We start from the raw sequence: 144,179 nt of genomic DNA on the forward strand, positions 1-144,179 counted from the left end.
AGTATTGATCACTCGTTACATACACCATCTGTGCGGAAGCACATCCGATGGTAAAGGGGTGATGATAAATATATTTTTTGTAGTAGTGCAAATCTCCGCAACCCCTTCCTTAATCTATCCTTTAATTCTTATCCAAACCCCCCACAGTTGTGTATATTCACTAGTGGAAAAACATGAATCAGGATCGGCCTATCTGGATCAGTTATATGAAACGACCGATACTAATATCTATCTGGATCAATTTTCTGAACAAAATTGATCCTAAAAACTAATCAGATCTGGTTTTTTAGTCAACCGATCCTAATTTGTGAACTATCAGGATCAGTTTTTTATAAAATCCGATCCTGATACTATCAAGATCATCCTAATAGTTCAACTATTAGGATCAGTTGTTTATAAAAACCGATCCTGATACTATCAGGATCAATTCTTAGAAAAAACGGATCCTAATAGTTGAACTATTAGGATCAGTTGTTTAGAAAAATTGATCCTGATAGTATCAGGATCGGTTATTTATAAACAACCGATCCTAATATGTAATTCATGTTAGTAGGTTTTCTTGTAACTTAATTTTTTTCATGTTATATGTAATTTAGTATCTTATTTTTTTTCAATGTTACATGTACCAAAATTTTAATATTTCTAAAGCATGTCATAATATTGGTTCCTAAAGTATTAATATTTCTTAAGCAAGTCATAATATTGGTATGAATAATTTTTTTTTTTCATGTTACATGTACCAAAATTTTAATTTTTCTAAAGCATGTCATAATATTGGTTCCTAAAGTATTAATATTTCTTAAACAAGTCATAAATTATTTTAATAAATAACCTTATAATTATCCAATAAATTATTTCATAAAATTTATCTTATAAATTAGAACATAAAGAAGGTAATATATTATATTAGAAATTAACTTATAAGTTATTGTATCTTACAAACTGTTCCTAAAAGATGGGTTATTTTTTTTAATAAATTATCTTATTAAATATAAGCTACAAAAATTTGTAACATCAAATAAGTATATAAAAACTCAGATATTTATTTATTTTTTATATTTTTAATCCAATAAAGAAATAATCAAATTAATTAGAAGAATTTTTTTTTAAAGTATCTGGATCGGTTCTGTCTAAACAACCGATCCTGATAACTATCTGGATCGGTTCTCTGTTAAAAACCTATCCAGATAGTTATCTGGATCGGTTATTATATAAAGAACGGATCCAAATGTTATTTTTCTTTCAAATTTTCTTTTCATGTTATAAAAGTAAATTACATATAAAAATTTATTTTGTAAATTGTTTTAAGAGGAGGGTTCAAATGCCTCCATTTTTTGTGCCTCCATCATGCCTCCATTTTTAAAAACTTAAATAACTCAAAGTTTAAAACTTAAACATCAAAATAAAACCGTTAGATGTGATCTATGTTATTTTCTCTTTGTGCCCATAAAAAATTATCACATTTTGATTTTGCTTTTATATGAATCAATAAGTTGAAAAATCAACGTCTAGAAATTATCAACATTTGTATACATTTTTACAAGCTCAAGATGACAATCAAAACAAAGCTGAAATGTCATAATTTTTTACATGTGCATAGATAAAATGATATAGTTCATATCCAACGGTTTTATTTTGAATTTGAAGATTTAAATTTTGAGTTATTAAAGTTTTTAAAAATGGAGGCATGATGGAGGCATAAAAAATGGAGGCATTTGAACCCTCCTCTTGTTTTAATATGTTATTCTAATAAAATTCTTAAACAAGATTACCTCCTAAAAATTATTTTGTAAATTATATTATCTTAAAATTTATTTTAACATTATTTATAAATTATTTTAATAAATAACCTTATAATTATCTAATAAATTATTTCATAAAATTTATCTTATAAATTAGAACATAAAGAAGGTAATATATTATATTAGAAATTAACTTATAACTTATAAGGTAAATTAGAACATAAAGTTGGTAATATATTATGTAGTTCATTCTTATTTTAATTTGTAGTGATGCATTTGGTTGATAATAGTGTTATGTGGTTGAGTTGGCGTTCTTTCCTTTTGTTGTAATATAGTATTTTTGTTGTTTTAATGAAGTTAATTTATCAGCAAAACAATGCATATATTCTCGATAGAAAATTTTCCGTAACAAATATAATCTATAAAAAATTATATAATAAAAAGAATTACACCTCAGATATAATTTTAAAAAACAAATATCAGAACTTTTATTATAAACAAAAACAACCATAAAAAATGAAGTAAAATCTACATTACATATAAAGCTAAATACATAAAAAAATTGAAAATTACAAATAATGAAAATTAATACAAATATAAACCTGTGGGAAAAATTGAGTAAGGCTTGGGTGCTATGGATAGCATAGAGGGCTACGGTGCTACGGTTCAATATTCGAGTTTTCAAAATCCTAATGGTCGATCCGGACCGTTCTGTTGGTTGAGCAATAATCTTTTTCGTCTATTTGACTAATTTGCAAAAACATACAATTATTAAATTTTACGATGTGTTCTATTTGTGAAAGATATATAGGTTCAAGTCAAATGAAACTGCATTGGGGAATACTTGGACTGAAGAAGTCATGAAGACACTTATCAAGAATACAAATTGTAAGATTAGAAATTTGGTAAAGTGTGTGTGAGGCTGTCTAAACAGGGATAAAACGTTGGTAACGTTTTCAAAACGTTGTAACGTTTTCAAAACGTTGTAACATTTTCAAAACGTTGTAACGTTTTATATTTGTCAGAAGTAACAAACTGATCAAAGTAAGAAACAAGTTACAATGCTATAACGTTTAATAAATGTTGTGACGATTTAAAAACGTCATAACGATATATAAACGTTGTAACGTTTTAATAGCTACAGAACTGCTGAAGCACAGCTGTACAGTAACAACTTGAAACGTTGTAACGTTTTTATGGATGTTAGAATATTAAGTGCAGCTGTCCCAATGTTTAAAATTCAAATTTAAACGTTGCAACGTTTATACAAAACGTTGTAACGTTTTAATTAAAATTAAGCTTCAAAGAATGTCCATTTTGATCAAGTTTTTACAGGCTAAAACGTTACATAACGTTTTGCTGAGCTGTCAGAATATTAAAACCCTAAATCGCACTTTGAACTAAAACGTTGTAATGTTTTATAAAACGTTGGTAACGTTTTATGTCAAACAGCTCATTTTTGAGCTGACACTATAAATAGGTGATTTGGCTTTCTTCCCAAATTATCTCAGCCGACCCTAATCATTTTAAAAGCGATTTTCTGAGAGCTGGCTACTCCATTGTTGTGAGAGCTTGAAACTTCAAAATCCCTCAAACAACCTCAAACCCACTTCACTAATCTCAACTTAGATTAGGTTAGAGTGATCTATTGAGTGTTTCTCTTGAGTAACTTGAACTAAGAGACCTTGTTCTCATCTTTTTGAGTTGGCCGTTTGACTTCCCGCTTGGCGTGTAAGGGCTCAACGGTTCACAAGTTGTAATCCTTTCGTATTGGGTAATAGAAAGGCGCACCACTCAAGGTTGCGAAGCCCCGGAGACGTAGGCCTTTGTTTTGTCGAACTCCGTTAACATCCCGCGTGTCAAATTTCTCTAAACTCATCTATTTACTTTCAATTGCAATTTAATTTCAGTTTTTGAGCAATTAGAGGTGCCCCTAAGTGTAACACGTTCATCTTGTTCTTCATATTAATATGTGTTTGGAGATCAAATTTTATATTTTTTGAAATTTTTTTACTATTTTTTAGCTAATTAGAAAATCATTTGATCTAAAAAATTATGCACCATTCAGATATTTGATTTTCTACCTATCTAAAAATATAGTACAAAATTTCCAAAATATGTAAAATTTGATATCCAAACACATATTAATATGAAGAACAAGATAAACGGTTCGGATCGACCGTTAGAATTTTGAAAACTCGAATATTGAGCCATAGCACCTTAGCCCTCTATGCTATCCATAGCACCTAAGCCTTACTTAAAATTAAGACACTAAGATTATGACTGGAAACACAACATGCATATGAAATAGAAAATATAAATTGTAACGTGAAAAAAAATAAGGATGAGTAGACGGTTTTAATTATTGGGTTCACTTTCCTTCGAGGGAAGTTAAAGCTGATCGGTGGTCGGTAGGTCCAAATAGAATAAGGAATTCAAGCCTTAATTATTTTATCAAATGCGGATTATAATCATGTCAGTTTAATATTTAAAATTAGGCCTCTAAATGTAAACCACCTATTCATGTTGCTTAAGAGTAATTAGTCCTCTAATGATCCCACTGTCAGTGACTATTTTTTTTTTTTTCAGATTCTAATTCTAATTCTAAAAAAAAAAAACTTTTAGGATCGGTTATTTTTTAATAACCGATCCTAAAAGTGTTTTTTTTTTAGAATTATGATCGGTTGTTTAGAGAGAACCGATCCTGATCCTAATATAAAAGAGTTATTTACAAAAACTTTTAAGTGGAAACCAAATAATAAGAAAACAAAATAAATACAACCACTGATCAGCTAGTAAATATGGCTGCAAGCAAGGCACGGAATTTACTTCTGTGTCCCGCCGTTTCATGCCCCACTCGCATATTTTTTATTTTGGTCCCCTTATCCATGTATTGACCATAATAGTTGTCTCATAGATCCCCTTTGACTCGATGTTACTGATATAGACATTTAATGGAAACATCCCTATGTAAACAATTTGTTATTTTGGAGTGGGATGGAAGAAATATGTTATCCATTGACTTGATGGTACGTACCAACTTATTTTTTTTATATAATTCTAATTTTTTTATTTCCTCTCAAAAATCATCTATGAGACGAAATTCAAAATTTCCAATCTAGTCCAAGTAGTAAACGGATCAATTAAATTCTCTAGACATATTTTACACACCAGATGAAGCAATGGTTTATTAAATATGAACAATACAATTTAATAATTCATATTGTCGAATCTACTTAATAAAAGGCTGAAAGATAGAGAATATGAATTCGCAATCATTACAAGATATATTGCACTTACTAAATGCGATGTTTTCACGAATTGGTTCTTCTTATTTCACTAAGAATATAATCACTAGTGGAAAAACATGAATCAGGATCGGTTATATGAAACAACCGATACTAATACCTATCTGGATCGGTTTTCTGAACAAAACCGATCCTAAAAACTAGTTAGATCGGATTTTTTAGTCAACCGATCCTAATTTGTGAACTATCAGGATCAGTTGTTCTAAAAAACCGATCCTAATAATTAAACTATTAGGATCGGTTGTTTAGAACAACTGATCCTGATAGTATCAGGATCGGTTTTTCTAAACAACCGATCCTAATAGTTTAACTTTTAGGATCGGTTTTTTAGAACAACTGATCCTGATATAATTTTTTTTTTCAAAATTGGTTTTGCAAAAAAAAAAAGTTCTATTAAATAATTAGAATTTGAAAATTAAATAATTAAATAATTAACTTATATTTCTAATATGTAATTTTTTATATTTATTTAAACATAACCATATGAAAAGATTTTCCAAATAAAATAAAAGAACTATCTGAATCGGTTTTATTGCTAAAATCCGATCATGATACAATTTTTTTTTTTAAAGTTGGTTCTGCAAAAAAAAAAAATCAGGATCGGTTTTTTATAAAAAACCGATCCTGATACTATTAGGTTCGGTTTTTTATAAAAAACCAACCCTGATTTTTTTTTTTCTAGAACCAACTTTGAAAAAAAAAATTGTATCAGGATCGGTTTTATTGCTAAAAACCGATCCTGATAGTATCTGGATCGGTTTTTAGCAATAAAACCGATCCAGATAGTTTTTTTCTTTTATTTGGAAAATCTTTTCATATGGTTATGTTTAAATAAATATAAAAAAATACATATTAGAAATATAAGTTAATTATTTAATAGAAATTTTATTTAATTTTCAAATTCTACTTAAATAATATTAAACAGCAGATAGGTACTATTTGACGTTGATATTTCATTAATGTAATTTTGATGAAAATTAATGTAATTTATATTATTAAAATTTATGTGATAATATAATTAATTATTTGACATTGATATTTCATTTTGACTATTGAATAATTAAATAATTAACTTATATTTCTAATATGTAAATTTTTATATTTATTTAAACATAACCATATGAAAAGATTTTCCAAATAAAAGAAAAAAAACTATCTGGATCGGTTTTTAGCAATAAAACCGATCCAGATAGTTTTTTTCTTTTATTTGGAAAATCTCTTCATATGGTTATGTTTAAATAAATATAAAAAATTACATATTAGAAATATAAGTTAATTATTTAATAGAAATTTTATTTAATTTTCAAATTCTACTTAAATAATATTAAACAGCATATAGGTACTATTTGACATTGATATTTCATTAATGTAATTTTGATGAAAATTAATGTAATTTATATGATTAAAATTTATGTGATAATATAATTAATTATTTGACATTGATATTTCATTTTGACTATTGAATTTTTTTATACAATCATGCATGATGCATCAATGACTTGTGCCATATAATAATATACATAAGACTTGAACCCTTGTTGTGTGGGGTTGTGAAGGAACGAATACGAACATTAGCATTTGGTCGATCGGAACCGTTAAAATGAAAGAATGTCATATTAATTTCACCATTATAAAATTTGATACAATTCGGGATTCATTTACTAGTTCATCAAAGCAAAACAATATAGCAACATCGCACGGCCGTAAATAGTTTACGTTGGATCAAGACTTACAGTTGTCGGGCCTTCGGCACTTTTACGTTATTAATGTTCCATGTTATATCTTGATCATTTTAAAAATTATTACATGTCATTTAATTACAGACCCACCGTTGGATGATCATGTAGAAATGAACGGTCTGCATTCCATTTAACAATTTGATGCCATTAATAATAATAAAATTGTACAAAATTGATCATGGTAGAGTTGATTTGGCCATACAAACACAAATAAATAATTTTTATATTTTTCACATTTTTCTTAATATTTATCCGTGTACATGCATTACCAAACAGAAAAGAAAATAAATGGTAGCCGTTTGATGGTTGATAGACCATCAATATGAGTGGGGTTTACCTCAGTGATTTTTCTCATATAAAGTATTAGGATCGGTTTTTTATAAAAAACTGACTATTTTTTTTTCAAAGTTGGTTCGGCAAAAAAAAAAAAAAATACTATTAGGATCGGTTTTTTATAAAAAACCGACCCTGATTTTTTTTTTTTTTTTTTTTTGTTTATTTGCAGAACCAACTTTGAAAAAAAAATTGTATCAGGATCGGTTTTTTTATAAAAACCGATCCCGAAAAAAACCGATCCCGATACTATTAGGATCGGTTTTTTATAAACAACCGATCATAATGATAACTTCCTATATAACCAGCTTAGCTAGGGTTCTTCTTATTTTCATTTCGTGCCTCTCATTTTCAATTTAGCGTCTCTGTCTCTGTCTCCGTATCTCCCTCTCAAATCCTCAGTACTCTTTGTCTCTCTCTCTTGTCTCCGTCTCTCCCTCTCCTCCGTGTCTCTCTCTCTCTCTTTCTCGCCGTCTCTTCCTCTCAAAGCCGAGCCTCTCGCACCTCCGGCTCAATTGTGCCAGTTTTTAATTTTTTTATTGTTTCAAAAATTAATTAATGGTGTTTGTATATTGTTTTACAGTTTTGAGGACATCTCTCTCAAGTTACTTAATCATCCGGCTGATCAATTATCATGGAATTAGCTTTATCTAATTTTCTCATTATTATACTTTTAAAACACATTTTTTTGTATTTTTTATTGGAAAATGTTTTTCCATCTAATTGTTACCTTTGTTTTTGTTTTTAGGGTCTTTTTTAATCTCAAGTGATGTGATTGCAAAAGAGGTAATTATTGATTTTTTTATTGTTGTGCTTTACATTAATTGCATAAATGTGTGTTAATTGAAGAAATAGCCCAATTAGTCACTTGTATGTTTGTTAATTAATTTTTTTTTGGATTTAAATTTCTTGTTATAATATGTAATGCTTCACAAAACTTTGTATGAAGTACATGAATTTTTTGTAATAGTTTAAGATGTGTATGATAATTAATTTAGAATGTGTATATGATATTTAATTGATTATTGCTTCTTACTGTGCAAAAAAAAAAAAAATTTAGGATGCTGGCCAGCAAAATATATATGGAAGCTGGTCAAATAAATAAAAATATTTTTTTTTAGCTTCAATAAAACATCAGGATCGGTTTTATATAAAAACCGATCATGATAGTACGTATCTGGATCGGTTTTTATTCACAAACCGATCTAGATATGTAATTTTAAAAAAAAATCGAAAATACTATTAAGATCGGTTTTTATATGAAAACCGATCTTGATATGTAATTTTTAATTAAAAAAACAATTCGAAAAAACTATCAAGATATAAAAACCGATCTTGATATGTAATTTTTAATTAAAAAAAATTCGAAAAAACTATCAAGATCGGTTTTTTAGGGTTTAGGGTTTAGGGTTTAGGGTATCTCCAATACTTTATTCTAACTTCTTCTAACTTCTATACTTTTTCGGTCACTGATTATGTTGGATTAAATATAATCGATGATTAATGCAGAACTTAATAAGCTAACTTATAAAGTTAAAAAAAATGCGGAACTTAATTCATCAATTCGCTTCATGATCTCTGCATATACAAAATTAACTTCACCTTGTTTCCAATCCAACAAATAATTACAAAATAGTTACAGTGCAAATAAGAATTTCTTGTAATTTGAAATGAGCATTATTAAGCCGATTTTTTATTTATATTCAAAAAAATAATTAAATTTCAAAAAATAACCGAAGCTGAACGGGATATCAAAATCTACCCAAACCGAAATTTTTTTTTTCGGTAATTCAATACTAATATTGTGTGGTCTTCTAAAAAAAGAAGGGGGCTGTTTTCCAACTATTTGCATTAGGGGAGAATAGGCATAAGTTACAAATGAATAAACTGTGGTATTTTTTTTATATTTTGGTGTGGAAATTTGATAAAGAAAAAGATAAAAAATATATCGTTAAATTCATTTAATTTATACAAAATATCTCGATTATAATTCCTAGATAAGCTATATGGTCATCTTCTTCAGCATTTTTAAACACCTCCATCTAGTACATTCATACTAATTTTCTACCAATCTCACTAATTATTCTCAACACCTTACCTTTTATTATTGTATCTCCAATACTTTATTCTAACTTCTTCTAACTTCTATATTTTTTTCGGTCACTGATTATGTTGGATTAAATATAATCGAGGATTAATGTAGAACTTAATAAGCTTATAAAGTTAAAAAAATGCGGAACTTAATTCATCAATTCGCTTCATGATCTCTGCGTATACAAAATTAACTTCACCTTGCTTCCAATCCAACAAATAATTACGAAATAGTTACAGTGCAAAATAAGAATTTCTTGTAATTTGAAATGAGCATTATTAAGCTGATTTTTTTATTTATATTAAAAAAAATAATTAAATTTCAAAAAATAACTGAAGCTGAACGGGATAACGAAATCTACTCAAACCGGAAATTTTTTTTCCGATAATTTAGTCCAAAACCAGAAATATTTTTTCGGTTTTCAACATTCCAAAACAACACCTAGAAAAAAAAAAGAAAAAAAAGAGAGAAATCGTAAAAAAAATTCCCGGTTTGAACATTTTTTTTCTTGTTTCAGATTTTTTTTATTTAAATAGAAATATTTATAATTTTTTTTTTATTAAAATATTAGAAATATTTAATATATTTCTTTGAAAATAGATGGAATACTATATAATTTAATTTATTAGAAAGACTGCTACAAATAACCCGGATCAACATTTTTCATGCCGGATTTTGGACAGGATTAAAGGAAATTTTTTTTCTAGTTTGAGTAGATTTCGAAATTCCGTTCAGCTTCAGTTATTTTTTAAAATTTAATTATTTTTTTGGATATAAATAAAATCGGATTATTAAGTTGCATGTCGAGGTTCGTACCCCCCCCTGATCATATCATCTGGTGTACTCCTGAAATTCTCAATTTGATAGGTTGTGGGGCATTTTGGTCATCCTTCTACTTATGTACACAACGTCGTTGATTTGATCATGCTGGGCTTGGTGCTGGTTCTCCATCAGCCCCTGCTGCAATATATGATGCTGTCCGTACCAGTAAAAGTCAATTTTCTGTTCGCTTGCATTTATTTTCAAAAGAATACCAAATAAAAATTAAATTTAGAAAATAAATATAGGTTTGGCAAAAGCGAAGTTCATGCCTTCTCATAATACATACATGACTGATCAATAAAAAAGTATGTAACTCTAATAGTTCCTTTTATTACGGCAAAATTGAGGTTTAAGTTTCTTTCTTTTATTGGTCTTGAGTTGTAGGTAAATTTTGGTTAGATGCATCTAAATTAAACAGGCCCCTTCGTGTGATTGAACTTTCTCTCTTTATCTTCCATCTTTTTTTATTTCTTCAATGCTCAGAGATGCAAACCTGATCCCAATTTATCCACCTCTGTGCTATTTTGGTGCATTTTGTCGGCTAATTTAAGAATTTCTAAGTGAAAACCTCCTAATTTTTTCTCAGTCTTATATCCTCCTCTACAGTTCTCAACTTCTATAGCAAGGGATCAATTGCTTTGATTGCTTTCTGGTGGCGTCTAGAGGTAAAAGTTGTAATTTTTGAATATTTTGAATAAATTGGAAGGCTCACATGGTTTTCCCTTTATATATTTTTTCGTTAAATTTAAGAAAGGATATATTTTTTTTCTTACGTTTTTAACCATAGATTTAACTATGGTTAACTTCAAAATTATTGTACAATAGGTAAACTGAATGAATTTTTATAGTTAAGGAACAAATTAAATATATTCTAATGATTAGAGGTAAATAACAAATTGAAGAACTCTTACACATTTTAAAAAGTAATGTAATCTCTCCCCTTTATACATAATATAATAAAATATTAAGCCGATGTAACTCGGGTTACGCGGCTTGGAATCTAGTAATAAGCAGCAATGATGTCAAACAAGAATTTACAGAAAGACCTGGGTTAGAGAAATGAATTTGGATGTCTTCCCCCGTGGAAATATCAAAGGCAAACAAAAGTAAACTTTTAAAAAAAAAAAAGGAAACAAAAAAGTGAATCAGAAATTACAGCCACGTTTTCCACGTGTCGCTTTCTGAGAAAGGTAAAATGCTTGGCGTACTCGTCGATTGAACCCAGCAACAATTTCCAAACTATAATTCACCTATCAAAATATATTACAAAGTTTGCTGACCATCACGGACCCAAATGGATTCAGGGTAGGCACTTTTCTATTTTTGGATTTGAAATTTTTTTAGACTCAGTGGTTTTTTATATCTGTGCCTATTCCTAAATGAATATAGTGCCCACTTGTATGATGATATATAAATATTTACAATACTTAATATTAATTTTTTTTTAGACGTCATCAAGTGCCATATGAAAAAAAAATTGATAAAATATGTTAGGTACAAACACTTCAGACATAAATTATTTACACTTGTATTACGAGGTATGAATACTTGTACGATGAGGTATGAATATTTACTCGACGAAATAGGAATGCTTACACGATGAGGAATTCATGACGATGTATGAATACTTGCATCATGAGGTATGAATACTTGCACGATGAACAACCTGAAAGTACGTTATCATGAATCTCATTTGAAAGAGAAAATTATATAGAAGACGTTCATGGTTTTAGATTTACAAATATCCTCACAGATCGTCAGAAATATTGGCGAGATTGAACGAAAAAAAAACACCTCTAAAAACGTGTAAAATATAACTGTGTGATGTATCCAGTTTTTTTTTTTTGCGAAATACTTGATACCTTAGGTATGAATACTTGATATATTATATATTAACACTTGCACGCATAGGTATCCATATTTACGCGCGTCAGTTGTAAAATCTATCAAATATTAGGTGGTCCTCCAAGTAATTAATGATGTTCAGTTAATGAGCGGTCCCCATAGATAGTTATTGACTTGGGGATGAATGGAAAAAATTAATTGGAGGATAGTTAGTTGATCTTTTTTTTTTATGCTAGAGTTCTCTCTCGAATTTTGCTTTGAAAAATAATTTATTTGAAAATTACATTTTTACAATGTTAATTTTTAATAAAATAATCTTACAATGAAATAAATATTGAATGTAAATAAATAATTTTCTATAAATCTATAAAATTTATATAATAAAAAAAGATACGATTAACTGCATGGAAATTCTTATATATATCATCTATCAATAGGTGTGTCAACGGGTACGGTAAGGATCAAGTGAAAACATTTTTATACCCGTATAATTGCAAATTTTTCTTACCCGTATCCTACTCTTATCCATTACGAATTATTTTACCCGTATCCTACTCCTACTCATTATGATTGTCGGATAATGAAACAATAGCAGGTAAATAACGGATAATGCTAATATAATTTTTATTATTATTATTTACTAAATAAAATATTAAAACACATTCATTTTACAAATATATATACGTGTTTTAAATATCTAAATTTTATTGGAATTTGTGGGAATTTATCTACGTGTTTTAATGATTAATTAAGCATAACACAACTATCATGAATAGTTGGAGAATTAATATTCATTGCTCATTAATATATATAATATATAATTTTTATTATAATTACTCGATCAAGTAACAGATACATAATAGGCATTATCTGTACCCTTAATAATGAAAATAAATCTTTATCCATACGTGTCACACCCCGCGGCCACAGGTCGTGACAGTCTCCCGCCGTAAGCATACAACGCCGTGTATGCTTACAAGGCAATTAACAATTTAAACCAAACAACACGCAATTCAAAACAAGTTTCTAATATATAATCAGAGTACACAGTCTGGACAGTAAATAATACAACATAAGTATCTCATCCGGATACCAACCATGAGGCCTACCCTAAAACTATACACCAAAATATCTAGGGTCCTGAGATGGTAAGCTACTATGGCCTAATACTCGCGTGCCTCTCCGGAATCAGTCGCACCAGTACCTGTAAAATAACCGGGAGGGTGCGGGTGAGAATAAATTCCCAGTGCGAATTTGCCACAGATAGACTATTGGACTTGCAATCAAACTCTATATTCAATAATGAAACCCAAACAATAACAGTTCAAACAGATATTTATAATCATAAATAACAGAATGCCAATGCTCGACAACAGTTTAATCAACCTGAAACACAGTTCACGGAATTTCCAAGATGAATTTCAAACACAACATATATTTTGGCTTAACTCAATTCAATAACTCAATTCAATAGGGCTTGTAGCAATTACAGATGTTCTTTCGAGCTGAACCATTATCAAACCCACATCTGTAGGGTTACTGACACCTACAGATGGCCAACCGCTGGACCCTTTATCTGACACCCATCTGCAATCGCTTGGCTTAACAGTTTATTACGGTCTGGTTTCAAATCACATAAAGAAAATCCTCTTTGGAATCATTCCAATAGTCGTAATATTCAATTGACCTTTCAAATGCATTAACACGTAGGAGAATGCCACCGAGCCATAGACGTTACACATGTCACCCACGATTTCCAATCACATCTCATAACATAATCACCCTCCCTCGTCCCAACCGGTACTGGGAATATCGAGGGCCGTTCACCTAAGGCCATTTAGGATCCTGGGAATCCAACTCAGCATACAGCCCGACTTGGCAAATTCATTGGATCCAAGTGCTTAACTTCGTAAATCCATTCACATACATATCAAATCAAATCGTGGTGACTTTCAATCAAATCAGATCATAATAGATCGACACAACCTACAACCATACCAGCATGCAAATCACTCAAGTCATATCAATTCGAGTTTAATTTGATTGGGCTATGCAAATGCTTTACACAATTCAATGATGCAATCAATGAGATTCAACATGACAAACGAATAATAGTTTAATTCCTGAAAATAAAGTATCAAACAAGTCCAAGAATCCCGCACCTTAGTATGACGAGCGTACCGCTTAATTTAAGGATTGGACGTCTCGTATTGTCTCGCAAGTTCTTGCTCGACCGAGCCTACACCTATATTATACGTATACTTGGTTTAACATTGGTTCACTATTGGAAACATTTCCTCGAGTTACATCAGGTTTACACCTTAATCAATTTCCTATTCTTTGGTACCAATCCGTTCAATTCCTAATTTCTTACTTACAACCTTTCAAATCACACCATTTACCTCGGGTTCCTTCAAACCCTGCACAATTATAATTAGGTAACCATTCAGTCACAGGTTCACTACTTTGGTTCTCGGTTCAATTCAATTCACCGTTTGGTTAACCCTAATTTGGTCAAAATCTCAAATTAACCGTTAAACGTTCTAAAAATTCAAGATCAGGAAGCAACCCTACCGATTACAAGTCTAATTGGTCGGGTTAAACAAATCAAATCACGATTATGCCAACTTTCAATTTTGGCACGAAACCCTAGAAATCAGATTTCACAAATCGGAAGAAATTGGGAAAAAGATTGACAAACAAACTAGTAAGGAGTGTAGAGGAACTAGTCCTCAAGCAATTTGAACACAAATCTCGAGTTTAAAATGAGAATCCGAGAAAATCGAGAAATCCAAGATTTTAGAGAGAAATGGGAAGAGAAAGAAATACCGAACAGGAGAGCTAGGAGAGATTCACGGCCGCTGACTCGGTTCCAGTTTTGATTTCTCGCAACAATCGGGGGTTTAAGTTAGACGGGAAACTCTCTCTTTCTTTTTCCTTCTCTTGGGACGAAAATGACTTAAAAATGGGGAAATAGGGATGTGAGAGAGAGAGAGAAGCTTCAATTTGAGTTTTAGGGTTAAAATTACTCTGAATGCGGAGGCACCCATCCGCACTGCGGGTGGCTTGACCCGCACTCAGCACTTGGTTGTTTTCGGAAGTGAAATTTAACACAGAAGTCACCCGCAGTCAGGACTTAGTAGATTTTTGGAATGAATTTTAACACAGAAATCACCCGCAGTGTGGGTGGCTTCACCCGCAGTGAGGACTTAGTAGATTTTTGGAATGAATTTTAACACAGAAATCACCCGCAGTGCGGGTCACTCACCCGCACTCGAGACTTAGGCAAGAGTTCAGGAAAAGTCCGAGCGTAGTGCGGATGAATTCTACCCGCAGTGCGGGTCAACCTCATCCGCACTCAGTACTTGGCCGTTTTCAGGAATTTCAGTTCAATACAGGAATTCATGAGTGCGGCTGAACCCATCCGCAGTGCGGGTCACTCACCCGCACTCAGTACTTAGCCAATTTTTCAGAATTTCAAATCAACACATGTTTGAATGAGTGCGGATGCACCCACCCGCAGTGCGGGTCAACCCATCCGCACTCAGCCTATAAAATCTCAAAATCTCGAAATTTCAACGCGGTTTTGATTCATACTTAATTTACTTATTTAGGGGAACCTTAATTAAGGTTTAAACTTCCATTTTATTAGCAAAATTTTTTTGATTCTTTCTTTTAAATCTTTTGACTTTAATTATTAAAATTTCGTAACGTAACAATACGCATCTCCGATAAATTTATGAAAAAAAAAAATCTTATCCGTATCCATCTTATCGAATACAGTATGTGTCGAATAAATGAATAAAAGAGTGCCATTGACACCCCTATTAGCGAAAGAGGAAATATGCGCTCTGCGTCCATAATAATAATAAAGGAATCAATCTCCTACCTTATTTTTATTTTTTTACCTTCGCCAAATAGAAAAGAAATGGTGCATTGGAAACGACTTCGTTGTCTTTTTCAACGTATCACTATAATCTCATTATATATGACGGCCTAACAAGCCCCAACTAAATATATTTTAATATACTTGAATGTATGTAGGACATGGTAAAAAGTAGTATAGTTGAATGTTCACTGTGATGATGTACTCTTTATTCAGGATGTATTTCTTGGAGGAACTGAAACATACAACGATTACATGGGTTATGAGTTTGACAAAACTAATTAAGAACCCTGCGGTAATGGTTAAGGCACAAACAGAGAACCCGTACCTGTTAAGTCTTTAATTTTGAGTGAAATTTTCTTTTTTGGGTGAAGTTAAGTCTTTAATTTTGATGGTCAATTGTTTATTAGTTTATGACAAAAATATCAGTTCTTTCTATATATGTATAAAATAATGTCCACTATAATTTCCAAATAGAAATAATGTATATTATATTTTATGAACAGTTCCCTTTTAGTAAAATTATATGAGTAGAACTAGGGTGTTCTTAAGCTCATCAAAGTGTTTGGTGAGCTTAACTTCAAAATCTATCAAATTGATTTCAAATGACAAATCAAAATCATTGGAACCCGCCTATCTTACGTGTGATGTGTCTACATGTGAAATTTTTAAACATTCAAATTAGTTTAGTATAAAGTCAATCGGTCAAAATTAGAAGGTTAATAAATTAATTTTAGTGCATTCATTTTTTGAACGTTTTTTGACCGGTTGACTTTATACTAAATTAATTCGAATCTTTAAAATTTTCACATGTCGACGCATCACACGTAAGATAGGCGGGTTCCAACAGTTTGGATTCGTCATTTGAAATCAATTTGATGGATTTTAAAGTTAAGCTCACCAAACACTTTGATGAGCTTAAGAACACCCTAGTTCTACTCAAATTATATATTATACAAAATTCTTGAGTTATGTTTAACTAATTCAAATATTTGTCTCATGATCAACCTACATCAGCTATTCAGTGTATGTATAAATGAAAGTATGTACAAGTTAAGTTGGATTTCATTCAAGGTGTACATGTAGAAAGGTCAAAGGCAAAACAAAAGAATTAAAATTTTCCTAGGTTCGGTTCTTTCGAATAGACCACTTGATTAGACCAGAGATATTTGGTAAAGAATTGTAAACACAATTGCACAAGAAAATTTGAGTCCTTTGTTTCTTTTCACTTTGTCGTGATATTATTTAGTTCAACTTCTTTGATAACAATGTCCAAATTAATCAAATAAATAAAAAATTAACCTGGATTGGAGAGATTGAACGAAAGCCACGACAACCTCACTTTTTTTTTCCAGTTATTTTATTTGATTCCTCACTTTTTCTCTATTTTTTCTTTGGGAGCTGATAATTGTCCCCGATAATTGTCCCCGCAGGCTCATCCCCGCAATATCCCCACACATACTGTCAAAAACAATCATGGGAGACTAGTAAATAAAATAATAATTGTTAAATATTTATTCTGAAGAATAGAAGTATTTACCATTGGCTGTAGCAGTATTAACTACTATTCGATGAACTCTATTTTTAAAGGGCCATGATAATTGTCTCCCCACTCTCATCCTCCGATTATTCTTCCAATTTTATTTGTTCAATCTCGTCCACATTTCTCACAATCTATAAGGAATTTTGTGAATTTAAAACCACAAACATCTTCTACGCAATTTTATCTTTCAAATGAGATCCATGATGACATACTTTCGAGCTCGTCGTCATACAAGTATTAATATCAAGTATTACAAGTATTTATACCTATACACTGAAGTATTTATACCTATGTGGTCAACTATTTTTGTTAAATAAAGGTTGATGCATGGACGATTGAGAAAGGTTGATGCGGAGATGTGGAGTCCACGATTTGGAAAGATACATACTTACAAGTATAGATATAAATACTTGTACGATGAGATATAAATACTTGTGTGACGATGAGCCCGAAAGTATGTCATCATGGATCTCATTTAAAAAATAAAATTGCGTAGAATACGTTTGTGATTTTAGATTCGCAAAATTTCTCATAGATCGTGAGAAATGTGGACGACATTGAAAAAAGAAAAAAAGAACACACCCTTAAAAGCGTGTATGGAGGGTTTAAGAGATGGCGGGATGATGGGGGGTTGGGAGTGGGGGGATTCATATAATTATTCTTTTTCTTTTCCACTTGCAGCACGTACGTGTTCCAGTACAAGAAACCTGAGTTAGTTATAGAAAGTTAGTTAGATAGAGGATAAATGGAGGATAGGAGATGGGGAAAGAATCTGTATTCAACTTATAATAGGAAAATATTTCAACAGCGTAACAAATTAACAATAGAATAAGTTCAATTTGACTAGATCCATGCCGTGATTTTAATCAATCAAGCACCATAAAAGGTAAGGAAATCTTGAGCTGGCCCGGAATCCATTAGTGTGAATTCATAAAAAGTAAAAGGAAATTGTGTGAATTTTGTTCCACGCGAATAAAACTAATGCATAAACTATCGGTATAACTAGGGCTGCAAAAAAAATTATAGTTCATAATTCAGTTGACTTCGATTCAAAAAATTTGTAGTTCGCAATTAATTCGACTCAAAGTTAGTTTGTTCTGAAACAAATCAAACCAGTTCGGTATGAATCTTTTTCAAACTCAACTCAAACTGAGATAAGTTCGATTTGGTTTGATTCATTTGCAGCCCTACTTGTAAGCAATGCAATGCTCAATCAATCATTGAAATTCTTCCTTCAATTTATTATCAAATTTAACAGTTTCAAGCAATAAGCACACCAACTTGAGTTGCTAACCTGAGGAACGAGTTAAAGAAAAATGTTAATGCAAGGATTGATATTTGCAAGGACCCGAGCAAAAGAAAAAGAAAACCAATATGCATTGACTAAGCCTTATCTTTGATTCAACTTGAGTTGCTAACCTGAGGAACGAGTAAAAGAAAAATGTTAATGCAAGGATTGATATTTGCAACGACACGAGCAAAAAAAAAAAAAAAAACCAATATGCATTGACTAAGCCTTATCTTTGATCGATCGTCGTCTTAAATAAATGTATTGTAAGTTATGAACCGATGTCAATCGATTTTTTTTTTTTTTTTTTAAAGGTTGGAATCAGGGACGGATTTAGAATTTAGGTCTAAGGTATAATAGTGCAATTTTTTTTACTGGTGAATAAGAGCAGAGTAGCGAATAAGAATTACAAAAAATCATGGCATGACCGGATACGTCAGAGCGCGGTACGTTTCTATCACGGCGCAACATGTGCGCCGGTCACGTGCCATGACTTGCATGTCCCGTGTCGTGACCATTCGTGTGACATGACCATCTTATAAAAATTTGGCATGACACGTCATGCGAAAGATTTAATCGCGGCACATCATGTGTTCACAAGAGTCATGTGTAATTAATTAAGACCGTTATGTTGGCCCTTTGGTCAGGTTTTTCTAATTTACTTAAAACCTTAACCTAGATCTATGTAAGAATTAAATAAGCACAGCGGAAATTACTTACTTTCCATCTTTATGGCCTTCCGTCTATTGCCTCTCAAGCAATATCAAAGGAATCGATGTAGATGGCTCGATCATTTGTCTATGATTGACAGAGAATACCCTCACACAAAATACAATCATTTGAAACTTTTTGAGAGGTTTAACCTTGTCCATTGTTGTTAGTGCTTAGACTTCAATTTTTTTTTCCAGCAACCTCAAATATAGTTCACCTAAATTGATCAGTGTTGAGATTAGAGTGATAGTCAGTGAGTATCTAGACTTAGAGCCTTTTGTTGCTTTCTCAATTTGAGCTGTGAGTGATCCTTTCTGTTCTTTCGGCCATTGGACTGTGATCTCATTGTTCTAGCTTGTATTCCTTTATGCATTGGGCTATAGAAAGGCGCACCAAGTTACGGTTGTGTTGCACCAGAGATGTATGTCCTTAGATCTTCTGTGTGTAGGGGTGGTGTTCATTAGTTTGGCCTATGGGTGTTAAGCAACTTCTAAGATTTTTAATTTTTTTTACTAGATATATGAAACTTAACTGAATTGTTTTTTTTTTTTTATATGAATTTGTCCCCATATATATAATATAATAAATTTAGAGGAGCTCGGATGTAACATTTGAAAATCAGATTAGCGGACCAGCGGCACTTCATTTCAATTTATACGCTTCATTTTCCAAATAGTCCGCTGCAAAAAAAGGAAAAATCATATCTTAATTTCCAACTTGGAAATGTCAAAGATAGAAAAAACAAAAGAAGAAAACTCTACAACGAATGAAAGAAACAACAACAAGAAACCTCTCCAACAGAAACAAAATTCACATCTCCAATCTCCGGTGGTGCAGTGAAAAAAATAAATCAGTTCGATTTTTAAATTAAGATTTGTGCTACATTGTTAATTTCAAAATCATATTAAATTGTTAAATAATGAAAATATTTATTTTTTTATTATATTTTTTTGAAATAAAATAGTGAAAATTTATTTTTATCTTTTCTTATATTGTGTTATATGAACTTTTTATTATTATTTTTCTTAAATAATGTTTAGCTCCCTTTATACTTAAATTCTATTTACAGCCCAGTGTGCATAAAAGCTTCACTATTGGAGTACACATGGGAGGTGGTCCGATATCCGGTCATAACTATTCCATTAGGGTTAAGATTCACGTGCACTTGATTTGCACAAATTTCAAAGCCTTCTACACGAATTTTGATACAGATTAGCACATGTTTAATCTAGGAAGGGTAACTTGTGGAAAAGAAAAAAAATCTTTAAAACTAATTCTCACCACATGTATTTGTATGTTTAGTCATAGTTAAGCTGTCACACCCCAAATCCCCGGGGTCTGACAGCCTGCCGCGTGTATCTATCAAGTGTCACATATACACGCAAGGCAGTGGATCTTTTATATGCATTACCAATATCCTCATTTGCTGCATCCGTGAAATAAACCTGAAAATAATCGGGAGGGTGGGGGTGAGAATAAATCCTCAGTGCGAAATTTGCCACAGTTTAGATTATTGGACTTGCAATCAAACTCTATATTCAAAAATGAAACCCAAACAATAACAATGCAAGCAGATATATATACATAATCATAAATAACAGAATGCCAGTGCTCGACAACAATTTATCAACCTGGAACACAGTTCACGGAATTTCCAAGATGAATTTCAAACACAACATATATTTTGGCTTAACTCGACTCATTAGGGCTTGTAGCAACTGCAGATGTTCTTTCGAGCTGAACCCTTTATCAAACCCACATCTGTAGGGTTACTGACACCTACAGATGGCCAACCGCTGGACCCTTTATCTGACACCCATCTGCAATCGCTTGGCTTAACAGTTTATTAAGGTATGGTTTGAATCATATAAAGAAAATTCCTCTTTGGAATCATTCCAATAGTCGCAATATTCAATTGACCTTCCAAATGCATTAACACGTTGGAGAATGCCACCGAGCCATAGACGTTACACAAGTCACCCACGATTTCCAATCACATCTCATAACATAATCACCCTCCCTCGTCCCAACCGGTACTGGGAATATCGAGGGCCGTTCACCTAAGGCCATTTAGGATCCTGGGAATCCAAGTCAGCATACAGCCCGACTTGGCAAATTCATTGGATCCAAGTGCTTAACTTCGTAAATCCATTCACATACATATCCAAATCAAATCGTGGTGACTTTCAACCAAATCAGATCATAATAGATCGACACAACCTACAACCATACCAGCATGCAAATCACTCAAGTCATATCAATTCGAGTTTAATTTGATTGGGCTATGCAAATGCTTTACACAATTCAATGATGCAATCAATGATATTCAACATGACAAACGAAAACACAGTTTCATTCCTGAAAATAAAGTATCAAACAAGTCCAAGAATCCCGCACCTTATTATGACGAGCGTACCGCTTAGTTACGGATCGGGCGTCTCGAATTGCCTCGCGATATCTTGCTCGACTGAGCCTACACCTATATTATACGATTACTTGGTTTAGTTCGGTTACATTCTCAAAACTTAAATTCCAAAAGCCGTCTTTCAATTCGTCAATTCTTTTATACCTTTCGGCTCATTTATAATCATTTTAATTCAAGTCCAATTCCAAAATTACATATATATGGTCGGCCCTTATATAAACTTTCACCTTATTACACTTTGGTCCATTGGACGTATCAATTATTTTATTCCAATTCAATTTAATTAAAGACCCATAATTTAGTAAAGGTTTAAGCCTCCTATTTAAAATTTATAATTCATTTCAGGTTCATTATAACTATTTTCACTTTCAAAGCCCATGTATAAAATTGTCATGCATGTCATACATTTTAATCCAATGGCCTACTTATTTAATTTAGTCCAATGCATACATAAACAAAGGCCCCCAATTCATTTAATCAATTCATCCACAAGGCATAACAGTTTTGTATTTAGGCCCCTCTCTTAAATAAATTTCTACAAGGGCTGGTTTCTCACATAATCAACCAAAGTTTTGCAATAATTGCAATATGGTCCCTGTCAGGTCAAATGCTGGTAATCATGCTAAATTCAGCACCATACCAGTAGTATACTGGGCTGGTACCACTGGTACCAGCACTTCGCCATTCATACAACACAACATAGCCATGCACAATAAAACCAGCAAAACAAAGACAAGCATAGGTCAGATACAAGGCACCACATTCACCAGCGAAACCAGACAGACAAACCAGAATCAGATCAGCACCAACCAGTAAAACAGAAACATCTCACAAGGCACAAGCCACAAGTCAGCACCTTTGCCGGGAAAATCAACAACCCGAGCAAAAAGGTGTAATTAACTACAATTCCCTCAACAAAATACAATCAATTGAACAAGATGCTCGATAATTTATCCGATTAGAGCTAGCCTGATATGGAGAGAGCAAAGGCGAAAGGGGAATCGACACCGGAGCAATAATGTTACACCCCAAATCCCGGGTCTGACAGCCTGCCGCGCATATTCATTAAGACATATATATACGCAAGGCAGTGGATCTTTTATATGCATTACCAATATCCTCATTTGCTGTATCCGTGTAATAAACCTGAAAATGACCCAAAGGGAGGGGGTGAGAATAAATTCTCAGTGCGAATTTGCCACAGTTAGATTATTGGACTTGCAATCAAACTCCATATTCAAAAATGAAACCCATTCAATAGCAATTCAAACAAATATATATAATCATAAACAACAGAATGCCAATGCTCGACAACAATTAATCAACCTGAAACACAGTTCACGGAATTTCCAAGATGAATTTCAAACACAACAGATATTTTGGCTTAACTCTATTTATTAGGGCTTGTAGCAATTACAGATGTTCTTTCGAGCTGGACCCTTTATCAAACCCACATCTGTAGGGTTACTGACACCTACAGATGGCCAACCGAGCTGGACCATTTATCTGACACCCATCTGCAATTGCTTGGCTTAACAGTTATTAAGGTCTGGTTCAAGTCACATAAAGAAAATCCTTTTTAGAATCGTTTCCAATATTCGTCATATTCAATTGACCTTCCAAATGCATTAACACGTAGGAGAATGCCACCGAGCCATAGACGTTACACATGTCACCCACGATTTCCAATCACATCTCATAACATAATCACCCTCCCTCGTCCCAACCGGTACTGGGAATATCGAGGGCCGTTCACCTAAGGCCATTAGGATCCTGGGAATCCAAGTCAGCATACAGCCCGACTTGGCAAATTCATTGGATCCAAGTGCTTAACTTCGTAAATCCATTCACATACATATCAAATCAAATCGTGGTGACTTTCAATCAAATCAGATCATAATCGATCAACACAACCTATAACCATACCAGCATGCAAATCACTCAAGTCACATCAATTCGAGTTTAATTTGATTGGGCTATGCAAATGCTATACACAATTCAATGATGCAATCAATGAGATTCAACATGACAAACGAATACACAGTTTAATTCCGGAAAATAAAGTATCAAACAAGTCCAAGAATCCCGCACCTGATTACGAAGAGCGTATCGCGCACTTAAGGTTCAGACATCTCGAGAGGTCCCGCGAAATCGTGCTCAATCGAGCCTACGCCTATATTAACATATACATACGTGGTTTAATATTTGTTCGACTATCACTATGTTTACTCGAGTCATATTAGTTTAAATCATACTTTCCTTGACAAATCCTTATAATCTCATACAATTTACCATTTGGTCCTACAACCCATATACATTTTCCACACATCGGAACAATTGCACAAATACCCATTTTATTATTCAATTCTCTAACTCCACAAACTCTAATTCGATTTAACCCAAAATAATTTCATATTTTAGAAGGGAAACAAACTTGTCAGTTAACACCTCTAATTGTTGGATCAAACTAGATAAATCACAATTCTTTGCAAATTTTCGGATTTGGACCAACCCTAGATGAAAAATCAAGGTTTGGATGGAATCGAGAAAGAAATTACCAAATTAATCACATGGAAGCTCAATGGAGATGGATTATTCACCATTTACACAACAATTTCGAATTTGAGCAAAAACCCTAGCAATGGAGATGAACTCAGATTTTGAGAGAAGAGAAGAGGAAGAACTTACCAACGGGAGAGCTAGATGGGGACTAGGGAGAGATATTCAACTGATTTCAAATCCCTCACTTCAATTTCTCACTTGTTTTGATGGATTTTAGAGGGAGAAGAGGGTCTCTCTCTCTTTCTTTCTTCTGGACGGAACACACGAGGGAAAAGGGGAAAGGATGGAGAGAAAAAAGGAGAGACAACAGGAATTTTGCTAAATAGACCCTCACACTGTCGGATAAAACGTTACAACGTTTTAGTAAATCGTTATGACGATTCAGCTGGTGAAAAAAGCAGGAAATAGTGTATAAAACACATAATTTGGTGTATAAAACGTTATGACGTTTTAATTGAATCCAGCCTTCATAAAATTGCCATTTTTAATCAAGTTTTACAGTGAAAAACGTTACGTAACGTTTTAAAAACGTTATAACGTTTTACGAATAATTTTTTTTTTTTTTACAGATGTAACAAATAACAACCCGCAATTAACACGGCTCAGCACCAACCAAGCATCAGAATAGCACCAATCAAGCACCGAGACAGCACCAAGCCAACACCAGCATGGCACCAAGCCAACCCCGAGGCAGCACCACGCTAACACCAGCACGGCTCCTAGCAAGCACCATGGCAGCACCACGCCAACACCAACACGGCACCAAGTGAGCACCGGGACAGCACCAATCAAACCGAGGCAGCCCATATCCTCAACCCTAGAAACTAGGGTTTCATGGGAGGGGAGGGGGGCAGAAACCGAGAGAGAGGATGGGGGCGGGTTGGGGTTTTCCGAACCGAGAAAGAGAGAGAGAGGAGAGCATGGGCGCGGGGCGTGGGCGGCTCGCCGGCGACGGGAGGGGGCGGAGCCCCTTTTTCTTCTTTGGCGTAGAAGAGAGGAGAGGGGACGGAAAGGGGAGGGGGCTGTCACGGGTAGGGAAGGAGAGAAAGAGAGAAGGGAGAGGGTTGGGTATTAAGTGGGGCTGCTTTAAGATCCGTGCTGCAGCAAAATCAAATGGTCTAAACAATCCATAATATAAACATTGTTTCTTTTAATTGGTTTTAATTTCGTTTCTTTCATAAATTCAAATCGAAAGTTCATAATTTTTTTTTGTAACTATATTTGTACATATAATTTGTGTATTTATCTCTCAATTTAAGATTCGAATAATTCGTTCTCAATTTAAGATTCGAATAATTCGTTCTCAATTTATATAATTTTTATATATTCCATTAACTCTCTAAATTTCCTAAATGAACTAGTTTTATAAATTCTAAAATCCAATTGTACGAATAATTTCGTATAATTATGATCTTATTTGGAATTCAATTTATTTATTTATTTACACGAATCTAATTAAATAAATTTCTTCTTTCCTAAAACTTAAAAAGAATTGTAACGGATTTTCTAAGTTTCTAATTTACCGAATAATTATAATTTTATTCCTAGTGCTATATTTTATTTTATTTCTAAATCTCTAATTTTTATTATACATAATTTCATACATTATTTATATTACGAAATTTTTAGTTTCGTTTTAGTCGGTCAGAAAATTTCTGAACGATCATTAAGTTAATTAAACTTTTTATTTAAGCCAAATGATCGATTTAGAAATTTAATCATGTTTTAAAATTTTGGAATGTAACATAAGCTAGTGTTTGGTTGGGGTCAAAGGAATTGGAACTTTTAAGTTGGTTATTTTAACTTAGGCCGGTTTAATTTGTTCATGTTTAGTTGAGACCTAAAGTTATATCATGGTTTAATTTATTTCTTCTTTGGTTGGAGATTGTGGCTTAATTCATGGCTTAAATTGATATTGACAATATGCAAATATATATATATATATATATATAGAGTTAGGCTGGGGTGCTATGGATAGCATAGAGGCCTCTATGCTACGGCTCAATATTCAAGTTTTCAAAATCCAAACGGTCGATCCGAACCGTTCATCTTATTCTCCATATTAATATCTGCTTGGAGACCAAATTTTATAATTTTATGAATTTTTTTACTATTTATTAAGCCACTTTGAAAATCGCTAATCCAACGGTTTTACTGTTTTGTGCAGCCACCGTTGGATCAACAATTTGGTAAAATACTTAATAAATAGTAAAAAAATTCAGAAAAATGTAAAATTTGGTCTCCAAGCAGATATTAATATGGAGAATAAGATGAACGGTTCGGATCGACCGTTTGGATTTTGAAAACTCGAATATTGAGCCGTAGCATAGAGGCCTCTATGCTATCCATAGCACCCCAGCCTAACTCTATATATATATATATATAGAGAGAGAGAGAGAGAGAGAGAGTAATGATTGGGTGCTATGGATAGCATAAATGGCTACGGTGCTACGGCTTAATATTCGAGTTTTCAAAATCCTAATGGTCGATCCGAATCGTTTATATTGTTCTCCATATTAATAAGTGTTTGGAGACCAAATTTTACATTTTTTTGAAAAATTTTTACTATTTTTTTAGCTTGGTAAAATGTCAAATATCTGAATGGTGCAGAATTTTTTAGATCAAGTGATTTTCTACCTAGCTAAAAAAATAGTAAAAAATTTCAAAAAAATTGTAAAATTTGGTCTCCAAATACATATTAATATGAAGAACAAGATGAACGGTTCGGATCGACCGTTAGGATTTTAAAAATTCGAATATTAAGCTGTAGCATCGTAGCCCTCTATGCTATCCATAGCACCCAAGCCTTACTCTATATATATATATATATATATATATATATATATATATATTTATATTTATATATTCTGCTAATCGAAATATTCTTGTATGTAGATGTGCTATTAAATTATGTAGAAAAGAAAAACCTGAATACATCTTATGACTAAAGTACCTCTATAGGTATATTAAATGGATGATCAACCAAAATGATACTACTACTTTTAAATATTTATATACTCTAATTTCTACTTACGTTCAAATCACAAGCATGTGATCCTACCGTGTAGTTTAATTTGGGTATCGATGAACATGGATAGTGTATTATATTTTAAACACTTCGCTAGTCTAGGTTATCGGATTTTTGAAATTTAAGGTGGTGGTGATAGTTGCAATTAAGTTATTAGGTTAAATAATTGAAAGAGAGCCTCTAGGGTTCATGCTTAGTATGCTTCTAATTATGCAAAATATAAGTTTTGCCGTATCTTTATGTTGCATACATCACTGTCACTGTCTTATACAACATAGATTGCCCCACAGCTTATCCTGCATACGGCACTGTTAGTACCCGCATGATTTGCTTGGTGTTTGTTTATGCAGTTTGAAAGGTTTTCGATAATTCGATCGGCTTTTGGGCTACGAAGACTAAAGTATTTTAGGTACGCAATTAATACTCTTTCCCTATACAACCCTGTATTTTAGGTGCAGAGGTTAAGTGGCTGTGATTTGTTAATTTGTTTTTTATTAAAGAACTTTTACCTTAGATCTTCTGTGTGTAGGCGTGGTGTTCATTAGTTCAGCCTACGGGTGTTAAGCAACTTCTAAGATTTTTAATTTTTTTTTACTAGTTATATGAAACTTAACTGAATTGTTTTTTTTTTATATGTATTTGTCCGCATATATATAATGTAATAAATTTAGAGGAGCTCGGATGTAACATTTGAAAATCAGATTAGTGGACCAGCGGCACTTCATTTCAATTTATACGCTTCATTTTCTAAATAGTCCGATGTGAAAAAAGGAAAAATCATATCTTAATTTCCAACTTGGAAATGTCAAAGATAGAAAAAACAAAAGAAGAACATTCTACAACGAATGAAAGAAACAACAAAAAGAAGCCTCTCCAACAGAAACAAAATTCACATCTCCAAACTCCGGTGCAGCAGTGAAAAAAATAAATCAGTTCGATTTTTAAATTAAGATTTGTGCTATTGTTAATTTCACAATCATATTAAATTGTTAAATAATGAAAATATTTATTTTTTTATTATATTTTTTTGAAATAAAATAGTGAAAATTTATTTTTATCTTTTCTTATATTGTGTTATATGAACTTTTTATTATTATTTTTCTTAAATAATGTTTAGCCCCCTTTATACTTAAATTCTATTTCCAACCCAGTGTGCATAAAAGCTTCTCTATTGGAGAACACATGGGAGGTGGTCCGATATCCAGTCATAACTATTCCATTAGGGTGAAGATTTACGTGCACTTGATTTGCACAAATTACAAAGCCTTCTGCCACTGTCATTGTTTTTTTTTTTTTTTATATGTATTTGTCCGCATATATATAATATAATAAATTTAGAGGAGCTCGGATGTAACATTTGAAAATCAAATTAGCGGACCAGCGACACTTCATTTCAATTTATACGCTTCATTTTCCAAATAGTCCGATGCGAAAAAAAGAAAAATCATATCTTAATTTCCAACTTGGAAATGTCAAAGATAGAAAAAACAAAAGAAGAACAGTCTATATATATATAGAGTATGGCCAAATTGCTACCGGTAGCACTTCGACCAAAGTGCTTACGAGATCAAATTTTAGTATTTGATCCTAAAAACTAATCAGATCGGGTTTTTTAGTCAACCGATCCCAATTTGTGAACTATCAGGATCAGTTTTTTATAAAATCCGATCCTGATACTATCAAGATCATCCTAAAAGTTCAACTATTAGGATCCGTTGTTTATAAAAACCGATCCTGATAGTCATGATACTATCAGGATCCGTTCTTAGAAAAAACGGATCCTAATAGTTGAACTATTAGGATCAGTTGTTTAGAAAAACTGATCCTGATAGTATCAGGATCGGTTATTTATAAACAACCGATCCTAATATGTAATTCATGTTAGTAGGTTTTCTTGTAACTTAATTTTTTTCATGTTATATGTAATTTAGTATCTTATTTTTTTTCAATGTTACATGTACCAAAATTTTAATATTTCTAAAGCATGTCATAATATTGGTTCCTAAAGTATTAATATTTCTTAAGCAAGTCATAATATTGGTATGAATAATTTTTTTTTTTCATGTTACATGTACCAAAATTTTAATATTTCTAAAGCATGTCATAATATTGGTTCCTAAAGTATTAATATTTCTTAAACAAGTCATAAATTATTTTAATAAATAACCTTATAATTATCCAATAAATTATTTCATAAAATTTATCTTATAAATTAGAACATAAAGAAGGTAATATATTATATTAGAAATTAACTTATAAGTTATTGTATCTTACAAATTGTTCCTAAAAGATGGGTTATTTTTTTTAATAAATTATCTTATTAAATATAAGCTACAAAAATTTGTAACATCAAATAAGTATATAAAAACTCAGATATTTATTTACTTTTTATATTTTTAATCCAATAAAGAAATAATCAAATTAATTAGAAGAATTTTTTTTAAAGTATCTGGATCGGTTCTGTCTAAACAACCGATCCTGATAACTATCTGGATCGGTTCTCTGTTAAAAACCTATCCAGATAGTTATCTGGATCGGTTATTATATAAAGAACGGATCCAGATGTTATTTTTCTTTCAAATTTTCTTTTCATGTTATAAAAGTAAATTACATATAAAAATTTATTTTGTAAATTGTTTTAAGAGGAGGGTTCAAATGCCTCCATTTTTTGTGCCTCCATCATGCCTCCATTTTTAAAAACTTAAATAACTCAAAGTTTAAAACTTAAACATCAAAATAAAACCGTTAGATGTGATCTATGTTATTTTCTCTATGTGCCCATAAAAAATTATCACATTTTGATTTTGCTTTTATATGAATCAATAAGTTGAAAAATCAACGTCTAGAAATTATCCACATTTGTATACATTTTTACAAGCTCAAGATGACAATCAAAACAAAGCTGAAATGCCATAATTTTTTACATGTGCATAGATAAAATGATATAGTTCATATCCAACGGTTTTATTTTGAATTTGAAGATTTAAATTTTGAGTTATTAAAGTTTTTAAAAATGGAGGCATGATGGAGGCATAAAAAATGGAGGCATTTTTACCCTCCTCTTGTTTTAATATGTTATTCTAATAAAATTCTTAAACAAGATTACTTCCTAAAAATTATTTTGTAAATTATATTATCTTAAAATTTATTTTAACATTATTTATAAATTATTTTAATAAATAACCTTATAATTATCTAATAAATTATTTCATAAAATTTATCTTATAAATTAGAACATAAAGAAGGTAATATATTATATTAGAAATTAACTTATAACTTATAAGGTAAATTAGAACATAAAGAAGGTAATATATTATGTTGTTCATTCTTATTTTAATTTGTAGTGATGCATTTGGTTGATAATAGCGTTATGTGGTTGAGTTGGCGATCTTTTCTTTTGTTGTAATATCGTATTTTTGTTGTTTTAATGAAGTTAATTTATCAGCAAAACAATGCATATATTCTCGATAGAAAATTTTCCGTAACAAATATAATCTATAAAAAATTATCTAATAAAAAGAATTACACCTCAGATATAATTTTAAAAAACAAATATCAGAACTTTTATTATAAACAAAAACAACCATAAAAAAATAAAGTAAAATCTACAGTACATATAAAGCTAAATACATAAAAAAATTGAAAATTACAAATAATGAAAATTAATACAAATATAAACCTGTGGAAAAAATTGAGTAAGGCTTGGGTGCTATGGATAGCATAGAGGGCTACGGTGCTACGGTTCAATATTCGTGTTTTCAAAATCCTAATGGTCGATCCGAACCGTTCTGTTGGTTGAGCAATAATCTTTTTCGTCTATTTGACTAATTTGAAAAAACATACAATTATTAAATTTTACGATGTGTTCTATTTTTGAAAGATATATAGGTTCAAGTCAAATGAAACTGCATTGTGGAATACTTGGACTGAAGAAGTCATGAAGACACTTATCAAGAATACAAATTGTAAGATTAGAAATTTGGTAAAGTGCGTGTGAGGCTGTCTAAACAGGGATAAAACGTTGGTAACGTTTTCAAAACGTTGTAACGTTTTATATTTGTCAGAAGTAACAAACTGATCAAAGTAAGAAACAAGTTACAATGCTATAACGTTTAATAAATGTTGTGACGATTTAAAAACGTCATAACGATATATAAACGTTGTAACGTTTTTAATAGCTACAGAACTGCTGAAGCACAGCTGTACAGTAACAACTTGAAACGTTGTAACGTTTTTATGGATATCAGAATATTAAGTGCAGCTATCCCAACGTTTAAAATTCAAATTTAAACGTTGCAACGTTTATACAAAACGTTGTAACGTTTTAATTAAAATTAAGCTTCAAAGAATGTCCATTTTGATCAAGTTTTTACAGGCTAAAACGTTATATAACGTTTTGCTGAGCTGTCAGAAAATTAAAACCCTAAATCGCACTTTGAACTAAAACGTTGTAATGTTTTATAAAACGTTGGTAACGTTTTATGTCAAACAGCTCATTTTTGAGCTAACACTATAAATAGGTGATTGGGCTTTCTTCCCAAATTATCTCAGCCGACCCTAATCATTTTAAAAGCGATTTTCTGAGAGCTTAGCCTACTCCATTGTTGTGAGAGTTTGAAACTTCAAAATCCCTCAAACAACCTCAAACCCACTTCACTAATCTCAACTTAGATTAGGTTAGAGTGATCTATTGAGTGTTTCTCTTGAGTAACTTGAACTAAGAGACCTTGTTCTCATCTTTTTGAGTTGGCCGTTTGACTTCCCGCTTGGTGTGTATGGGCTCAACGGTTCACAAGTTGTAATCCTTTCGTATTGGGTAATAGAAAGGCGCACCACTCAAGGTTGCGAAGCCCCGGAGACGTAGGCCTTTGTTTTGCCGAACTCCGTTAACATCCCGCGTGTCAAATTTCTCTAAACTCATCTATTTACTTTCAATTACAATTTAATTTCAGTTTTTGAGCAATTAGAGGTGCCCCTAAGTGTAACACGTTCATCTTGTTCTTCATATTAATATGTGTTTGGAGATCAAATTTTATATTTTTTGAAATTTTTTTACTATTTTTTAGCTAATTAGAAAATCATTTGATCTAAAAAATTATGCACCATTCAGATATTTGATTTTCTACCTATCTAAAAATATAGTACAAAATTTCCAAAATATGTAAAATTTGATATCCAAACACATATTAATATGAAGAACAAGATGAACGGTTCGGATCGACCGTTAGAATTTTGAAAACTCGAATATTGAGCCATAGCACCTTAGCCCTCTATGCTATCCATAGCACCTAAGCCTTACTCAAAATTAAGACACTAAGATTATGACTGGAAACACAACATGCATATGAAATAGAAAATATAAATTGTAACGTGAAAAAAAATAAGGATGAGTAGACGGTTTTAATTATTGGGTTCACTTTCCTTCGAGAGAAGTTAAAGCTGATCGGTGGTCGGTAGGTCCAAATAGAATAAGGAATTCAAGCCTTAATTATTTTATCAAATGCGGATTATAATCATGTCAGTTTAATATTTAAAATTAGGCCTCTAAATGTAAACCACCTATTCATGTTGCTTAAGAGTAATTAGTCCTCTAATGATCCCACTGTCAGTGACTATTTTTTTTTTTTCAGATTCTAATTCTAATTCTAAAAAAAAAAAACTTTTAGGATCGGTTATTTTTTAATAACCGATCCTAAAAGTTTTTTTTTTTTTAGAATTATGATCGGTTGTTTAGAGAGAACCGATCCTGATCCTAATATAAAAGAGTTATTTACACAAACTTTTAAGTGGAAACCAAATGATAAGAAAACAACATAAATACAACCACTGATCAGCTAGTAAATATGGCTGCAAGCAAGGCACGGAATTTACTTCTGTGTCCCGCCGTTTCATGCCCCACTCGCATATTTTTTATTTTGGTCCCCTTATCCATGTATTGACCATAATAGTTGTCTCATAGATCCCCTTTGACTCGATGTTACTGATATAGACATTTAATGGAAACATCCCTATGTAAACAATTTGTTATTTTGGAGTGGGATGGAAGAAATATGTTATCCATTGACTTGATGGTACGTACCAACTAATTTTTTTTATATAATTCTAATTTTTTTATTTCCTCTCAAAAATCATCTATGAGACGAAATTCAAAATTTCCAATCTAGTCCAAGTAGTAAACGGATCAATTAAATTCTCTAGACATATTTTACACACCAGATGAAGCAATGGTTTATTAAATATGAACAATACAATTTAATAATTCATATTGTCGAATCTACTTAATAAAAGGCTGAAAGATAGAGAATATGAATTCGCAATCATCACAAGATATATTTCACTTACTAAATGCGATTTTTTCACGAATTGGTTCTTCTTATTTCACTAAGAATATAATATATTCAATTGAAAAATGAATGTACTGACCTAGGACATAGAAGCTACATGAAATTAGGATAAAAGGTCAGAGTAAATTACAGCTGACTATATAACCGATTTGCTTCTTTAGTGCGCATGAAGAAAGTGTGCATGGTACTTTTTAACATGATACTAATTGTCAGTAAATGAGATATATATTATGCAAATTAACAAATTTGAAGGAGATTTGGGTAAATCGGGGCAAATGAAGAAAGTGTTCATGGTACTTTTTAATATTTTGGTTTGTAAATTTCATAAGAAAAAGATAAAAAAAGTTAGATTCAATTCATTTCATCATACAAAATACATCAATTAGAAGACCTACAGTCATCTTCTGCAACATTTCTATATATCTTAGTAATTTCCCACCTAGCTCATTATTTATTCTATTTTCTTTTATTATTGTATCTCTAATATATTATTCTAAATTCTATATGTTTAGGTCAATGATTATGATGTCGGATCCAAATTCTATATGTTTAGGTCATTGATTGAGTCGTAGGAAGAATAATCAAAGCATAAGTTATGATAGATATTGCTACATATCTTCATTGTGTTTTTCTGCATATCTTTTTCTACATAATTTTTGTCTTGAAGAATAATCAAAGCTTAAGTTATGATAGATATTTCTACATATTTCTACATAATTTCAACATATCTTTTTCTACATAATTTTTGTCTGGAAGAATAATCAAAGCATAAGTTATGATAGATATTTGTGCATAAAAGGTTAGAGTAAATTACAGCTGACTATATAACCGATTTGCTTCTTTAGTGCGCACAAGATCGACCATCCTGATACTAATTGTCAGTAAATGAGATATATATTATGCAAATAATTTGAAGGAGATTTGGGTAAATCGGGGCAAATGAAGAAAGTGTGCATGGTACATTTTAATATTTTGGTTTGTAAATTTCATAAGAAAAAGATAAAAAAGTTAGATTCAATTCATTTCATCATACAAAATACATCAATTAGAAGAGCTACAGTCATCTTCTGCAACATTTCTATATATCTTAGAAATTTTCCACCTACCTCATTATTTATTCTATTTTCTTTTGTTATTGTATCTCTAATATATTATTCTAAATTCTATATGTTTAGGTCAATGATTATGATGTCGGATCCAAATTCTATATGTTTAGGTCATTGATTGAGTCGTAGGAAGAATAATCAAAGCATAAGTTATGATAGATATTGCTACATATCTTCATTGTGTTTTTCTGCATATCTTTTTCTACATAATTTTTGTCTTGAAGAATAATCAAAGCTTAAGTTATGATAGATATTTCTACATATTTCTACATAATTTCAACATATCTTTTTCTACATAATTTTTGTCTGGAAGAATAATCAAAGCATAAGTTATGATAGATATTTGTGCATAAAAGGTTAGAGTAAATTACAGCTGACTATATAACCGATTTGCTTCTTTAGTGCGCACAAGATCGACCATCCTGATACTAATTGTCAGTAAATGAGATATATATTATGCAAATAATTTGAAGGAGATTTGGGTAAATCGGGGCAAATGAAGAAAGTGTGCATGGTACATTTTAATATTTTGGTTTGTAAATTTCATAAGAAAAAGATAAAAAAGTTAGATTCAATTCATTTCATCATACAAAATACATCAATTAGAAGAGCTACAGTCATCTTCTGCAACATTTCTATATATCTTAGAAATTTTCCACCTACCTCATTATTTATTCTATTTTCTTTTGTTATTGTATCTCTAATATATTATTCTAAATTCTATATGTTTAGGTCATTGATTGAGTCGTAGGAAGAGTAATCAAAGCATAAGTTATGATAGATATTTATACATATCTTCATTGTGTTTTTCTACATATCTTTTTTCTACATAATTTTTGTCTTCAAGAATAATCAAAGCTTAAGTTATGATAGATATTTCTACATTATTTCTTTCTCAAAAAATAGTGAAAGCATAAGTTATGTAGACATTTCTACATTATTTCTATCTCAAACAATTGTTTTTCTACATATCTTTTACTACATAATTTTTGTCTCGAAGAATAATCAAAGCTTAAGTTATGATAGATATTTCTACATAATTTCAACATATTTTTTTCTACATAATCTCTGTCTAGAAGAATAATCAAAGCATAAGTTATGATAGATATTTGTACATAATTTCTTTCTCGACATAATTTCCTAGATAAGCTATGTGGTCATCTTCTTCAACATTTTAAAACATCTCCCTCTAGTACATTGTTACGTTACGAAACTTTTACAATTAATTTTTAATGATTTAAAGGCAAGAATCGAAAATCGTGCTAACAAAATAGGAGTTTAAAACCTTAATTAAGGTTCCTCTAAATAAGTAAGTTAAGTGTGAATCGTAACCGCGTTGAAATTTCGAGATTCTGAAACCTTATAGGTTGAGTGCGGATGGGTTGACCCGCACTGCGGGTGGGTGCTTCCGCACTCATGAAATTCTGTGTTGGTCTGAATTTTCCTAAGTGCTGAGTGTGGATGGATTGAACCGCACTGCGGGTGGTTGCGTCCGCACTCATGAAATCATGTGTTGATCTAAATTTGTTTTACGCTCGGACTTTTTCTAAAATTCTGTGAAAAATGTACTAAATGTCGAGTGCGGGTGAAGTGACCCACACTGCGGATGGAGGACCCGCACCGACACCAATTCTTCTTTTGGAAAGCACTGGAAAGATCAGCTAAGTGCTGAGTGCGTCCGCACTTAGGTCCAGTGCGGGTGAGCGATCCGCACTGGATGAATCTGAGGGTTTATTTGCATAAATCCTGCTTTCTCTCTCTCTTCCACTTCATTCCTTTCCCCATTTTAAGTGAAATTTCACCCGAGAGAGAAAAAGAGCGATAGAGTTTCCCGTCCCTCTCAAACCCCCGATTGTTGCGAGAAATCAAAACTGGAACCGAGTAAGCGCCCGTGAATCTCTCCTAACTCTCCGATTCGGTATTCCTTTATCTCCTTCTCTCTTTTGAAAACTCGAATTTTCTCGATTTCTCGGGTTTTCATTTTAAACCCGAGATTTGTGTTCGAATTGCTCGAGAATTAGTTCCTCTACACTCCTTGCTTGTTTATTTGTCAATCTTTTTCCCGATTTCCTTCCGATTTGTGGATTTTGATTTCTAGGGTTTCGTGCCAAAACCTAAATTGAGCATAATCGTGAATTGATTCGTTTAATCCAACCGATTAGACTTATAATCGGTAAGGTTACCCCTTGATCTGAAATTTCTGGAACATTTAACGGCTAATTTGAGGTTTTGACCAAATTAGGGTTTAACCAATCGGTAAATTGAATTGTTCCGAGTACCAAAGTAGTGAAACGGTGAATGGATTGCTACCTAATTGGAATTTTATATGGTCAAGAGGACCTAGAGGTAAATGTATGAGATTGTTGGTAAGAAAAGAGAAATCAAAAGAATTAATACCAAAAGTATAGGAATTGATTAAAGAAGGTATAAGCCCTAGAAGTAACTCGAGTAAACCTCTCGATCGTGAACCAATGTTAAACCTAGTATACGTGTAATATAGGTGTAGGCTCGGTCGAGCAAGACGTTGCGAGGCAATTCGAGACGTCCGATCCTTAATTAAGCGGTACGCTCGTCGTATTCAGGTGCGGGATTCTTGGACTTGTTTGATACTTTATTTTCAGGAATTAAACTTTGTATTCGTTTGTCATGTTGAATATCATTGATTGCATCATTGAATTGTGTAAAGCATTTGCATAGCCCAATCAAATTAAACCCGAATTGATGTGACTTGAGTTATTTGCATGCTGGTATGGTTGTAGGTTGTGTCGATCTATTATGATCTGATTTGATTGAAAGTCACCACGATTTGATTTGATATGTATGTGAATGGATTTAGGAAGTTAAGCACTTGGATCCAATGAATTTGCAAAGTCGGGCTGTATGCTGGCTTTGATTCCCAGGATCCTAAATGGCCTTAGGTGAACGACCCTCGATGTTTCCCAGTACCAGTTGGGACGAGGGAGGGTGATTATGTATGATGTGTGGACTGGAATCGTGGGTGACTAGTGTGTAACATCTGTGGCTCGGTGGCATTCTCCTACGTGTTAATGCATTTGGACGGTCAATTGAATATTACGAATATTGGAAACGATTCGAAAGAGAATTTTTTTTATGTGACTTGAACCAGACCTTAATAACTGTTAAGTCAAGCGATTGCAGATGGGTGTCAGATAAAGGGTCCAGCTCGGTGGAGCGTCTGTAGGTGTCAGTAACCCTACAGACGAGGGTTTGATAAAGGGTCCAGCTCAAAAGAACATCTGTAATTGCTACAAGCCCTAATGAATCGAGTTAAGCCAAAATATATGTTGTGTTTGAAATTCATCTTGGAAATTCCGTTAACTGTGATTCATCTGATTAATTGTTGTCGAGCATTAGCATTCTATTATTTATGAAATTATAGATCTATTCAAATTGTTTTGGTTTGGGTTTCATTTTTGAATATGGAGTTTGATTGCAAGTCCAATAGTCTAAACTGTGGCAAATTCGCACTGAAAATTTTATTCTCACCCCCACCCCTTGGGTTATTTTACTGGTACTGGTGCGACGGATTCCGGAGAGGCACGCGAGTAGTAGGCCTTAGTAGTTACCATCACATGACCCTAGATATGTTTTGTTGTCTAGTTTTAGGGTAGGCCTCATGGTTGGTATCCGGATGAGATATTTTTGTTGTATTATATTCTGACCAGACTGTGTACTCTGATTATATATTTATAAACTTCCTTTATATTACTTGTTGTTTGGTCTGAATTGTTAATTGCCTTGTAAGCATACACGGCGTTGTATGCTTACGGCGGGGGACTGTTACGACCCGTGGCCGCGGGGTGTGACATACATTCATACTAATTTTCTACCAATCTCACTAATTATTCTCATCAACACCTTACCTTTTATTATTGTATCTCCAATACTTTATTCTAACTTCTTCTAACTTCTATATTTTTTCGGTCACTGATTATGTTGGATTAAATATAATCGATGATTAATGCAGAACTTAATAAGCTAACTTATAAAGTTAAAAAAAATGCGGAACTTAATTCATCAATTCGCTTCATGATCTCTGCATATACAAAATTAACTTCACCTTGCTTCCAATCCAACAAATAATTACAAAATAGTTACAGTGCAAATAAGAATTTCTTGTAATTTGAAATGAGCATTATTAAGCCGATTTTTTATTTATATTCAAAAAAATAATTAAATTTCAAAAAATAACCGAAGCTGAACGGGATATCAAAATCTACCCAAACCGAAATTTTTTTTTTCGGTAATTCAATACTAATATTGTGTGGTCTTCTAAAAAAAGAAGGGGGCTGTTTTCCAACTATTTGCATTAGGGGAGAATAGGCATAAGTTACAAATGAATAAACTGTGGTATTTTTTTTATATTTTGGTGTGGAAATTTGATAAAGAAAAAGATAAAAAATATATCGTTAAATTCATTTAATTTATACAAAATATCTCGATTATAATTCCTAGATAAGCTATATGGTCATCTTCTTCAGCATTTTTAAACACCTCCATCTATTACATTCATACTAATTTTCTACCAATCTCACTAATTATTCTCAACACCTTACCTTTTATTATTGTATCTCCAATACTTTATTCTAACTTCTTCTAACTTCTATATTTTTTTCGGTCACTGATTATGTTGGATTAAATATAATCGAGGATTAATGTAGAACTTAATAAGCTAACTTATAAAGTTAAAAAAAATGCGGAACTTAATTCATCAATTCGCTTCATGATCTCTGCGTATACAAAATTAACTTCACCTTGCTTCCAATCCAACAAATAATTACGAAATAGTTACAGTGCAAAATAAGAATTCTTGTAATTTGAAATGAGCATTATTAAGCTGATTTTTTTATTTATATTAAAAAAAATAATTAAATTTCAAAAAATAACTGAAGCTGAACGGGATAACGAAATCTACCCAAACCGGAAATTTTTTTTCCGATAATTTAGTCCAAAACTAGAAATATTTTTTCGGTTTTCAACATTCCAAAACAGCACCTAGAAAAAAAAAAAAAAAAAGAGAGAAATCGTAAAAAAAATTCCCGGTTTGAACATTTTTTTTCTTGTTTCAGATTTTTTTTATTTAAATAGAAATATTTATAATTTTTTTTTATTAAAATATTAGAAATATTTAATATATTTCTTTGAAAATAGATGGAATACTATATAATTTAATTTATTAGAAAGACTGCTACAAATAACCCGGATCAACATTTTTCATGCCGGATTTTGGACAGGATTAAAGGAAATTTTTTTTCTGGTTTGAGTAGATTTCGAAATTCCATTCAGCTTCGGTTATTTTTTAAAATTTAATTATTTTTTTGGATATAATAAAATCGGATTATTAAGTTGCATGTCGAGGTTCGTACCCCCCATGATCATATCATCTGGTGTACTCCTGAAATTCTCAATTTGATAGGTTGTGGGGCATTTTGGTCATCCTTCTACTTATGCACACAACGTCGTTGATTTGATCATGCTGGGCTTGGTGCTGGTTCTCCATCAGCCCCTGCTGCAATATATGATGCTGTCCGTACCAGTAAAAGTCAATTTTCTGTTCGCTTGCATTTATTTTCAAAAGAATACCAAATAAAAATTAAATGAAGAAAATAAATATAGGTTTGGCAAAAGCGAAGTTCATGCCTTCTCATAATACATACATGACTGATCAATAAAAAAGTATGTAACTCTAATAGTTCCTTTTATTACGGCAAAATTGAGGTTTAAGTTTCTTTCTTTTATTGGTCTTGAGTTGTAGGTAAATTTTGGTTAGATGCATCTAAATTAAACAGGCCCCTTCGTGTGATTGAACTTTCTCTCTTTATCTTCCATCTTTTTTTATTTCTTCAATGCTCAGAGATGCAAACCTGATCCCAATTTATCCACCTCTGTGCTATTTTGGTGCATTTTGTCGGCTAATTTAAGAATTTCTAAGTGAAAACCTCCTACTTTTTTCTCAGTCTTATATCCTCCTCTACAGTTCTCAACTATAGCAAGGGATCAATTGCTTTGATTGCTTTCTGGTGGCGTCTAGAGGTAAAAGTTGTAATTTTTGAATATTTTGAATAAATTGGAAGGCTCGCATGGTTTTCCCTTTATATATTTTTTTCGTTAAATTTAAGAAAGGATATATTTTTTTTCTTATGTTTTTAACCATAGATTTAACTATGGTTAACTTCAAAATTATTGTACAATAGGTAAACTGAATGAATTTTTATAGTTAAGGAACAAATTAAATATATTCTAATGATTAGGGGTAAATAACAAATTGAAGAACTCTTACACATTTTAAAAAGTAATGTAATCTCTCCCCTTTATACATAATATAATAAAATATTAAGCCGGTGTAACTCGGGTTACGCGGCTTGGAATCTAGTAATAAGCAGCAATGATGTCAAACAAGAATTTACAGAAAGACCTGGGTGAGAGAAATGAATTTGGATGTTTTTCACCGTGGAAAAATCAAAGGCAAACAAAAAGTAAACTTTTAAAAAAAAAAAAGAAACAAAAAATTGAACCTGAAATTACAGCCACGTTTTCCACGTGTCGCTTTCTGAGAAAGGTAAAATGCTTGGCGTACTCGTCGATTGAACCCAGCAACAATTTCCAAACTATAATTCACCTATCAAAATATATTACAAAGTTTGCTGACCATCACGGACCCAAATGGATTCAGGGTAGGCACTTTTTTATTTTTGGATTTGAAATTTTTTTAGACTCAGTTGTTTTTTATATCTGTGCCTATTCCTAAATGAATATAGTGCCCACTTGTATGATGATATATAAATATTTACAATACTTAATATTAATTTTTTTTTAGACGTCATCAAGTGCCATATGAAAAAAAAATTGATAAAATATGTTAGGTACAAACACTTCAGACATGAATTATTTACACTTGTATTACGAGGTATGAATACTTGTACGATGAGGTATGAATATTTACTCGACGAAATAGGAATGCTTACACGATGAGGAATCCATGACGATGTATGAATACTTGTATCATGAGGTATGAATACTTGCACGATGGACAACCTGAAAGTACGTTATCATAAATCTCATTTGAAAGAGAAAATTATATAGAAGACGTTCATGGTTTTAGATTTACAAATATCCTCACAGATCGTCAGAAATATTGGTGAGATTGAACGAAAAAAAAACACCTCTAAAAACGTGTAAAATATAACTGTGTGATGTATCCAGTTTTTTTTTTTTTTTTCGAAATACTTGATATCTTAGGTATGAATACTTGATATATTATATATTAACACTTGCACGCATAGGTATCCATATTTGCGCGCGTCAGTTGTAAAATCTATCAAATATTAGGTGGTCCTCCAAGTAATTAATGATGTTCAGTTAATGAGCGGTCCCCATAGATAGTTATTGACTTGGGGATGAATGGAAAAAATTAATTGGAGGATAGTTAGTTGATCTTTTTTTTTTTTATGCTAGAGTTCTCTCTCGAATTTTGCTTTGAAAAATAATTTATTTGAAAATTACATTTTTACAATGTTAATTTTTAATAAAATAATCTTACAATGAAATAAATATTGAATGTAAATAAATAATTTTCTATAAATCTCTAAAATTTATATAATAAAAAAAGATACGATTAACTGCATGGAAATTCTTATATATATCATCTATCAATAGGTGTGTCAACGGGTACGGTAAGTATCAAGTGAAAACATTTTTATACCCGTATAATTGCAAATTTTTCTTACCCGTATCCTACTCTTATCCATTACGAATTATTTTACCCGTATCCTACTCCTACTCATTATGATTGTCGGATAATGAAACAATAGCAGGTAAATAACGGATAATGCTAATATAATTTTTATTATTATTATTTACTAAATAAAATATTAAAACACATTCATTTTACAAATATATATACGTGTTTTAAAGATCTAAATTTTATTGGAATTTGCGGGAATTTATCTACGTGTTTTAATGATTAATTAAGCATAACACAACTATCATGAATAGTTGGAGAATTAATATTCATTGCTCATTAATATATATAATATATAATTTTTATTATACTTGAATGTATTTTAATAATCTCACTATATATGACAACAAGCCCCAACTAAATATATTTTAATATACTTGAATGTATGTAGGACATGGTAAAAAGTAGTATAGTTGAATGTTCACTGTGATGATGTACTCTTTATTCAGGATGTATTTTTTGGAGGAACTGAAACATACAACGATTACATGGGTTATGAGTTTGACAGAACTAATTAAGAACCCTGCGGTAATGGTTAAGGCACAAACAGAGAACCCGTACCCTGTTAAGTCTTTAATTTTGAGTGAAATTTTCTTTTTTGAGTGAAGTTAAGTCTTTAATTTTGATGGTTAATTGTTTATTAGTTTATGACAAAAATATCAGTTCTTTCTATATATGTATAAAATAATGTCCACTATAATTTCCAAATAGAAATAATGTATATTATATTTTATGAACAGTTCCCTTTTAGTAAAATTATATGAGTAGAACTAGGGTGTTCTTAAGCTCATCAAAGTGTTTGATGAGCTTAACTTCAAAATCTATCAAATTGATTTCAAATGACGAATCCAAACCGTTGGAACCCGCCTATCTTACATGTGATGTGTCTACATGTGAAATTTTTAAACATTCAAATTAGTTTAGTATAAAGTCAATCGGTCAAAATTAGAAGGTTAATAAATTAATTTTAGTGCATTCATTTTTTGAACGTTTTTTGACCGGTTGACTTTATACTAAATTAATTCGAATGTTTAAAATTTTCACATGTCGACGCATCACACGTAAGATAGGCGGGTTCCAACAGTTTGGATTTGTCATTTGAAATCAATTTGATGGATTTTGAAGTTAAGCCCGCCAAACACTTTGATGAGCTTAAGAACACCCTAGTTCTACTCAAATTATATATTATACAAAATTATTGAGTTATGTTTAACTAATTCAAATATTTGTCTCATGATCAACCTACATCAGCTATTCAGTGTATGTATAAATGAAAGTATGTACAAGTTAAGTTGGATTTCATTCAAGGTGTACATGTAGAAAGGTCAAAGGCAAAACAAAAGAATTAAAATTTTCCTAGGTTCGGTTCTTTCGAATAGACCACTTGATTAGACCAGAGATATTTGGTAAAGAATTGTAAACACAATTGCACAAGAAAATTTGAGTCCTTTGTTTCTTTTCACTTTGTCGTGATATTATTTAGTTCAACTTCTTTGATAACAATGTCCAAATTAATCAAATAAATAAAAAATTAACCTGGATTGGAGAGATTGAACGAAAGCCACGACAACCTCACTTTTTTTTTTCCAGTTATTTTATTTGATTCCTCACTTTTTCTCTATTTTTTCTTTGGGAGCTGATAATTGTCCCCGCAGGCTCATCCCCGCAATATCCCCGCACATACTGTCAAAAACAATCATGGAAGACTAGTAAATAAAATAATAATTGTTAAATATTTATTCTGAAGAATAGAAGTATTTACCATTGGCTGTAGCAGTATTAACTACTATTCGATGAACTCTATTTTTAAAGGGCCATGATAATTGTCTCCCCACTCTCATCCTCCGATTATTCTTCCAATTTTATTTGTTCAATCTCCTCCACATTTCTCACAATCTATAAGTAATTTTGTGAATTTAAAACCACAAACGTCTTCTACGCAATTTTATCTTTCAAATGAGAACCATGATGACATACTTTCGAGCTCGTCGTCATACAAGTATTAATATCAAGTATTACAAGTATTTATACCTATACAATGAAGTATTTATACCTATGTGGTCAACTATTTTTGTTAAATAAAGGTTGATGCATGGACGATTGAGAAAGGTTGATGCGGAGATGTGGAGTCCACGATTTGGGAAGATAAATACTTGCAAGTATAGATATAAATACTTGTACGATGAGGTATAAATACTTGTGTGACGATGAGTCCGAAAGTATGTCATCATGGATCTCATTTAAAAAATAAAATTGCGTAGAATACGTTTGTGATTTTAGATTCGCAAAATTTCTCATAGATCGTGAGAAATGTGGACGACATTGAAAAAAGAAAAAAAGAACACACCCTTAAAAGCGTGTATGGAGGGTTTAAGAGATGGCAGGATGATGGGGGGTTGGGAGTGGGGGGATTCATATAATTATTCTTTTTCTTTTCCACTTGCAGCACGTACGTGTTCCAGTACAAGAAACCTGAGTTAGTTATAGAAAGTTAGTTAGATAGAGGATAAATGGAGGATAGGAGATGGGGAAAGAATCTTTATTCAACTTATAATAGGAAAATATTTCAACAGCGTAACAAATTAACAATAGAATAAGTTCAATTTGACTAGATCCATGCCGTGATTTTAATCAATCCAGCACCATAAAAGGTAAGAAAATCTTGAGCTGGCCCGGAATCCATTAGTGTGAATTCATAAAAAGTAAAAGGAAATCGTGTGAATTTTGTTCCACGCGAATAAAACTAATGCATAAACTATCGGTATAACTAGGGCTACAAAAAAAAATTGTAGTTCATAATTCAGTTGACTTCGATTCAAAAAATTTGTAGTTCGCAATTAATTCGATTCAAAGTTAGTTTGTTCTGAAACAAATCAAACCAGTTCGGTATGAATCTTTTTCAAACTCAACTCAAACTGAGATAAGTTTGATTTGGTTTGATTCATTTGCAGCCCTACTTGTAAGCAATGCAATGCTCAATCAATCATTGAAATTCTTCCTTCAATTTATTATCAAATTTAACAGTTTCAAGCAATAAGCACACCAACTTGAGTTGCTAACCTGAGGAACGAGTAAAAGAAAAATGTTAATGCAAGGATTGATATTTGCAACGACACGAGCAAAAAAAAAAAAAAAAAACCAATATGCATTGACTAAGCCTTATCTTTGATCGATCTTCGTCTTAAATAAATGTATTGTAAGTTATGAACCGATGTCAATCGATTTTTTTTTTTTTTTTTAAAGGTTGGCAGCAGGGACGGATTTAGAATTTAGGTCTATGGTATAATAGTGCAATTTTTTTTACTGGTGAATAAGAGCAGAGTAGCGAATAAGAATTACAAAAAATCATGGCATGACCGGATACGTCAGAGCGCGGTACGTTTCTATCACGGCGCAACACGTGCGCCGGTCACGTGCCATGACTTGCATGTCCCGTGTCGTGACCATTCGTGTGACATGACCATCTTATAAAAATTTGGCACGACACGTCATGCGAAAGATTTAATCGCGGCACATCATGTGTTCACAAGAGTCACGTGTAATTAATTAAGACCTTTATGTTGGCCCTTTGGTCAGGTTTTTCTAATTTACTTAAAACCTTAACCTAGATCTATGTAAGAATTAAATAAGCACAGCGGAAATTACTTACTTTCCATCTTTATGGTCTTCCGTCTATTGCCTCTCAAGCAATATCAAAGGAATCGATGTAGATGGCTTGATTGACTTGCTCGCACGCTCAACCTACAAAATTACTTGGCTAGCGAGTCCTTCCACAACTCTTGAACTCTCTCTTACTTGTTTCTGTCTCACGAATTGAAGGCATAATATCTAGTCTTTTATGGAGCAAGACAGTGGAGAATGATCATGATGAGTTCAAGGTTATGGAGACCCAGCCCTTTTATAGCAGTGCAAAACTTGTGAGACAAGTTTGCCTAACTAAAACTTGTGAGACAAGTTTGCCTAGCTCAAACTTGTGAGACAAGTTTGCCTAAATTTATCACTGCTATTATTTTAATCAACTATAATCCGTCCATTAACAATTATAATTGATTAACATTATTCTATATGTATTCGTATCCAAAACCTTATTTAAATACGTATAATGCCATGACTTAATTAATCACATTGTTTGGCATATTTTAATAATTACATAAATGTAATCTTGCGACAGTATTTGATATCATAATCATAATGCACGTATGTCCAACTTAATTATTGTAATTAGACGTCTCTAAATCCAACAATCTCCCACATGGACAAGTGCAACCTTTTGATTATATATCCTTAACTTTATTGCATGCAACTTTTCTGTCTTTACTTATCGTATTTCTTAAACAATTCCGTCCATCAATTATGCTAACAAAGGACTTAAGCGACATTCGTCACATTTATTCGCAACTAAACCGACATAAATCACGCTGCCAACATAACTGAATGACATGAATCTGATTTGGACATATAGTTTAGAAATTACACGCAAGTGTGATTAGACATATTTCTAATTGAGTCACCTTAACTTTACTGTATGAGGTCAAAAAATTTAAACTTTAAAGAGAGAAATAATGAAACTGAAACTGAATGCAACTTGTATATATCAACAAAACTGTTTACAATTACATTACATAGAACTTTTAAAACATATTCAGACTCCCACATTTTCTAACTATCCTAAACAGATATTACACCCATACGAGCAACATGTTCGTGAAACTGCTTGGGTGGTAATCCTGTAGTAAGAGGACCCGCAATCATGGAGTCTGTACCTATGTGTTCTATACATAATTCATTATTCTGCACTCTCTCTTTTACAACCAAAAACTTAATGTCGATGTACTTCGACTTTGACGAACTTCGATTGTTGGTTGCGTATAACACTGCTGAATTATTGTCACATAATAATTTGAGTGGTTTCTGAATAGAATCCACAATTTTCAGCCTTGTGACGAAGTTCTTCAGCCATACGCTATGATTAGATGCTTCATAGCATGCAACAAATTCGGCTGCCATAGTGGAGGAGGCTACCAATGACTGCTTAGCGCTCTTCCATGACACGGCACCGCCTGCCATCATAAAGATGTATCCTGATGTCGATTTCATGCTGTCGACACATCCACCAAAATCAGAATCGGTATATCCAATGACCTCGAGCTGTTCCGATCTCCGATACGTGAGCATATAGTCCCTAGTTCTCTTTAGGTATCTCAACACTCACTTGGCTGTGTTCCAGTGTTCCATACCTGGGTTACTTAAATATCTCCCTAGCATACCAGTAATGAACGCAATATCCGGACGCGTGCATACTTGTGCATACATGATGCTACCTACAGCTGAGGCATAGGGAATATCTTTCATGATGTTTTTATCTAAGTCAGTTTGGGGCCATTGTTTTAGACTAAACTTATCTCCTTTTGATACAAGGGTATCTCCTGGTTTACTATTTTGCATGCCAAATCTTGTTAGAATCTTATCGATATAGTTCCTCTGGGATAACCTTAGAATACCTTGAGATCTATCTCTAAGTATTTCAATCCCTAGAACAAATGATGCATCACCAAGATCTTTCATTTCAAAGTTCTTAAATAAAAAATTCTTAGTTTGATTCAACATGTCATTATCGTTACTGGCAAGCAATATGTCATCTACATATAAAACCAAGAAAATAAATTTACTCCCACAGAACTTAAGGTATATACATTCATCTACTATGTTAGACTCAAAACCAAATGAGCTAACAACCTTGTGAAACTTATGATACCATTGTCGAGATGCTTGTTTTAGCCCATAGAAAGATTTCTTAAGTCTGCAAACCATAGACCCTGCATCACCTGATACAAAGTTTTCTGGCTGCTTCATATAGATCGTTTCATCAATGTCACCATTGAGAAATGCCATCTTTACATCAATCTGATGAAGTTCTAAATCATAATGTCCTACAAGTGCCAATATAATCCTTAAAGAGTCTTTTGATGAAACTGGAGAGAAAGTCTCTTTATAATCAATGCCTTCTTTCTGTGTGAAACCTTTTGCAACAAGACGTGCCTTGTATTTTTCAACATTGCCTTTAGAATCCCGTTTAGTCTTAAATATCCATTTGCAACCAACGGGTTTTTTGTCTTTAGGCAACGGAACGATATCCCAAACGTCATTGTCATACATAGATTTCATCTTTTCATTCACGGCATTAATCCACATTTGAGAGTTAGAGCTTTCCACAGCTTGTTTGATATTAACAGGATCATTTTCAAACATGCTAATGTCAAACTCATGTTCTTGAAGATATGCATAATCTTTCGATTGTGTATATTTTTTCTCTCTAGTAGATCTCCTAATTGGCACAGGCTCTAGATTTTCTTGAGGTTCATTTACAAATTGATCTTCAACAGGAGGAGGAACATCATTACCAACTTCTGAATCTCCCACAGGCCCTAGGCCATCAACATTGGTCATGGCACTGTCAGGGTTTAGGTTGGATTCAGGTTCATTTGTGTTCTCTATTCCATGTTGAGTTTCTAATTGAGTTGTTTGGGATGATAAAGTTTTGCACATTGTCAAAAGATGTATTTCTAAACGCAATCGGAATTTGAACAAAACCAGGACTTTGGTCCATAGTCTCATTCTCATTCGTCTCTTCTTTTTCAAAAATATTATCTTTTGTCATATCTCCCCCCACAAACTCATTATCCTCAAAAAATTTCGCACTTCCTGACTCGAAAACTATATGTTCTGTTGGATTATAGAATTTATACCCCCTAGATCTTTCAGAATAGCCTATAAAGTAACAACTAACAGTCCTTTCGTCCAGTTTCTTTTCACTTGGCTTATAAGGCCTAGCTTCACATGGACATCCCTAAACTCTCAAATGATTCAAGCTAGGCTTGCGCCCAACCCATAACTCGTAAGGGGTCTTGTTAGTTGCTTTAGTAGGCACTCTATTAAGTATGTATGCTGCAGTCTTTAAGGCTTCTCCCCACAAATTCTCAGGTAGAGTTGTACGAGCAATCATACTTCTCACCATGTCTTTAAGGGTGCGATTTCGCCGTTCAGCAACACCATTCATTGCAGGTGAACCTAGCAACGTATACTGAGGCACAATTCCGCATTCCTCTAAGTATTTTGCAAAGGGACCTTGACGCTGTTCTCCTGATCCGTCATATCGCCGTTGTATTCACCACCACGATCAGATCTGACAGCTTTTATGCGTTTGTTAAGTTGTAACTCAACTTCCGCTTTAAAATTTTGAAACACGTCTAACGCTTCAGCCTTTTCCTTTATCAAGTAAATATAGCCATACTTAGAATAATCGTCTATGAATGTGATAAAATACCGATGACCATTTCTTGTAGCCTTTGGAAAAGGACCACATATATCGGTATGAATCAATTCTAAAACGTCATTACACCTTTTGGAATTATATTTACATTTATTAGTTTGTTTTCCCTTTATACAATTTACACAATCACTTAAGTTTGTAAAATCTAAAGGTTGGAGAATATCATTAGACACAAGACGTTCTATCCTTTTCATAGAGATATGTCATAATCGCTTGTGCCATAATGTTGCTGATTTCTCGCAAGTTAATTTACGTTTTCTATTATCTATATGCAGTGCCTCTGAATGTGAAGTGTCTATATCTAGAAAATAAAGATTATCATAAGAAGACAGGATACCAGAAGCAAGAAGCTTAGAATTTTGACACAAACTGAAATTTCCATTACTAAATGAACATACATAACCATTTTTGTCCAAATAAGATACATAAATTAGGTTCCTTCTGAAGGATGGAACCACTAAAGCATCAAAACTTAAATAAAATCCTGTCCTACATAATAATCTAAATTTTCCAATGATTTTCACTTCTACTTAATTGCCATTTCCTACGTAAACATAGCGCTCCGCCTCACTTGGCTTGCGATGGCTTAGGCAACCCTGCATCGATATACTGATGTTGGACGTTGCACCTGAATCTATCCACCAAGTATATCTTGATACAGAACTTAAATTAACTTCAGAACAAACTAAAGCAAGAGACATACCCATGAGGGGCTTAATCTGACGTAGATTTGACATTATGTTTAGATCTGAAAATTCAAGAACAAAGAAACAATGCGTCACGATTTGATCCTTAATCATAATTCTAAAATCTATCTAAAGGCCTATGTAAAACTATTTGCTCCATTAAATCTTTAGCCAAAACACCATTCAGTAATGAAACACCTTTGGGTGCAATCATTACCTTCAGGCACTCTGGCATAGTGAATAAAGTACAAACATATAACCTTTTTGTCAATCAACCTTTGGGTCAAATTAACATATCCATGAACTAACGACCAGGCCAGTCAATGGGGGGAGGAGGATCACAGACAGATCGCTTATGTTCCAAGCCCCCGATGCGTTTCTAGACATCGCTAGTCCATGTGTGTTGCAACTTATTTTTATACACTACCCTTATGCACCAAACAACTTAGCAGGCGCCAACCCTCCTTTGGGAAAGCTAACACCCACGTCCATTGTCAGCACATCATTTCAACTTGTCATGAGTCATCCTTGCAATTGTCTTACACAGAATGGTTCGTTTGCGAACATCAATGCTTGACTCATGCGAAAACAACACATGTATACCTAAACGCCTTTAGTTAGGTTCCAAAATTATGTCTAAAACCTAATCTAGGACGTACCTATAGAATCTACTCGTCCTAAATAGAATACAGCATCTTATAGCACTTTTAAATTAGAATATACTAATTTTATATGTCAACTATATTCACCAAAATAATTATTAGGTTTTAGTAGAACTTTAGAAATTTCTATAGTGATTACCTTTTAGAAACGCTTCAATAATTTATTTAGAAAATACTAAATAATTTTATGCCAGAATTAGCATTAATTGTGATCAAATTCAGAATTTAGTATTATACCCTTAATTAGCGTTAATACCAATTTTAAATAATATCTAAATCCTAATAATTAAGCTAATTGTAGCATAATACATAGTAATTATAGTAATTACAATTATTACAACCTAAATTACAATTACTTACAACTACTCCTAAGGTCTGGTAACCGGAAAAAATAATCTAGAGTTAACAAATTTTTCAGATCTGGAATCGAGAGAAAACAAAATTTGAGAGTTAACAAAAAACAACCTTTTTTTTTTATTGGTTATGTCCGTTTCAAGATAACTTCCTCAAATTAATTCTTTATAACCAGATCTAAAAATTCAAACCTAAATTACTTTCTCTAATTCGAATTTAAAACCTTAAATTGTTGCATAATTAATTCTTTTGAAAGCAGATCAGGGCACTTTCGTATTTATTCACTCAAATCAATAAATTATGCAAATTAAAAATTTTAATCTCAAATAAAAAACTTCTCCAAGATCGCACGAAGCGCAAGGATGGATTCAAATTCAAGATTTTAATTCAAAACCGCATGAAAAATCGATTAAAGCAAAATTTTAACAATTCCTTTTGCAACAATTAAATTTGATATGAAAAATAGAAAGCAATTAAAAAATGAAATTAAAAGAAGAGAAAGCTTTCTCTAGATCAATTAATAAAAACTGCAATTCTTACATAAGTGGCTCTGATACCACATGTTGGCCCTTTGGTCAGGTTTTTCTAATTTACTTAAAACTTTAACCTAGATCTATGTAAGAATTAAATAAACACAGCGGAAATTACTTACTTTCCATCTTTATGGCCTTCTATCTATTGCTTCTCAAGCAATATCAAAGGAATCGATGTAGATGGCTTGATTGACTTGCTCGCACGCTCAACCTACAAAATTACTTGGCTAGCGAGTCCTTCCACAACTCTTGAACTCTCTCTAACTTGTTTCTGTCTCACGAATTGAAGGCATAATATCTAGTCTTTTATGGAGCAAGACAGTGGAGAATGATCATGATGAGTTCAAGGTTATGGAGGCCCAGCTCTTTTATAGCAGTGCAAAACTTGTGAGACAAGTTTGCCTAGCTCAAACTTGTGAGACAAGTTTGCCTAAATTTATCACTGCTATTATTTTAATCAACTATAATCGGTCCATTAACAATTATAATTGATTAACATTATTCTATATGTATTCGTATCCAAAACCTTATTTAAATACGTATAATGCCATGACTTAATTAATCACATTGTTTGTCATATTTTAATAATTAAATAAATGTAATCTTGCGACAGTATTTGATATCATAATCATAATGCACGTATGTCCAACTTAATTATTGTAATTAGACGTCTCTAAATCCAACACGTTAAATCTTAATCAAATAATGAATCTTGAATAAACTAACATAAATTATGAATAAAATAGTTAAATATTACCAAATGTGATAAATCAGTCACATGTGGTCAAAGCGTAACTAACGTGCTATGATCATGCATCCTTCCAAATTTGATCACGGTACAACATGGCACGTAAAAATCGGACTTGATCACAGCACAACACGTGATCCAGGAGTAGGCATAGGTCCATCCAGAGATAGGCACAAGTTTAATTTACCGCTAGATCTAACAAAAATTTCAAATCCAGATATAGACAAGTGTTTCGCCTTGAGTCTCTCTAGATCCACCATTAGTTGCCGGTGAAATACTGTTAACAGATATATTGATAAAAAAAAGTTATTTACATGGATAGAAATATTATTTATAACTAATGCATAATAAAATTAATTAGCCCATATGGCCGCAAGTAAAGCACAGTAAGGGCTGCTAATGAGTCGAACCGGCTCGCGAATCAATGAGTTGAGCGGCTCAATATTTCATAACGAATCAGACTCAAAACTGAAAAAAGTCCAAACTCGACTCGACTTGACTCATGTAAACACTTGGTTCAACTCAGTTCGGCTTGTGAGCTCGTGAGCCGATTCATATTTTTAAACTATTAACTAAATTTTGTCAAATTGCTCGGCTCGGCCCAGCACGGCACAATATTTTTAGATGATATCAATGAAGGAAATATGTTGCCAGTCAAGAACGTGGGTTCCGCAATAATATTTCTTCTATAAGAAAATTGATCTGGCTTTTAGATTTTCTTTTGTCCAAATTTTACCGGCACCGTCGTTGGTTAAAAAGTGAAATGGTCAAAAAGTCAAATAGATAGTTTGATTCTATTTCACAGTTAATTAAACTCGGTAAGTTTGAAATAGAGAGAATAAATGATATTAAGCTTATTTAAATTTATAAAATAAATCACACTTTTCTTATTTAACTTATTCGTAGAATATTAGAGTGAATAAAATGAATTCAGATGCAAAAACTAATAGTTTCAAATAAATTTGCAGATTGTGTTGAATAGTTTGAATCGATTCCTCGGAATTAAAAAAAAATAAAACTAAAGTATGGGTCACTTTACAACATATCTTCTTCACTGCATATTAGCTTTACTTGAATTTACTTTTAGAGTCAAATCTTCACTTTTTAAGAAAATTAGCTGATTATTGTTGTCATTATTTAGCAGTGTATACATTTTAATTCAATACATATAAGATATTTAAATGATATATATATCTTTTATCATAATGTGTAATTTTTTTACAGTCATCTTATTTAATCAAAGTTTTTAATAGTGATTATTACTGTAACGCAAAAGTTATGAAAAAAAAAAATCCTATGCGACAACATTTAATTTTTAATATTAAGTAACAGAAAACTATAAAAAATAATTAAAATAGAATATACTCAAACAAAATTGATATTTTTCCCTCTTTTGATTTTCTCCAATGAAAAATTAGAAACTTGTCCACCATAATAAGCACAATTTAAAAGATGAACCGACAATTCATTCCATGCCAAAAGAAGAGAAAAATCAACAATTGATTGGCTATTAAATTGAAACTAATTTTTTTTTAATTAATTACTGGTAAGAACAATAGTAGTAGTTGGAATTTGAAATATTCATGAGATCGAATAATTAGAGATTATAAGAGAAAATTAAGAATACTTAATTTTAAAAATTACTAAAAAAATTTGACAGAGCGATAACTCTAAAAGCAAATTTAGAGTATTTGATATTTTGTATCTGTAAACATGATAAAAATATAAAATATAGTCGTATAAAAATATGTAGACTATTCGGCTCATTATAAGATATAATTGTATAAAAATAGTTGAGCAGCTCAGTGTTAATTTCACATATTTCACATATTTGCTGTTATGTAGACTATTTGATGTTTTATATATATGTACACATGCTAAAAATATAAGATATAGTTGTATAAAAATATGCCTTGCTACTTGGTTTAAAGTAAATATGAAGTACACTATTTAAGTAGGTGAAAACATCAATTAAAAATATGAGCCGAGCCGAGCTTCTTTTAAAATCGAACCGAGTTAAAAGCTGAATTATTTTGCTTCTCTTATTGAGCCAAGTCAAACCTTAATCATTAGCAGCCCTAGTAATACCCCCATGGTCCAGAATACCTTTCCTCCCTACTCTATCAACTTTGTAACCAGAACCGATGTCAATCCTTATGAAGGTGATAGAGAGTCCGTATATCCGCAGGTATCTGAGGTGCAATTTATCTGAACGGACAGCCTAGATTAATCCTAGCTGGGTCAAACTTAATTTTGTGTCTATAAAAACTATAGAGGGTCTGTTTTGAGATTCGTGCCATATTAAAAGAACGGTCCATATATATTTACTAATTGCATGCACTTCAGATACCTTGTGTGTTGTGTGTGTGTGTGTGCGGGGGGGTGGTTGATCCGAATGTTAGGTTCTATATCAATCCAAAGGATTTTTGTTGGAACTGAATCTTCTGCTGTGAAGGGAGAAAGTGATGTACGTGTTGTATATAGTTTCTAAAGTAAAAAATAATTGAGTTCAATTTGAAGGGGCTTAATTTACAGAATCAAAATTTGGAGTTAACCTGTCAAAAATACTATATTATTTTAATATAATTTCTATAAATAATGAATTATAATAAACTGGTGTGTACGCTTCACTACATCAATAATCTCAAAATATATTTTTATTTTACATCGAGATCTCCATATGATTGGATGGTTCTTTATAAAAATAATCATAAGAGCTATGAAAAGATGGAAACAGAGAAATCTCAAAACCACGCGATACAATCATCGTGTTAGTTTAAAAAATAATTAATTAAGCTCTAGCTCATCTTTCGTCTTTATTATTATTTTTTTATTTTTTAGAAAAAAAATGAGATCAAGACTTTAATTATCTTTAAGATATAGATAGAAGACCCAAAAAAGGCTATGCTACTATGCATAATGAAATGGTCCGTACGTACTATGCATCAATAATTTCATTTTCAAAATTCAAATAATCAATTTGAACCGTTCAACATCATCTTCATATGAAAATTTACTTGCATGCTAAATTTATATTTTTTTATTTTTTATTTTTTACTATTTTATATATAAAAAAGCACTATTTTTGACATATGATCCAAAATCTTTCGATCAAGTAATTGCCTGCAACGTTTTGATAACTCTTTACTAGATACATAATGGACAGATCCATTCAGCTACACAATGGAGTAGACGATAAAATCTGGCAGTACAACTTGTCAACTTCTATACCAGCATCACTGGCGCGCTTAACTGAAGTAATACTGATTTCTATTCCTTCTTCCAGCGCTGAATTCAAACTTAACCATAGATATTAACTGTAGTTTGGGCATAGTTACAAGTGTACTACAGTTAGATCTAGTTTAGCTCATTTCTTTGTCTATAAGTACCCTGTATTCTCCTCTTTACACATCAATGAAAAAAGCACACAAAAGCAATGTTAAAACATTCTTAATTAATCTTTACTTTGGTCATCATCCCCAATACAAAAGAGAACAACAAAAATGGAACTACCTCTCTACTTTTTAACTTCTCTTCTCCTACTATTCTTGCTCTCGCTTCGATTCCTCTGGAAACAAGCTACACATTCAAAATCTAATCTCCCTCCAGGTCCCCCGACCCTGCCTTTTATCGGAAGTTTGCACCACCTAGCAGGTAGATTGCCGCACCATGCCCTGCGCGATCTTGCCCAGTTGCATGGACCCATTATGCTCGTTCGTACTGGCGAGACTGACCTTGTCGTCCTCACTTCTCGTGAAGCTGCAAAAGAGGTAACTTTCTAGCTGATCAATCGTTTAATGCTAACATTTAGAAATTTAGTTAAAATTTAAAAGTACCTTTATGTTTTTTTTTGTTTTGTTTTGAATAATGGTTGGCTATCCGCCCAGAACTTTACATAGACCACTAAGTTACTCAATTAGAAGTTAGAACAGGAAGAATAACAAATATAAACCGCGGTCCCCAAGTAAACCCATGGGAACCCTTTAATGCCTCAGCCGCGCGCTCACACCCAGTATCATTAACTAGCTATTGAACCTAGCTAAATGACCCATTAGATGGGCTGTAGCAAGGTTCACTAGTACAAAAAACCCCTTCACTGACTGTTAAAATATCCCTACACCGACTGTTATAGCGACGTCAGTAAAACCAGCACCAGTGAAGATTACCTTTTACTGACTCTCTAAAAACAGTCAGTGTTGGGTTCAACACTGACTGTTTTAAAGCGTCAGTGTTGAGCACCAACACCGACTCTTTTGAAAAGCAGTCAATGTTGACACCAACACCGACTGTTTTTCTGTGTTGGCATGATTCTGTTTTGCTAGCCATATATTACCATTCAACATTTATTGACATTAAAAAATTAATATGCCACAATCACAAACAAAAGACACCAAACAAGTTAATTGCCATTAAAAATTATCAAATTACATGTTATCCAAATTACATGCCATATATTCACAAAACACACAAAAGACACCAATTTTTATCCAAGTTAATTGCCATCAAAAATCTATTTACTTGACTTAAATAAAAAATGCTTCTCTTTCTTGCAACCTATAACTAATATAAAGGATAGTGCCACCCGAGAAGAGATGACATTCAATTGACGAGGCCTATTCAACATAATCAACCTCACATTGCCGCTTCACCTAGCACAACCTACGGATAGCAATTAGTGAAAATTAGAATTTGTGCCACTAAATTTAATATCACAATGATAAAGTGTATGACAAGAGGGTAGTATGACAATATACCGTAGAAGTGTATTCACTCCATGCAAACTCACTCTGCAAATTATTCTCAAATTAATGCAAGCTCACCCATTAAGCAAAATTAAGAACATAAGCAATGTTGTTTTAGCAATTGAAACGAAACAGATTTAAAGTAGGAAGAGAAGATCGAGATTGATCAATGGAAAGAAAACCAACCCAAAACTACTTATATCCATAAATAGCTTCATCTGAATCCTGGAACAATTGTGTTTTCCCTAATAATGCTTGCATTTCATTCCAATTCTTTTATGCCCTGACCGAACAAAGCTTTCATGCATCCATGTCTGTCAGAGATGAAAACTTTCAAAAATAGAGGTTACAAAGTGCAATTACAAACCTGAAATCATGGCCCCACTTGGATATGCAATGTGCTTCATCAACAGCCAACAAACAAATCCCAGCCTCTAGCAAATTTGTCCAGAACCTATTAATTATTACACATGCTACAGTTTGTTAGAGATAAACACATATCAACTTATAATTCAAAAGCAAGCTTCTCCATGTACCATCAGTTAAACACTCCTAAACTTGATAAAGGGAAGAGAGGTGAAATAACTGAAAATAGGTTGTTTAGCCAACCAAACTAGCAAATTAACATATCTGCCAATAGCATTTAACATCTTATGAATTGTATTATCCTTTTCAGCCTATTTGCAAATAACACCCCTCTGCCAAAACAAGGTCTCAGCAGAGAGAAACGTAACTCAATTTGCCCCTAGTTCATAATATTAGCTCAAGAAGATCTCTCCATAACTTGCAAAAAATCATATAGCGTACCTCATACAAAGATCTTGGGAGTGCATGTCAAAGTTAATATTAGCTCTTCCCCTCTAATTCCGTGTCTTATAATTGACTTTTGTTTACAAAAATACACCCCTTTATTAGTGTTTACTGCAAAAGTTCGAGATGGACCAATACAACAAAAACATCTACTGAACTAAGAAGCAAAGCGTGCCTGATAACAGTATCCGCAGAAGATAGCACAAGTCACCAATAAAAAGAAGCGCACATCACTTGCTTGTAAAAATGCCCAAATCAACCCAGAAAAGCCGAGACAGAGACAGATGATTGCACCAATTTGGGTGGTACTTCTACTACTCAAGATCAATAAAAGCAAAGGAAGATAAAATATTCAGGAGTCTTGACATTTCTAAGCTATGTATACTTTGAGAATTATGAAGTACCTGCCAACAATGTTAACTACAGATTCTTTTTTGTTTTTATCAGCACCAGTATCGAAATCATAAACATCATTGCTACAATTTAAGCAGAAGAAGAAAATTAGTTGAATTTAGTAGTGAAATACAAAATATAGTGAATTTTCGATTATCTAGATTGAGGACCTTTTATGTATCTAAAACTTAGTTTTTGCATCACCATGAAGGCATGAACCATGGAAGTAATAAAACCTTTTTCCTTTTTACTTCTCTTTTTGATGTAACAAAATTTGTAGGAGTTCATTCAAACAGGAATGAATTTGATGCATTATAAATAAGGCACCTCAAATTGAGCCAAGTTATGATGAGGACTGATGAAACCAAGAGAATAAAATATCTTTTAGCAAAGAATAAGCTTGTTCTGAAATAAGCTGCAGCCGCACCAATCTGTAATTTACAGAGGAACCAGAATTAAATGTTAATTTGTAGTTTGAATATAATAATTGTATATAATAATCTCGAATTGTTTAATGCTGACTAGACCAAACTTAGTAAAAAAATGAAGAATGGAACTGGTATGATAAATTGGCCAGTCAGTATTAATGAGTAGCCTAATAGTAATACTTGGGAATTATTATAGATAAATTGGCCAGTCAGTACTAATGCCATACTCTTACTGTACCAGATCAGATCAGACTACAATATCACAGTCCAGTATTGCTAGTTAGCAATCCATTGCAGACATTATGTGGAGTAACGTACTAGTTCATACTACATATTAAATTTTAAGCACATTATCCATTTCCAATTGAATCTAAATATGTTTGAAAAGATATGAGATGTATAAATAAAAGAAATATTCCACTAAATTATAGGGATTGAAGAAAATAAACCTGGAATCTAAAATTGGAAAATCATAAATTGCTGCAACCTCCTGATAATCAATAATCTCTGCTTCAAACTCCCTCACTTGTTCAAGCAGCTTATTTACCCTATCCGCCTTATACTCTTCAGACTAACGAAGGGGGGTCACGGTGTCAGAATCACTCCATCCCTTTTCGTCCTCTTCCTCCTCTTCAGAGGCATCAGAATCGATGCTGTACTCGTCAGCGGAGGATTTACGAGAGCGTATTTGTTGGTTTTCTTATAGCCAATAACAAACTTGAAACGCAAAAACAAACATAGAGGATTTTGCGATGCTCAACACTTGCATCATTTTCTGGTTTTCTTATTATATAAGCAAATACAAAATCATAACTGCACCACTAACATTACAGCCCACATTTTCTAAAAATAAAACTAACCACATAGACTTTACTTAAATAACTGCTACCCTATTTTTAGCCACACACTGGACTAAAACTGACAGCCTAATTATGGACTCAAACAAAAACAAGTTTGCTAAAATTAAACAAATCAACTACTGGACATGACCCTCTAACAACAAGATTAACTCATCAATCTCCTCCTTAAGCTTGTTGTTCTCTACTGATGATCCGCACACCAATCCTTTCTCTCATCTCCACGAACTTCATCCTTGCTAATGACTTTGTCAGAATATCAGCATGCTGATCTTCTGTGCAAACATGTTGAATTTCAATCATTCCTGATTCAACACAATCTCTAATGTAGTGAAATCGGGTATCGATATGTTTGCTCCTCTCATGGTGAACTGAATTCTTGCTCAATGCAATTGCGGACTGATTATCGATCTTTAGAACCACTTTCTTAACCTCGGTCTTTAACAAATCTGCCAACAGTCGTCCCAGCCATACTCCTTGACACGCTGCTGCACAGGCAGCAATGTACTCCGCTTCACAGGAAGATAACGCAACCACTTTCTGTTTTTGTGAACACCAACTAATAGGATTTGACCCAAGGAAAAATATTAAACCTGAGGTGCTTTTCCTGTCATTAGTATCACCAGCTAGATCACTATCGGAGTAACCGATCAGCTCCAAGCTTCCTTCCTTCTTCTCATAAACGCAACTGAGGTTTAGAGTTCCTTTCACGTACCGCAATATGTGCTTCACTGCGGCCATGTGCTCCGTTGTGGGCTTCTCCATGTATCTACTCACCATGCCGACAGAGAATGCCAAATCTGGGCGCGTGTGCAGTAGGCATCTTAAACTGCCAACAATACTTCGGTACAGAGTTGTGTCTACAGGTGGACTTGTGCTTTTCTTGCTCAGTTTCAGACGAGGTTCCATCGGGATTTGCGAAGGGTTGCAATCTTTCATGCCGCATTTGTCTAACACCTTTGTTGCATATGCGGATTGGTTGAGTGTGATCTTCTTAGAACTCTGACAAACTTCAATTCCCAAATAGTAGCTGAGTAACCCAAGGTCGCTCATGCTAAACAATTTCTTCATCTGTGATTTGAACTTGTCTATGTCTTGAATACACTCTCCAGTGATGATTAAATCATCCACGTAGACTCCAACAATTAAATTCCCTTTACCTTGATTTCTCATGTACACGGCATGCTCTAAAGAACACCTCTCAAAACCGAGTGTCCTCAATGACTTGTCCAGTTTTGAGTTCCAGGCTCTAGGTGCTTGTCGCAAACCGTACAATGCTTTGTGCAGTTTTAACACCTTGTGCTCTTCTCCTTTTATTTCAAATCCCAGCGGTTGAATGACATACACTTCCTCTTCCAAATCACCGTTGAGGAAGGCTGACTTCACATCCATATGATGCACCTCCCATCCTTCATGTGCCGCAATAGAGATCAGCAAACGTACCATCTCTAGCCGAGCAACAGGGGCGAAAACTTCATCAAAGTCTATGCCTTGCCGTTGAACGTACCCATTTACCACTAATCTCGCCTTGTGCTTCACAATTCTGCCTTGAGTGTCCTTCTTTAGCTTGTAAACCCACTTTAGACCTATAGGTTTGTGGCTGTCGGGTAATGGAACGAGCTTCCAAGTTTCATTTTTCGAATAGAGGAAATTTCCTCCTCCATTGCTCTTCTCCACATTGGATCTGCCTTGGCTTCTTCAAAATTTGACGGCTCTTCTTCTCCTAGCAAACACAGTCCCGAATACTGCAACTCTATTGGGACTGTTGCATCATACAAGATTTTGATGTCACGCTTACCCCGTGGTCCTACTAATGAACTCTCATCAGATGTCGAGGGTTGTAGTGTTTCCATTGATACTGATTCTTCAACAGTTGCTGCTGGAGTATATGGTGAGTTTGAAACAGATGCTCTGGATCTCGTGTTCATCACTGGTGTAGCATACTGGTATCGGTTACCAGTTTGTAACTGTGTCTGCTGTGGGAAATCCATGCCATAATTGCTGATACCAATGCCAAAATCACTGACACCCTCTTTATCTTTCTGATTTGTCGTATCAGATGCGCCTGCTATGGTAAAATAGTGTGCTGTAAGACTGTTCCCTGCTGATCCTGTTTCTGTTTCTGGAAATTTGCTCCACTCCCACTTCTTCTCCTCTTCGAACACGACATCCCGTGTCACCACTAATCGTTTTGACTTTGGATCAAACATCCGATAGCCTTTTGTATTCGAATCATAACCAATAAACACCATTGGCTTGCTTCGGTCTGCAAGTTTTGAGAGGTGAGGTGTAACATCTTTTACATGTCCCACACATCCAAAGATGCGAAAGTGATCAACAGTTGGCTTGCGGTTGTAATATGCTTCATAGGGAGTTTTGCCGACGACGCTCTTTGTTGGTGCTCTATTTAAGAGATATACGGCAGTTGATACCGCTTCTCCCCAAAATTCGCCCGGGACTCCCATGTTTTTCAACAAGCTCCTTGCCATGCCGACCACCGTCTGATTTCTTCGTTCAACAACTCCGTTCTGCTGAGGAGAGTAAGGCGCCGTGAGATAACGCTTAATTCCCAACAGCTCACAGTAAGTCCTGAACTCATTTGAGGTGAATTCGCCGCCACGATCTGTGCAAAAAGCCTTCAGCTTGCTGTTTTTCTCCATTTCTGCTGATGCTTTAATCTTCTTGAATGCCTCAAATGCTTCGTCTTTGTTTCGGATTAGCACCTGCCACATGAATCTAGTACAATCATCAACCAACAACAGAAAATAGTGCTTGCCTCCGTGTGTAGCAGGAGTTATTGGCCCGCACAAATCTCCATGCCACAGTCCAAGGGGTGATTCTGCTCGGAATTTTTCCACTGCTGGAAATGGATTTCGGTGTTGCTTTCCAATCAAGCAACCATCGCAGATGCGGTCATCATGCTCGATTACGGGTAGTGCGTGCACCATCTGTTTCTGACTTAGAATCTTCAAGGCATGAAAGTTCACATGCCCGTATCTTGTATGCCATCGCCAAGCATTTTCTTTGCTTCTAGCCATGAGACATTCTGGTAGGGCCTGAGCAATGTGCAGCAGATATAAACGACTTCCTGACCTGCTCACTTTTGCTAGTAGCCTTCATGTCCTGTCCAGGATAGTTATCACTCCTTCAATTACAATCTTGCATCCATTCTCATCCAATTGACCAAGGCTTATTATGTTGCTCTTCAACTTCGGGATGTAGTAGACATTAGTAAGTACACGATGTTCACCTGTGAAGCATTCAAATAAAACCGAACCTCTTCCTTGTATTTCTACAGCCGAGCCATCTCCAAATTTGACCCTTTAATGATCGTGTCAATTTCAGCAAATTTTTCAATACAACCGGTCATGTGGTTACTTGCGCCGGTATCTAAATATCAAGCCTTATCTTGGGTGCTGTTAATCTTTGGCACCACCTTGTCTTCGTGCAGTAACACTTGCTCATTCTGTATTACGTGGCTGAGAACACAAGTTTCGGCCATCAACAGTGCCGGTTCATCTTCGGTTTGCATTGTAACAAGGTTTGCTCTTTCTCTTCGGTTTGGTTTGGGACACTCTTTTGCAAAGTGACCATATTCATTACAATTGAAACACTTAACCCTGGATTTGTCGAAGGCTTTCGATCTTCATTATTGCGTTCACCATTTCCTCGACCTCCACCATATCCACGCCCGCGGCCACGACCTCTCCCGTGACGTCCTCCTCTTTTGGTGCTGTTGAAACCTTCATCTTTCTTTCCCTTTGGGCATCTTGCCTCCCACTCGGCCTGGGTAAGGAGTAACTGTTCTCCACTGCCCTTTGAGTGCAGTCGCCCTTTAAGTCCTTCCTCGAAGGTTCTGAGACGGCCGATCGCCTCTGAAACCGGCATCTTCTCAATATCACCAAACTGCTCAATTGTTCCAATAATCTGGAGAAATCTATCTGGAACTGCGCTGAACAGTTTTTCAACAACTTCACTGTCGTCGAGCTTCGTGCCCAACGAGCGGATCTCACCCACCAGTGTGGTAAGCTTCATGGAAAATTCGTTTATTGTCTCTGAATCCTCCATGTGTAACTTGTTCAATTGCCGTTTCAGCACCTGTACGCGTGCCTTCTTGACGCGATCTTCACCAACCCGCATCTCCCTGAGTGCGTCCCAAGCCTCCTTTGCCGTCTGCTTCTCCGCGATTGCCATCATCACGTCATCTGGCACGGCTTGAGAAATGGCTACCATGGCGCCTTGATCTTTGTCATCGTCTGTGTCTCCACCTTCGATCACTGACCATACTCCAAGCGAACGCAAGATTATCTTCATCTTGACAGCCCATATGCCGTAGTTCGTTTCGCTTAACATTGGATATTGGATCGGGATTGAGGCTCCTCTTGCCGTCGGTTTGACGACTGCAAGTGTCTTAGATTGATCTCCTTCGTCACCAGCCATTGCTTTGACAACCCGGCTCTGATACCAAATGTTGGTTTTCTTATAGCCAATAACAAACTTGAAACGCAAAAACAAACACAGAGGATTTTGCGATGCTCAACACTTGCATCATTTTCTGGTTTTCTTATTATATAAGCAAATACAAAATCATAACTGCACCACTAACATTACAGCCCACGTTTTCTAAAAATAAAACTAACCACATAGACTTTACTTAAATAACTGCTACCCTATTTTTAGCCACACACTGGACTAAAACTGACAGCCTAATTACGGACTCAAACAAAAACAAGTTTGCTAAAATTAAACAAATCAACTACTGGACATGACCCTCTAACAACAAGATTAACTCATCAGTATTGGGGTAAGAGAAGAAGAGCAGAGAGAGTGCATGGCGGTAGGGAGGAACCGAGGAAGGATAGAGCAGTGAGCGCGCGAGGCTGGAGGCGGGGTACGGGTAGGGTTTGTGCTTCGCGAGAGAGAGACAGCAAGGCGGACAAACACTGAAAATTAAAAGCAAAACAGTCAGTAAATGAGCAACACTGACGGCTCCAACAAAAACAGTCGGTGTTGGTGTCAACACTGACTGTTTTTCAAAAAACAGTCGGTGTAGGTTGCTAATAAAAATTAGAACGAAACATAAATTTACTAGTGTACATGAATTAAATACCTTGTATATATTAGAACGAAACATAAATTTACTAACCTGATGATATATAAGGGATAAAAATTATGAAAATTAAGTAGCTAATAAAAAATAAATATAATTTGCTTAGTAATAAAAGAGATACATTTAAAATTGTGAGGCGATGGTATTTATTATCCTTCTCTCTTGAGTGGGGTATGTAAGATATGACATCACATATTAAAATAGTTATTATATTCTTATGGAATCAATTACAATTAGTTGCCAACACTGACTGTTTGTTCAAGCGTCAGTATTAGTATCAGATAATTTATTTTAATTAGAATGATTTTTTGTCACCTCCAAATATAATATTAAATATACTTAAACATTTTTTGTCACATCCTGAAAATTTTGAATTTTTACTATTTATGCTTAAACATTATTTTTATAATATTAAATATACTATATATACATCTCTGTTAAAAAAAAAAGGTTTCTTTTAAACGAAATTAATAAAATAATGATAACCGTAAAAATTTATATAATCAAATTTATTTCTATTTTTATTCATAAACTATTGGTATTTCCTTCCTAGCGGCTATTCGTGACAATTGTGAAAACCGTCTCATTTTTAATGTCTTGTTTTTTGGTTGATTTAATTCGATTATGGAGAATTATTGAAAGTTATTTTTTTATTGATATTATTGAAAATTATTTTTTTATTGACAGTTAATATTATATTCATTTGATATATTGAAAATTATTTTTTTATTGAAGAAAAATTAATTTTTAAATATATACTATATATCATTTAGACATGGCATCCTAAATTTACAATGAATTCTAAATTTAATTGATCATCTATAGAAGAAAAATTAAAAGTCATTATTTATTAAAATATGTATAATTTGACTTTTAAGTACGAACGATATTTTGCAATGACCATTGCATTTGTTTACATTTACTCAAGGACAGTTCTTGCTTACATCTAACAGTTATTATATATTTCAAACAAAAATGACAAGTCAATCGTTTAAAAATGTTATTCGATGTAAAGTTATTTTTTTTTATTAATTGAGCTAAATTTGGTACGTGTCATATTTATTCAATAAAAATGGACAAATTGAACTTTTTAATTGGAGCAATAATTTTTAAGATACCAATGAATTTTCATTCTCCACAAACATTTTTTTATTGACTCACCAAAATTATCACAAGCTAAAGAATGGTTATATCTCATTGCTAGCTAGAATTTTATTTTTAGAAAAAAATAGAGTCTGGTCTTCAAAACTCCATTATTTATTAAGATTTCACATCCAATATTTAAATTGATGACCTTTCACACAAAAATATGCTGTATTTTACACTAACTCAAAATTTGATTCTTACAGTATTGTTATTTAGATAGATAAACGATGAATCTCATACTTTAAACTGAATTCTTACACTAAATTATCAACACTGACGGTTTTTTAGAAAACAGTCAGTGTTGAGTACCAACACTGACTCTTTTAAAAAACAGTCTGTGTTGAACACCAACACTGACTGTTTTTCGAAAAACCGTCGGTGTTGATCACAAACACTGACTATTTTTAAAGCGTCAGTATTGAACTGCAACGCTGACTGTTATTTAATAAAAGAGTCAGTGTAATATGAGCAACACTAATGCTTTGCTTAAAACAGTCAGTGGTTAAGGGTCGGTGAAGGGTTTTTTTGTACTAGTGGTTCCAGGCTTCAGCACACCATGTACCTCATCAGGTATGTTGGCTATTCTTGCATACGGCCAGTGACACAATCACAGAGAGAAAAAACAAAAGACAGATATTTGCGATGCTTAAAAAAAAACTACCTGCATCATTTTCTGGTTTTTCTTATATATACAAATCATAACTGCTATAAGAAAGGTTACATCCACTAAATAAAAACTGGAATCTAAATAACTGCTCACTAAGAATAACCTCTACTCTATTCTTAGCCATCCGTTAGGATTACTCTTGACAGTACACTTTATCTAAAAACAGAAAACTTAAACTTCTGCTAGAATTAAAACAAAACGTAAACAAAACAAACTGAAACATAACAACAAGATTAATTCTATCATTCTCCTCCTTAAGCTTGTTGTTCTTTATTGATGTCCAGTACACCAATCTTTCCTCTCATCTCCTGAAACTTTATCCTTCCCAGTGACTTCGTTAGGATATCGGCACGCTGGTCTTCGGTACGAACATGCTGAACTTCAATCAATCCCGATTCCACACAATCTCTTATGTAATGAAACCGAGTGTCAATATGTTTACTCCTCTCATGATGAACTGAATTCTTGCTTAAGGCAATTGCGGACTGATTATCGATCTTTAGAACCACTTTCTTAACCTCGGTCTTAAGCAAATCAGCTAACAATCGTCCCAACCATACTCCTTGACACGCTGCTGCACATGCAGCGATGTACTCTGCTTCACATGAAGACAGTGCAACCACTTTCTGTTTCTGTGAACACCAACTGATAGGATTTGACCCAAAGAAAAACATCGAACCTGAGGTGCTTTTTCTGTCATTAACATCACCTGCTAAATCGCTATCAGAATATCCAATCAGTTCCGGATTTTCTTCTTTCTTCTCATACACACAACCGAAATTCAATGTTCCCTTCACATACCTTAGTATGTGCTTTACTGCTGCCATGTGTTCCAGCGTGGGTTTCTCCATAAATCGGCTTACCATTCCAACGGCAAATGCCAAGTCTGGACGTGTGTGCAGTAAGTATCTCATACTGCCAACAATACTTCGATACAAGGTTACATCTACAGGAGGTTCAATGCTGTCCTTGTTCAATTTCAGACGGGGCTCCATAGGAATCTGTGTTGGGTTACAGTCCTTCATCCCACATTTCTCCAGTACCTTCTTTGCAAAACCCGATTGCTTTAAGGTGATTCTTGTTGGAGTCTGACACACTTCAATCCCCAAGTAATAGCTAAGTAATCCAAGATCACTCATGCTAAATACACCTTTCATCTGAGATTTGAATTTGTCAACACCTCGAATACTCTCTCCGGTGATGATCAAATCATCTACGTATACTCCAACAATTAAATTACCTTCCTTTCTCGTGTACACAGCATGTTCTAATAGACATCTCTCAAAACCCAGTGCCTTCAAAGACTTATCCAACTTGGAGTTCCATGCTCTAGGTGCTTGTCGCAAACCGTACAAAGCTTTATACAGTTTCAGCACCTTATGCTCTTCTCCTTTTATCTCAAAACCCGGTGGCTGCAGAACATACACATCCTCCTCCAATTCACCGTTAAGGAAAGCGGATTTTACATCCATGTGATGCACTTGCCACCCCTTTTGTGCAGCGATTGAAATCAATAACCGTACAGTTTCCAATCGAGCAACAGGAGCAAAAACTTCGTCAAAATCTATCCCGTGCTTTTGAACATACCCCTTTGCTACTAACCTTGCCTTGTGTTTGATTATTCTCCCTTGAGTATCTTTCTTCAATTTAAACACCCACTTCAAACCAATTGGCTTATGTTTTTCTGGTAAATCAACTAACCTCCATGTTGCATTCTCCCGTATGCTGGAAATTTCTTCTTCCATAGCCTTTCTCCATGCTAAATCTGTTCTTGCTTCTTCATAATTCGCAGGCTCCTCCTCTCCTAGCAAACATAGCCCCGTATAGTAAAGGCTTTTGATATCTCGTGTTCCTCTTGGCCCTATTTCCAAATCCTCTGGATGGTTCAATTCGGATGCCCTCTGCTCAACAGGAAACGACACTGGAGTTTGTGCATTTCCAGAGTCGAATCCATCTGCTCTGTTGCTACCAGTAGGTGTATCCTCAGGCTGGTCAGATTGATTGAACTCTTGCTGTGGAGACGCCATATTAGGATGCAGCATTTCTTCCTCAATTCGTTGATGGGCAGCAGCACTTGAATCTGCAACAGGAAAAATCAGAACAGTAAAGATATCCTTTGCTGGTCTAGATTCTGTAACCGATGAATCAGTCCAGTCCCACTTCTTTTCTTCATCAAACACGGCATCACGAGTCACTACCACCCTCTTTGTCTTTGGATCAAACATCCGATAACCCTTGGTATTCAAATCATACCCAATAAACACCATAGGTTTGCTTCGATCTTCTAGTTTCGGAAGGTGAGGTGTGACATTCTTCACGTGAGCAATACATCCGAAAACCCGCAGATGTCCTACTCTTGGTTTTCGATTGTAATAAGCTTCATAGGGAGTTTTATCTACTAGACTCTTGGTTGGTGCTCTGTTCAGCAAGTAAATTGCCGTTGACACCGCTTCTCCCCAAAATTCGCCGGGAACACTTTTACTTTTCAGCAAACTTCTTGCCATGCCAACCACTGTCTGATTTCTCCGTTCCACAACACCATTTTGCTGCGGAGAATAAGGTGTAGTAAGGTAGTGTTTAATACCATTTAATTCACAAAAGCTCTTGAATTCATTTGATGTGAATTCACCACCACGATCACTTCGAAAGCCTTTCAACTTACACCCCTTCTCCATTTCGGCTGCAGCTTTGATCCTTTTAAAACTTTCGAACGCCTCGGCTTTGCTTGAGATCAGAACCTGCCACATAAACCTTGTGCAATCATCGACAATTAGCATAAAATAACGCTTTCCTCCATTCGTAGTCGGTGTGATTGGCCCGCACAAATCTACATGCCATAACTGAAGAGGGTACTCGGCTCTGAAATTTGATTCAGCAGGGAATGGTTTTCGTTGTTGTTTTCCAATCAAACATCCATCACAAATGCGATCTTCATGATCTATCAAGGGCATGCCATGCACCATCCCATTCTTACCCATGATTTTTAAAGCATGAAAATTCACATGACCATACCTTGCGTGCCAGAGCCAAGCTCCTTCTTTGCTTCTCGCCAGGAGGCATTCTGGATGGGTTGGAGAAGTACGCAAAAGGTATAACCGATTCCCAGATCTGGTCACTTTGACTAGCACCTTCTGTGTTCTGTCCAGGATAGACAGTACTCCTCTTTCAATCACTATCTTACATCCATTCTCATCTAACTGCCCAAGACTAATTATGTTACTTTTTAACCTTGGAATATAGTAAACGTTAGTGAGTAATCTGTGTTCACCAGTGAAGCATTCAAAGAGTATCGAACCCCTTCCTTGTATCTCTACTGTTGAACCATCTCCAAACTTCACAGAGCCTCTGACTGTAGTATCAATCTCTGCAAATCTTTCAATGCAGCCGGTCATATGATTGCTTGCGCCACTGTCCAAATACCAGGTTGTGTCCAGGTTGCTGACAGCCTTTAGCGCTATTTCATCTTCTTTTAGCACCTTTCCTTCCTTCGGTATTGTGTGGATAAGTTCACAGGTTTCAGTCAACAACAGTGCTGGTTCGTCATCATTATTCTTTACAATCAAATTAGCCTTTTCTCTTCTATTTGGTTTGGGACATTCTTTAGCGAAATGACCATAATCATTGCAATTGTAACATTTCACCTTAGCAATATCAAACTTTCGTGGTTTTCGATCATCTCCCGTGTGATCAAAGCCTCCTCGGCCTGCACCTTGACCACGTCCACGGCCCCGACCCCTTCCATGTCGGCCTCCTCTTTTGGTACTGCCCGAACCTTCTTCTCTTCTACCTTTTGAGAACTTAGCCTCCCATTCGGCTTGACTAAGAAGCAACTGCTCCCCTGTGCCCTTTGTATGATGCCGCCCCTTTAGCCCTTCTTCATATGTTCTCAATCTACCAATTGCTTCAGAGACTGACATCGTGTCTAAATCTCCAAATTGCTCAATTGTTCCGATGATCTGAAGGAACCGATCTGGAACCGAACTGAATAACTTCTCTACCACTTCAGTATCTTCTAGTTTTGTGCCAAGGGATCGGATCTCACCAACTAATCCAATCAACTTCATCGAATACTCATTCACAGTTTCCGATTCTTGCATATGCAATTTGTTTAGTTGCCGTTTCAGGACTTGTACACGTGCCTTCTTGACACGATCCTCGCCTATACGCATCTCCTTGAGAGCGTCCCAGGCCTCCTTGGCCGACTGTTTCTCTGCGATTGCCATCATCACGTCGTCCGGCACTGCCTGAGATATTGCAACCATCGCTCCTTGATCCTTGTCCTCATCTTTGACCCCTCCTTCTATCACAGACCAAACTCCCAGCGAACGTAGGACTATCTTCATCTTGATAGCCCATATGCCGTAATTAATCTCGCTTAACATGGGATATTGGATCGGTATAGAGACACTTTTGGCCATGGGAACTGCAAGTGTCTTTGATTGATCTCCTTCATCACCGGCCATTGCTTTGACAACCTTGGCTCTGATACCAAATGTTGGCTATTCTTGCATACGGCCAGTGACACAATCACAGAGAGAAAAAACAAAAGACAGATATTTGCGATGCTTAAAAAAAAACTACCTGCATCATTTTCTGGTTTTTCTTATATATACAAATCATAACTGCTATAAGAAAGGTTACATCCACTAAATAAAAACTGGAATCTAAATAACTGCTCACTAAGAATAACCTCTACTCTATTCTTAGCCATCCGTTAGGATTACTCTTGACAGTACACTTTATCTAAAAACAGAAAACTTAAACTTCTGCTAGAATTAAAACAAAACGTAAACAAAACAAACTGAAACATAACAACAAGATTAATTCTATCAAGGTACATGACGCTGTTATTTTGCATATAAGTTCTTCCAGGACTTCCCTGTCCAAAATCCAATTCATGTTTATATCCACTGAAGCACCTGTCATCAGCTAAGGAGGGTTGAGCCTTCCATTTTTATGGGGAAAAAAGATCCGATCCCCTATCTACACAAGTAATTAAGCTGCCTTAGGGAATTTGATCTCTCTGGCATTTTCGGCTTTAGCAAGTCCTGCGATTTGTTCAATGTATCGACAGTAGAGTTAATTGGGGCCTCTGCTGTTGCTCTTGGTAAATTTGTGGCTTTAAAAGGTACAATGTAAATACTAAATAGGGGCTTGGATATGCAGGACATAAGAGTTGAAAAGTTAAATGATGTGAAGGTTTTCCAACTAATTAGTATAACATCTTGTTGGATTTAAATATGAGGAAATAACATTTTCGAATAATGTAGTATATAATCAATGTATCTTAATCTTCTACATACAGAATGAATCGATACGGGCATACGGCTCGAGAACGGGCCAAATCAGACCCATAACAGACCAGAATCTCTCTTATAACATGTAATTTGAATTATACATATTTTGAGGATAAACATCTAATAATTAATCTGTCTTTAAATTCGACCGAACTTCATTGTCAACAACAAAAAAAAATAAAAATATCAATCGAACTTGGGAAAATTGTTCCAGGATCTATGGAATGCCTTCCATTTGCTTCTGTATTTGTATAAACCCAAGTAGATATGCAAGGTATATATAAGGTCTAAGAAGGTTTTTTGAGTAAAGATTGGAAGTCAAGCCACCTAACTATTTAATGCCCTTGTTATTATAACAAAGGATTTTTTCCATCTGAATTTCGAACCCATTATCTCTCACATAGAGATCATGTGTCTTTGTCACTAGACCTAAGTCTAGTTCTCAAGGTCTAAGAAGGTTAATATATATATAGTGAACAAAATAACACGATTGCTGCTAATTACAAATTTTTATTTCTTTATATTCATATATGATTTACAACAGTTTGTGGTCAAAATCAATTATACCTTTTAACATTGATGCATACACACTGCACAGGTGATGCATACACAGGATGCAAACTTTGCAAACCGTCCTCCAAATAGTGCAGTAAAGGTTTTCATGTATGGTACCGCGGATATTGTCTTCTCAAACGGCCCCTACTGGCGCGAGCTGCGTCGAATTTGCACCAGTGAGCTCTTAACTTCAAAACGGGTCAAATCTTTCTTCTCTATCCGGCAAGAAGAGATTAATTCCCTATTGAAGAGCTTCACATTAGTTGCTGGTAAATCACCAGTCAATTTGAGTGCAAGGGCATATGAGCTTTCGAACAATATTATTATTTGTACAGCATTTGGTGGAAAGTGTAAAATGAGAGGAACTTTTTTAGAAATATTAAGGGAGATGCCGGAGGTTTTGTCTGGGTTCCAACTATCTGATCTCTTCCCATCATTGAGTTGGTTGGATGTGAAAATGAGAAGAAGAGTTGCGACACTTCATAGGTAACACTACACCATTTACAAGTTCGGACAATACACATAATTTGATTGCATTAAATCATTTTGCAATGTTCAATTATTTGGTTGCAAGTCGTTCGTTTATTGTAACTATATGGGCGGTTGCTATTATGCATTTAACAGGTAACACAACCAAAATATGGTAGTAATAATATCGTGTATCGCAGTGAAATTCATAGTCACAACTTATTAATTAAATACAACCAAAGTTTAGTTACTAGAAATGCATAATAATAATATTGCAACCAAATAAAAATTTATTTTAACACATTTAACGCAACCAAGCTACAATAGCAATAAACTTTCCAATCATGAATTCCTGGTTTTGTTCTTATCCTTTACTGTTTGAATGAGAGCCATATGTTATTATTATTAATACATGTAGCAAAATGGATTTGGTACTGGAGGAGATTTTACAGGAGCATTTGAAGAATCAACAACAACAAAAGAAAAGAGAAGAGCAGAAGATTGAGTATGATTTCGTGGATGTCCTTATCAATGTAAAGGAACGTGGTGATTTGGAAGTGCCTATCACGATCGATAATATAAAAGCTATTATCTTGGTATGTGCCTGATTAACTTTTAGTTTATATTAACTTGTGTAATAAATATAGAAAGGAATAAAAAGCCCCAATAACTCCCAAGAAAAGAAATTAAAGAAATGGCGCATTATAAAAGTTTATTCTCTTTTCCACGTATAACTATTCTCTCATTATGCCGAACAACCCCAACTAAATAAATATTTTAATGTACTAGCTAGAGTGTATGTAGGAGGTGGAAAGAAGTAGTAATTGAATGTTCTCTCTGATGAGGTACTCTTTATTCAGGATGTATTTCTTGCGGGAACTGAATCAGCAGGGACAACAATTACATGGGCCATGGCAGAACTAATGAAGCATCCTGAGGTAATGGCTAAGGCACAAGCAGAGATAAGGCAAGCTGCAAGTGATAATACTAATTTTGATGAGAATACCTCCAGTTATCTACAATTAGTCATCAAAGAAACCCTGAGAATGCACCCACCCGCGCCTCTTGTAGTGCCACGACTATGCAAGGAGAGTTGCCAGCTGCTCGGTTACACAATTCCCTCTGGGGCCCGCATAGCCATCAATGCATGGGCTCTGGGAAGAAACCCCGACTACTGGAACGATCCAGATGAATTCAAACCGGAGAGGTTTGAAACGCATGCTATTGATTTTAAAGGGATGAATTTTGAATTTTTGCCGTTTGGTGCTGGGAGGAGGATTTGTCCGGGACTTAAATTCGGTGTGACTGTGCTGGAGGAGGCTCTGGCAAGTCTGTTGCTGCACTTTGATTGGAAACTACCTGATGGGATGAAACCGGAGCATGTTGACATGACAGAGAACTTTGGACTAGCAGTTTCCAAAAAAGAGCCACTGTATTTGGTACCAACGTTGCGTGTTCCATTGCCTGATGTTTAGATTAATATATCCAATCTATTAATATTATCAATATATATTACCTTCTAAGTTTGCATTATCAAATAAATTACTATCCAATCAATTATGATTGTCTTTTGTGTAATAAAGAAGCTTATTTAAAAAGTTGAACTATTATGATTATGAATTGTGAATTTGTGATTATGATTATTACCTTCTAAGATGAGCCATATATCTTTGAGGAGAAGAGTTGAGGCGAAAAAAAAATTCACTAATTATATATTCAAAACACAATGAACCGATGCCAATACTTAATTATCAAGGGGATAGAGTTAGCTGTCAGCTTTTACCAGCTGTCTATTTCCAGAAAAATTAGTGAGAACAAATGAAACCAAAATTATTTTCTCTATTGAAACAGATTTTCATTTATTATTTCACTACATTTTTTTTTTAAAACTTCAGATAGTTCCAAATGTGACCTTACAATAAATATGTCAAATGTGAACATGGCGGGAGAAAGTACGGGTTAAAATGTTCTATTTTTTGTGTTCTAATTATGCTCTAACATTTTTATTTTCGTTCTCAAAATTTAAACAGTCGACTGAATCGCTTGACATGATTTTCATATTAAAGTATGATTGGATACCAAATTTTATATTTTATGGAAATTGTTTATTAATTTTTTTTTATATGTACAAATTAGAAGATTTTAGACAATTCAAAAACATTAATTTTGTACCTATATATAAAAAAAGTAATAAAGTTCCAAAATATAAAATTTGGTTTCCAAGCACATTTAAATAGGGGATTTCTATTTTCTGCTCAACTATTGCAAAATTGAGGGTCGAGAGAAACTTTTTTCTCTAAATACCTATTTTACCCTTCAACACTTTCTCTCTCTTATATTTGCCTCATTAATGCAAAAAGTTAATAAAGGATTGTTACTAAATACAGTTACTAGAATATAAAGAGTACAATTCAGGAAGTTTTCTAAGGAAGCACCCACCAGTAATAAATTGTATTAAAAATAGAAAAAAATATTTATATAACACCGAAGTTAGGTAGACTGAAATATATATACATAATTATAGAGGTTGGTTACCCTACTTACATAAGCATATGAGGGTATATGCTTATAAGTTATTTTTTCATTTTTAAAATCCAAAAAGTCAATCTGAACCGTTAGATGTGATCTCCATATTGAAATGTGCTTGGAGACCAAATTTTACATTTTTTTTAATTTTTTTACTATTTATTAAGCCACTTTGAAAATCGCTAATCCAACGGTGGCTTAACAAAACAATAAAATCAAAAGCCACCATGCATCTACATTAAATAACTTATAAGCATATAGCTATTAACTTATAAGCATATAGCTATAGCTATTAACTTAGGCTTTCACTATTTTTCGAGAAAGAAATTATGTACAAATATCTATCATAACTTATGCTTTGATTATTCTTCTAGACAGAAATTATGTAGAAAAAGATATGTTGAAATTATGTAGAAATATGTAGAAATATCTATCATAACTTAAGCTTTGATTATTCTTCGAGACAAAAATTATGTAGAAAAAGATATGCAGAAAAACTACTGTTTGAGACATAAATTATGTAGAAATATCTACATAATTTATGCTTTCACTATTTTTCGAGAAAGAAATTATGTAGAAATACCTATCATATAACTTATCCTTTGATTATTCTTCGAGACATAAATTATGTAGAAAAAGATATGTAAAAAAACACAACAAATATATGTAGAAATATCTTTCATAACTTATGCTTTGATTATTCTTCCTACGACTCAATCCATGACCTAAACATATAGAATTTCGATCCAACATCACAATCAATGACCTAAACATATAGAATTTAGAATAATATATTAGAGATACAATAATAAAAAATAATAGAATAATTAATGAGGTAGGTGGAAAATTACTAAGATGTATAGAAATGTTGAAGAAGATGACTGTAAGACTTCTAATTGAGGTATTTTGTATGATGAAATGAATTGAATCTATCTTTTTTATCTTTTTTCTTATGAAATTTACCAACCGAAATATTAAAAAGTACCAAGCACCCTTTCTTCATTTGCCCCGATTTACCCAAATCTCCTTCAAATTTTCTAATTTGCATAAGATATATATCTCATTTACTGACAATTAGTATCAGGATGGTCGATCTTGTGTGCACTAAAGAAGCAAATCGGTTATATAGTCAGCTGTACGTAATTTACTCTAACCTTTTATCCTAATTTCATGTAGCTTCTATATCCTAGGTCAGTAAATTCATTTTTCAATTTAATGTATTATATTCTTAGTGAAATAAAAAGTACCAATTCGTGAAAAAATCGCATTTAGTAAGTGCAATATATATATCTTGTAATGATTGCGAATTCATATTCTCTATCTTTCAGCCTTTTATTAAGTAGATTCGACAATATGAATTATTAAATTGTATTATTCAAATTTAATAACCCATTGCTTCATCTGGTGTGTAAAATATGTCTAGAGAATTTAATTGATCCGTTTACTACTTGGACTAGATTGGCAATTTTGAATTTCCGAAACGAAATGTCTCATAGATGATTTTTGAGAGGAAATAAAAAAATTAGAATTATACAAACAAATTAGTTGGTATGTACCATCAAGCATCAAGCAGTGGCGTAGCTAGGATTTTCATCAGGGGTAGGCAAAATAAATTATTATTATTTTATTTTATTTAAATTATTAAATTATAAAATATTATTACATAATTTTTATTGGAAGAGGAATCGGTAATTAACCATGAATTAAAATCGAGAAAATTGGTAGAAATCCACCGAATTAGATCGAAAACTCGATTTTTTTTTAAGTTTACTTTGAAGCATAGTTCACAAGACTCTTCTATTAAAATTCAGCTATTTTGAATAGTTAAACATAATAAAAATAATTTAATGCATTACATTAAATTTCAGTATATTACTTTATAAAACATTTTAGTCTATTCCTTTCACAAAAAAATAACAAATTTATTGTAATCTCACTATCATACCATTCTTATTAACCTTCTTCTTGTCAGAATATTTCAAAATATATAGATGAAAGACTACCAAAACTGTAACGACTTTGCCAATTTCACTAATCGAGAACTTTGACTCAATCAGAAATAGACAAAACTCAAATCCAAACCAACTATGTTCAAACTTGATACCGTATTTCAAAATCCAGAGGTAGGCGACTATCTACCCTGAATATAGGTGGCTCCGCCACTGCCATCAAGTGAATGGATAACATATTTCTTCCATCCCACTCCAAAATAACAAATTGTTTAGATAGGGATGTTTCCATTAAATGTATATATGTAACATCGAGTCAAAGGGGATCTATGAGACAACTATGGAGATCCTATTATGGTCAATACATGGATAAGGGGACCAAAATAAAAAATATGCGAGTGGGGCATGAAACGGCGGGACACAGAAGTAAATTTCGTGCCTTGCTTGCAGCCATATATATTTACTAGCTGATCAGTGGTTGTATTTATTTTGTTTTCTTATTATTTGGTTTCCACTTAAAAGTTTTTGTAAATAACTCTTTTATTATCAATATATCATTTGCCGACAACCATTATAAAAAACATCAAGTCAAAGGAATGGAAGAACTGTGGGCGCTCAAAAGCTTTCCCCTATTAAATGTCTATATCAGCAACTTTCTCATGGACGGCAGGACTGTGGATGCTCCGGTGGGAAAGGAATAGAAGAACTTTGTCAGACCAGATGATCGAAGCCAGTACACATTTTATTAGAGAAGGCAGCAATAGATATACACAACTGAGGGGGGTTTGGATAAGAATTAAAGGATAGATTAAGGGAAGGGGTTGGGGAGATTTGCACTACTACAAAAAATATATTTACTATCGCTCATTTATCATCGGATGTGCTTCCGCATAGATGGTGTATGTAACGAGTGACAGCACTCTAATTACTTTGAACTTTTTACCGTTTGTTCAGTAAAAACAACCAATGGCGTTGATAGACCCGCTCCTTTGCCATCGATTAAATTTCACAAACAGTTAGTACTGGGCAACTTTTCAACATCGGTTTGGCTAAACGGACAATGGTACTGAGGATTACTCTTACCATCTAGTGTGTTACATGATCTGTGGGTGTTGGGTTGATCAACACTGACTGATATCCTTACTGGACCGATGGAGATATTTTTTAGTGGTGGTGGTGGTAAATAATTAGAACCTAAGTCATGCATGTACATCAGTTTAACCGATGATGTTCTCTAGAAATAAAAGGGCGAGTCCTTAGTAATTTTATCTCCCAACCGTCTCCCTATGAGCGAATTTAAAGCAAGCAGCTATCTACTTCTTGCTGAGCCAATTTAAGGCAATATATATATGAGTATGGCTAAATTGCTACCGGTAGCACTTCGACCTAAGTGCTTACGGGGTCAAATTTTAGTATTTGATGTTCAAACAACAAATCCAAACCGTTAGATGTTTAATCTATATTAAAATGTGCTTGGAGACCAAATTTTACATTTTTTGGAATTTTTTTACTATTTATCAAGTTGGTTTGAAAACCGTTGTTTTTCAATGCTGCAAAAATTTAATAAAAACAACGGTTTTCAAACCAACTTAATAAATAGTAAGAAAGTTCCAAAAAATGTAAAATTTGGTCTCTAAGCACATTTTAATATAGATTGAACATCTAACAGTTTGGATTTGTTGTTTGAATATCAAATACTAAAATTTAATCCCGTAAGCACTTAAGTCGAAGTGCTACCGGTAGCAATTTAGCCATATTCTATATATATAGACTTTTCTTCTTTTGTTTTTTCTATGTTTGACATTTCCAAGTTGGAAATTAAGATATTATTTTTTCCTTTTTTCGCAGCGGACTATTTGGAAAACGAAGCGTATAAATTGAAATGAAGTGCCGCGGGTCCGCTAATCTGATTTTCAAATGTTACATCCGAGCTCCTCTAAATTTATTATATTATATATATGGGGACAAATACATATGAAAAAAAAACAATTCAGTTAAGTTTCATATATCTGGTAAAAAAATTAAAAATCTTAGAAGTTGCTTAACACCTGTAGGCTGAACTAATGAACACCACGCCTACACACAGAAGATCTAAGATAAAAGTTCTTTAATAAAAAACAAATTAACAAATCACAGCCACTTAACCACTGCACCTAAAATACAGGGTTGTATAGGGAAAGAGTATTAATTGCGTACCTAAAAAATTAATTTTTAAATAATGTAGATGCATCTACATTAAATAACTTATAAGCATATAGCTATTAAGTGGCTTAATATATAAATTAATTTCAGACATGTGCATCTACATTAAATAACTTATAAGCATATAGCTATTAACTTATAAGCATAACCACTGTGCAGACATGTGTGCTGTCAAAGAGGTGGGAGCACCTATGGACCTTTTTACCCTCTCAACTTCAATTTTCATGATTTTAGACATTATGATGATGATGATGATTTTGTCGATGATATTGCTGTTGGGAGGTTTGCGAAATTTGTGAACACTTTGCTACTGAGGCGCAAGCCCTTTGGTTTGGATGTATTTTGCTTGTCCTGTGAAGGCATGACCCTCTTTAACACTTTATCCTGTGAAGGCATGATCCGTTAAGCTGTTGAACATAACACTCGAGTTCTCCATCTTTCCTTTCTTGACTCTGTGCCACCGTGCATCTACACCTGCACATCATTAGAGGAATTGTACCTCAATGATAATCATGCATCTAACGGGTACATCAGATATGTTAAAATATATTCATCAGTCCCGATAGCAAATCTTCCTAATCTTAGAAAACTAACCTTTTATCGGTGGGCTCTTAATTCTAATAATGTGAAGAACCTTCTTTCTGGATGCACAATACTATAATTTCTTTGACTAGATAGTTGCTTTCTTGTTGATTGTGTAATTGCTCGTAAATCTCTAAAGCTTCTAGCTATTGTAAATTGTCTTTTTGATAAAACCCAACTAGTCATTAGTGCACCCAATCTTCTTTCCTTTGTGTATGATGAGAGCTTCCCGCCACCAAGTAATACAACTCTAAACATGCCATCTCTAGCATCCGCATGTTTAATGATTCGTGATAATTTAATGATGAAATACTTGGAGCGGTGACTACAAATATTGAACTTCTGGAGTTACATTTCAAAAGACATTTGCTCGAGGTATGGACCTTTTTTTTTTCCATTTTGTAAATAGTACAAATTTGAATTTCTTTAGATCTTTGCCTGATATAGAGAGTAGAGGGGTTATGTTATTTTAACGGGTCTTGAATTATTGTAATCTAATTGAATGCATAAATAAATAATTTTAAAAATATAGTCAAGTTAGTATTTACAAAAAATTTCTGTTGTTATATTCTGAAATCTGGACCTAACTGAAAGGTACCAAATTCAATGCTTGACTTGGTTCCGACTTCTAATCTTGTGCTTATATTTTTTAAATTTAGGAATCAACTGTTGTGCCGCTCAGATTGCCAATATTTTCAAATCTCAAGAATTTGACTGTTGTTTTGGTTACGTTCTCTTGTTTCCCAATGGTAAATTGTGTCCTAAAGAATTCGCCAAATTTGGAGAAGCTTACATTGCTACAAGAAGGATATGTAATTTTTTTTCCCATTAGTCCCAAGTTTTTAATCTAGTCTTTTCACTTGCACACAGTTTATTAAAAATCGCATTTGTTATTGATTGCAGCTGTCTCAATGTGAAGAGGGAGCTAGTACAAATGTGTCCACTAACGTCTCATCAACAATTGCAATATTTCCAAACAAAAAGCTTAAGATTGTTGAGTTCAAGTACTGGAAATATAATCAGATGATACGACAATTGGAAGACGCTTTGAAGGATGTGTACAAAGGAATTGAAAATTCTGAAGATTTTATTGGTCCAAGTTCAGGCAATATTAGAGTTGAACTATAAAAAGGCGAGTACTCGCCATGGCGAAACCCTCTACCAAGGCCCCTCCCCCTGCTCTCACTCTCCTCTCTCCGTATACAGTCCTTCTATCCTTTTGAGTCAGTGCTTTTGTCCAGTGGATTGGGTTTCCGATTTCGGTACTTCCGCCTAGTGGATCTGGTCACTACTCATTGCTCCATCGTTGCTCGCAACGGTGCTTTCATTTAGAGGATTCTACCTTGTTGATGATTCCGCTTTGTGGATCTGGTCATCGTTCTTCTGGAGATTTTATTTTTTAGTACCAGCGGTTTGCTTCTTTTACCTTTCTTTCAACTCTTCTTCCCCTTTTTGTCAATGGAAGAATGGGTGGAACGAGTAGTAACTATAGTTACTATATATATAGTCGAATAAATGTTGAGTTAGGAAATAAATGTTATATTTTTTGATGATGATGTATGTGTTGTTTTGGCTATTTTTTGCATCTTCTGCTTCTCTTCCAAGGTGACTGTCATAGACTGGTTGATTTATTTTTTAGTCTGATTTGATTCAGTGACTTCTCAGCTGATGAGTGACTCTCCTGGTACAGTTGATTCAATTTCCGGTCTGGTTTGGATTCAGTGCCTTCTCCGCTGTGATATGCGTACATATGACACCATCACTAGGCTCCTATCACTCTCATCAAGCAAGGATAATCAATTTGTGTCCACAGAATGTACATCTCCCTATGTGTTTTTTGTTTTGTTTACCTGTATGTTTTTCACATACACTTATTGTCTAATCCTATGTAACAGCTATTTTATATCAATGAAACTGCCTATGGGTTTTTGTCCAAAAAAAAAAAATTAGAGTGGAACTTTCTATTTAATGTGATTTCCTGAACTTTCAAAAAGAAAGGAAAAAGAGAGTTGTTAATTTGGACTTTTTAATGTGTTTTGATAGTAGACCATAGTTCTTGAGTTTTTATTTGTACCAAATTTAATATTTAAACTATAAAAATAAAACTAAGTTATTGAAGTTGGTGTTTTAATTTGCGCTTATATATATATAGAGTAAGGTTATCATGGTTTGCAAATTAAAGTGAGTGTTTTAATTTGCACTCATATCTCTAGTTTCAAAGTTCAAAACATCGATCCGAACCATTCAAGTTGATATCCATGTTAAACTATGCTTGGAGACCAAATTTTATATTTTTTGAAAATTTTGTACTATTTTTTTAGAATTTTTGAAAATCAGTTTTTTATAGCCCAGAATTTTTTGAAAAACACTTATTTTGAAAAATTCTAAACAAATAGTAAAAAAATTTCAAAAAATATAAAATTTGGTCTCCAAGCACAATTTAATATGGATATCACCTTCAACGTTCGGATCGATATTTTAAACTTTGAAACTAGAGATATGAGCGTAAATTAAAACACTCACTTTAATTTGCAAAGCATGGTAGCCTTACTCTCTCTCTCTCTCTCTCTCTCTCTTTATATATATATATATTCATATCTAAAAAAAATATTAAATTAAGATATTTTCCAACATAACAATTCATACTTCAGTTATAAGTATGAATACTTACATTACGACGTATGATTATTTACAATACTTAATATTAATACTTTCAAACGTCATCTAGTATTCATTTTTAGGATTTCTCATATAGGAGGCGTTGCTGGTAAAGAATGCTTGGGCGTTGATGGGTGTTTTAATGTTTTTTCTAATTTCATAATTGGAGAGATAAAGAAAGTTTAGTGCTAATTTATGGGTTGTACCATATTTTTGTTTATTTCATTATGTTATTATTCTATTTTTTTGTTATTTTGGTTGCTTGATATTTTAGATATGAATACTTGATATTTTATATATTAATATTTGCATGCATAGGCATCCATACTTGCATCTAGCTATTTTAGAAATATGTTAGGTATCTTAGGTATTAATATTTGCTCGACATGGTATGATACTTGCCATATTACGTATTAATACAATTAAGCACCAAACTGGGTAATTTGTAAAAAAAATATTAAATTAAGATATTTTCCAACGTAACAATTCATACTTCAGTTATAAGTATGAATACTTACATTACGACGTATGATTATTTACAATACTTAATATTAATACTTTCAAACGTCATATAGTGCCACAAGGAAAAAAATATTTGCTCGATGTGTTATGAATAATTTCTATATTACGTATTAATACAATCAAGCACCAAACATAGTAATTTGTAAAAAAAAATGTTAAATTAAGATACTTTTCAACGTAACAATTCATACTTTAATTATAAGTATAAATACTTACATTACGAGTTATGAATACTTACAATACTTGATATTAATATTTTCAAACGTCATATAGTGTCACAAGGGGAAAAAAAAGATAGAGAATATGTTAGATACAAATACTTGATCCATGAATTATTCACTCTTGTATGACAATGTATGAATACTTGATATTAGTACTTTCAAATGTCATTTGATACCATAAAAAAAAAACCATTGATAAAATATTTTAGATGAAAAAAAACTTAATGCATAAACTATTCACATTTGCATGATGATGCATGAATACTTATAATACTTAAAATTTATACTTCCATACATCATCTAGTGCCATATGAAAATAAAAATAAAAATTTCATAGATTATGTTAGTTACTAACACTTGACATATGAACTATTTACACTTGCATAATAATGTATAAATACTTGCAATACTTAATATTATTTTTTTTCAGACGTCATCCAATGTCATATGAAAAAAAAAATTGATAAAATATGTTAAGTACAAACACTTCAGACATGAATTATGTACACTTGCATTACGAGGTATGAATACTTGCACTACGAGGTATGAATACTTGCTCAACGAGATAGGAATGCTTACATGACAAGGTATTCACGATGATGTATAAAAACTTGCATGACGAGGTATGAATATTTACACGACGGACAACCCGAAAGTATGTCATCATCAATCTCATCTGAAAGAGAAAATTACATAGAGAATGTTCATGGTTTTAGATTTGCAAATTTTCTCACAGATCGTCAGAAATATTGGCGAGATTGAACGGAGAAAAAAAATCACCTCTAAAAATGTGTAAAAGATAAGTGGTGTGATGTGTCCAATTTTTTTTTGAAATACTTGATATCTTAGGTATGAATACTTGATATATTATATATTAACACTTGCGTGCATAGGTATTCATATTTGCACGCATCAGTTGTAAAATATATCAAATATTAGGTGGTCCCCCAAGTAATTAATAATGTTCAGTTAATGAGCGGTCCCTTATTCACTATAATATCATTATATATGCCGGCCAAACAAGCCCCAATTAAATATATTTTAATATACTTGAATGTATGTAGGAAATGGTAAAAAGTAGTATAGTTGAATGTTCACTGTGATGATGTGCTCTTTATTCAGGATGTATTTCTTGGAGGAACGGAAACATCAGGGACGACGATTACATGGGCTATGAGTATGACAGAACTAATATATTAATTAAGAACCCTGCGGTAATGGCTAAGGCACAAACAGAGAATCCGTACCTGTTAAGTCTTTAATTTTGATGGTTAATTGTTTATTAGTTTATGGCAAAAAGATCAGTTCTTTCTATTTATAAAAATAATGTTCACTATAATTTCCAAATAGAAATAATGTATATTATATTTCATGAACAGTTCCCTTTTAGTTAAATTATATATTATACAAAAATATTGAGTTATGTTAAGTAATTCAAACATTTGTCTCATGATCAACCTATATCAGCTATTCAGCGTATGTGTAAATTAAAGTATGTATAAGTTAAGTCGGATTTCATTTAAGGTGTACATGTAGAAAGGTCAAAGGCAAAACAAAAGAATTAAAATTTTCCTAGGTTCGGTTCTAAAGAATAGACCACTTGATTAGACCAGAGATATTTGGTAAAGAATTGTAAACACAAATGCACAAGAAAATTTGAGTTCTCTATTTCTTTTCACTTTGTCGTGATGCTAGTTAGTTCAACTTCTTTGATAATAATGTCCGAATTAATCAAATAAATAAAAAATTAACCGAGATCGAACGAAAGCCACAACAACGTCACTTTTTTTTCCAGTTAGACTGCTAACTTTTCGTATATATAAAATATATACTTAGTTACTCTAATGCTATTCTGTCGAAAAGTTAGCAGTCTCATTTCGAGTCATCAGGAGGCTATGCAAAGGAGAAATCATTAAGGAATAGCAAGGTCTCTAGAAGAAGAGGAAGGAACAAGGCGTAAAGATGGCGTGCATGAGATAAGGGGCAGCATAGGTGTTCTTCCTCCATCTCTCTCTATTGCTCTCTCTCTCTCTTTATGTATTTTATTCATTTTGTTGTTGAACCTGCCATGAGCGGCTAAGCAACTCTATTATAGGGTGAAGACATGTAATCTTGAATTCTTATGAGTTTAATCTAGTTGTTCATTTATATTATCTTTGCACTATGATCTAAATTCTTACTGAGATTTTATGCCTTATGGTCTTGTTTATTTTGTGCTTAAAGTGACCTCGTATGATAAAGTACGTAATCCACTCATACCTAATTGGGGTTAACCAATATCCGAAGAATATAAGTTATCCTAAATACAAGTAAAATAGACTGACCGGTTGACCGCTTGTATTCAAACCACAGTTAAGGGACCTATTGGGACGTGGTTTAACAGACGAATATCGCATTTCATTACTAATAGTGGGGTAATCTTAATTGTTGTTATTACCAAAGGTTAGAGAAAGGACCGACCAAGTGAATTTGACCATTTTGTAATATTAGTAATTATGACTTATCATTAATCTACATACTATTGTGCTAAGTACCCGACAGGTACTTACTCAGTTAGGGTGTTGTGAGACTGACTGGATATCAACACTAAAATAGGATTAGCAGCTCTCAGATCGCAGAGTAACCAGCATCAGGCGTGTACAGTTCTGGCCAAATCGTGTGCGATTCCAACTGGAGTTAAAATCATACTTTGTACGGTTTACCTAAACGTGTGCGGATAGTGACAGAGCCGCATGCTATTGAGTAACTTTGCAACTCAAAAGTATTAGTAATAGCATGCGGTTGGTGACAGACCGTGCGCTATTGTTATGACAACCAGAACCTAGATTAAACAAGATTGAATGATAGAATATCTGATTTCCTAGAAGCATATCTTCTAAACACTTAATCTACTACTACTCCTCTGTTGTAATTCAATAATTACAACCGAGCAACCAACAACCAAACACACTCAACTCACCTAAAAGAACCGATAACCTAGACCTTGGTTTACATCTTAGATCTCTTAATACACCATCCCTGCAGATCGACATCCCAATCTATACTATATGATAGATTCATGCGCTTGTGAATCGACAGTAGAGTAAACAATAGGGTTATAAATATTATTAGCATTGATTTCCACCCTATCAAATTCCGACTACATCGCAGTGATTCTAAACTATTATTGCAATTCGATTTGAAATTTTGAATATCTCACTAACTGGTAACCGGACTTCTCTATAATATGTGTTTCTGTTTTTTATGGTTGATTTGGATATTGATATTGCGTAGTAGATTATGATGACATATTTAACGAAATAAAGGGTCTGAGGTTTGAATTTGATGAGAATCTGTGTTGTGGAAGTTACGAATCGCCTGTGTGATGGGATTCCAACTATGTGAATATGGTGTGACTTGTTTTATGAATAACCTAGACCGACATGCTATCACCTGTTAAATATGTGTGCATAATTTGATATGTATTCATGTATATTAATCCAATCTTTTTGAATGGTTGTCAAATTAAGCCAATTATAGATAAGCGGGTCGTTAAATAACTGGTTACTGAGCTTTGTAGATAACTCTATTTTGTTATTTTGTTTTCCTTTATGTTAGTGATGTAGGTTGATGGACCAAGAAAAAGTGTGAAGATGCTTATATAATCATGCTCCGAATGATAAAAATCTAGGGTGTGACACTAATAAACACTCCAATTAAATGTCTTTGTAGCACTCTAGTGGTGTCTCCAATTGACAACAAAAGAGGGTAGTGGTGACTCTAATACAACACTCTAATTGAACGTCTTTGTAGTACTCAAGTAATGTCTCCATATGGCAAGAGAATATGGTATTGCAACTCTAATACAATACTCTAATTGAAGTTCTTTACAGCACACTAGTAGTGTCCTCAGATGACAAGAAAAGAAGGTGATTGCAACCCTAATATAACACTCCAATTGAAGATGTTTTGCAGCACTATAGTAGTGTCTAGAAGGAGAAAAGGGTGGTTGCAACTCTAATACAACACTCCAATTGAAAGTCTTTGTAGCACTCTAGTAGTATCTTCATATGACAGGAGGAGTGTAATTGCAGTCCTAATACAACACTCTAATTGAATGTTTTTGTAGTATTTTAGTAGTGTATCAAGATAGAAAGAGAAGAGGGTAGTTATTTCAAAACAAATTCCAAAAACAAAAAAGAAAATGTCAACATGGCAGTACAGTCACGCAGTCCCATTGCCTCAATTGTCTCATTTTGATTCCTTCGTATGAACCATTTCCGTAAGCCTTTATAAATTACCCTAAATGCTCCTCCTTAATTAACCCTAGACAGCAAAGATAGAAAAGAAAAATAAGGAAATAGATTTCAAACGCCCACTTTAATTAAAGGCATTACCGTACGGACATGGTTATCGTGATCCTACCTAGAAGGCATGGTTTCACCAACTCCATTTGTCGGTGTAGAGCATGCTCAGCTGACACAGCCAGGCCACAGCCCAGGTGTAGGCAACAGAAGAAAGTGACAGAGACTATAGTTAGTTCTTTGTATGTTGAAAAAACAAGGCTTACAAATTAATCGTAAATTATGGCCATGAAACTTGTGCTCATAGTACATTTCTTTTAAGCCATCCCGGCACTCGATGGGTTGAGACTTGAGAATGAGATATTGTCTCATTTCTCGAACCACTGTGCGGAAAAACTTGCTTTGCCATTATGGTCATTTGTAATGCTGTTTCCGTCAGACTTAAATGCAGAGTTCCTTAGCTTCTTCCTTAATTTGTTTTATTTCCTTGGGTAAAATTGTCTTTGTTTTAGATAGCAATGAATTCAAATTTTTTTTTCTGATCAAGTTGCCTTTGTTTTAGATACCAATGAATACTGTTTTTCAAACTTTCACCGCAACATATCAACATATTGTTTTGTTTAGTATCTTGCATTATTATCAGCTAATATTCTCTATTAAAAGGCCTAGAATGGTGATACAAGACTGACTTGCTAACAACAACCTGTACCTAGGGTCGGTTTTTCTAAAATATCGATCCTGATATTAGTATTAGGGTCAAAACCAACCCTCATTCTAATTGAATAATTTCGAAACTATATTAGTATCGGGTTAGATCAGATTTTGGCAGAGCGGATTAGGCAGGTCCTTCTGGTCGGGTCAGATTTTTACACCTCTACTGATACCGGTGCTGATCACAAATCAATAATATTGAAACTATATTGGACGTTATAAGCAGAGAATAATAAGCTCTGGATAATTGAGGAAACTTTATAATGTAGGTATCAGAATAACTCACAATATACCAGAGTTATTTGTTAAATATATATTAGTTAAACCTGAACTACCAAACTTTCAGAAAAAAAAAAAAAAATGCAGATTAGCAGAAGTACAGTGAGCAGGATATCAAATTACCAATACAGATTCCCATGCTGGAAGATTAATTAAGAGGCTTCGACAAACCAAAGCCGTTGACTGGTACGAAATTGGTACTTAAATGCAACCTTGTACTGTTGTAAATTTATAGATTTATGTAGAGCAGTGTCTTCTGTTGTAAATTTTGATCCCAAATGCGAAAAAGATAATAGACATGTTACAATTTAGAATTTAAGTAGAGCAGAGTGTCTAATGTTTTTTACAATAAATTCTAATGCCCGTTGAAGGCCAACTCCTAAAAGCCCAAATCAACCCTGAAATGGTCCAGGTATAGCACCCGCTTGATTTGGGTTCACATAACGGTTCCCCAGGAGTGGGCCGAACACCATTTACCATACCGAAACTTGGATAACAAACTAATAACTTTGTGGTTATGTGGTATAATGAACATTTTTTTTCCCTTTTTTTTGGGCTTCCTAGCGAAGGGAATATTTTTATGTTTGTAAATGTAGCTCCTCTTATAACAATTGTCATATATTTATTATTTTTGCAGCATCGGGCAACATAGGTTTTTTTTTTTTGATAGCAAGAACACAATATAGTTTGGATCAACGAAAGTTATTCAGATTAACGCGTTAGAATAGTGCGAGAAAAAACATTAATTCAAATAATGTGCAGAGAGTGTTAATTTATGTTATTCGGATTTTGAAATAGTGAAAATAATGGTTGGATTATATAATTGGAATAATATGGAAAAAATGATATATAATCGTGTATTTTTCAATAAAAAAAGTTGGATTAGTGAAATAACACTAAAACAAATTATTGTCATTTTTTTTATCAAGTGTTTGAGTTATAAATCATTGTTAATCTATAGAGTTTTGACTACTATGACATTGATGTAATTTTAGCTGTAGTGACACTGATTTTAAAATTCATCAAATAGATTTCAAACAAAAAATTCAAACTGTTCAAATCGATCAACTTTACAAGTGAAGCTTTCACATGCAAAATTTATAAATTTTCAAATTCATTTAGTATGAATTCAAATGATAAAAAATGAATGCATTAAAATTAACTTGAAAACCTTCTTTTTTGTTCGTTTGATTTCATATGAAATGAATTGAAAATTTTATAAATTTTGCATGTAAAGACATCACTTCTAAGGTAGATGTTTGAAGCATATTTTGGAGTTAGTGATACTACAACTGAAATAATACTGATCTTATTAAATAATATAAAAGGAAATAAGAATAAGAGAACAAGTGCTTAACCAAGGCTAAGCGGGGGGCGAGCGCAAAGAAAAATGGCCGAGCGCTTTTGCTCTTTCGCCCCAAGGCGATCTGTCCAAGAAAAAAACGGATGGCACAGAGTCATAAGCCGCCGGCAGCAACAGTACCTTAGGAGCACCCAACAGACAACGGGAAAAAAAGCAAAGGGTACCATCACCAGAGGAAAAGGAGGAGTCCCAAGACACACAGCACACAAAGGACGGCAGCAGAGGTTTTCATCATGGCATCACCGGCCTATCAAGCCTCAAACACACCATCAACGGCGCCATCACAATAAATGCACTGGTATTAGCACACAAAACACAGGTACTTTAAGCACTTTTCTCCCCTTTGGTTTGTACTTCACAGCAAAACATGGTACAGCTGCCATTAATGGCATTAATGGCAATGCAAGTTCCCATCATTACTCTTACTCTACAAAATACCAAAACGCAAACCATAACAAAAACACAAATCCTACCAGCATTTACTACCCACCTACAACATCCAGGAAATTAATGGCTAACAACAACCAACCAAAGAGCACCATTAATTTCAATTCAATGCAACCCAACACCAACCCTCCACCGAATATTCAAAGGCCTCAAAACCTTCCCTCATCTCCACAGACCCCCTTTCTCCCTCAAATTATCACCCCTCCCCACTACCAACCTAACCAACGCTACAGTACCCCACCATGGCCCCACTTCATGGATCACAATCCTTGGAGGTTCACATCCTTCCAAAACGCCTCTGCTACAAGGCCATCAGCAACCACGCCCAACCCCCTGCCACTACCGCCAGACCCCAGCCACCGTGAATGGCGTGGGAGGTGCTACAATTGTTTAAAATTCGGTCATGATCAAAGCATTTGCCGCTCCGACGAGCGTGTCTGTGCCAAATGCTGGACCAAAGGGCATGAGGCAAAATTCTGTCCCCAGGCATCAAATGCCACACGATTTGACCCGCTACAGCCTCGAGGGAATATGGGCGAAGCAGATCTCCCTCCCAACCGACCCGAACTGGCTACCATCTTTATACCTGAGACACCACAGATGCGACAAGATGCCCTCGAATTTAACCGTGCAATAGTGATCGATGCGAGGTTACACCCAAACCACACAACTCACGTCATCTAATCAATTCTCATGACGACGTGCAATTCCGAGTATCCGTACCAACTAACGCACCTGTCGGGGCAGCAATACCTACTCCTCCTACCTATAGGAGCCGACAGGCACCGCTTCCTCCTGTCCTTCACATGCCCCCTTCAAGAATTAGGCTATGTATTGTTTCCTTGGAGCCCAGCGGTCAACGGATGCTCAATGCGACTCAAATACAAAATATGGATCGAGCTAAGGCGGGTCACGCCGCAAGCTTGGACCATAGACCATCTTATCCCTGCGGTAAGCTCGTTTTGTATCGTGCTTGATCATACGCCCATGAATCGAGCGACATCTCTCGAGAAGATGAAAGTTGTCATGGCGGTGGCCGACTTAAGCAAAATTCCAAAAGGAATCTTGATGTGGATCAGAGGAGTTGGGCATATATTTGAAATTGTCATCCATAGCTGGATAGAGGAACCATTACCTCTCATACCACCCCTCGATACAACACCGAAGGAGGAATTCTTTGTACAAGTGCAACAAGAAAACATCCGCGCAACGACTGCCTTTGCCGGGGATGGGCAAGCTAGTGGCATAGTAGCTGCTGATTTCAACATGCTTTTTGCAATTTGGAAAGGCCTTGACGAAGGGCCTGACAAAGTCAAATTAGAGCAAACACTCAAGTCTAGTCCACAGTGGGCTGCGGCTATCAATTCTCACATAACACAAGAGGCCAATGCAACGGCCGCTGGTGAAAACCAATCGGAGCAAGAACACCAAGCGGCTGAGAGAGCCAGGAAAGGTAAAGGTACAATGGTGGATGAACTGGAGATGGTCACTTTGTACTATTATACAGTTCCTGTGGTCAACACGCAACAGTACAACCTATAATTCATGGGCCAGCTACTGTGGATGGGACTGTTTCAAGAGGGAGAAATTTTCAAATTTCAAACCCAAACCCCAGCCTCAACCTTTCTGACACCATCCATAATAATTTAAATTCAACAGCCCAAATCGAGCAACAACTACTTGGGCCGATCCCAAACTTCACAGCCCAAACCATTGTCTCAACTCTTAATCTCAACCCCCCTCCCACCAAGCTGAACCACTCACTAACAGACCCCCAAAATACAGCCCAGGAACCGAATCTATCAAAAACAGTCCCCATCTCTCCCAACCCCACAGCCGCACCACTCATAGAACCGACGCTATGTGACCCCCACCCTCTCCCAAATAACTTAAATCAAGGCAACAATGGCATAATCCAGCTCGACTCAGACGAAGAGCCAATAGAGATTGAACCTGAAGAGGAAGAAGAACCGATTGAGCCTGAACCAATTGATTTAACTGATCAAATAGAAGAAGAGGAAGAAGATGACTACCTCGCTGATCAGTGGGATAACTTCGACAATACTGCATACGAAGAGTACGAAGAGGAGAACTTCTCCCCTCAGGACCCAGATCCCCCAGTTCTCAGTCCCTACCATACACCTTCACCAGCGGGTGAATTTGATGATGAATTGCGAGCACTTCAAGAGGAAATGGACCAAGAAAACCTCCAAGCACAGATGGCGGCTCAACTAGCTGCCCAAGAACAAATAGACTTCACTAACCTTGCAGGTGAACTACCAATTCCACCACAAGAACCTGGAATTGAAGCAGAGGGGGTGGCTTTTGGGTCTGTCATGGCAGAAAATGAACCGCAACAGATAGCGGCAACTGAGAACAGCACCACTCTGCGCCGTAGTGCAAGAATCTACAATAGAGGAACCCCAAAAAAATACGGAACAAAACGGACCTGGACTAGGAAGAAGGGGATGGATGAAGCAGCGACAAAAAGGAGAACCATTCTTGAGGCAGAACTACTAGAGGCGCTGCAAGACGAGGCCCTGTCAGCCGCGCCTCTGCAACAGGACAAAGTAGCTCAAGTGAACAGCTACTGTGGCATGGGAAATGGAGATGCAATTGCAGGTACGAGCATGGGAATGGAGATGGAAGAAGGGGGAGATGCGCATGGTGATGAGTCTGTACTCGCGGCCTTCGACTTTGACTCGGAAGAGGGGATGACAGATGAAGAGGAGAGCCCTGACCAGGGCAAAAAATATTAAGGTTTCTTAATGATAGAACAAACAATGGACCCTTAACTTTACTGCTTTATTTTTTATTTTTGTGTTTCTTTAATTCTAGCAACTTTATATTTCAATTGGGGCCTTTCTGTTGTGAGTATGCCAACAGAATATTTTGTGCTAGCCCCCTCTATTGCGCCTAAAGGGCGCCTTTTGTGTAATCTGGTTTTAATATGAATGAACTAATATTTCCATTAAGCATTTTATTGTGGAATGTGAGGGGCCTAGGAGATATTACTAAGTGTGCTGTGATAAAAGACATAGTCAAAGACGCTAATGTAGATTTATTATGTTTTCAAGAAACAAAATTAAGAGACTGTGACATTTTTAAGGTGCGACAATTTTGTCCGCCTAAGTTTACTAATTTTGAGTTTTTGAATGCGGAAGGATCGAGAGGTGGAATTGTACTTGCGTGGAGTGCAATATTTTCCCCTATCGAGACCTTCATTTTTATTTATTCTTGTACAATGATGCTTAGAAGAGGAGGTTTAACTTTTATGATAACGGGTGTATATGGGCCACAAGCGGATAGGAATAAATTATTATTCCTACAAGAACTGAGAAATATAAGAAGTCAAAATAATCTCCCATGGCTGATAGTTGGAGATTTCAACCTATTCAGGAATACGGATGAAACAACAGGAGGAGTTGGGAATTTGGGTACCATGCTTGAATTTAATAATTTCATTAATGATGCAGGTCTTATTGAGTCGCCACTACGAGGCAGAACTTACACGTGGTCGAACAAAAGACCAAACCCAACTTTTTCAAAACTCGACAGGGCTATGCTATCACATCACTGGGGTGAATTTGGAGCCTCGCACGAGCTACGGGACCTTCCTGCCACTGCATCAGACCATGCACCATTACTTTTAAAAATCAGACCACACCAAAATCCACCAAAGAGACCCTTCAAGTTTGAGAATTTCTGGCTCAAATATGAGGATATGCATGAAGAGGTTAAAAAGGCATGGAACTCCATCACAATAGCAAATCCGACCAGGAGGATTCAGCGAAAGATATGGGAAGTTCAAAGAACACTAAGGAGGTGGGAGCAAGCGAGATTCAGAATGAATGAAACATATCTAAAGCGGTCCAAGTGGGTGTTACAACAATTGGACAGGGTCGAAGAACACCGGCAACTTAACTCAACCGAATTTGGGCTAAGAATTGCTCTGCGAGAACACATTTTTGCACTCGCGGCAGACAAAGAGGCCAGATGGAAACAACGCTCAAGCTGCACTTGGTTGAAACTGGGGGATAACAATACCAAATATTTTCATGCTGTGGCAAATGGGAGAAAGAATTCAAACTCCTTAATCGACATCAGAGACTCAGACGACTCACCAATCAGTCAGCAACAGCTACCGGAGTACTTGCTTCAGCACTTCAAGAGTTCAATTGGGCAGCGAACCTACCGTACAAGGCCTTTTAATCTTACACATTTGGTGGGACCATCCTTCCCAGCAGAACTGTCGGCACTGGATAATGAAATTACAGAGGAGGAAACGCGAGTGGCACTAAATGAACTGCCAAATGGCAAGGCAAGTGGCCCTGATGGACTACCAGCAGAGTTCTATCGAGCGTTCTGGCAGGATATCAAAGGCGATGTCATGGCTTTCATCAATGCTTTCTTTCAAAATGGTGCTGATATCAAGCTAGTCAACAGGGCCACAATAACTCTAATCCCAAAAAAGCAAGATCCGATCAGGGTGTCAGATTATCGACCAATTAGCGTGATCAACACCATTGCTAAACTGATTACAAAAATTATGGCAAATAGACTACAAGGGCACCTTCCGATCCTGGTGGCATCCAACCAAACGGCTTTTGTCAAAGGTAGATCACTCATGGAATCCTTCCTCATCGCAAGAGAATTCTTGGCTTTCTGCTCGAAAAACAAACTACCGGCAATACTTTACAAAGTTGACTTTGAGAAGGCTTTCGACACGGTAGACAGGTGTTTTTTGGTAAATCTCTTAATTGAAAGAGGCTTCCCGCCGAGATGGACGTCAGCAATGCTAGGTATGCTACGCTCGTCAGCCTCGGCAATAAAGGTAAATGGCTCACTCACTGAGTACTTCACCCATCAAAGAGGTTTGAGGCAGGGAGATCCCCTATCGCCGATGTTATTTATTCTGGTGGCAGATACGCTAAATAGATTCCACAAAACAGCACAGCGGGATATGCCACAACATGTAAGAATTGCTACAGAAACCATCCAGTTTGCAGATGACACGGTCATCATATCAGAGGCGCACCCGATAACCCTGAAGGTAATCAAGCAGGTCCTAAAGGTCTATGCAAGACTGTCGGGACTAAAAATCAACAGAACCAAGAGCAGCTTTGTACCGATTGCAATTCCAAATCACTTGATAGGAGTGGTACAAACCATTCTGTCCTCACCTCCATCGCAACTACCAATCACATACTTAGGGCTACCTCTATCAATCAAAAAACCGAACAAAATTGACTATCAACCATTATTAATGTCAATCCAGAGCAGATTAGAAGGGTGAAAATCAAGATTCCTATCTTATGGTGGGCGAATAACTTTAGTCAAAGCGGTTCTTACGGCAATGCCATTGCATTACATGCAGGCGCTAAAAATTCCAAAGGGAGTAGTGAAACATATGGAAAGAATGAGGAGAGCTTTCCTGTGGAAAGGAAAGGATACATGTAAGGGCATAAATTGCCTGGCAAATTGGGAAATGGTATGCGCACGCAAGGAAAATGGAGGTATGGGAATCATCGACCTGGAAGTACAGAATAATGCACTTTTAACCAAATGGTTGTGGCACATATATCACAGCCCGAACGGGTTGTGGGGTGCCACACTACAGAGGCTATACGGCATTACTGAGCCAGCACAACTGGGTACAATTGCCACATCATCCTACTTCCTCAAAGACCTAGCTAGCCTTCTACCCTTTTTCACCGCCTCGGTGACACAGGATGCCATCACCCAAAGATGGGACTGGCGATGGTCGACAACATCACTTTTCACATGCCAATCAACCTACAAAATGATGAGCAACTCAGGAGTGATCTCTGCATACCATAAAACCCTGTGGAAACTGAAAGTCCCAACAAAGGTTCAGGTATTCATTTGGTTGCTGCTAGAAAATAAAATACTAACACAAGAAATTTTAAGGGTAAGAGGTTGCACAGTGCCATTTGGGTGCCACTTATGCCAAGATAACAATATGGAAACAAGGGACCACTTGTTTTGGGACTGCAGCTACGCAAGGAGATTTTGGAGGGGGTTGTGTGGCCAATTCAACATCATGCTGGGAGATATCCGAGAAGTGCGCGATATGTGGTTAGGTCTGCCACACCTATCTAGCAGAATGAAGAGGCAACAACGGACGGTTTGGGCGGCAGGTGCATGGGCGGTCTGGAAAGAAAGGAATAGGAGACTCTTTTCAGACAAGAGAAAACCGGTGGACATCTTAATTAATGAAACGACTATCACCATCATGCATTGGTTGTGCACTATTTAAGGAGGAGCGAAGGGGCGATGGTATTGAACACGCGGGAGCATACGTTATGCAACTCGCAATTCTATCTACCATTTGAAAAAAACATTCATGCTAGAGCTAGAAATAGAATTATGTATATATAGAGCTTATATTTCCTTCTTCATATTATTCTTTTTCTTTTTTAGCTTACTTATATGCATAGTGTTGTAAATAAACCTTTGATTTTCTTATCAATATATTGTTGGCATTGCCAACCTTCAAAAAAAAAAAAAAGAATAAGAGAACATAGTGAGGATAAAAAAAGAAGAGAGAAGGAGATGATGTTTAATTAGATGTTATTAATTGTGTCTTTTCTGGTAAGGATAAATCTTAAAGATATATTGGTAGAGACTAATCGAAAGATAATTTGTTTGAAACCTAAAAGTTAATGTTCATTCATTTGGAATCGGCGTGCCTATGTTTTCCTAAATATGTTGCAAGAAAAGAAATAAAGTGGATCGATCCACCCTCCCCCCCCCCCAAAAAAAAACTTGTACCCTTTGAAAGAATCCACCAATAATTAATTTATCATCGGATGCTTTTTTTTTTTTACCAAAATGGTTCTCATTCTCATTTTATATTTTTTTACATTTTTTTATTATAAAATTCATGGACAAAAGAGGCGAACAACCTTTACATCATTATTAGATTTTCAGTCTTTGTCGGTGATCCAAATGGTATTTTGCATTCATTATCTGCAAATTTTCTAATTTTGAAATTTACACAATTTTCGTTGTTAATTTATTATTTTTTATTCATATAAAAGTGTCTCATCGACTGTAAATAGAACAGATCGTCGCTCATATTTTGCGATTTTAAAATTCAAAATGTCGATCCGAACCACTCAACATAATTTCCATATTGAAATGTGCTTGGAGACCAAATTTTATATTTTTTTGGAATATTTTTACTATTTATTAAGCCACTTTGAAAATCGCCGATCCAGCGGTCCAGAAATTTTTACTGTTCACCCGGATTTTCAGATTTTCAAAGTGCCTTAATAAATAAAAAAAAATTCCAAAAAATGTAAAATTTAGTTTCCAAGCATATTTTAATATAGATTAAACATCTAACGGTTTGGATCGGCTATTTGAACTTTGAAAATGAAGATATTGCGTGAAGTAAAAACATGTTTTACTTCGCAACTCACCTTACTCATTGCCTATATATATATATATATATATATATATATATATATATATATATATATATATATATATATATATATATATATATATATATATATAGGAATATGCTAGCATGCTATGCATAGCATAGAGCACCTCCATACAACGCCTTGGATTTTGACTTTTCAAAATCCTAACGGTAGATCCGAACCGTTCATCTTGTTCTCCATATTAATATGTATTTGAAAACCAAATTTTACATTTTTTTTTGGAATGTTTTTACTATTTCTTTAGATTTATTGAAAATCGCTGTTTTTTTGTGGTCCAGATTTGCTGAAAACAGCGATTTTCAATAAATCTAAAGAAATAGTAAAAAAATTTCAAAAAATGTAAAATTTGGTCCCCAAACACATATTAATATGGAGAACAAGATGAACGGTTCAGATCAACCATTAGGAATTTGAAAAGTCGAAATCCAAGGCGTTGCACGGAGGGGCTCTATGCTATGCATAGCATGCTAGCATATTCCTATATATATATATATATATATATATATATATATATATATATATACTAGTATCATACCCGTGCGTTGCAACGGGGACATATTATAAGAAACTAATATATCATTGAAAATAATAATTATCTAAAAATTAAAACACATGTTAATAGAAAATTTATATGATTATGTATTTTTAATTAACTTTAATCGTAATCTCTGATAACAATTTGATGATGTAATGATTTTTTATTTTTAAGTATCAATGATATCAAATAATAGCTTGATTCAAATCTAATATCAAATATCATACAACAATTCAATATCAACATATAATATGATATCAAAAAACATAAATAAAAAATGTTATCTTGTGTATGTATAGGATACACACACACACACATTATAAGAAAAATATATATTTACACACACGTTCCAATTTATATTTTTCTTTGTTTCCAATTTAGAACACACACACACATTGATATATTCTATATCGGAAATATATTCTAAATTGCCCACACCAATATGTATAGAAACAAAGAAAGAGAAATAAGGAAATAAAAAAAAATGATTACGAAGAAGTAAGAAAACAATAAATAATAAAATGGAAGGTGGAGTCTTCTCAATTGAAGAGGATTAATATGGAAACAAAAAAAATAAGGAAACAGATAAATATATCGCTAAATTTCAGAATTTATTCAATTTTAATTGTAACGTATCGTGTGGCAGCATATGTGGCGGGTATGTTTTTAACTAAATTTAGACTTCTATACATAAAACAGATGCATTTAATCAAATAAGACAAAATATGTAATTGGAGAGCTGAGATCAAATCTGAAGTTTCATCTCTCAATCGTAGCCGTTGGCGGATCGGACACCCAACGTGCTTAATAATAGAATAGATATATATATATATATATATATATATATATATATATATATATATATATATGAGGAGGGATCAAGTTACAACAAGCATTTTCTACATTTTCAAAGTCCAAATCGTCGATCCAAAATCGTTAGATGTGATATCTACAATAAAATGTGCTTGGAGACCAAATTTTACATTTTTTGAAATTTTTTTTACTATTTATTAAGATGGGTACAAAATTCAATGGTATGAATTTGACTAGTTTTTGTACCCATCTTAATAAATAGTAAAAAAAATTCAAAAATGTAAAATTTGGTCTCCAAGCACATTTTATTGTAGATATCACATCTAACAGTTTGGATCGACGATTTGGACTTTGAAAATGTAGAAAATGCTTGTTATAACTTGTTGTAACTCAAAAATTGTTGTAACTTGATCCCTCCTCATCCGGTTGCTCTATCTACGAACTTCACATTTGTGGCACGTGACTCCGAAACGGGAAAAACAGCTCCAGTAAACTGGCTCATGCCTGAAACGGAGTGGGAAAAACACTTCAAAGAAAGAGAGATGTGTGATAGAAAGGCAAACAAAGATACAAAAACAAAATCTCTACAAAACAACCCAACGCTCTCCTTTGAAAGAGAGGAGACCGAGAGGTTGAGAAATCTACTGGCCAAGGGAAGAGTGTTCTACGATCTACCCGCATTAGCAGATCGAGATAGCATTTTGTTATGAGACACTAGACTGGAGAACTCCATTGTTTGTCAGCCACAGCAGAGGAACTTACACGGCCGCATTTTTGGGGGATTTCTGATGCACCGAGCCTTTGAATTGACGTTCTCTACTACCTATGCTTTTGTTGGTCATGCTCCGTGTTTTGTTGAAGTCGATTATGTCGATTTTTTGAAGCCAGTGAGTTTATTTTTTTGTTTTTTGTTTTTTTTTACTGGACAGTCATTGCATTCCATTCCTCGTTCATCCTTTCGGATTTATTAAAAAATAAATATACATCTTTTAATGCTTGTTCAATTTGTGGTACAAGCAAATAACAGTACACATATTAGTGCTTGATACTTTGTCAAATTTATAAATTATTTGAATTTGATTTGTGGAGGTTGATGTGGGAGATTTTCTTCGCTTCAAATCATGTGTTTTATACACGCAATTGTAGAGGTCGAGGCTCATGTTACCAAACCAGAGTTACGTACAACTGAAGTATATATTTTTGCATGTTAATTGGATTCATATTTAGCAATTACTTTGAATACATTTTTCAATATGTCATTAATGCTGTCATGCAAGTATCAAACACATTTTATTTTACATTCGGTGTCGATCAAGAGGCCTTGAAAAACGGGTTGAAAATCCGCAATGTAGCTCCAGCGACAAAAAAGGAGGCACGACGGATCCTTCAACGTATGGATGCTGAGAATATATATATATCATTGTTTTAGTTAGCTTATTTCTGTCATTTGGCTTTCCTTTTGGAGTTCATATGTAATTGAAAATTTTGAAAAGAATCAGAAATGAGATTGTTTCAGTTCAACTATTTAAGAACTTTTTTTTTTATTAAATTTATTTAAGAACCTTGATGATAACATATTAAAATTCATTGAAATTGGAATATACTAAATTGTGAATAAGTTGTATGTCGTTTAAATAGACTGATTATCAAATTAATAAAGTGGATTTAAGTTCAAAATTGTTTGATCATTAGTTGAAAAGATATTATATGTAATTTTAAAATTGCATGTGATATGGTGATTTACAAGGCGTTCGATTAAAAATTGAAGATTTCCATTGCTAGAAAGTATAATAAAACTAGAAAAATTGGAGAAAATTCAAACCTTTCATGATAGTAAGAGATAATGTGTGGGTCCTACCGTATGGATATCAGGAATTAGTCTGTTAATTTTATGTGACATTTTTGTAATCAAATACCACAACTTTTTTTATCATTTATCATTTTATTATTATCAGTTACAATTAACACTAAATAATTATTGTTGTAATATTTTCGATTAAAAAGAAGAAAAATCTTAGTCATTTGATTGAAATCATCATGTTGTAATGCAAATTGTACAACAGGAACTAACATATTTGAGACAATTTAATAATTCATGAATAATATAAATAACAATGCATTAATGGTTAGTACCGAAATTTTTAAATATGCCATATCCAAAAAATAAAAAATTAAATAACCACGAAATGCTGAAAATTCAAAAAATACTATGGCCGCATCCCGTAGATGCGGACCCCTTTTCTGAGAACCATATCTAGGGAATATGGATCATAAATAGGGTCCACATTCCCTAGATGCGGCACCCTCTTCTATTTTTTCTTTTTCCTTTTCCTTTTCCTTCTCTCAGTTACCCGAAGGTCAAACATGGGCTTAGGGTCAAAAATTTCGGCTGCTATTTGGATTGAATTGAAGGCTACCGTGTCAGAAGGAAAAGGGGAAAAAAAATGGGGTTGCAATTAGGGGATGTGACCCCCATTTAGGGCTGTAAATGAGCTGTTTGAGCGAGTTACCTCCAATTCGAACTCGGCTCGTTTAATAAACGAGCGAGCCAACTCGAGTTGAGATGATAATAACGAGTTGTAGAGCCAACTCGAACTCAGCTCATTATCAACTCGAGTTGGCTCACAACTCGTTTAACCAGTGATAGTATTACAACACAAGTTCAAACTCAGCTCGTTATCAACTCGAGTTGGCTCACAACTCGTTTAACCAGTGATAGTGTTACAACACAAGTTCAAACATATTTTACACAAATCTCAAAGCACAAATAACAGTCTAGAGATTCGGGTTTGATTATTTTGAGATTTATTGTGACCAATACTGTGTAACTTTATTTAACTCGAGTTATAAATGAGCAAGTTGGGGCCAACTCGAACTCAGCTCATTTATTAAACGAGTTGGCCAACTCGAGTTGTAAATGAGCGAGTTACGAGCGAGTTACGAGTTCGAGCTTTTTTGCCCAGCCCTACCCGCATTAATGATCTGCATCTCCTAGATGCGGTCCCCAAAAAAGAGGTTCACATCTAGAAAATGCAGTCGTGTCAAAATTTAAATTTTTTAGCTTGAGTTCAAGAGTAGCAACCAGTAATATAGACGAAAAAGAGAATATCAATTTTGGTTCCTTCAACTTCATAACCCATTTCAGCAAGTACCAATTTGTTCCGACACTGGTACGTATGCACTTATTTAAAATATAAAATTTATGGATTACAAGCATAGTAATAAATGAATTATTCAGATTCAGGTCGACGAGATCAAAAATTTGTGATTCGAAAATAATTCAGGTATAATTCGGGAATGATTCGGTATTATCTAGACTAAAGATCTCAGTCTTGCAAGAGAGAAAAAAAAACCAAAAAAATATTATGGAAATAATTCGAGAAAAATTCACGAATAATTCGTAAAATTCGTGAATTATTCGGGTTTAATTCGGTCAAAATTCAGTCAACCGAATAATTCGACGTTCAATTCGGCATCACCAAAAAATAAATTATTCGGATTTAATTCGCAAATAATTTATAAATCTTATGACTATAATTACAATTATGTAGAATATAGGGAATGCATACTTGTGCATTGTTTTGATGTTTCGGATGAAACTGTAATAATCCTGATGTAATAAACAAAAGCACCATTTCGTAAGAAAAATTCATAATTGTTTCTTACCAATTATGTGAATTTTTCAAGCTTCTAAATAGCGTTTATAGCGGTATAGCGGGGAGACAAAAAAAAAACTTTAGCGAATAGGGGAGCTATAGCGAAAGCTATTATAAATAGCGTTTTTTTATTTCAAAAATTATATTTTATATTTCTACTAATAGTAAAAATGTCTCATCAAGAAAAAAAATATCAAATTAATTAAGAAGTTCTAATATTCATATTAAACCAATACAAAGTTCAAATTGTCATTCAAAATATCCCTAATTCAAAAACTATCGATATATTTTATATTCAAAATATACCACTACCATCAGGGTTCTAAATAGCTAGCTATAGCAGCGCTATAGCTTTTCCGGACCATAAACGCTAAGCTATGAGATAAAATTGCGCTAACTCAGCTACGACCGCTATAGCTATAATAGTTGACCGCTATTACCGCTATATGAGACCCGCTATAGCTACCGATATGCTACATGGTTTTTTTTTTTGCAATTTGTATGGACTTCTGTACTTCTATTCTTATTTCTAATGTTACATGGTCTTCTACGATAAGTATACTAAACCAAATTATATGCTTCTATTTTTATTTGTGATTTATTCTATCATTCTATATCGAGAAATATTCAAATACTAATTCTTCATTTTGATTACTCTTTTTATAGTATTCATTTGTAAAATTATTATCGTTCATTTCAATTGAAAACTGATTTTGATTATTATTATAATTATAAAATGTTTAAATATGTATATTGACTTCATTTACCTTATAAAATTAATTGCTCTTTGTCTATTATAATATGTAATACCATGAAGTATAAACTATTAAATAATGTTACTTTTTAGATTTTTTTCCTTCTTATTTGCGTAATTGATAAAAAGTATAGACTTAGATTAGTTGTCATTTAGTTGTTACATCAATTCTCTAATATTGATTATGTTGATAATTAGTAAAAATATATAATATAAAGTTTGAAAAGGAAAAATCGCTATGTGTGATAGCTTCCGCTATAGCTACGCTATTCGCAATAGCTTTTTTTTTTTGTCTCCCCGCTATGCCGCTATAATCACTATTTAGAACCTTGACTGCCATATATTAATGCATGATACAAAATTTAATTGATATAGCGGTATAACCCGCACATGTTCCATTGTATTGATATAGCTTAATAAAGTAAAAAAAAAAAAACCAATCTAGATATTAAGGCCCATTAAAATTGCAAAATCATGTTTTCAGAAAAAAAAATTGCAAAATCATAACCCATATAGCATAGCAGACCGCTATTGCCGCTACGCGCTATAGCGGTCGTAGCTTGATTAGCGCAGTTTTAGCCTGTAACTTAGCTTTATGGGTCCAAAACAGCTATAGCTAGCTATTTAGAAGCTTGAAATTTTCTAAAGCGCCCCCGTTTCCGAATACATATACTCCAGGTAATTCACTCAACAAAATTGAAACGTACAGTCCAGATTTAATATTAGCTGGTGCCTGTTCCGGATGATGGAGCGGACAGTATTATTTATGCTTTGAGATTCGTGCCAAGTTAAAATTCTAATCTTGAACCGTCCGATTTAAATGTACTCAGCCAGGTAACCTGAGGGAGGTGAATTCTCAGTTTCCTCCCTCTCTTTGTCGCTAGCTAAAATCCTTATCCTCTCTTGCTATTGAGGTCTCTCGAGAAAAACTCCCTCTTTCTATCGTTCTCTCTCCAAATTTCTTTATACTAATACATTTTTCTCTCTCCAAGTTTCTTTGCGGTTGAGGACTGACTTCTCTCTCTCTCCCTGTCATTATCTCAAGGTTAGTTATCTTTCCAAGTTTAATTTTAAAATAGGGGAGAAAATCAATAAATCTTTCAAATCTGTCTTAATCATGTGCTGTTATTCTTCAACGCAGTAGTTGAACCTGGAAGAGAAACTCAACCTTGTTATATAAGATTTTTAGAAAGAGGCAGAGATCAATTAAGGGATTGTAAATCTGTAACCAAACCAAATCAGACTAAATAATAATCATATCAGATGGTGTTATCAACCATCTCTCTAGCCCCCTTCTTTTTACTTTCACCTTCAGCTTCCCAATCCCAACCCCCATCCCTATTTGCTTTCCGCCGAGGCCTCTGCCTTGTCTGCCATGCATTCTCCCAATCTGAATTTCAAGCCGACAAACCAAATTCATGGAGTCAACTGCATTGGAAGGAGAAAAGGCCACGCCGGAAAGCAAATGCCATTTCTGACCAAGAGGTGGTTCACCAGTTTGACCAGCTGTTGGCTGCCAAGAACCTCTATCAAATCAATCAATACCTCAAGGACTACGCCAAAACCTCCAACAACCCTTACCCCACCGTTTTTTCCCTCTTCACCCGCTTAACCCAAGCTGAAGGAATTGGTCCTAATGAATATACCTATGCGATCTTGATGGACTGTTGTGCTAGAATGAATCAGGTCAACCTAATGTTTGGTTTTCTGGGACGGTTTCTCAAAGAGGGTCACAGTGCTAATAAATGCCATGATCTTCAACCCCATACTGAAAGGCCTGTGTTGGGAGAAAAGAACTGGTGAGGCTGCTACTATAGTGCTCTATAAAATGGCTAAGCTAGGATGTATACCTGATATAGTCTCGTATAACATTATTATAAATGGGCTGTGCAAGAATGGTGAAATTGACAAGGCAATGGATATTGTAGATGTCATGATTTCCAAAGGGCATGAGCCTAATGTCGTGACCTACAACACTCTTATAGATGGGCTTTACAAGAAAGGTGAAACTGAGCGGGCTTTGAATTTTCTAGATGTCATGATTTCCAAAGGGTATGACCCTGATGCAATCACGTATAGCACTCTTATTAATGGGCTTTGCAAGAAAGGTGAAATTGAGAAGGCAATGGATTTTCTAGATGTCATGATTTCCAAAGGGTGTGACCCGGATGTCATCACCTATAGCTCTCTTATAACGGGGCTGTGCAAGAATGGTGAAACGGATAAGGCATTAGATTTTGTAGATGTCATGATTTCTAAAGGGCATGAGCCTGATGTCTGTGACCTACAACACTCTTATAGATGGGCTTTGCAAGAAAGGTGAAACTGAGCGGGCTTTGAATTTTCTAGATGTCATGATTTCCAAAGGGTATGACCCGGATGCCATCACCTATAGCAATCTTATTGATGGGCTTTGCAAGAAAGGTGAAATTGAGAAGGCAATGGATTTTGTAGATGTCATGATTTCCAAAGGGTGTGACCCGGATGTCATCACCTATAGCATTCTTATAACGGGGCTTTTCAAGAATGGTGAAACTAATAAGGCATTAGATTTTGTAGATGTCATGATTTCTAAAGGGTATGATCCTAATGTCGTGACCTACAACACTCTTATAGATGGGCTTTGCAAGAAAGGTCAAACTGAACGGGCATTGAATTTTCTAGATGTCATGATTTCCAAAGGGTGTGACCCGGATGTCATCACCTATAACACTCTTATAATGGGGCTGTGCAAGAATGGTGAAACTGATAAGGCATTAGATTTTGTAGATGTCATGATTTCTAAAGGGCGTGAGCCTAACGTCGTGACCTACAACACTCTTATAGATGGGCTTTGCAAGAAGGGTCAAACTGAACGGGCATTGAATATTCTAGATGTCATGATTTGTAAAGGTTGTGAAACTAATGGCGTGACCTACAACACTCTTATAGACGGCCTTTGCAAGAAAGGTGAAATTAAAGGGCATGGGCCTGATGCCTGATGTTGTGACCTATGGCACTCTTGTAGATGGACTGTGCAAGAAAGGTGAAATTACAAAAGCAGAGTTGTTTTCTGAAATGATTTCCAAAGGGGTTGATCCTGATGCAGTGATCTATTGCACTCTTATTGAGGGGCTGTGCAAAGAGGGTGGTGAAATTGAATAGACATGGGGTTTACAGTTTACCTATTATTGATATTTTGGAAAATTGTTATATAATATTTTGTTTGCGCTAATTAATTTGCGCATGTAATTTAATTGTTGATGTAAAATAGTTTTGGGCATGGAAGTTGATTTATGTCATAAATAATATATCATGAGAATTTGATTTGTGTATTAAAAAAAATGGTTTGTATATTGTGTGATTTGCAGCAATATGTTAAGTGGTTTTAGATTGCAGATGACAGCGCGCCATAACTAGTCGGATTGCTTCAAAATAAAGGATAATTAAAATGACAATTTTATTTGGAACAATGTGTGCTCTATTTGTTGTTACCTGGCTTGAAAAATGTACATTAATAGACTAACAACACCTCTCAAAAATCTCTCTTCCATCTCAAGATCCTCTTTTTCCACCATTTTATCACGACCCATATGTTCAAGCACCTGAAATTTAGACCAAACCGAACCAAAATCAACTGATCCAAAACCCCAAAGAGATAGGTCATCATCCCGTCCCATTGATGGGTCAATCAATGCAAGTTCCTCTATGCACAAATCTATCAGCCTATGGCCTGGCAGGTATGACACACCAGTGACAAAATGTGCTATGGGAGGCGAGGCCAGGTCTAGTATTTTTTGAGAGATCAGTTGATGCACCGATCAAGCAGGCACCATCACGGAACGAACTGCTGATTTATAAGTTTTAAGCTGATTATGTATTGTGGGAACAGTACAGGGATCCAGGCAATGATGTCAGAATTGGGGAACTGTTGGAGGACCTTGATGCACTTGCTGGTATGCTTTCAAGATATATTTATCTTTTGAACTTTATCTTTTCCTTCATGTGCTTCTTCATTTAATTGGATTACACGTGTGAAGTTAATAGCACAATTTTTCTATTAATTGGAACAGTGAGGCTACGGTAGTAATAGCACAGTTTGCCCCCATACAATGGATCTATATCTTTATTTTCAAAATTGCAATAATAGGTCCAAAATCAAGTCATTTTTTAGAATGCCAAATTCCGAACCGTTCGTCATATCTTCCTTTTCGAATTGGAACAGTGAGGCTTCATGTGCCTCTTCATTTAACTTCAATTCCAAACCGTTCATCCTCATCTCTATATGAAAATTTACTTGAATGCCAAATTTTACATTTTGTAGAATTTTATTTTACTGTTTTTCTAAATAGGTCCAAAATCACTTTATTTAAAGATTATGGACCATCCGAAAGTAGCGATTTTTTATCTATTTAAAAAAATAGTAAAAAAAATTCTAAAAAATGTAAAATTTGATTTCTAAGTACATTTTCAAATGAAAATCATGTTGAGTGGTTCAGATTGACGGTTTGGACTTTTCAAATGGAAATGTGCATCCATAGTAATGACCAAAGTGCGTTATGCTATGCATAGTACCATAGCCTCAGTCTAAATTGGAAATACTGTTAACATCAAGTCATTTTCACTCGGCACCTATACTATACTGCTATAGGTGATGACATCCGGGTCCTACCCTTCGGAAATCATGACATCTAGGAAATTCAATGCCCGCTCAGTTTCACCTTTCTTGCAAAGCCCATCTATAAGAGTATTGTAGGTCACAACATTAGGATCAAGCCCTTTGAACATCATGACATCTACAACATCCATTGCCTTCTGAATTTCACCTTTCTTGCACAGTCCATCTATAAGAGTGCTATAGGTGATGACATCAGGGTTATACCCTTTGGAAATCATGACATCGACAATATCCATTGCCTTCTCAATTTCACCTTTCTTGCAAAGCCCAAATTTTACATTTTACCTTAAAGGTACTTACTAGTATAGGTGCCGAGTATAGGTGTGATCTCAATCATGATATCGACATTTTACCCTTTGGAAATCATGAATCGTTAGACGTGATATCTACAATAAAATGTGTTTGGAGACCAAATTTTACATTTTTTGAAATTTATTTTTACTATTTATTAAGATGGATACAAAATTCAATGGTATGAATTTGATTAGTTTTTGTACCCATCTTAATAAATAGTAAAAAAATTCTAAAAAATGTAAAATTTGGTCTCCAAGCACATTTTATGGTATGAAAGTGAATTTATATTAATAAATTAGTTGTCCAATTTTGTGGCACTAATTATAGTTTATGTTACTAAAATTCGTCCTCAACATATGTTCTCCATATAATTAACAACTGAAACTAAGAACCAACCTAAACATACTAATAAAAAAGAATATTTTATCTTATCAAAATTGAAGAAGTAAAATTGTAAAAAGATTCACTAAAACTTAAATTGAGTAATATATTAAATTTGGAGATATCAAATGCTGATAAAATATTTTTAAAAGATGTCAGTATTTGATATTCTTAAAAATAAATTGATCATCCATCATGATTTTTAAATAAGAAAATAAGAAATGGAAGATAACTAGAGATGATAAATAAGGAAATGAATAAATTGATTTTCTCTCAAATTTTGTTTTTTATTCAATTTTAATTGTAACAGAGAGTGTGGCGAGTATGTTTCCAACTAAATTTAGACTTCTACACGTAAAAAATATACATTTAATTAAAATAAGACATATTATTTGATTGAAGGACTGATATTAAATTTAAAATTTGATCTTTCAATTATAGTCGTTAACGGATCAGGACATCTACGTGCATAATATAAGATGGAGATATGTTTTTTTTGTATTTGATCCCCCCCCCAATAACTTGTAACCTTTGAAAGAATCCACCAATAATTAATTTATCATCGGATATATGCTTTTTTTTACCAAAATGGTTCTCATTCTCATTTATATTTTTTACATTTTTTTAATGATTTAATTTTCTTATTATAAAATTCATGGACAAAAGATGCGAACAGCCTTTACATCATTATTAGATTTTTCAGTCTTTGTCGGTGAGAAAATTAAGCCAAAATCAACATGAGAAATCAACATGAGAAAATTAAGCCAAAATCTTTAAATATTCCATAACCCAAAAAAAGATAAACCAAATCACTCCGTTTTCTGAATATTTCGAATTTTGACATGACCACATCCTCTAGATGCGGCCACTTTTTTTTCTTCTTCTTCTTGTGCGGCAGTTCAATCTAAACGAAAAAAAAGGTGGCCGCATCCCCTAACTGCGGCCCAAAAAAAAAGGTGGCCGCACCTAGGAGATGCGGCCGTGTCAAAATTCGAATTATTCAAAAATCGTGGTTGTTTGGTTTATCTTTTTTGGGAGTATGATATATTTAAAAATTTCGAGACAATTAAGACAATATTGGGACTGCGTGGCTGTACTGCCATGTTGGCATTTCCTTTTTTGTTTTTGGAATTTGTTTTTGAAATAGAAATAAATGCTGTAAATAAATACGTGATTAACAGAATCAATAAAAAAAAATATTATGAAGTTGATGGCCTAATTAATGATAATAAAACAAAATTACTAATTTTACTGTTTTATTTTTTATTTAAATATATATATTGTTTGTTGGATTATACCATAATTTACTTGTCTGTTTGACTAGATTTGCAAAACATATATTTTTAAATTTTACAATTTTTTTGTCTTAAAATATTGTACAGGTTCAAGACTACATAGAATATCAAAATAAAGAAATTCCAAAATATTTGTCACGATAACTTTTGTTTCTATTTTTCTAAAAGGCATTACCAAAATGTTTTGGAAAACATAAGTTATCGTGACAAATAGTTTGGTATTTGATTTCAATGTCTGATTAATTCCGACTACGTCACAGTGATTTTAAACTATTGTTACAATTCGATTTGGAATTTTGAATATCTCGTTATCTGGTAATCGGACTTCTCTATAATCTGTGTTTCAGTTTTGTATAGTTGATTTGGATATTGGTATTGCGTATTAGATTATAATGACGTATTTAATGGGATAGCAGGTCTGAGGTTAGAATTTGATGAGAATGTGTTTTGTGGAAGTTGGGAATCACCTGTGTGATGGCATTCCAACTATGTGAATATTATGTGACTTGTTTTATGGATAACCTAGGCCGAAGTGCTATCACCTGTTAAATATCTGTGCATAATTTGATGTGTATTCGTGTGGATTAATCTGTCATTTTTGAATAGTTGTCAAATTAAGCCAATTATAGAGAAGCGTGTCGTTAAATAACCAATTACTGAGCTTTGTAGCTGACTCCGTTTTGTTATTTTGTTTTCCTTTCTATTGGCGACGTAGGTTGACGGACTAAGAAAAAGTGTGAAGATGCTTATATATTCAAGCTTCATATGGTAAAAATCTAGAGTGTGACACTAATACAACACTTCAATTAAAGATCTTTGTAGCACTCTAGTATTGTCTCCATATGGCAACAAAAAATGGTAGTGGTGACCCTAATACAATATTTCAATTGAAGGTCTTTGTAGTACTCTAGTAGTGTCTTCATATGACTAGAGAAAATGGTAGTTGCAACCCTAATACAATACTCTAATTGAATGTCTTTGCAGCACACTAGTAGTGTCCCCAAATGGCATGAAAAGTGGATGGTTGCAACCCTAATACAACACTCCAATTGAAGGTGCTTGCAGGACTCTAGTAGTCTCCATATTGCTAGAGAAGATAGTAGTTGCAAACCTAATACAACACTCCAATTGAAGTTCTTTACAGCACACTAGTAGTTTTCCTATATGGCAAGAAAAGATGGTGGTTGCAACCCTAATACAACACTCCAATTGAAGGTGTTTTGCAGCACTATAGTAGTGTCTCCATATGGAATGATAAGATAGTAGTTGCAACCCTAATACATGTTCACACAAAAGTATGCACAAAGTTTCAGTACAGCAAGCTGTACCTTTTAACCTTGTTTACACCTTTCGAATCGGATTGCAAATGTACAATCCTATCGAGTAGTATATTCAGGGTATCGATCCACAGGATGGTTCAAGTCTAATATGACAATTACTCAAACTAATTTGTTTCTAGAAGTTCTGCAAATGGTTGGTTTGTTTGTTTTAAGTTCCTAAATTGGATTGCAATAATTAAATGACAGTAATTAAAAGTTTGGTTTTATCAAATAACAAAAAGGCGTTTCCAGGGTTTCTGATTTCATCTTCCACTCTTCCTCTCAGCACCATTCACGCGACCCGCTTCCTTTCAGAAGCGACCCGTGTGACGCGACCCGCGTCAGGTATGACGCAGCCCGCGTGGGCATCGAGTGAATACAGCATGCTCTGTTTTTGTGTCGGGTCCTTGTGTAAGGCTCTACTGACCGTACCTAATGTCCCTAAACCTTAACTCTCGTTTGTTGGCTTAATAAACTTGGTAACGGAAATGCAATTTCACCTTCTTAGGTTTCCAACCCTAAACTCATGTTTATTGGTATTCAACCTAAGTTACTTGTTCGATTTACTAAAGGCATCCATTATCTTGCGATAAATAGAAAGGTTCACCTTACAGTTACTATTTGGTCTTGAGGACCTACCTCAAATACTTGGTCTGGTTGAAAGAAACATCAAGGCCAAAATACTAGAATAGATGCTATAGACATCTAACAGTAGACAATCAAGAATCATTCAATCAATTTCAACCAAGCAATTAAAATAATACTCGAATCAAATAAACACAAATATTCAACACAGATTCAAACATGCATAATAAAACAGAGTTTCTGACTACATCATAACCCTAGAAACTAAGAAATCTACTCAGACATAATCAAAAAGAAAATAAAACAATTGATGAAAAGATTGTTCATGACAAAACCCGAAGAACAAAGAAGATCCGTGAAGAAACTTTCGTCTTTTATCTTCTCAACTCCGTCTCCAAGCTAGCCGTCAAGTCCAAACCCTAGGAATATGTCTCTCGCTCTCTGGAATGAAGAATGAATTTGTTTGTAGCAAGGAATCCCGTAATATAGCTGTTCTGGCCGACCTTTCCTTCATTGAGCCTATGTTTCCTTCTCTGATTTGTTTTCGAAATAGGCTGACGCGACCCGCATCAAACGTGATGCGACCCACGTTCCTGTGTCTCTTCAAGGGACTGATGAGTGTCACGTCCGAGGTCGCGTTGAGGTGCGATGCGACCCGCGTCATGAGTAACACGACCCGCATGAAAGTCTTCAGACTTCACAATTTCACATGTTTCCTGCAAATAAGAGTAAAAAGGCAGCAATACCATTCTTGGATGAATCGGTAGAAAATCATACAATCTACACTAATTCAGAAAAAAAAATTCTGAATTGGTGCATTTCTACTCTATTTTGGTCTAAATACAACAATGTAATAATAATAATAATAATAATATATTACAATTTTTGGACATTTCTAAATTTGTTGATTTCTAAATTGGTACATTTCTAAATAGATACATTTCTAAATTCTAAATTCTAAATATAATTTCTAAATTCTAAATACAATTCACAATTCTAAATTTGTCTAAATACACAAATATTTTGGTACCCAACTAAACTAAACTAAACTATTATTTTCATTTAATTTACAATATACTACTATTTAATAAAAAAATATACACAAATAATAGTATATTGTAAATTATACAAATATTTACAAATATACTACAATATACTATTTTGGTCTAATTTACACAAATATTTACAAAACTAAAAAAAAAATTGGTCTAATTTACAATATACTACTATTGTAGTACCTAACTAAATTAAACTACTAAATAAAACTAAACTAAACTACTTAAAAAAAAAAATTTACTTGTTACTGTAGAGCGGTGCGCAGCAGACAGGGACGGAAGAACGGGTGGTAAAAATGAGTGCGGAGCTGCTTTTATTGGTATCTACCATGTGCGCAGATCCATGGTGCGAACAGGTCATTGGGAGCGGGTCAGGTCGGGAGCGGGTCAGTCGAACGGGTCAGGTCGGAAACGGGTCGGTGCGCATATCCATGGTGCGAACGGGTCAGTCTGCATATCCATTTCGCGAACGAGTTGGCAATCCGTCCGCAGATCCATAGTGCGAACGTGGCGGAATCTAAAATTTGATTATTCAAGTGGTATTCATTTAATTCTAATTTATTGAGATGGTAACTAAAAAAACGGCATTCTTTACCGTATGCAGCGCTTCAAAACCATTTTTTGTGATCTCAACCTCTTCGAAACCATTTTCTTTACAAGAAGTAAATTTGAATTTATAAGTACAAATTTTTTTTGGGATCATCTATGGCTACTAAAAAACAATAAAGAATTGCACTAATTGTTTTGATGTATTGTCGAAAAGAAATATCCTAGAGTATCATTTCATTTCATGTTTTCTATCTTTATCAAAGAGCAAAAAAAAAGGTAAAATTTCGGCCCAGAAATACAAACGACAGGAGCAAATGAGGGCCCATATATCCTCTTCCTATTCAATTGCATAAATTCTGCATATTATTATTTTTTTATTCAACTCTCTGCATAGTAATGAGATATTGAGGGATTTATGTTATTTATCAAATTACTCCGGTACCCTAGTTAGGTTCAACGCTAAAATTTTGAATTAAATCCTATCCGTCTGATCAAATTGATGGAGACCTCAGGTTAAGTCTTAATCAGTCTTAATCTGACTAAATTAAGTGTACGATAAATACACCGTAATCAGCCATCACTGTATATCTTATGTGGTATGACTATGAGTGCTGCGTACCTATGTTGCAAATTGCAATTCATTGCCCCAAGAAGTTCTCAGGCCACATATCCGTAATCTTTCTATAACACCTGCCAACTGGTATGATTATTTTATTTTTTTTGTTTTGAGTAAAGTTGGAGGTTAAGAAACACAACTGTTTTAATATTTACAAAGGATTCTCTATCTGGATTTTGAATTTGCAATCTTCTACACAGAGAGTATTACCTTTGCTATTATTATTCCGAAGTAAGTGGCAGTTCGAGGGGCAACAAATCAAATTCCGTATGAGAGCCGTCTGATTCTTATTGAGATTTGTACGCACTTGATCTGCATAAATCTTAAAGCTGTCAATGCAAATATTGATGTTGACCTCCGATTTCTATTATTCAGACTCAAAGTACAGTGATATGCACGAATCGTAAAATTGTCAGTGCAAATCTTGATGCTGACCTCCTCTGATTCCATCCAGCTCAAAAGTGCACTGATTCGTTGCTTGCATGGCCTCTGTAACGTTTTCTTTTTCAAAATACTTATTCAACTTTTCTGTTCCATTGATTGCTCAAAAAAATATATATATATACTATTCTGCTCATTCACGCAAACAAATAGTACCAACTTTTGTCGTAACTTAATTCTTCATGAAAGAGCTTCTTGATTTTAATATTGGAAGTGGAATTGTAACTTGCATGACCAAACAAAGCTATACAACGACCCACGTTTGGCAAAAATAAAATAAAATAAATGCACATTTTAAATTTTGTAGATTTATATATATGAATACAGAAAGCTCAATTTGAGTTTATTACTCTTTGAACTGCTCAGTGCACTCAATTTATATTTTTTCTTCACATATATAAGCATTGAACTTTTGGCCGAGTATATATATTTGGGAATCTTCAAAAGTTGCATGTAGAAATTATTTACTCGTTCATGGTTATTATTATATTTCTTTTCTTTAATGTCAAAAATCAATTATTTGTGCCTGAGATTTTCTAGAAATGATCGATTTGTAATTTTTTTCCCCTGTAAATCTTCAAACCATTTGTGCAACATTCATCTCCCAGTACATGCAAGATTTTAAGATTATGAAATAATTTACTAAACTCTTGGGAAAAATAAATTAAAAAGTAATTAAATAATTCGGATAAAATCTAAATGAATAATGTGTTTATATATATCTTTGCAATACAGAATACAGTGTACTTGGTTTTTTCCATAATTTTCCTAGTTTGGAAAATGGGGCCCTACATACATAGGTTGTTTGGTGTACCATCTGATACAATCATATATGCACCAAACCTCAATTTCAAGTTTCAATTATCAACTATTCCTTTTAAAAAAAACAAGAGAAACGTAAGAATTATAGCTAGGCAAACGTAAAGTTAAAAAAAAAAATATATCAATTGACAGCCTTCACAATTTATCGCATTGAGCGGGCATGAACGACATCTTCTCGTTCTGTAGATCGTACAATATGTGTATGTTCTGCTGTTGGAAATTACCAATTATCGTGCTCGTATCACCGGAACTAATCATAACCAAACATAACTCCCCGGCGCTCCGATCTTCATATATGTAGTTCTCTCGCGGTAATTCCAAATCAACATTTTCAAAATGGAACACAAATTTAGGCACATCAACATCTCCTGAAAGAGACTTTGGTAGAGTGAAGCAAAGGTCCAAGTATGTCAAGCTTTCATTTGCTATTGGCAGTTTCACTTGGTGTATAAATGCCTTTCTGACAAGCTTGTAAGCATCATCATTTAGCCCAGTGATTGCACTGCCTGAGTCGATCATCACCCCACCTGTTCCATCGTCTTGCAGTGCAAATGCGGAATGTGGTATACGTAGAAGACTCTTTCCGACGGTAATGCCTTTAAGAGAGAGGTAATAGAAAGATGTACTGGTAGGGTTTTGGTTTTGTATGAGTGGAGTTGTTGATTTAACAGTATTGTTGTAAAAATTAGTTGGTGAGCCGAGCAAAAGAGGGCTACTCTTGGACCCGAACAAGGAGGTGAAGCAGTATGAGAAGGCCCCTAGACCAAGCTGAGAGATCAGAGACACTGGCCCACGACCGAGTCCTAGAATGCCAGATTCATTCGACACAAAAATACCACCATTTAGAAATCCACAACCGAAGCCTATGCCAGGAACGGTAACTTTTGAACCAAAAGTGAAGGTCTCAGTTGAAACAGAACCAACAGTTGCCGAACCATCACCGTACTGGTACAAATAAAAGCACTGCTGGTGACAAGCTGCCATTGGAAGTGCAGTACAGAGGTTAGAAGGGCATGAGAGGTAAGCAAATGTGGAAGAGTTTGCTGGGTTGTAGAAAGGAAGCCCTTGATCGAAACACTGGATGCATGGTAGGCACTGGGTCCAGATAAGGTCGCTACCAGTATCAAGTGTAAGAATCAGAGGCTGAGGTGGTGTGCCTATTGAAATCCTCACGAGATACTCGCGGTCATAGGGTTCATCACCATTGCCAGGGTGAACAGGTATGGAAATAGGATTGCTCGGCTTTACGGATTTGGAAAACAGAGCTGTGGTCCTTGCATTGGTACGAAATGTCATGCGTTGAATGAGTTCCAGTTTTGTGAATCCTTTGCCGGAGTCGACATGTGTTAGATTAAGGCGTATATCACTGGCTTTCGAGATTACCAGAGGAACAAATGTAATGAAGATATAAACTATGAATTTGAGATTGGAAGATGTTTTCATGTTTTGCTAATTGTGTAAAGTGAGAAAGATAGATAGAGAAAGAGAGAGAGGGAGAGAGAGATTATAAGGTATGAAAGATACTATGATCTGCAAGACTGCAACAAGACATCTTATTCAAGTCCTGAATCCTGAGACTTTATATATAGAATGCAACTCTATAATAATTAATTAACCTCGTGTCTTCTTCAATATACTAATGATGACTGTGATAATATAACACAAAAGCTGGTGGCATGTCAAGTTTTAGAAAAATATCTTAATATATAACAAGTTTTTTGGACCGGTATTGAGGTTGGCTATTTCGTCGCTGTTCTCTTGTATGTGAATTTCAACTTTTTTTATATTAAGACCATAAAAGTGAATTTTGTCATCGCCAATCGCAATGAACTGTATGTTTCCATTTTTCCAGTCAATTTATAAAAGTTGCTAAGAATGAAGACTATTACAAGCAGAGGCGGATGCACCTTCGACATATATATGGAGATAAATTCATCCCATTCATTTCAAAATTTGTATACTAATTGTACCTAATTATCTATGTAGTTTAGAGTAAAATACTATGAATACCGTATAATTGACTCTCATACACAATATGAAAATTTTTTAGGGAGCATCTAGCTATCCCCCGTAACAATCCCCCATTTCATCCCCCAATCATTAACTACTTCAATAACTACTAACTACCTAGGGGACCACTTACTATTTCGGGACTACATAATATTTGAAAGATTTTACAACTGGCGCGCGCAAGTATTCATCTATAATGCATCAAGTATTCATCTATAACATATCAAGTATTCATACCTAATATATCAAGTATTTTAAAAAAAAACTGGACACGTTTTTAGAGGTGGGATTTTTTTTCTTCGTTCAATCTAATCAATATTTCTGACGATCGGTGAGGAATTTTGCAAATCTAAAACCACGAATGTTTTTGACATAATTTTATCTTTAAAATGAGATCCATGATGATATACTTTCGAGTTGTCCGTTGTACAAGTATTCATCCTTATCGAGAAAGTATTCATCCTCATCGTGCAAATGCAAATATAGAAACTTGACACATCACTCATCCATCTTTTACACGTTTTTAGAGGTGGTTTTTTTTCTCCGTTCAATATAACCAATATTTCTGACGATCTATGAGGAATTTTGCAAATCTAAAACCACGAACGTTTTCTACATAATTTTATCTTTCAAATGAGATCCATGATGACATACTTTCGAGTTGTCCGTTGCACAAGTATTCATCTCTTATCGAGAAATTATTAATCCTCATCGTGTAAGTGTAAATATAAAAACTGGACACATCACTCATCCATTTTTTACATGTTTTTAGAGGTGGATTTTTTTTTCTCCGTTCAATCTAACCAATATTTCTGACGATCTGGGAAGAATTTTGCAAATCTAAAACCACGAACGTTTTCTACACGATTTTATCTTTCAAATAAGATCCATGATGACATACTTTCGAGTTGTCTGTTGCACAAGTATTAATATCTTGTCACGCAAGTATTCATTTATACACATTGAAGTATTCATATCTAAGACATCAAGTATTCATTCATATATCTCTATTTTTTTCAATATTTGTTTTTATGTCATTTATTTAATACGCAGTGGCCTAATTCACCATTAATAAAGCTTTGTTCTTTGCAAAACTCGCTACTTCATGAGGAAGAGGAACATAAATATGAAAAAGATTAATTGCATATACATATACAAAATTATTTTGATACGATCGACAGTGACGGATCTGACCCGGTAGAGACGTGCTCTAGTATTCATTCAAACACATTGAAGTATTCATTCATACACGTTGAAGTATTCATTCCTGGCAGAGGCGTGCTTGATTGGGATGGAGTGACGGATGATCTCCGGCAGAACGTTCGCTAGAGCAGGAGCAGCAGGCATAGAGGGAAAAAACCGAGGCGAAAGTGTAAGAGGGAGGAAGCTTATTGTATTTATCATTTCGAGGTGGGAGAGGGAGGGGAGCTTATCAATGGAAAAACGGAGATGGAGGAGGAGGTGGGATGCGGAGGTGGGAGAGGGAGGTAGAGGCGGAGGTGAAGGTGAGAGAGGGAGGCGGGAGGCGGAGGTGGGAGAAGGAGGCGGAGGCGGAGGTGGGAGAAGAAGATGGAGGTGAAAGAGGAAAATAAAGGTGGAAGAGAAAGGAAGAAAGAGGAAAGAAATAAAGGTTGCTAGAAATAGTAGTTATAGTTATAGTTAAAATAGAAAGTTAGTTGGGGGATGAAATGGGGGATGGATATGTGGGGGATATTATAATTACCCAATTTTTTATTTTTGATGAGTAGGGTTCCACTGCCTCATCTTTTTCATACCTTATCGTACCTTATATTTTATGTCTTTATTTTCAAAGTTTAAATTGTCGATCCGAACTGTTCAACATAATATTTATACTAAAATATACATGGAGATGAAATTTTATATTTTTTGAAATTTTTTACTATTTTTTAAGATAGGTACCAAATCATTGTTTTTGAACCATTCAAAAAACAGTGATTTTCTACCCATCTTAAGAAATAGTAAAAATTTTCCAAATATTATAAAATTTCATTCCTAATCATATTTTAGTATATATATTATGTTGAACGGTTCAGATCGATCATTTAGACTTCAAAAACGAAAATATAAAATATGAGATATGATGAGATATGATGAGATATGAAACTCATTTTTGATTCTCATAGCTTGAGATTTTCATTTTATATTTTTGATACATACACTTTTGATATGCAGCATATATGTGGCGCCATTGTAGAGCATGGTATGGTAATGGACATCTCCAAAATATGAAGCACTGGAGAAGAGAGGAAAGAAAGAAATGGGAGTATGGGACCCAATTAGGAGTGGAAGTCGTTATAACCAAAGAGAGATACCTAAAAACAATGAAAGATGCTAGCGTAGTGACTCCGCAAGTGCGACATTTCATTTTAATTCATTTCTAATTAACAATCTAATACTAACAAGAAAGAAAGATTTTTCACTAATTGTATTAGACTGTTTGGTCTATGGTCAATTTCTGTGGGCAAAAGCAAAGCAGATTTCCTTTTCATTATGTTGTCAAGAGCAGTGCTAACAACTAACTAATCAAGTGAATTTGAACAATATTTTACAATAGGAAAGTATGATGCTATGAAAGGGACCCAAGCAGTTGTACACGCATCTAAAATTAGGAAGGAAATTTAATTATTACGATACATTTCAAAAGAAGCTATACGGTTTCATTAGTTAATTACTATATAGATATAGATCTAAATCGAACAATATTTGGATAATTTCTTGTCAGTTTACAAACAAGAGTTCAAAATTGATGTTCCTGATTCCATAGCAGCACAGATTTTTAACAGAGCAGTTTTGTCCTCATGCAGTGCGTGGACTACAGAATCAAAACAGCCAGTCAGCGCTGCATAAAATATTTCCCTGATTTCTGTCCCTGGGACTCTCACTTGTAATGCAAATCATATATTCTCAATTTGATTTTTGAACATGTTGTCTATTTTTGTGCATATTCTGAATTTTTTTATTGTTCACCTGTCCTTTTTTTTTTACAAAAGTTATAGTTTCTGCTACAAAGAACTCTACACATGTCTGAATCCCTGGTACAGATATATATATATGCGATTCCACAGTACCATTTCCCTTGGTCTGCGAAGACATAGCCTGGCCACGCTCAGTCCATCTCGGTTGTGGCAGCATGAAATCAAAAGTCCAAGCATAATTGTGATGAAAAAATTCCGAACGTAAGATATCTCAGCAATTGCCAATTAGGTACCTTTGCTCAGTATATATTGGTTTCATTTGAAATTGATGGACTTTGATTTACTATTATATAAAAAAATGGGGAAATTTGGTTATTTGCCACTCCAAAACTTTCAAATTTGAAAAATGTCATCCCGAAATTTGAAATTGTAATAATGTCACTATAAATTTTATTAATTTTTAATTTTTAATTTTGTCACTCCAAATAATTAATGACTAAAATACCCTCCATCCTTCTTCACCTCTTCTTCTTTATATTCTTCTTTCATAACCATGACTATGTCAAAAATGAGAAAAAAAAACTCTCAAATTATAAAGCCGAATGAACCTTTGTTAAGTAGCTCTCAAATGAAAACCAAGATGCAATTTGCACAGAACTGGTGTAAATGAAGATTATATATCAAACCCCTTGTTGTTAAGTTTTCAGATTTCTTTTTAAAATTACCTTTATGCACAGATTACGTAGCACAGGAACCTTCTTAACCATTGACCTCACATCCTCCGGCACTTCGAACTACACAAGAGAGCAAAGTATGTTACTAAAGAATAAAAACTCAAAACATGTAAAACAAGTCACAACGATCTAGGCACAGATTTCGGAACCTGGTACTTGGATTTTGCAAACTCATTGATGCTGGTCCAAGCTCCATCAGAGGTCAGAGAGGTGTATGAAACAGAACCTTTTGTCAAGGCCTGACCACCATGGGCCCGCCTTGTTGAGAAGCTCATGACCCTATACAAAAAAGAAGCCGATAAAAACAAAGATGTCAGCCTCAATTAATCAACAAAAAATGGATAAAGACAATGGTACTGAAAAACAAATGATAAACCTAACAAAATTATTTAACAATGGTCCATTTGGCTTTATAATTTGAGAGCTGTTTTTTTTCATTTTCGACATGGCCATGATAATGGGAGGAAAATATAAAGAAGAAGAGGAGAAGAAGGGAGAATATTTTAGTCATTAATTATTTAGAGTGGTAAAATTAAAAATTAATGAAGTTTAGAGTGGCATTATTACAATTTCAAATTTAGGGATGACATTTTTCAAATTTGAAGATTTTGGAGTGGCAAATAACCAATTTTCCCTAAAATATATATATATATCTCAGCAATTGCTAATAAAAAGAAAGGAAATACAAGTAAAAACAATTAACTGGCTTGTTCTCAGTACCGAACTGGGTTAATTTGCTAGTGCAAATATCTGGATTCACAGGATCTGAGTTCCCATTTTTTCTTTCTGAGTTCAATTTCAACATATTCCTAAACAGCTATAGATACCAGAAATGTTTTGTCAACATGATCTAACTCATGTGGTATCTAATATAATTGATAGTGAGATATTCAACATTGTCATTTTGTCAGCATGTTTCTTGAAAGCATTGCTTAGGTGAATATTGATATATTTGGTAACCTATTGCGTCCAAGCACTTCTCGCTCAAAGGAGGCAATGAGACAAACTAAGTCCTTTTCTTTTGACAGTGAATATGCATGCACCAATTTCCCTTGTTTCAAATTTAGAGCGCCCATTAGTCATTGTACTAAGACGCAATCGGGAGCGGTCCCATGTCATATCAAAACCAACCAATCCGCGTTAAGATTTGTACGGATAATGTTAAGAGTTCGGGCAGATCAAGAACGCACAATCTTAATATGGATCAAACGGTTTTTACCGGATATCAAACCGTCTGGTGCTCATCAGATCGCCTTTCTATACTAAAAATCAGTGTTGTGAAAAAGAGCCGTTTAGGCCGATTTAGTCATTGGCGGCAACCAAACTGTTACGAATCCCGACTAGTCGTTCAGTTATTCTCAATTAATCACTTGGTGGTACGATGTCCGTCCGACAAGTGCATACCTCGTTAAAACTGCTAAAAACAACTTTACAAATTATTGGCAGGAATTTTCGAAATAGGCCAGACAGAATATATCTAATCCTATTAATGATCGAAAAGGGCCTTAATAATATGGGCTTAATATGTAACATGATGCATGAATTTCTTTGGTTATGGGCTGTACAAGTCCCAATAAGAAATTGCCATATATTTCCTTGGTCCAACCTATGCTTTGAATATTTCTCCACCTCCTATCAAATTAAACTCAAAACAATCAGTTTTAACACTTAAGGAGATTAGCATATCTCACATTTACTAAACAATAAGAAAAGAAAGACAAAAATATACGAATATTTCCAATTTACCAATGGTTTAAATAGCAATTATAACGGTACAGTGGAACAGTTAAGAAAAATAAGTAACTAGCTATAGCGCCGATAGCTAGCTATATATCACCCATAGCGCCATAGCTTTTAGGGTCTGAAAAAGCTATAGTGCAGTTATAGCTAGCTATTTAGAACACTGCAATTTACGCAGCAACCTTTTGTAATTAATATAAAAAAATATTTTGGAACAGAAAAAATTGAAAAAATGACAACAAAACAAGTTACATTATCCTGATATAATCTAAAAGAAAAAATGAATTCATCATCTTCGAGCTTATATCCGATCGCATTGGGCATGAACAAAAGATAGCTTCTCCTTCTTCAAATCATATAAAATTTTCATATTCTGTTGTTGTATGCTACCGATAATTGTTTCTTCCTCTGATTCCAGGATTAGTAAGCACATCAGTCCAGTATCATCGATTACTTTTAAGTAATTATCCATCGGAAACTCCATGTCGGCATTATCAAAATGGTACACAAGTCTAGGGACGACCAACTTATCTGTCGAATTAGAAAGTGGTGCCCGAAAACAAAGATCAAAGGTACCGGACGTTTCCCGGGCAACTTTTAGCTTAGTTTGCGCAACAAATGCCCTTTTAACATGTTTAAATGCAGCAGCAGCCATGCGTGTAACGGGTGTGCCAGAATCTATGATTACGCCGCCTCTACCATTCTTCAGTTCAAATACGGATGTCGGATATTTTAAGCGTCTTGTACCCACAGTTATCCCCTTCAAAGAAAGGTAATATAGCGAGGGAATTTCCGGGTTTGTTAGGATAGGCGTAGTTTGAACTGGGCCTTTAAGTTTAGCTAGTGAACCCATGAATAAGGGGCTGGTATTATTCTGGTCAAATGAGGTTAAACAATAAGCAAATTTACCGACTCCGAGTTGAGAAACGAGAGATAAGTCACCTCGACCAAAACCCGCAATGCCAGATTCATTAAGAAAGATACCTTGATTTAACACCCCACAACCAAAACCTATGTTTTGTACGGTCACCATATTACCAGCTGACCCAAGCGTGAAAGAATCGCTCGAAAGGATGCCAGTTGTGGTTGAATTGTCACCGTACCCGTACCGATACATACATTCTTCGTGGCAAGCATTGAGAGAAAGCGCATTGCATAATTTACCAGCACAAGGGTACTTATAGTATGTAGACGAATCGGACGGATTATACAAAGGAAATGACTGGTTAAAACAGATGAGACATGGTTGACACTGAGTCCATATCAGGTCACTGCCTGTATCAAGCGTGAGTAACACAGCTTGACCCGGCGTGCCGATTTCTATCTCAATTAGATATTCTCCTTCATTTGGCGCGACTGGTTCTCTTGTATTGATATGGCCGGGAAAGCTCATGTGCCGTGCGAAAAGTCGGGCAGCTCTATTGCTGGTACGAGTTGCTGCTCGTTGGAGTCGTTCCAACTTGCTATAGCCAGAGAAGGAATCGACACGGGTAAGTTCAAGCCGGATGTCAGGGGATGTAGAAAGGGAAGGGGAAAGAAAGTAAATTAAGAGAAGAGGTACAATCTGCAGCATTTGAGCTTGTCTCATTGTTTTGAATTGGGAAAAATGATAGGAAGAGTGTTTTCTGGGCACAGGAGAAGTAGGTGTATTTATATATATTAGAAGATGTATTAATTACTCTATTTGGCAATTATGCGTTGACAAATTAAACAAGAATGCACATGGTTAGCCATGTAAGCTCATGTGCAGCTTGTTGGCTTTGCGTCTGAATGTGACTTTTTCTCAATTTTATATGTAATTTATAAAACTAAGGATTTTGATTTACCGACTAAAATTGGTCGGTCTTATTTGCATGTACATAAATCCATGAGAAAAAGTGGTATGATAATTCTTAATGGAACTATCTAAGCTGAATTGTTGGGAAATAAATGGGTTTGGTGGGGTGGTATTAGTAAAGAAAAAAATGTTGGGGGTATATGTGAAAATGTCTATTTATGAAAGAAATCATGGAAAGAAATGGGAGGGAATAAATTTCAAGGAAGTACGCATGCTTTGAGTAATATTTTTTTTTATCAGGTTAATTATGTAATTAATTAATGTAAAACTTAAACCTAGTTTATCCAATTGTGCAACGAGGTGATATTGAATTGGGGATGACCAAGTTAATTGAAGAAGATGATGGGTCGGGCAGCAGGGTCAAGAAGTCAGGGCAGGCGAATTTAGAAAGAGGCAACACTGACAGTAGGTCCCAGCTATTCAGAGAAGGAGCTGTTGTGTTGGACTTCATTAAACATGACAGTTGGGTCCCGCTCAAACAAATACATAGAGGTACTGGAGAGAAGACAGGAGAAGAGGAATAAGCAAACAATTCATCGACACTTTCAGAGTTTGTTAGTAGTCTGTTATGCCAGATTGGCGCTTATCGCTGACATGGCAACAGTAAATTGATTTTGCATTTCCTGTACCTGTTTAGATTACTTTTCTTTACATTTTGCATCGCCTATATAAGGCAAAGACTACTGTGGAGTTGGTTTACGAATTTTGATAATGAATTAGGCGAATTGCTTTGAGCATTCGTACGTTGGTTGCTTGTCAGCACCTTCGTTTTATCCCAAATTACTTATTCTCTTTACTCAAGTTCATTTCTTTCTGTTATATTCTGCAATTGCGATCTAAGCTCGTTGCAGTTGTGGTATCAGAGCCTCCGATTCACATCTGGGAAGCTAGTTCTTAGTTGCGATGCCGCCAAAGAAGGTTGTTGATCAGTCTGACGATGGGGCACTGGATCTGATAGCACTCAACGACAGGCTCAATCAAATAGTTCGAGATTCTCAATCCACATCTCAGACACGAGACGATCATGTTATTGCTCTTGAACACCGTTTCCAAGGTGCAGAGGCAGGTATTGCTGAACTGAGAGGCCAATCGGACATGCTGAGAGAGTCCGTCAACGGCCTTCAGACGCTGCTACGTGACATCGCGGCTCGTTTGCCCGAGAGGCAAGTTGAAGTGGGGCAAGGCAGTCACACAGCTCGATCTAACCACTCTTTGGGAGGAGGAGATGATGTCAGACAACCACCACATGGCCACGATTTTTTCTTTACTGGTGAGAACAGACAAGGTAATACGTATCATGATCAGTACAACCAACGAGTGTTCATGCCAAGGGTAGATATGCCGGTTTTTGATGGTAATAAAGCTGCTAGTTGGTTAGAACGTTGTAAGCTTTATTTTGAGGTAAATCAAACTCCTGAGCACTATAAAACCAGATTGGCATCATTGAGCTTTACTGGTGATGCTGAAGAATGGTATGAGTGTTATCGGGAAGAGAATCCGAATCCATCCTGGCCAGTTTTAGTAGATGCAGTATTTGAGAGATTTAAATTGCGCAACAACGTCAACCCAGTGATTCAATTCAAGATGGTAAAACAGGAGAGTACCGTTGATGAGTATGTCAGGGAATTTCAAAGGGCTAAAGCTCGGTTATTGGTTGAAACTGGTATCAAGCATGAGTATTTTTTTGTGTGGAGTTTTGTGTGTGGACTGAAGGAAGAAATTCAAAACTCTATCCATCTGTTCAAACCTCAAAACCTCAATGAAGCTTTTAATTTGGCATTAGAAATTGAGGTCGCAATTGGACCTAGTGACAAGAAGCCTACATTTCTTAGACCCCAATCCACTCCCAGCCATAGAATTCCTCCCATACCTAACCATAAAAATACCATGACCAAACCATCTGATGGAGGGTATAAAAGGCATTTTGAACAAGTCAACAACACAAAACCATTCATACCAAACAAACCACACTCAAATCTAACCATAGATCAAAAGAGAGCCCTTGGGTTGTGTTTTAGGTGCAATGAAAAATGGAGTCAAGGTCACAGATGTAACAAGGGGTTACACACCATGGAAGGGGAAGAAGAAGTAGATCTAGATGCACAGTATCAGTTGGAGATATCTGATCAAGGAGAGGGAGTTGAGAAGAACTTAGAAGGAGAGGAAGAAGAAGTTATCATAGGTACTTTGAGTGGTAAAGGAAGTACCAGTAAAACATTACAGTACAAGGCCAAAATTGCAAATATCTCAATCTGTTTATTAGTGGATACTGGGGCATCTCACTCTTTCATTAATCCCTCATTGGCTCAAACCTTGAATTTGAATACAGCAGCTGCAACCACCTTGAAAGTCAGAAGTGCAGGAGGAGAAAAATTGACTTCCAAAAAAATATGCAGAGATGTTCAATTCAGCATACAAGGTTACCAATTTGAAGCTGATCTTAGAGTGATGGAAGTACTGGGGTATGATATAGTGTTGGGGATTGATTGGATAGCTGAAATGGATAAGATTGAGCTGATTCTAAAGAAGGGATTGGTAGTAGTAGAAAACAAGGGCAAAAGGGTCAATTTATTATCTGATAAGGTAGAGGCTGAAGTCCAAGTATTGGAAGGGACAATTAATGTGATGAGGGAAGTGAAAAAAGGTAATCAAGTGTACCTTGCACAAATATTCCAATTGGAGGAAGGAAGTGAGAAGAGCTGTGCAGTTGTAGACCCCACATTGGCAACAGTACTTGATCAGTTCCAAGATGTGTTTGCAGAACCTATAAACTTACCACCACATAGAGCTGTTGACCATCAAATCATCCTCAAAGCTGGTTCTCAACCCATAAACATCAGACCATACAGATTCTCTCACCACCAGAAAAATGAAATTGAAACGATCATCAGAGAGTTGTTACACCAATCCTTTATTCAGCCAAGTATCAGTCCCTATTCTGCTCCGGTATTGCTGGTAAAAAAGAAAGACTCCACTTGGAGGTTGTGCATTGATTATAGAAAATTAAATGATGAAACAGTGAAAAATAAATTCCCAATTCCCCTCATTGATGACCTACTAGATGAATTGCATGATGCTCACTTCTTCTCAAAACTTGACCTTAGAGCCGGTTACCACCAAATCCGAATGGCTGAAGAAGACATCCCAAAAACCGCTTTCCAAACCCATGAAGGCCTCTATGAGTTCAAGGTCATGCCTTTTGGCTTGACCAATGCCCCTGCCACATTTCAAGCTCTAATGAACAACACATTCAAGCCTTTTTTGAGAAAATTTGTTTTGGTTTTTTTTTATGACATATTGATTTATAGCAAGGACTTAGAATCTCATGTGTTACATCTCCAGGCTGTTTTGCAAAAATTACAAGAAAATCAATTATTTTGCAAAAAGTCAAAGTGTGAGTTTGGGGTTCACAAAATAGAGTATTTGGGTCATATAATCTCAAAAGAAGGGGTAGCCACTGATCCTAGGAAAATTAAGGCAATGGTCGATTGGCCAGTGCCAAAATCAGTCAAAGGACTAAGGGGTTTTTTGGGGTTAACGGGGTACTATAGGAAATTCATTAAAGGATATGGAGTAATCTCTAAGGTTTTGACTGATCTGTTGAAAAAGAATTGTTTCAGATGGAGTGAAGCAGCACAACAAGCTTTTGAGCATTTAAAGAAGGCCATGGTTACATCCCCAGTCCTCAAGTTGCCTGATTTCCAACAGCCTTTTGTGGTCGAAACAGATGCCAGTCAAGATGGTATAGGTGCAGTTCTCATGCAAGGAAGAAGACCAATAGCATTCATGAGTAAAAAGTTAGGTGTGAAGAATCAGGCCCTTTCCACCTACGAAAAAGAACTGATGGCATTGTTTACTGCAGTCACCAAATGGAAACATTACCTTCTTGGAAGTGAGTTCATTATAAAGACTGACCAGATTAGTTTGAAATACCTGTTAGAGCAGAGAATTAATACACCCATGCAGCACAAAGGATTGAGTAAATTGCTAGGGCTGAACTATAGAATTGAGTATAAGAAGGGAGTTGAGAACAAGGCAGCTGACGCTCTCTCCAGGCAGGAAGGGAAAAATGGGGAAAATGGTGTTGAAACAAAGGAAAGAGGTGTAGAAGGAGGTACTGAGACAATTAGTGTGGAGCAATCAAACAAGAGAAAAAAAGAAGCTGAGATTAAGGTGGTCAGTGAACTGGTACCTAAATGGGTGCAAGAGGTGAAGAACAGTTATGAAAATGATAGCTGGATTGAGGGTTTACAAAAGAAGCTAAAAGATGGAAGTGCTCAGCTCATACCACACCATTTAACTGAGTTTCAAGGAATAATTAGATACAAGGGTAGAATTTGTGTGGGAAATCAAGGTGAATGGAGGCAAAAGATTTTGAGAGAATTGCATGACTCTTGTTTAGGGGGACATTCTGGCATTACCGCCACCTATCAAAGGATCAAGAGACATTTTTTCTGGCCTCAGATGAAAGAATCAGTTCATGCATTCATCCAAGCTTGTGTGAACTGCCACCTCAACAAACCTGAGCATGTAGCTTCCCCAGGATTACTACAACCTTTGCCAATTCCAAGTGAAGCATGGAGCAGTATAGGTATGGACTTTATCACCGGATTACCAAAATCAAAAGGCTATGAGGTGATTCTAGTAGTAGTAGATCGTTTGACCAAGTATGCCCATTTCATTGGTCTTGCCCATCCTTTTACTGCCTCCACAGTAGCCCAAGCTTTTATGGAGGTTGTCTATAAATTACACGGGCTACCCCTCACAATTGTGTCAGACCGTGACCCAATTTTCACCAGTCGTTTCTGGAAAGAACTGATGACCAAACTAGAAGTGCAACTGAATATGGGTACAGCTTACCATCCCCAATCTGACGGTCAAACGGAAAAAGTAAACCAATGTTTAGAACAGTACCTTAGAAGCATGGTATATGATAAACAAACCAAATGGGCACAGTACTTACCACTAGCAGAGTGGTGGTACAATTCAAATTGGCATAGTGCAATAAAGGTGTCACCTTTCGAGGCCCTCTACGGGTATCCACCACCACAACTCGCTCTAAGCAGTGCTCCAAGAAGTCAAGTGGAATCCGTCAATGTGTTTCTAAAGGACAGGCAAGAGGCTCTGGCTCAGTTAAAACTCAACTTGAGAAAAGCACAAGAGCGAATGAAAAGGAATGCAGATAAACACAGAAGCGAGAGGAAATTCGAAAAGGGAGACTGGGTTTACCTGAAATTACAACCATACCGCCAAATTTCAGTAGGAGGGTTGCGCAATCCGAAACTCAGTCCCAAGTATTATGGCCCTTTTGAAATCCTCAAATGTGTGGGTTCTGTAGCCTACAAGCTCAATCTACCTCCTGACTCGTTAATTCACCCGGTATTTCATGTTTCGCAACTCAAAGCCAAGTTAGGAGATGCACAAGTCCCTTCGCCAGAACTACCAGTATTGGGACCAGGAACTATTGTGGTACCGACCCCTCACCTGGTGTTAGATCGCAGAATGGTCAAGCGCCGAAATGCGGCAGCTTCGCAACTGTTGATACAATGGAAAAATCAGTCGCCTGATGATGCCACATGGGAGGATTATGAAGAGATTGTTCAAAGATTTCCTGATTTTATTCGTGAGGACACGAATTTCATTAAGGGGGGAGGAATGCAACGAGGTGATATTGAATTGGGGATGACCAAGTTAATTGAAGAAGATGATGGGTCGGGCAGCAGGGTCAAGAAGTCAGGGCAGGCGAATTTAGAAAGAGGCAACACTGACAGTAGGTCCCAGCTATTCAGAGAAGGAGCTGTTGTGTTGGACTTCATTAAACATGACAGTTGGGTCCCGCTCAAACAAATACATAGAGGTACTGGAGAGAAGACAGGAGAAGAGGAATAAGCAAACAATTCATCGACACTTTCAGAGTTTGTTAGTAGTCTGTTATGCCAGATTGGCGCTTATCGCTGACATGGCAACAGTAAATTGATTTTGCATTTCCTGTACCTGTTTAGATTACTTTTCTTTACATTTTGCATCGCCTATATAAGGCAAAGACTACTGTGGAGTTGGTTTACGAATTTTGATAATGAATTAGGCGAATTGCTTTGAGCATTCGTACGTTGGTTGCTTGTCAGCACCTTCGTTTTATCCCAAATTACTTATTCTCTTTACTCAAGTTCATTTCTTTCTGTTATATTCTGCAATTGCGATCTAAGCTCGTTGCAAATTGTGCCTCTCAAGGAACGTTCTTGTCTAGTCTCACCTTAATTCTAGGCGTCTTCTCCAAAAAATAATGGGTCAAAAAAATTTCTTGGGTACCTAGAAGCTGTAGCGTGAAACATCTCTAAGTATGTGCAACGGCTAGTAATTAAGTATTAAAAATTGTACATTCTTTGCTTTTCTTTTTGTACTGGTCGGCAATCTTTTAGGCATATCATGTTGTATGTATCTTTGAGAATCAAGGTAAAATGCATTGCAAATTGATGGAATGTTGACATTAGATGAAATGTAGATAATATTATAAATGGATTTGGGTGCTTTAATGAGACAAACTATAGTTAATCAGAGAATAGACTCTGATTGGAAACCCTCTGCTTTAACCGAAATTCAATATTACGAAATGGTTATCACCCAAGGTTCCTCATTTTGTGAGATTCAATTTGATCCGTTTGTTATATACTAGCACAAATCTTAAAGGGACTATGTACGTTATTTTTGACTAAATTGACCCGGATATTAATTGGATGGTCCGGATTGATTCAAATGGTACATTACCTCATAGATCTGGACTCAACAAAAAGGAGAAACTTCCGCATTAAATCTAACACAAAACTCAGAAATAAAAGATTACTTACAAGGATGTTGGCTGTGCAAAATTTGGAGGAAAATGAACTCTGGTTGAAGTGTGCTATGGAGAGAAGGACTCAAAAAATATCTGGTGTATAGGTCTGAGTGTGTTTTTGATTTTTTTTGTTTTTTGTAATTATTTTAGAAACATGATGTAATACATTTACATTTAAACTTGATAGCATCTATCAAGGATTTCAACAAAAAAAAGAATCTAACACAACCATAGAATTTGGCAAAAAAAAATAGTTTATCCTTGGTGAAAGTCATGCTATATGATTTATTCTCCTTTTTATTCACCATTACACAATAGAGGAGACAATCGAAGAATGCAATTAGGAGCAATTCTGGCAGTAACAAAATTCTCATGTAATGTATGTATTATGACTGTAATTTCTGTAGCTCTTATAATAATTCGAGGGGAACCGTGTCTCCTCCTATTTCACATCCTTTCAATCATTTTTTTTTCCACAGCTGTATACTCTCCAATCTCCATTAACTTAAATAATAAAATATAACCACATCTTTCCATTTATTAAAGCAATACTCTCAATGTGAACAGCCATGTAGTTTCAACCGTGTATGAAAATGTGGAGTCCAAGTTACTCTCGTGAACTAGAAAAAAAACAAAATTCTTATTGAAATTTGGACTTACCCTGACACAAGAGATAAATTTAACAACGAATTAGGATTTTCATAAAGAAGAGGGTCACTTGACAATTTATACAATCACAAAAGATAACGTTTAAATTAAAACGTTCATCAAGTGATTTAAGTTTTTTATGATTCAAAACTAACAACTCTTGATGTACCGTTAAATGATATGTAAATTGCATGAAATTTCATTGGTACTTTATTTATATACCCAACAACAAACTCAAAAAATTATATTAATAATTTTGAACTTTTATTTGAATTGATTGAAGAATATATTACGAAAATTGTCAAAATAAATCATTATTAACTGATCCCTCCTCTTTTATAAATTTGTTAGTAATGAATTCCTTTCATTACACTATTCATTTTCATTCAATTAAAAATTATTTTAAAGCATCCTTATTATTATTCTTTATAATGAATTACATTAAAATATTCTAAAAAAATGCGTCCCAATCAATCACAACAAAAACATATGTATAAGGGCGGACCCACATACAGTCAGAGGGGGTAGCTGACTGCCTCTGAATTTTGAAATTCAGTGAAAAAGTATGGATCCGGTACCACTTTGCTCTTCCTTGGAAATTGCTTTGCCCCTCTCTAGAATTGAAAAGTCCGTCAGACCAGTTCAAAAGCACTATTAATGAGAAATTTTATTGTTTTTATAGAAAAATTTATAGAAATTTATGGCTCCGAGCCAATTTTTTTTGTTTTTAATATGTAAAATAATATTATTTTATTGTTTTTTTTTATTGTAAGAGTGTACTATTGTATTGTTTTTGTTTTTTACCCAGTAACTAATTAGTTAATGGGTTTGAGTCCCGATAAACTATTTTAATCTGATTTCTGCCCCTCCCTGACAGAAATTATGCGTCCGTCCTATAAAGAAGAATAGATGTATACCTGCAAGCAACTAGTGCAAAAAATAAAAAATACGTAAGTAAACCCTAAATACGTTGAAAGGCAGATCTAGAAGTAATAATGAGATTGTGGAAATTTTCAGTACAATACTGTAATTTTAAAATTTGTAATAAACACAGGGACTATAAAAACTAAAAAGTAATACTAGTACGGTCAAATAAGCATTATATAAATCTATCCTGAGCTGTATAATATCTAAATCTTAAGAAAAAATTAATCAAAACCTCTGTTTTCATTGAAGCATGTTCCACCCAATCAGTAGCATGATAGCATCTTCATTCTTCAACCTTTTGATTTAATATGTTAGAAATTGAGGCTTGCACAGCTGTTCTAGCGTTCAAACCACACAATTCGCCGCGTTAGTTTAATATATTGTATTCATATAATTTGAGGAAACTAGCACCTATTTTAAATTTTGGGCCCAATTAGGCCTGCTAAGATCTGTATTCTTTATTGACCAGTCTGAAATTTCTAGTGTATTCTTTATTTACCAAACAGTAGAATTTGGACCTTCTCTATATTTTAGGGAATTCACACCCTCTCCAATGCCTGATAAGGGAATCTTTTACAATTACTAGATCTAGACCGTTCTTTTTAACTTGGCACGGATCTTAAAGTCCAATAATACTGCCCCTATGACAATCCGAATTTCAAACCGGTTGAGAATTAATCTCAAACCGTAAAGTGAAGATAATCCTCTGCAATACCTGAGAGAATACAAATCTTTTTAGGGGTGTCTTTGAATCTTCAAAAGAATAGTGGAGATTGTGTTTGGAAATATAAGAAAAATGCTAAATTAGAAATAGTGCAGATTTTGTCTTTTTAAAAAGGGCGTACTATTTTTCAACCCACAAAAAAATTCTAATATTGAGTGTTGAGATAATTTTTTACATTTTAAAATCTAATTTATTTTTATTCTTTAAATCTTTAATTCTCTCTCGTATTTTTAATTCCATATGTGCTAAAAATAGAATGAATGATTTGCCTGTGCCGTATATTTTAAGCACAGGTTATAATCAGAGAGAAAAAATCCATCTTTTTTAAGCACAATGAATCTTTTTCATGGACATAAAAATCGGAAATACCAATTATCCTTATTATCCACCAACAAAATTATTTACTATTATGAGCAACAATTTTACTAAAAGTGAACAAATAACGAGTTAATATATTTTTTAATTGTTATTTTGAATATAACATAATATGAATCAAACGAAACTAACAGCTAAACTTATTCAAATAAAATTAAGATTAGAGGTGCTCCATAGAAACCCATGTCACGTTTCAACTGTCGCAAAGTTAGATCGGAAAATGTCAGGCATATGGAATGGAAAAGAATTTTCTAAAAACCACAATTAATATATCTGTTGTTGTCTATGATAAGATGATTTTATTACTAATTTAGATCAGTGTTCTAAATATTAAAGCTGCATGCTTTTTGATATCCAAAGGCATATGGAAAGGAAAATAATTTTCTAAAAACAACAATTAATATATATATATATATATTGTTTTCTATAAATAAGATTATTTTATTAGTAATTTAGATTAGTGTTCTAAATAGCTAGTTCTAACGGTGCAATATCTGAATTATAGCATTTTTTAAGACTTTTCATGATGCCGAGAGAATCCATATTTAGAATCTTGATTTAGATTAATTTTAAATAAGGAGAACTCTTAATTAGTTGCTCTTTAATAGACAATAGCTGGTCTATTTAAATTGACATAAACTATTTCTTCATTGAAACATTTATAAACAACAAAACATTACAACTCTCTTGATAAATTTATTTTGCCTCAATACCTCAGGATTATTTCCATGGGCGCTTCATTCTCTAAAACTTCCAAGGCAGGTTTCATATATATAGTCTATCATGATGGTTTATGATTTTATTGTTTTGCAAAAAAAAAAAAAATCTTATTTTCTTTTTCTTAAGTAGTCAAACTGCAAATATCTTGTGCTTTTTTTTTTCTTTTTTTTTGAAAAAGTAGCAACAGCTACCTGTTTCATTAAAGAAACAACAACAAACAATATCTGGAAAAGAAGAAAAGAAAAAACCACTAAAGGCTCACTATCTTGTACTTGTTCATCAAGGTACCACTATCATCTCCCTACAAATTGATACATATAACCCCTACTGGTACTGATTCTCAGAGCAGTACCAAGTAACCTACAAGACTGGATATCAACCCATTACCAGTTTATTTTTTATTTTTTTATTACAAGTTTATCAAAACAGCAAAACACATAAGCATAGAAAACAACTTTTTTTTCAATTTGTCACACACAAAAGACATAAAATTACGAAATACAAAAACAAGCAGTAGCAAATGCAGTGCTTTAGTTTCTCTTTTGTGCATTTTTAATACAAAAAACTTCACACTAACAATATACTTTCACTATAATGCCAGATGAAAAGCACATCGTCAGTAATAGATGCGTCAGTTCAGGAGGACCCAATGAAACCAGAAAAAGAGGTGATATTTACTATGAAGAAATTCAGCACATGCTATCGTGCCAAAATCGAGAACTACTCACAACTTAAGAACTGTCCAGAAAATTTCATGATCAATTGTGGTACGTTCCATCTGGGTGGCTACTTGTGGACCGTCGATTACTACCCAAGATTTTATATTGCTTCTGTTGACTGTACTGATAAGGTGGCATTGTGTATCAAGCTTGTCAGTGTAACAGTCACCCCACTTAAACTAGATGCTCAAATAAGCCTAATTGATCCAAGTGGAAAACATTTGGTGTTCTCATACAAAAATCAGGCATATCGCAGTACTTATGATGGGAAGCCAATTAGACTTATGCGAAAAACCAAATTAGATTCTTCAAAGTATGTCAAGGATGATTGCCTTTCGTTTGAATGTCAAGTGAGTGTTTCAAAGTGGTCTCCTGCCAAAGTTTGTTAGGAAGAAATCTTAGTCAACCATTTCCTGTCCTCTTTCTAAATTTGCCTCTAATTTTTTGTTTTTCTTTTTCATCGTTTTTTTAATGTTGTATTTTTCTTTTTTATGAAAAGTCAATGTGATAAAATAATCTGTTCACAATATGTGTCTTTCAATGGCAATTTCTAACTACCATGTAACTCCTTTTAGTTTGTCTTTCAATCACAATTCTAAAAGGCCACAATGATAGTGCATAAACTAATATACAATGTTAAGTGAAGTTTGAAATATATATATTTAGAATACACTAAACTATGCATGTATATTCTAGATAGTATCTTGTAAACCATCCATGATATGTATAAATATGACTCAAGGTTGTTGACACACACATATATGATAAAAACCTTGTAACCAATTTACTTGTATTCTTTTTTAATAACAACAAATTCATTATGCAACTCCTCTGTTCTCTTTCTTTCCTGTATCCCATATCAACTTATACCTTATTTTCAACGGTTTTTCCCCCACCTCAGACAATAATGAGCTAAAGTTTGAAATTTTTAGCCAAACAATTTTTGAAATTTCTACCATTTCGTCCCTCTTCTATGACTTTTAACCAGTGGCGTAGCCAGTAGATAGAAATATGCCCTCTCTATCTTTGCAGTCAAATTTTGTACCTAAACTACCAGAGAGACAAATTAGCATATTCACAATGTAAAAAAAACAAGGTACTTGCTGCTGGGGCTTAGACAGATACATAAAGGATTGATATATTTTACTAGCAATTGCATCTGATACATTATTAAAGTACAATATTGTGGTACAATTAGGTACTAGACAAATACAATCCATGGGCTTGCAATACTACTAAATGTCTAAATCTGATATTTAATATGGTGGGTTGCAGAAAACTGAGTCCTCTGAAAAATGGGGTACTAAAGTGGTGAAATCATGGACGCCCTGTTCAGCTCAGTATTGGGAATGGGTATAGGAATGGAATTGAAAATTTTTTGAACTGATTTTGTATTGTTTATGTGGGAAAAATAAATTCAGTCTGAGTGAATTTTTATTCCACATGAACAATAAAATTCGAACAGGGCCGGAGTGTTTTACAAAATTATAAATAAATAAAATGTCTTTCCAAGGTAAATTATCTTTTATCCACTAATATTCTGTTAGCATAGGTGAGCAAATATTGACTAACCAATTTGAATCGGACGCTCAAAACCAAGTAAATTAACTACAGTGTTCTTCAAAAGTTGTAGACAATCCGCATAACATTTAGAAAACTCAGCAGGGTCATGGGATCTAGTGTTTGGTAAAAGCCCCCACGGGCTCAACCCGGATCGGTCCGCCCGTGCCCGTGCCACGGGTATGCACGGGTACACGGACACGAGTATTAAACGGGCCAGATCTAATTTTTTAGAAAAAAAACCCGTGTTTACCCGGACCCCCGTACCCGTTAACCCGTATCCGTGAGTCCGTGCCCGTGAACCCGTGCGCCCGTGCCCGTGCCCCTGCCCGTGAACTCGTGACAGTTTTTTTTTTTTTTTTACTTTTGGTTTAAAATTCAAATTTTAAACCAAAATTTCCCCCATTCCCCCCATCCCCTACCCCATTTATTGGTTTTCAAAGAAAAAAAAAACCGGACCCGTTCCTGGACACGGACCAGACCGGACCGGACCGTCCTGCCCTCGAACCCGTGACGGGCACGGGTATTAAACAGGCAGGGTAGGATTTTTGAAAAAACAACCCGTGATGCCTGGCCTAGACATTTGCTAACGGGTAACCCGTGACCCGTTCCGGGTTACCCGTTACGGGTAACGGGTAGGACGGGTAAAGGGGTAGGTCGGGTACGGGTAAAACCCGTAACGGGTAGACGGGTAATTGGGCCAAAACCTATATCCGGTCCGTTTATTACCCGTACCCGTTGCGGGTTGACGGGTACGGGTCTGGGTATCCGGGTACGGGTCCGGTCCGCCCGTTTTTTTTTTTTTTTTTTCTGTTTTTTTCAAAAAAATTCAAATTTTTTTGAAGTGAAACGGGTCGGGTACGGGTACGGGTAACGGGTACGGGTATGCGGATAGATGGGTACGGGTAGGCGGGTACGGGTTGGCGGGTAGACGGGTACGGGTACAACGGGTTATTTTTTAAATCATGTTATCCGGTCCGTTTATTACCCGTACCCGTCTACCCGTCTACCCGTTTGTACCCGGGCAACGGGTACGGGTACCACGGGTAACGGGTACGGGCCGGGCAAAACAGGTTCTACCCGTTCCGGGTTTAGCAAATGCCTAGCCTGGCCCATTGTACCCGTGACGTCCGTGACCGTGTCTACCCGTGCCCGTGCCCGGATTTTGCCCGGACCGTTTACCAAACACTAATGGGATCCACCATGTTAAATATTGTTGGGGTCGTTTGTGGCATTACGAAGCAAAAGTTCAGGTGTGCCGTAGAAACAAAAAAGTAATCGCTGCGAAGATCAAACGGACAAAGTTAATTGTTGTCCTCCAGTCAACCTGATCGAACGGCCCACGATTATTCCAATTCTCTTGCACAAGACACATGTTGGTCTGACGTTGCTGCTTTTGTGAGCTAAAACAGGGGTAGGCAAACATTAGTAATCAATATAGAGGTAATTAAATTTCATTTTTCAGGAGTAAGCAATGAATTGGCTCCGCCTCTATAGATATTTGTATGGGTTTTATAAAAAATTTATAATATATATTAGTTTTATTCATTATTAATTTGTTTTGTTTTGAAAATATTTCATCAAAAGCACAAATTGAGATATCAATAATACTTTTTTATTCGTTTACTCGATCCATACTGTATTCGAAAAGACAAAAAAAGAAATAGAAAAAAAAAACTTGTTAACTTATCAAATACAAATAAGACTAAAACTCTTTTTTCATTATCATAATTAGTCTGAATATAAAAATGTTTTCACCTGATCCGTATGTATCCGTTGACACCTCTACTGTCAGTTGACCACCTTTCCTCCTTCCGCCTACTTCTCCTTTTATCTCATATATACTTGCAATTTGAAAATTATCACGTGTTTGGTTTAGTGGCCTAGCTAGCTTGAGTAGGGTTATATGACCATTGACTACGAGGGTTTCTTCGACGACTAATGTTACATGTCATCCGTGTTTCGGGTTCGTTTTGGAGCGTTCCTGATTGATGGAAAAGATTTTATGATATGGCAATTCTATCTCAAACGAAATCATGGCTATGATAATATTTTCTTACATAGTCTTCTTTAAAGAAAAAATGGCCATGCGTACATAGTCAACAGATGATTATTTTTCCCTCTAGGCAATCATAGGGATTTTAGGGTTATTTTTAGGATGCTTGAATTAAGGGTGCCAATTGTACTTTTTTAGCTGTTTACTCAGTCTGTATCATATTTGATAAGGTGAGTATGAGTACGATTTTTTTTTCGTTAGTTTATTGGGTATGGGTATAGCTATGGGTATGAATAAATTTTTTTGTTTGTTAACCAAATGGGTAATTAAGGGTATGGATAATAACTATTTCATATCCGTTACCCTATAGGATAATTATAAAATCCAAATATATATTCAATTCAATTTCCAACTCACCTAAATATATATTCATGTATATTTCATGTTTTTGAATTTTCTTCCTTTATAAAAACAATTTAGTTAGAATTGATTGTACATTTATTTTTATTTTTTATTAGAAATGCAATTACATATGTGTGTGAATGAGTTTTTGATATTTAATTTGTAAAATATAATAAAATTAATTATTATATTAGTATTATCCGTTATTTATCCGTTACCGTTTTGCTACCCAATAGTATTAACGGATAAGGATAGAATAGAATAAGGTTAATTTTTAATTGGGTATAGATAAGATATGAATAAAGTCAATTTTAATAAATATGAGTATGAAAATATCTCCAATTCCGAATTTTCTTTCTTTTTATGTGTTAACTCTTTTTATTTCTTCATTGCAAATAGCAATGTATTTTAGCCACTAGTTAAAAATGTAGATTTATAAACCTCTGTTTTGTTATTACCCGTCTACACTTTGATATTACATGATGTGATCGATCCTTTCTGGTTTCTATCAAACAGCTCTAATGTTTTTTTTCTACTTCTAAATTTATACAATTTTCAGATTTAGCTAAAGACAAACTTGGGTTGCCGCAAATGTTGATCCGGGTTCATTATTCGTTTGTCGTTCGCCATTTAAATTTGACCTAGCTAGGTTCACTTATATTGATTTATTTATTATTTTAAAATGTGATGGGAACTAAATTCTGAAGTCCTTTTTAATGGTCTAAATTCAAAGTCAATAAGCTCCATTTTAAGAATTCTTTTTGCTGCCTTTCATATCATGTGAAAAGGTGTCTAATTGAGAAATGAGAGGTAACATAATTGACTAGGAAAAAGTCCTAGAGTTGTTGTACTCAAAGGTTGAGAGTTCGATTTCTCCTCACGACTTCGCAGCTTCTGCGAAGGTTTTCAAAAAAAAAAAGATGTCTAATTGGTCGTTTTAATTCAATGAGCTCGATATCATTTTTCTGACCTGATATATCTAGTCAGATTCGTGAATAATTCATTTTTTTGGTGATAGCGAACCGAACGTCAAATTATTTGATTGACCGAACTTTGACCGAATTATTCGTGAATAATTTGCGAATTTTACGAATTTTTCCCAACTTTTACAAATAATACGCGAATTATTCCCGAATCTTTTGTAGGACTGAGATCTCTGATCCGGATAATATTTCTGAATCATTTCCGAATTATATCTTAATTATTTCTGAATTTTACTCGAATTACAAATTTTTGACCCTACCAAACCGAATCCGAAGAATTCATTTCTCATTATAATTGGAAGCAGACAAAGTAGTTTAGGACCTTAATTTTTTGTAAAGAGTTTAGGAGGTTAATTATTATGCTAAAAATAAGTTAAGGCGTGATGATGTATACTTACTACTCAGTGTAAGTTCTTTGTTGAGATTTTATTGTTACCGGGTCATATGAATTTGATATAATTTGAACTAGGGGAATTTGATTAGTTAGCTTAAAATGGTATCAAGTGGTTCCTTACCTTTTTTACGTTAGATTTACTTAGTTATTTGAGTAGTTGGGATTAATTAGGGGGTGAGTAAATTGTTCATAATTTGTGACTCGCTCATAAGTCGCTCGCTAAAAGTTCATTAACAACTCGCTCATTATTAACTTGTTTAAACTCACTCCTTATCAACTCGCTCGTTAACTTAATGAGCCGAGCATGAGTATACCTCAACTCTCTCATTAAACAACACTAAACACTCATGTACTTTCTTGTTATATTAATGATAACCTACAGATTTCTACTGTAAAAAGAAAACAAAAGAAGGTTAAATGGATTATGATAATTTGTTAAATTCTATCTCCATTCTCCATTCTTATATTATGCACGTAATTGTCCTGATCCGCCAACGACTGAGATTGAAAGATGAATTCTTAAATTGAATATCAACCCTCCAATCACATAATATGTCTTCTTTTGATTAAATACATCTATTTGATGTGTAAAAGTCTAAATTTAGTTAAAAACATACTCGTCACACAGACTGCTACATAGTTTATCATATTAAAATTGAATAAATCCCTTGCTATCTTCGATTGTTGCAATTAAATTATTTTCTTATTTCACTATTTCCTCTGTTTTATTTCTCCTCTTCTTCTATAGTTTCGACAATGAAAATGGAAACAATCATATGTTTTCGGATTTAGAGCTACTGTATCTTAGCAAATAGATTAATAACAGATCTTGTGCTGGTGGAAACAATCAAATCTTTCAGATCTAGGGAGAAAATGAACAATATCTAGAACTTTCGTGTAGAGAAATTATATATCGAAAAAATTCCATTGTTAAAATAATTTCCATCAAAAATATATATGTACAGAATCCTTATTTGAATCATTTAATTATATCTTTTTCAATTTTGTTTCTTTACATATCATTTCTCCTCTAAATCGTTTAATGACATATTTTGTTTGTGGAGACAATTAAATATTAAATCGCAATGATACTTCAATAATTTTTTTCATGTTATATTTGATCTTTTTTTTTCATTTGTTGTTGTTTCTTTTATTGTTATTTATTATTTGAATTTTTTTTCATTTGTCTTTTATTTTCATTTAAATATATTTTTTTTAATTTTGTGTGAATGTCAAACAAAAAGTCTTCTCATATTCTATTCAATCTTATAATATGTCTCCGTTGCAACGCACGGGCACGATACTCGTAACTCATAACTCACTCGCTAAAAAATTATTAACAACTTGCTCATTATCAACTCGCTCGTTAACTTAATGAGCCGAGCATGAGCATACCCCAACTCGCTCATGCTCGCTCATTAATCACCCCTAGTTGAGACTATTTCAAATATATATGGTTAATGGATAGCTCTTTTCCTTTGTGTTTTTTTGTTATTTTGGTTTCCCTTAATGGAACAGTGGCATTGCCACATCCCAAAAATAAAAATAAAAAGGTGAGGATCAAATTGAACAAAATATGATTTTTCTTCATTTTTTTTTCCATTCTAGTTATTTTTTTTTAATATTCAAAAACATACGGAATCAGTTATATAAAATTTTCTATGAAGAATAAATATCAATTTTATAATATCATATCATGTTATTTTATTCTAAATTATATAAAAAATCATAGCTAAAATGCAAAAAAATATATATAAAAAAAGGGTCAATTAACATTTTTCTCTTTTTCCTTCTGCCCCTGTTGATACAATATGGTGCGAAACTTCTATTTTCAAACTAAAAAGGAATGTAATTTTGAACTCTCCAGTTATTTTTCTGAGAATTTTGCCTCCTTTCTGTTCTTGCCATTTCATAATACCAGTTAATTACTGTAAAACTGAATCATTAATTTCCAAATTATTTGATGAATAATCAATTTATTTTGAATTCAACTTAATTTAACACAAAACATATCTAAATTAAAAAAAAAACATATTTAAAATTTTAGTTTCTTTATTTAATTATTTATAGGTCAGCACGGTCAATATAACCTATACGGCTATACCCAATCAAAATTTTACTGGGAGGAAGAAATTGACTATTTTTTCTGCTTTGTACCAGATAGGGATCACATCAAAGTGGGCTTCTATTGTGTAGAGATTAGAGAGCAAGGTCTAACATTGACTTTGAGAGCCACACCTTTTAGTCACAGCGATCAGGGTTGATCCTTATCTCATACATCCACAATTCCGCATTCATAAAAGAGGAGGGTTCAAATGCCTCCATTTTTT

General features: G+C 34.4%; 3 protein-coding genes, 1 long non-coding RNA gene and 3 pseudogenes across 6 annotated transcripts; 4 read left to right on the forward strand and 3 right to left on the reverse strand.

Moving 5' to 3' along the window:
• Positions 1–56,246: 56,246 nt before the first annotated feature.
• LOC144553295 (desmethyl-deoxy-podophyllotoxin synthase-like) lies at positions 56,247–74,896 on the forward strand. Its single transcript, XM_078301398.1, has 4 exons — positions 56,247–56,619; positions 72,898–73,340; positions 73,741–73,918; positions 74,183–74,896. The coding sequence occupies exons 1-4, from the start codon at positions 56,353–56,355 to the stop codon at positions 74,795–74,797; spliced, it is 1,503 nt and encodes a 500-aa protein (XP_078157524.1). The 5' UTR covers positions 56,247–56,352; the 3' UTR covers positions 74,798–74,896.
• Positions 63,562–64,872, reverse strand: LOC144553296 (uncharacterized). Its single transcript, XM_078301399.1, has one exon. It carries the CDS (start codon positions 64,517–64,519, stop codon positions 63,581–63,583), a length of 939 nt encoding a protein of 312 aa, XP_078157525.1. The 5' UTR covers positions 64,520–64,872; the 3' UTR covers positions 63,562–63,580.
• A 5,262-nt stretch (positions 74,897–80,158) lies between the features above and the next one.
• LOC144552904 (uncharacterized) lies at positions 80,159–82,606 on the forward strand. The gene is made up of 4 exons (XR_013511263.1): positions 80,159–80,956; positions 81,241–81,393; positions 81,485–81,697; positions 82,532–82,606. It is a non-coding gene; the product is annotated as an uncharacterized LOC144552904 (long non-coding RNA).
• Positions 82,607–100,310: 17,704 nt separating this feature from the next.
• Positions 100,311–101,415, forward strand: LOC144553242 (acyl-coenzyme A thioesterase 2, chloroplastic pseudogene; annotated as a pseudogene). The gene is made up of 3 exons (XR_013511340.1): positions 100,311–100,775; positions 100,978–101,094; positions 101,166–101,415. The product of XR_013511340.1 is annotated as an acyl-coenzyme A thioesterase 2, chloroplastic pseudogene (transcript).
• Positions 101,416–104,715: 3,300 nt separating this feature from the next.
• On the forward strand, positions 104,716–107,711 carry LOC144552386 (uncharacterized). The gene is made up of 3 exons (XM_078300394.1): positions 104,716–105,343; positions 105,440–107,190; positions 107,369–107,711. Exons 2-3 carry the CDS (start codon positions 106,563–106,565, stop codon positions 107,440–107,442), a joined length of 702 nt encoding a protein of 233 aa, XP_078156520.1. The 5' UTR covers positions 104,716–105,343; positions 105,440–106,562; the 3' UTR covers positions 107,443–107,711.
• Positions 107,712–116,186: 8,475 nt separating this feature from the next.
• Positions 116,187–117,842, reverse strand: LOC144553387 (aspartic proteinase nepenthesin-1 pseudogene; annotated as a pseudogene). Its single transcript, XR_013511363.1, has one exon. The product of XR_013511363.1 is annotated as an aspartic proteinase nepenthesin-1 pseudogene (transcript).
• A 6,136-nt stretch (positions 117,843–123,978) lies between these two features.
• LOC144552877 (aspartic proteinase nepenthesin-1 pseudogene) lies at positions 123,979–125,336 on the reverse strand (annotated as a pseudogene).
• Positions 125,337–144,179: the final 18,843 nt, after the last annotated feature.

Source organism: Carex rostrata, chromosome 4 (genome assembly GCF_964058835.1).
Source record: "Carex rostrata chromosome 4, lpCarRost1.2, whole genome shotgun sequence".
Taxonomy (NCBI): domain Eukaryota; kingdom Viridiplantae; phylum Streptophyta; class Magnoliopsida; order Poales; family Cyperaceae; genus Carex; species Carex rostrata.

Excerpts from the sequence above, each read along its gene's own strand:
- LOC144553295 (XM_078301398.1), top strand. The coding sequence starts at position 56,353 with ATGGAACTACCTCTCTACTTTTTAACTTCTCTTCTCCTACTATTCTTG. Across the intron at positions 56,620-72,897 it reads CTCGTGAAGCTGCAAAAGAG|GTGATGCATACACAGGATGC; the intron begins GTAACTTTCTAG and ends CACACTGCACAG. Across the intron at positions 73,919-74,182 it reads ATATAAAAGCTATTATCTTG|GATGTATTTCTTGCGGGAAC; the intron begins GTATGTGCCTGA and ends CTCTTTATTCAG.
- LOC144553296 (XM_078301399.1), bottom strand. The coding sequence starts at position 64,519 with ATGGCTGGTGACGAAGGAGATCAATCTAAGACACTTGCAGTCGTCAAA.
- LOC144552386 (XM_078300394.1), top strand. The coding sequence starts at position 106,563 with ATGAGCCTGATGTCTGTGACCTACAACACTCTTATAGATGGGCTTTGC. Across the intron at positions 107,191-107,368 it reads AGATGTCATGATTTGTAAAG|GGGTTGATCCTGATGCAGTG; the intron begins GTTGTGAAACTA and ends TGATTTCCAAAG.